Raw genomic sequence first — 142,001 nt, 5'->3', positions numbered from 1 at the left:
TTTCCGACCCCATAAAGTATATATATTCTTGATCAGCATCAATAGCCGAGTCGATTGAGCCCTGTCTGTCTGTCCGTCCGTCCGTCTGTCCGTCCCCTTCAGCGCCTTGTGCTCAAAGACTATAAGAGCTAGAGCAACGATGTTTTGGATCCAGTCTTCTGTGATATGTCACTGCTACAAAAATATTTCAAAACTTCGCCCCGCCCACTTCCGCCCCCACAAAGGACGAAAATCTGTGGCATCCACAATTTTAAAGATATGAGAAAACCAAAAACGTAGAGTTGTAGAGAATGACCATATCTTTAAGACTGCGGAATCTGAATTGGATCGTATTATTATTATAGCCAGCATCAAGAAAACAATTTCATTTTTTCTCGCCCTGTCTCTCTCTAACACACACGTAGCATAGGCGGCTTTGCTTAGAGTAAAACATTAGCGCCTAGATCTCAGAGACTACAAAAGCTAGAGCAACCAAATTTGGTATCCACACTCCTAATATATCGAACCGAGACGAGTTTGTTTCAAAATTTCGCCACACCCCCTTCCGCCCCCGCAAAGGACGAAAATCTGGGGATATTCACAAATCTCAGAGACTATTAAGGCTAGAGTAACCAAATTTGGTATCCGCACTCCTGTTAGATCTTACTATAAAACGTGTATCTCAAAATTTCGCCCCACCCCCTTCCGCCCACACAAAGGACGAAAATCTGTTGCATCCACAATATTGCACATTCGAGAAAACTAAAAACGCAGAATCATCATAATGACCATATCTATCAGATTGCTGAATCTGGATCAGATCAGATCATTTTTATAGCCAATAGAAACTAATCAAATTACAGTGGCTACGCAGCGCCCGACGTCACGCTCAGACTGATTTTCTGTCTCTCTCGCACGCACTCTTTGTCGTGTCGTTTAATATTAGCGGCGTCGGCCGGAGGAGAGCCATACTGATTTAGTATCGGGTATAACCGTAGAGTTGCGGTGTCCGCAGCAACTCACAACGTTCCCCCTCGTTAGGTTTTGAGTTGAAAGATTTTTCGGTCAGAAAATCTTCATCATCGATGTCGTTAATGAGGACTCATTATTTGTATTGTTAAGAATGGAAGTGTTATGTTTTACATCTAACCAAACTGACTCGTCTTGTGTTTGTATTCCAATGCTTTGAGGTGGTGAAAGTCGTTTGTTTTGCGTAGTTCGTATATCCATTGTCTTATTATACCCGATACTCAAAATGAGTATTGGGGTATATTAGATTTGTGGTAAAAGTGGATGTGTGTAACGTCCAGAAGGAATCGTTTCCGACCCCATAAAGTATATATATTCTTGATCAGCATCAATAGCCGAGTCGATTGAGCCATGTCTGTCTGTCCGTCTGTATGGCCGTCCGTCCGTCTGCCCGTCTGTCCGTCCCCTTCAGCGCCTAGTGCTCAAAGACTATAAGAGCTAGAGCAACGATGTTTTGGATCCAGACTTCTGTGATATGTCACTACTACAAAAATATTTCAAAACTTCGCCCCGCCCACTTCCGCCCCCACAAAGGACGAAAATCTGTGGCATCCACATTTTTAAAGATATGATAAAACCAAAAACGCAGAATCGTAGAAGATGACTATATGTTCTAGAGTGTAAAATCTCAACCAGATCGTATAATTATTATAGCCAGAATCAAGAAAACTATTTCATTCTTTCTCGCTCTGTCTCTCTCTAACACACAGGTTTCATGGTCGGCTTTGCCAATTGCAAAATATGAGTTCAAGGATCTCAGAACCTATAAGAGCCAGAGCAACCAAATTTGGTATCCACACTCCTGTGATATCGGACCTTGACAGTTTCGTGTCCAAATTTCGCCACACCCCCTTCCGTTCCGCAAAGGACGAAAATCTGGGGCATCCACAAATCTCAGAGACTGTTAAAGCTAGTGTAATCAAATTTGGTATCCGCACTCCTGTTAGATCTTACTATAAAACGTGTATCTCAAAATTTCGCCCCACCCCCTTCCGCCCACACAAAGGACGAAAATCTGTTGCATCCACAATATTGCACATTCGAGAAACCTAAAAACGCAGAATCATAGATAATGACCATATCTATCAGATTGCTGAATCTGGATCAGATATTTTTATAGCCAATAGGAACAAATCAATTTGCAGTGGCTACGCAGCGCCCGACGTCACGCTCAGACTGATTTTCTGTCTCTCTCGCACGCACTCTTTGTCGTGTGGTTTAATATTAGCGGCGTCTGCCGGAGGAGAGCCATACTGACTTAGTATCGGGTATAACCGTAGAGTTGCGGTGTCCGCAGCAACTCACAACGTTCCCCCTCGTTTCTTTTTATACCCGATACTCAAAATGAGTATTGGGGGATATTAGATTTGTGGTAAAAGTGGATGTGTGTAACGTCCAGAAGGAATCGTTTCCGACCCCATAAAGTATATATATTCTTGATCAGCATCAATAGCCGAGTCGATTGAGCCCTGTCTGTCTGTCCGTCTGTCCGTCCGTCCGTCTGTCCGTCCCCTTCAGCGCCTAGTGCTCAAAGACTATAAGAGCTAGAGCAACGATGTTTTGGGTCCAGACTTCTGTGATATGTCACTGCTACAAAAATATTTCAAAACTTCGCCCCGCCCACTTACGCCCCCACAAAGGACGAAAATCTGTGGCATCTACATTTTTAAAGATACGATAAAACCAAAAACGCAGAATCGTAGAGGATGACTATATGTTCTAGAGTGTAAAATCTCAACCAGATCGTATAATTATTATAGCTAGAATCAAGAAAACAATTTCATTCTTTCTTTCTCTGTCTCTCTCTAACACACAGGTTTCATAGTCGGTGTTCAGGCCAGCAGCAGACGATTGCCGCGCACTGTGCCAACTTCGTGCGCTCCGGTCTCAACTCGCTCTCGCGTGCTCGGAGGAGCGCTCGGGAGACTTTACGACCCACGATCCACCCGGCGCTCAAGCCATCATGGAGCATAGATCGTAAGGCCTAGTTTTAGTTACGTTTCCCACCCCGCTACAAGCTGTCGTCGTGCACATACGCGCACCTACAGTCCACATACATATATACCGAAATACAAGGAACATATTTATTGGAACAACTCTGAATTCTTCTTTTGGATATTTTCCCACTCGTCGCTGGAAAGCCGCTCCGGTGATCCGCCCTCCTACAAACATTGGTCCTTCGAGCCGGATCTTCGCCTTCCCCATAAGGAGAAGCTTACCCCAGCCAGCATCGGCGGATCGCTCTAAGTTCAAGATAAGTAAGCCCAACACCAGTGCAGTGATTTTGTGCGAGTTTTCCATCCCAGTCCGAGTACCCGTGGCATACATATGTACATACATATGTATTCATTTCTCGCTCTAGCTCCATATTAAACCATACTTCGTTCTGCCAACGGTTGTGGCCACCTACTTCTCCAAAGGTTTAATTTGATCCGAGCAAGCTCCTGCGGTCAACCTCCGATCCAGTGTATATATTCCTACCTCTCCCAGCTACCAGCTGAGCTTTGGTTGCTGACATATGCACATGCATACAAGCACATGTACACATCGCAACGCAATACAAGCGGCTGACAACAATCATAAATTCATATGCTTGCAATTGGTTTGTTGTTTTTTTTTTTCCATGCTCAACGCTCCATCGGTTTTCGGTTTTATAAATAGAGAAAATAAATCACTGCGTCTCCGTATTTAACTAATTATATTGCCAACAAAGATAAGACACGATCCATACATACGGCACCACATATATATTTATCTTACATATACATACATACGTACGCATTTTAAAATTATACATATTGCATATAAAACGGTCATCCACCGTTTGAACCGTTGTTTTACATCTCGCCAAAAAGTTGGGTCGTCAACCCAAGCCACGGTACATAGCACTTACATCCATACGCACACACATACAAGCAGCAGCAGCGGTGCATTCGTTTCGTTTTTCCTTTCGCTTTCGCTTCTCCACCGTTTGCTTGCGCTGTTGTTAGTGGGAGAATATTTTTCGGTGCCGCGCTTGACCGTAACGGAACGCCAAGTGTAGCGCTACCCAGCACTTCGAGGGTATATTGTTTTCAACATTCGTTTGCAACCGACTCTATATAGGGGTACCTTGTGCATATCATTGCTCATCCTTATTAGTCGCTCTTGGTTGGCCCTTTGTTTTTTATTTGATCGTAGTATTTTATATTTATATATTCCGGCCACGGTGCCCGACTTCTACTATATAAATACTCGCGATAAATCCCGCCAAGGCCACATAACCACGGTTCGTCGTTCACAACTTCCACTTCTCCATTTCCGCTCACCTGCTTTGCGACTCTGATACGCGCTATCGCAAATCCATCAGCCAACCATGCCCACTGGTGAGAAGAAACCTCGCAAGAAGTTTAGGCGGGGGAGTTCGCTGAGTTTGACCCATCCACCCAGCTCCAACGGCTCACTACGCCCACAGATTCCCGTCCGGCCCCAGCTGAGCGAGGTCCGACCACGTCCAGGGCTCACACACCACATGCCTTTGAGGCCTTGTTGCTCCCCTCGGTCGTCCCTCGCACGGTTCCGAGCACTATGGCCCAATCGGTCGCCAGTTCCGCACGGTCTAAGTTTGCCTTGGCTGCAAGCAGACTGACACGCTTCGACCAGAAGCTCAGCGCTCCAGATGCTAGCACACCAACCCGCTCGCTCTCCCAAGTCCATCGAGATCAACTCCGAAGCCTGTGGGCGAAGGTGGACGCGGAGTTCGAGGCCTGTGTGGAGGCGATAACGGAAGTAGATCCAGAGGGGGCAGCTGACGTCCAGGGGATGTACGATGACTGCTACGCGGTCTACGCGCAATGCCTTGCCGAACTGAACGATCAGCTCGAACCCCCGACTGTCCCTCACACGCCTCAACTGGCCATTCAAGTGCCGACTTCCGGCGGTTGCCGTCTTCCTCCATGTGACACTGATGTTTTCAGTGGGGACTACCAGCAGTGGCCCACGTTCCGAGACCTGTTCACCGCCATATATATAGAGAACCCGAGGTTGGCTCCAGTAGAAAAACTGTTCCACCTCAACAAAAAAACAAGCGGTGAGGCCCACGACATAGTGGCACAGGCTCCACTCACGAACGAAGGGTTCGCGTCCGCATGGAGCGCCCTCCGTGAGCGTTTCCAAAACAAGAGGCTGATACTCAAAGCCCAGCTGAAGATCCTTTTCAGTCTGCCCCAAATCCGCACCGAGTCAGCTGCAGCGCTAAAAAAGCATCAGAGGGCCGTCCACAAGTGCATTTTCGCTGACGGAGTGTTAGTGTACCTCATATCCGCGAAGTTGCCGAAAGCGACTTTGGAGCTTTGGGAGCAGTCCGTGACACACAAGTCCGAAATTCCCACCTGGCACGCTATGGACAAGTTCCTGGCGGAGCGGTACCTGTCTCTCGAGGTGACCGAGGATGGCCATCCAGGCATGGAGACTCAGGCCCACTCCAGGGCGAGTCTACCCATGTCAGAGAGTTCAAAGGGCAATCCCAACCCATTCCGTTCCCAAGGGAGACCTGTTGCAAGGCGGGTTCACTCGTTCGGAACAACTGTGGATCCGAAGCGGAGAACGTGTGATCTTTGCTCCAAAGAGAACCATCCGATCCGGGTATGCCCTCAATTCCTTCAGATGAGACCTGATGCTCGCTCCAGCTATATTAAGCAAAAAATGCTTTGCTTAAACTGTTTCGCAAGAGGTCACCAGATTCGTGAATGCCAAAGCGCCCACAACTCCAACACGTGTGGAGACCGGCATCACAGACCGCTGCTGCACCGTGGCACTCCAGTTTCCAGCCAATCCGTGCCCAACCCCGTACCACTTCCGACTCCTGCCGAAGCTCAGCCTAGCGTTCAGAACTATTTCGCCTCCGGAAAGAAGGCGGTACTCCTGGGCACGGCTATTATTAATATTTGCCACTTGGGGACAAACTTTCGCGCCCGCGCTCTACTCGACCCGGGCTCCGAGGCGACGTTCATTACGGAACGTCTCTTCCAGATCATTAAGTTGCCATTCCGACTCGCCCAGGCACAGGTCTCGGGCCTCAATCAGACCATATCCGCTCAGTCCAGGAAGCTCTGCCATTTTTCCATCCGCTCCCCGACTAAGCCGGGCTTACACTTGGACGCCACAGCCTATGCCCTGCCGGAACTACCAGGCAGCCTTCCCTCCCATCCGATCCCGCAACACTCGTTGCGAGACTTGCCGAACCTGCCATGGGCAGACCCGACATTTTACGCAAGCTCACAAATAGATGTCCGGATTGGTGCCGACATCCTTCCATCCATCCTCTTGAGCGGCTCACAGACGAACATCTGTGGATCTCTCCTCGGACAGGAGACCATTTTCGGATGGGTTCTTACAGGCCCAGTGCCAAACACGGTACAAGGCAGGGTCGCATCCTACTCCACGCAAATTTCCACCGAGCTAGAGACTCCGTTAGACAAACTCCTCACAAAGTTTTGGGAGGTGGAGGACATTCCTACTAAAATAGAAAGCGAGTCGGATTCGTACTGCGAAAGAAATTTCCTCCGAACTACGTCAAGAACGCCAAGCGGGAAATAAGTCGTCACGTTACCGTTTCGCGACCCAGATCATCTCGGATCAGATCTGGGGTATTCAAGGGCAACCGCGCTGGCCCAGTTCCTAAGAAACGAAAATCGCTTGAAAAGAAACAGTCCCCTACAAGAGCAGAACGACACCGTGATCCAAGAATACCTAGAGCTTGGACACATGACAGAAGTTCTTCCGACTCATGGGTCCTCAACCTACTACCTGCCGCACCACGCTGTCTTCAAGCCTGATAGCACCACCACGAAAGGCCGCGTTGTATTTAACGCATCCAGCCCGTCGACTAACGGGATCAGCTTGAATGACCTTCTGCACCCCGGCCCTGTTCTCCAGTCCGACTTAACCCATCAGATCCTGAAGTGGCGCTACTACCGGTACGTCTTCAATGCTGACATCACCAAGATGTATCGGCAGATTTGGGTAGATCCAAAGCACACCCCCTTCCAGCGAATTTTGTTTCGCAACAAGGAGGGCGAGATACGCGACTATGAGTTGCAAACTGTCACCTTTGGAGTCAATTGTGCTCCCTTTCTCGCCATCCGGGTGTTGCAACAGCTTGCAGACGATGTCCAGTCCCGATTCCCAAGAGCCAGTCACATCATTCGGTCCTGTATGTATGTCGACGACGTCCTAGCGGGAGCAGACTCTCCCACTGAGGCTCAACTAGCTATCCGCGAGTTACAGGCCGCCCTGAGTTCTGCCGTGTTTCCACTGAGAAAATGGACGTCCAACCACAAGGATATCCTGACTACCATTCCGAATGACCATCTCCTTCACACCGACTTCCTTGAACTCGAGGCAGAACGCACAGCCAAGACTCTCGGAATTCGCTGGAAGGCGACAACAGACGATTTCTTCTTCGTTCCGCCAGAACTGGCATCGGAGCGAGAAAAACGCAAGAGGCAGAGGAGACGGCGGGATCGGGCCGGCAGCGATCCGACGCATGACCAACTATGGGCATGGGATCACCGGCCAGGTCCCTTTACGAAGGCCGTGGAAACCAGGAGACGGCGATGGAAAACTACCAACGCCGAGCCGGGGCCCGTCAAGGGGCTATAAAAGGAGGCTGCGGCAACGAAGCGGGGCTCTTTTTCCGTGGAGAAGTGATCGCGCGCGCACGTTGAAACCCCGCCGAAACGTAAGAGTGATACCCGGTACGGTTCGAAGAAGTGCAGTGAAGTGAATAGCAACAGGAAGACAGGCCCCGCCTGCCCCCAGAGTGAGTCTAAGTTAAGAGGTGATCCACAGTTGCCGGCGGAAGCTAAGAGGGGAGTGCGAGACGTAGAGTGCGGATTTGCGTGGCGGGCCAAAGCAATAGCGGAGGTCAAACTGCCCCAATCAATAGCCTCAACGCTGCCACACCCGACGAGAGCCCACGCGTGGTGGAGATCCATAGATAAGCTGAATTGTAGCATCTAGCCCTAAGTCCTAATATAAGTACGAATAAAGAGAAATTCGATTAAAGAAAAGGAAGGTCTTATCATTTGTCGTTGGGGGCAACAATAAAAATACGTTGCGACGAATCGGCCGACCGCTGAGCGAGCCCAGCAAACTCAAGCGAACCAAGAAGCAGGTGCGTTACAACTGGCGCCCAACGTGGGGCCTACAACGACAAATAGTAGGACAAAGGGAGGAGAAATATAGACGAGAGAATAGGGAAGGGACAATGGATCCACCGGTTGAGAAAGGAGGAGCTTGTCCAATGCGGCCACGCCTTCGGCGTGCGGCTGGAGGGCACAGTGGACGAAATGAGAAGAACATTTAAGGAGTGGATGAGGGAACACGAAGATGAGTCGGAGTGGGCCGATCTGATTGGCGGACGACAAACAAGCCGCGTACGAGCACCTGGCACCCCCACGCGGCGCAGCCGCGGCGGCGCTGTGGAGGTCCCCAGTCGACATACAGAGAGAATTGATCGCGAGTCTCTCAGTGCCAATACCGGAACGCTTGCACACAGGGACGCCTAGCAGGCCCCGCCACCAAGGAAGGGATCGAAGCCGAGAGACCGAAAGAGGGAGAACCGAACCAGCCACCATACGGCCAGCACACCTGGACTACGCTAGAGTGGCGAAACAGGTGAGAGAGTGGTCGTTCCGGTTCGACGGGACGACGAAGCCTCTCGAGTTCTTGGAGCAGGTCGAGTGGTCCGCCGAGACGTACGGTCTGGATCCGGATCTGATCCCAAGGGCGATGCCGGAGCTGCTAAAAGGGCGGGCGCAGATGTGGTTCGTGGCGAACAATCGACAGTGGAGAACGTGGAAAGAGTTCTCGTCCAGCTTCCAGGCTTACTTTCTGCCGCGGGGATATTTTGAGAAGTTGCTGCAGGAAACAGAAATGGGGCGAGCCATTCAAAGAGTATATGGTAGAGATGCAGACACTTATGCGACCCCTGAAATGTCCCCAAGAGGAGCAAACGGAGCTGATTCGTGAGAATAGCATGCCCGATCTGAGAGCGTATATGAGGCCGCACCGGTGCAAGGACCTCGACACCATGATGGAACTGGCAGACGAGTTCGAGGCGTTGGAGAGGGACCGCCTAGAGTTCCAACGGGAGAATCCAACCGTGAAAGCCCGGGCAGCGAATCCCTTCCACAAGCCAGCCGAGACGACGGCATGTCGGCGATGCAAAGACGGCCCGCTGGAAGAGCAGCACGGGAGGAAAGGGGAGCGCGTGTCCTTATGCCGACACCGACCAACGGCAATATCGAGAACGGATATGTCAAGAATCCGGCCCAGGCGTGCCGAAGGTGTGGGAGCGCGGATCATTGGAGCCGGGAGTGTAACGGCCGACCTCTCACCTACTGCTGGAGATGCGGAAAAGTGGGCATCTCGGCATGGCAATGCTGCAGGAAGACGGGAAACGCCCCGCTGGTCGGCAGGCTGACCAGCGAGGAGGAACAGTTATCCGCAGTAGTGGAAGTCGCGGGCATGGAGCTGCAAGCCACGGTGGATACAGAAGCTAACAGCAGTTTCGTGAGCCGCGAGCTGGCGGACCGACTAAAGGGTGAAGGCCGGGAGGCGGCGGCAAGGAAAAGGGTGAGGTTGGCGGATGGCCATAGCCAGGAGGTCACGTGCCAGATTGAAACGAAGGTATGCTTTGGGAATAAGGAGATCCCAATGGTGCTACTCGTATTGCCGGGTGTGATTGATGACTTAGTGTTGGGATGGGATTTTCTCCGCGCGGTCGGGGCAGTGGTGACCTGTGCAGGGCACAGGGTGGTGATCCCTGCCCAAGATCGGGAACGAGGAGACCAGGAGGAAAGACTGTCCGTGGCGAAGGCCGAGGCTGGAGACACGGCTCCGGAGTCCGACAACGAAACGGACACGACCCTAAGAGTGGCCGCCAGAGGGGTGTCAGCGGGCATGAGGCAGAATGAGGGGGCGAGGGAAGAGCCAGTGGAGGAATTCTTAGCCCGAGAGTTAGGGGCATTTTCCAAGATCGAGGGGGTGTCTAATGTGGCGGTGCACACAATCACCATGAGTGACCCGCAACCGATTAAGCAAAGATATTACCCGAAGAACCCCAAAATGCAGGCCGAGATTAACCAGAAAGTGGACGAACTATTAGAAATGGGAAGCGTAGAGCCTTCAAAGAGCCCCTACAGTTCGCCTATAGTGATGGTAAAGAAGAAAAATGGCAAATGGAGATTGTGCGTGGACTTTCGTCAAGTTAACGCGAGATCAGTAAAGGACGCGTACTCAATGCCCAGGATCGATTACATCCTCGATGAACTGCGGGAAGCGAAATTCATAAGTAGCCTAGATCTGAAGGATGGATATTGGCAGATCCCCCTGGCCGAGAGCAGCCGGCCGATCACGGCGTTCACGGTGCCCGGAAAGGGGCTATACCAATGGAAGGTGATGCCGTTTGGGTTACACTCCGCGTCAGCCACCTTTCAACGGGCGTTAGACCAAGTGATTGGGCCAGAAATGATGCCGCACGCGTTCGCGTACCAGGATGACATAGTGGTCATCGGGCGAACAGAGGAAGTACACCGAAGAAACCTGAAAGAGGTGTTTCGACGGCTGCGCTTGGCTAACCTGCGGCTGAACGCAGACAAGTGCGAGTTCTTTAGGAAAGAGCTGCGGTATCTAGGCCACAAGGTGACCGGCGAGGGGATATGTACAGACCCCGAGAAAGTCGCAGCCATAGCCGAATTGAAACCGCCGACAAATGTCAAGGAGCTGAGACAGTACTTGGGAGTGGCCTCATGGTACCGGAGGTTCGTGCCCGACTTCGCCACCCTCGTGCAGCCCCTGTCCGGGCTCCTCAAGAAGAAGACGGAATGGGTCTGGACACAAGAACGGCAAGAAGCGTTCGAGGAGGTGAAAAGACGACTAGTGGCGGACCCCGTGCTGCCGTGCCCCGACTTCTCGAAGAAGTTCGTTCTGCAGACAGACGCCAGTGATTACGGGCTGGGTGCGATTCTCACGCAGGAGACGGAAAGGGGCGAACGGGTAATATCATATGCTAGCAGGACGCTAAATGGACCCGAAAGGAACTATTCGGCGACCGAGAAAGAATGTCTGGCCATTGTATGGGCCATCCGCCGGTTGAGGCCATACTTGGAAGGATATCGCTTCAAGGTGGTCACGGACCACATGGCTCTGAAATGGCTAAATAGCATAGAAAGTCCGTCGGGAAGAGTGGCGAGATGGGCATTAGAGCTACAGCAGTACGACTTTGAAGTCGCGTACAGGAAAGGACAGCTCAACGTGGTAGCCGACGCACTCTCCCGACAACCGGTGGAGGAGCGAGGCCGTCGGATAAGAAATGAGGAGGGAACACAACCAGTAGGCGAGCCGCCCTGCAAGTGGTTAGAGGGCATGGTAGAAAAGATCAGAAAAGAATCCCCGAAGTACCCCGACTATGTGGAGAAGGGGGGAAACTTGTACCGGCACATTCCTCACCGGGCAGGGAGCGAAGAAGTCGCCTCGTGGAAGTTATGTGTGCCGAAATATGCCCGAGAAAGGGTTTTAAAGGAAAGCCACGATAGCCCGGAAGCAGGCCACGCCGGCGGAAGGAGAACCGCGGCACGGGTGGCGGCAAGATATTACTGGCCAGGGATGTACAGGGACGTGAGGGCCTACGTGCGGAAGTGCGAACTATGTCTTCGCTTTAAGCCAAGTCAGTTACAAGCGGCAGGAGAAATGTTGACACAGGTGCCGGAAGAACCATGGGCAACGGTATGCGCGGACTTTGTGGGTCCTCTGCCGAGGTCGAAACATGGGAACTCGATGCTGTTGGTGCTGGTGGATCGATTCTCCAAGTGGACCGAGTTGGTGCCGCTGAGGAAGGCCACAGCAGAGGCACTAATAAAGGCCTGTCGAGAGCGCATAATAGCCCGTTTTGGCACGCCCAAAGTCTTCATTACGGACAATGGGGTGCAGAAGTGTCCCGCTCTCGGAGCGAGAAAAACGCAAGAGGCAGAGGAGACGGCGGGATCGGGCCGGCAGCGATCCGACGCATGACCAACTATGGGCATGGGATCACCGGCCAGGTCCCCTTACGAAGGCCGTGGAAACCAGGAGACGGCGATGGAAAACTACCAACGCCGAGCCGGGGCCCGTCAAGGGGCTATAAAAGGAGGCTGCGGCAACGAAGCGGGGCTCTTTTTCCGTGGAGAAGTGACCGCGCGCGCACGTTGAAACCCCGCCGAAACGTAAGAGTGATACCCGGTACGGTTCGAAGAAGTGCAGTGAAGTGAATAGCAACAGGAAGACAGGCCCCGCCTGCCCCCAGAGTGAGTCTAAGTTAAGAGGTGATCCACAGTTGCCGGCGGAAGCTAAGAGGGGAGTGCGAGACGTAGAGTGCGGATTTGCGTGGCGGGCCAAAGCAATAGCGGAGGTCAAACTGCCCCAATCAATAGCCTCAACGCTGCCACACCCGACGAGAGCCCACGCGTGGTGGAGATCCATAGATAAGCTGAATTGTAGCATCTAGCCCTAAGTCCTAATATAAGTACGAATAAAGAGAAATTCGATTAAAGAAAAGGAAGGTCTTATCATTTGTCGTTGGGGGCAACAATAAAAATACGTTGCGACGAATCGGCCGACCGCTGAGCGAGCCCAGCAAACTCAAGCGAACCAAGAAGCAGGTGCGTTATAACTGGCGCCCAACGTGGGGCCTACAACGACAAATAGTAGGACAAAGGGAGGAGAAATATAGACGAGAGAATGGGGAAGGGACAATGGATCCACCGGTTGAGAAAGGAGGAGCTTGTCCAATGCGGCCACGCCTTCGGCGTGCGGCTGGAGGGCACAGTGGACGAAATGAGAAGAACATTTAAGGAGTGGATGAGGGAACACGAAGATGAGTCGGAGTGGGCCGATCTGATTGGCGGACGACAAACAAGCCGCGTACGAGCACCTGGCACCCCCACCCGGCGCAGCCGCGGCGGCGCTGTGGAGGTCCCCAGTCGACATACAGAGAGAATTGATCGCGAGTCTCTCAGTGCCAATACCGGAACGCTTGCACACAGGGACGCCTAGCAGGCCCCGCCACCAAGGAAGGGATCGAAGCCGAGAGACCGAAAGAGGGAGAACCGAACCAGCCACCATACGGCCAGCACACCTGGACTACGCTAGAGTGGCGAAACAGGTGAGAGAGTGGTCGTTCCGGTTCGACGGGACGACGAAGCCTCTCGAGTTCTTGGAGCAGGTCGAGTGGTCCGCCGAGACGTACGGTCTGGATCCGGATCTGATCCCAAGGGCGATGCCGGAGCTGCTAAAAGGGCGGGCGCAGATGTGGTTCGTGGCGAACAATCGACAGTGGAGAACGTGGAAAGAGTTCTCGTCCAGCTTCCAGGCTTACTTTCTGCCGCGGGGATATTTTGAGAAGTTGCTGCAGGAAACAGAAAGGGGGCGAGCCATTCAAAGAGTATATGGTAGAGATGCAGACACTTATGCGACCCCTGAAATGTCCCCAAGAGGAGCAAACGGAGCTGATTCGTGAGAATAGCATGCCCGATCTGAGAGCGTATATGAGGCGCACCGGTGCAAGGACCTCGACACCATGATGGAACTGGCAGACGAGTTCGAGGCGTTGGAGAGGGACCGCCTAGAGTTCCAACGGGAGAATCCAACCGTGAAAGCCCGGGCAGCGAATCCCTTCCACAAGCCAGCCGAGACGACGGCATGTCGGCGATGCAAAGACGGCCCGCTGGAAGAGCAGCACGGGAGGAAAGGGGAGCGCGTGTCCTTATGCCGACACCGACCAACGGCAATATCGAGAACGGATATGTCAAGAATCCGGCCCAGGCGTGCCGAAGGCGTGGGAGCGCGGATCATTGGAGCCGGGAGTGTAACGGCCGACCTCTCACCTACTGCTGGAGATGCGGAAAAGTGGGCATCTCGGCATGGCAATGCTGCAGGAAGACGGGAAACGCCCCGCTGGTCGGCAGGCTGACCAGCGAGGAGGAACAGTTATCCGCAGTAGTGGAAGTCGCGGGCATGGAGCTGCAAGCCACGGTGGATACAGGAGCTACCAGCAGTTTCGTGAGCCGCGAGCTGGCGGACCGACTAAAGGGTGAAGGCCGGGAGGCGGCGGCAAGGAAAAGGGTGAGGTTGGCGGATGGCCATAGCCAGGAGGTCACGTGCCAGATTGAAACGAAGGTATGCTTTGGGAATAAGGAGATCCCAATGGTGCTACTCGTATTGCCGGGTGTGATTGATGCCTTAGTGTTGGGATGGGATTTTCTCCGCGCGGTCGGGGCAGTGGTGACCTGTGCAGGGCACAGGGTGGTGATCCCTGCCCAAGATCGGGAACGAGGAGACCAGGAGGAAAGACTGTCCGTGGCGAAGGCCGAGGCTGGAGACACGGCTCCGGAGTCCGACAACGAAACGGACACGACCCTAAGAGTGGCCGCCAGAGGGGTGTCAGCGGGCATGAGGCAGAATGAGGGGGCGAGGGAAGAGCCAGTGGAGGAATTCTTAGCCCGAGAGTTAGGGGCATTTTCCAAGATCGAGGGGGTGTCTAATGTGGCGGTGCACACAATCACCATGAGGGACCCGCAACCGATTAAGCAAAGATATTACCCGAAGAACCCCAAAATGCAGGCCGAGATTAACCAGAAAGTGGACGAACTATTAGAAATGGGAAGCGTAGAGCCTTCAAAGAGCCCCTACAGTTCGCCTATAGTGATGGTAAAGAAGAAAAATGGCAAATGGAGATTGTGCGTGGACTTTCGTCAAGTTAACGCGAGATCAGTAAAGGACGCGTACTCAATGCCCAGGATCGATTACATCCTCGATCAACTGCGGGAAGCGAAATTCATAAGTAGCCTAGATCTGAAGGATGGATATTGGCAGATCCCCCTGGCCGAGAGCAGCCGGCCGATCACGGCGTTCACGGTGCCCGGAAAGGGGCTATACCAATGGAAGGTGATGCCGTTTGGGTTACACTCCGCGTCAGCCACCTTTCAACGGGCGTTAGACCAAGTGATTGGGCCAGAAATGATGCCGCACGCGTTCGCGTACCAGGATGACATAGTGGTCATCGGGCGAACAGAGGAAGTACACCGAAGAAACCTGAAAGAGGTGTTTCGACGGCTGCGCTTGGCTAACGTGCGGCTGAACGCAGACAAGTGCGAGTTCTTTAGGAAAGAGCTGCGGTATCTAGGCCACAAGGTGACCGGCGAGGGGATATGTACAGACCCCGAGAAAGTCGCAGCCATAGCCGAATTGAAACCGCCGACAAACGGCGAACGGGTAATATCATATGCTAGCAGGACGCTAAATGGACCCGAAAGGAACTATTCGGCGACCGAGAAAGAATGTCTGGCCATTGTATGGGCCATCCGCCGGTTGAGGCCATACTTGGAAGGATATCGCTTCAAGGTGGTCACGGACCACATGGCTCTGAAATGGCTAAATAGCATAGAAAGTCCGTCGGGAAGAGTGGCGAGATGGGCATTAGAGCTACAGCAGTACGACTTTGAAGTCGCGTACAGGAAAGGACAGCTCAACGTGGTAGCCGACGCACTCTCCCGACAACCGGTGGAGGAGCGAGGCCGTCGGATAAGAAATGAGGAGGGAACACAACCAGTAGGCGAGCCGCCCTGCAAGTGGTTAGAGGGCATGGTAGAAAAGATCAGAAAAGAATCCCCGAAGTACCCCGACTATGTGGAGAAGGGGGGAAACTTGTACCGGCACATTCCTCACCGGGCAGGGAGCGAAGAAGTCGCCTCGTGGAAGTTATGTGTGACGAAATATGCCCGAGAAAGGGTTTTAAAGGAAAGCCACGATAGCCCGGAAGCAGGCCACGCCGGCGGAAGGAGAACCGCGGCACGGGTGGCGGCAAGATATTACTGGCCAGGGATGTACAGGGACGTGAGGGCCTACGTGCGGAAGTGCGAACTATGTCTTCGCTTTAAGCCAAGTCAGCTACAAGCGGCAGGAGAAATGTTGACCCAGGTGCCGGAAGAACCATGGGCAACGGTATGCGCGGACTTTGTGGGTCCTCTGCCGAGGTCGAAACATGGGAACTCGATGCTGTTGGTGCTGGTGGATCGATTCTCCAAGTGGACCGAGTTGGTGCCGCTGAGGAAGGCCACAGCAGAGGCACTAATAAAGGCCTGTCGAGAGCGCATAATAGCCCGTTTTGGCACGCCCAAAGTCTTCATTACGGACAATGGGGTGCAGTTTGCAAGCAGGGCATTTACAAGATTCCTGGAGCAGCTAGGAGTTCGCCACCAGTTTACGGTGCCATACACGCCGCAAGAGAATCCGACAGAGCGAACGAACAGAACGGTAAAGACCATGATAGCTCAGTTCACCGAGGGTGATCAAAGGTGTTGGGATGAAAAATGGCCGGAGCTGATGCTGGCCATGAATTCGGGAGTGTCGGATACAACAGGATATTCACCGGCGTTCGTGGTGCAAGGAAGGGAACCCCGGCTGCCAAAGGCCCTATATGACGAGGAGACGGTAGGCACGGGACAAGGCACAGCGACGCCGGATGAAAATGCGAAGAAATTAAAGGAGCTGTTTCAGTTGGTTCGACGCAACTTGGAAAGGGCAGCCCAGGATCAGGCCAGGCATTACAACCTGAGAAGAAGACCGTGGAGACCCAAAGTGGGAGAGGTCGTGTGGGCCAAACAGCACCACCTTTCCAATGCAGCGGAGGGATTCGCCGCGAAGCTGGCACCAAGGTACGATGGGTTATACCAGATAGAGGACTTTATATCCCCGGTTATCTGCAACCTAAGAAAGGAGGGCGACAGGAAGAAGAGAACGGCACACATACGAGATCTGAAACCCCAACCCGAGGAGCGAGAGACACAGGGGTGAAGGAAAATGGCTGTAATAGGTCGCCCTAAAGGGTCACGCAGGACCAGGAACGGTAGAGTGCCACGCAGGACACTGGGGAAGGGTGCCGCGCAGGACACGCACGAGACTCGTCAGCACGCAGGGTGATGGACCTGTGCACTTAGATTAAAACGAGGTGGAACGTTGTGAGTTGCTGCGGACACCGCAACTCTACAGTTATACCCGATACTAAGTCAGTATGGCTCTCCTGCGGCAGACGCCGCTAATATTGAACCACACGACAAAGAGTGCGTGCGAGAGAGACAGAGAATCAGTCTGAGCGTGACGTCGGGCGCTGCGTAGCCACTAAAAATTGATTTCTTGCTTTTGGCTACAAAAATGATCCGATCTGATCCAGATTCAGCAATCTGATAGATATGGTCATTATCTATGATTCTGCGTTTTTAGTTTTCTCGAATGTACAATATTGTGGATGCAACAGATTTTCGTCTTTTGTGGGAGCGGAAGGGGGTGGGGCGAAATTCTGAGATATACGTTTTATAGTGAGATTTAACAGCAGTGCGGATACCAAATTTGGTTACTCTAGCCTTAATAGTCTCTGAGATTTGTGGATGCCCCAGATTTTCGTCCTTTGCGGGGGCGGAAGGGGTGTGGCGAAATTTGGACACGAAACGGTCAAGGTCCGATATCACAGGAGTGTGGATACCAAATTTGGTTGCTCTGGCTCTTATAGGTTCTGAGATCCTTGAACTCATATTTTGCAATTGGCAAAGCCGACCATGAAACCTGTGTGTTAGAGAGAGACTGAGCGAGAAAGAATGAAATTGTTTTCTTGATTCTGGCTATAATAATTATACGATCTGGTTGAGATTTTACACTCTAGAACATATAGTCATCCTCTACGATTCTTCGTTTTTGGTTTTATCGTATCTTTAAAAATGTGGATGCCACAGATTTTCGTCTTTGTGGGGGCGGAAATGGGCGGGGCGAAGTTTTGAAATATTTTTGTAGCAGTGACATATCACAGAAGTCTGGATCCAAAACATCGTTGCTCTAGATCTTATAGTCTTTGAGCACTAGGCGCTGAAGGGGACGGACGGACGGACGGACGGACGGACGGACGGACAGACGGACAGACAGACAGGGCTCAATCGACTCGGCTATTGATGCTGATTAAGAATATATATACTTTATGGGGTCGGAAACGATTCCTTTTGGACGTTACACACATCCACTTTTACCACAAATCTAATATACCCCAATACTCATTTTGAGTATCGGGTATAAAAAGAAACGAGGGGGAACGTTGTGAGCTGCTGCGTAAACCGCAACTCTACAGTTATACCCGATACTAAGTCAGTATGGCTCTCCTGCGGCAGACGCCGCTAATATTGAACCACACGACAAAGAGTGCGTGCGAGAGAGACAGAAAATCAGTCTGAGCGTGACGTCGGGCGCTGCGTGGCCACTGCAAATTGATTTCTTGCTTTTGGCTACAAAAATGATCCGATCTGATCGAGATTCAGCAATCTGATAGATATAGTCATTATCTATGATTCTGCGTTTTTAGTTTTCTCGAATGTGCAATATTGTGGATGCAACACATTTTCGTCCTTTGTGGGGGCGGAAGGGGGTCGGGCGAAATTCTGAGATATACGTTTTATAGTGAGATCTAACAGAAGTGCGGATACCAAATTTGGTTACTCTAGCCTTAATAGTCTCTGAGATTTGTGGATGCCCCAGATTTTCGTCCTTTGCGGGGGCGGAAGGGGGTGTGGCGAAATTTGGACACGAAACGGTCAAGGTCCGATATCACAGGAGTGTGGATACCAAAGTGGGTTGCTCTGGATCTTATAGGTTCTGAGATCCTTGAACTCATATTTTGCAATTGGCAAAGCCGACCATGAAACCTGTGTGTTAGAGAGAGACAGAGCGAGAAAGAATGAAATTGTTTTCTTGATTCTGGCTATAACGAGGGGGAACGTTGTGAGTTGCTGCGTACACCGCAACTCTACAGTTATACCCGATACTAAATCAGTATGGCTCTCCTGCGGCAGACGCCGCTAATATTGAACCACACGACAAAGAGTGCGTGCGAGAGAGACAGAAAATCAGTCTGAGCGTGACGTCGGGCGCTGCGTGGCCACTGCAAATTGATTTCTTGCTTTTGGCTACAAAAATGATCCGATCTGATCCAGATTCAGCAATCTGATAGATATGGTCATTATCTATGATTCTGCGTTTTTAGTTTTCTCGAATGTGCAATATTGTGGATGCAACAGATTTTCGTTTTTTGTGGGGGCGGAAGGGGGTGGGGCGAAATTCTGAGATATACGTTTTATAGTGAGATCTAACAGGAGTGCGGATACCAAATTTGGTTACTCTAGCCTTAATAGTCTCTGAGATTTGTGGATGCCCCAGATTTTCGTCTTTTGCGGGGGCGGAAGGGGGTGTGGCGAAATTTGGACACGAAACGGTCAAGGTCAGATATCACAGGAGTGTGGATACCAAATTTGGTTGCTCTGGCTCTTATAGGTTCTGAGATCCTTGAACTCATATTTTGCAATTGGCAAAGCCGACCATGAAACCTGTGTGTTAGAGAGAGACAGAGCGAGAAAGAATGAAATAGTTTTCTTGATTCTGGCTATAATAATTATACGATCTGGTTGAGATTTTACACTCTAGAACATATAGTCATCTTCTATGATTCTGCGTTTTTGGTTTTATCGTATCTTTAAAAATGTGGATGCCTCAGATTTTCGTCCTTTGTGGGGGCGGAAGTGGGCGGGGCAAAGTTTTGAAATATTTTTGTAGCAGTGACATATCACAGAAGTCTGGATCCAAAACATCGTTGCTCTAGCTCTTATAGTCTTTGAGCACTAGGCGCTGAAAGGGACGGACAGGCGGACAGACGGACGGACAGGGCTCAATCGACTCGGCTATTGATGCTGATCAAGAATATATATACTTTATGGGGTCGGAAACGATTCCTTCTGGACGTTACACACATCCACTTTTACCACAAATCTAACATACCCCAATACTCATTTTGAGTATCGGGTATAAAAACGAGGGGGAACGTTGTGAGTTGCTGCGGACACCGCAACTCTACAGTTATACCCGATACTTAGTCAGTATGGCTTTCCTCCGGCAGACGCCGCTAATATTAAACGACACGACAAAGAGTGCGTGCGAGAGAGACAGAAAATCAGTCTGAGCGTGACGTCAGGCGCTGCGTAGCCAGTGCAAATTGATTTGTTCCTTTTGGCTTTAAAAATGATCTGATCTGATCCAGATTCAGCAATCTGATAGATATGGTCATTATCTATGATTCTGCGTTTTTAGTTTTCTCGAATGTGCAATATTGTGGATGCAACAGATTTTCGTTTTTTGTGGGGGCGGAAGCGGGTGGGGCGAAATTCTGAGATATACGTTTTATAGTGAGATCTAACAGGAGTGCGGATACCAAATTTGGTTACTCTAGCCTTAATAGTCTCTGAGATTTGTGGATGCCCCAGATTTTCGTCTTTTGCGGGGGAGGAAGGGGGTGTGGCGAAATTTGGACACGAAACGGTCAAGGTCAGATATCACAGGAGTGTGGATACCAAATTTGGTTGCTCTGGCTCTTATAGGTTCTGCGATCCTTGAACTCATATTTTGCAATTGGCAAAGCCGACCATAAAACCTGTGTGTTAGAGAGAGACAGAGCGAGAAAGAATGAAATTGTTTTCTTGATTCTGGCTATAATAATTATACGATCTGGTTGAGATCTTACATTCTAGAACATATAGTCATCCTCTACGATTCTGCGTTTTTGATTTTATCGTATCTCTAAAAATGTGGATGCCACAGATTTTCGTCCTTTGTGGGGGCGGAAGTGGGCGGGGCGAAGTTTTGAAATATTTTTGTAGCAGTGACATATCACAGAAGTCTGGATCCAAAACAACGTTGCTCTAGCTCTTATAGTCTTTGAGCACTAGGCGCTGAAGGGGACGGACAGACGGTCGGACGGACAGACAGACAGGGCTCAATCGACTCGGCTATTGATGCTGATCAAGAATAAAATATACTTTATTGGGTCGGAAACGATTCCTTCTGGACGTTACACACATCCACTTTTACCACAAATCTAATATACCCCAATACTCATTTTGAGTATCGGGTATAACGAGGGGGAACGTTGTGAGTTGCTGCGGACACCGCAACTCTACAGTTATACCCGATACTTAGTCAGTATGGCTCTCCTCCGGCAGACGCCGCTTATATTGTACGACACGACAAAGAGTGTGTGCGAGAGAGACAGAAAATCAGTCTGAGCGTGACGTCAGGCGCTGCGTAGCCAGTGCAAATTGATTTGTTCCTTTTGGCTTTAAAAATGATCTGATCTGATCCAGATTCAGCAATCTGATAGATATGATCATTATCTATGATTCTGCGTTTTTAGTTTTCTCGTATCCTCAATATTGGGGATGCAACAGATTTTCGTTTTTTGTGTGGGCGGAAGGGGGTGGGGCGGAATTTTGAGATACACGTTTTTTAGTAAGATCTAACAGGAGTGCGGATACCAAATTTGGTTACTCTAGCCTTAATAGTCTCTGAGATTTTTGAATATCCCCAGATTTTCGTCCTTTGCGGGGGCGGAAGGGGGTGTGGCAAAATTTTGAAACAAACTCGTCTCGGTCCGATATATTAGGAGTGTGGATACCAAATTTGGTTGCTCTAGCTTTTATAGTCTCTGAGATCTAGGCGCTAATGTTTTACTCTAAGCAAAGCCGCCTATGCTACGTGTGTGTTAGAGAGAGACAGGGCGAGAAAAAATGAACTTGTTTTCTTGATGCTGGCTATAATAATAATACGATCCAATTCAGATTCCGCAGTCTTAAAGATATGGTCATTCTCTACAATTCTACGTTTTTGGTTTTCTCATATCTTTAAAATTGTGGATGCCACAGACTTTCGTCCTTTGTGGGGGCGGAAGTGGGCGGGGCGAAGTTTTGAAATATTTTTGTAGCAGTGACATACCACAGAAGTCTGGATTCAAAACATCGTTGCTCTAGCTCTTATAGTCTTTGAGCACTAGGCGCTGAAGGGGACGGACAGACGGACGGACGGACAGACGGACAGACGGACAGACAGACAGACAGACAGGGCCCAATCGACTCGGCTATTGATGCTGATCAAGAATATATATACTTTATGGGGTCGGAAACGATTCCTTCTGGACGTTACACACATCCACTTTTACCACAAATCTAATATACCCCAATACTCATTTTGAGTATCGGGTATAAAAAGTAACATATGCACATGGGTATTTTGGGTACTTTATCGCATGGCCTACTTATATACTTATTCGTGAAATTAGATCTTGTAAGCCGACACCTCGTACAGCTGGTGGTGGGGACGCCACGTGACCTTCAACAGGCACCGAAAGACAAGACAATGTCCACTCCAGTGCACTTATTTTCCCTCTCTCTGACATCTGTTACCGGGCCAAACCGAAAGTGATGCGGAATGGCCATGCCATGTGGGGCATGTGCAACGACTGCATTTGAAGGTGAGCTTGTCCAATTGGAACGACGACGACAGTTGGGCCCGAGACTTGGAGGCAGACAGCTGTCACAAGCTCTTTGGGGGACCAGCTCCAAGTGGGCTTTTGTTTACATCGCCTTTGGTTCAATGCTCTGTGGCAAGAAGTGGGTTCAATATTTGTGCCACATTTCAGTTCCACGTTCTGTTCTCCCGTCCCATCCCTGTGTGAGCTTGCAGCGATTGGAGCCGAGCTTAAAGCTTGAGTTGCGGACGTGGGAGTTGCATGTTTGATTCGAATTTCGGAATGAAGAAATATCTAGATACGGTTCGTCAGCGTCTCGGTATGCCTCGAGTGGGTGGTAAATCATGATGATGCTTCTCCAAGAAAACGATGAGATGTGATATTCATAAATAAATAAATTAGCCAAATAAGGAAACAAGTTTGAAGTGGAAGATTTGGGGGGCATGACTTTTAGGATTGTAACAGAGCTATTTGCCCCCCTCCCATGAATCTCTCCAAGCCGCACAATCAGGAGCCTCAATTGCGTTACTCTTGACTGGCTACTCAGAGCACGTCCTCAAACAGCAGCCCTATCCCAATATGGCCCTCACATTTATGACTGTTCCGAAAACCACTTCATATGCATAACAGAACATTTGGACTGGACCTGTGAGGGTGCGGCAGGGTAGGAAAACCTTTCAACTCGAATTATGCACAATAATCTTACATAAATTTAGGTCTTATCTGTGCGTAGACCCCGAAGGAAACCAGTAATTTGATGGAACGCTGGAGTGGAGGAACAGAGCGCGGCATAAATTAGCTCTGGCACATGTGAAAATCGAAACGGGTTTGTCGCTTCAAGTGAACACAAAACACACAATTACAACAACAGCAGCAGCAACCATAAAAAACTTGTTCTATATTGTATAACATATGGCGTCTGGTTTATCTACGGCTTTCTGAACACAACTAAGGATTTATCGATTGCGTTGTATGCGATTATCTATGGAGTGACATCTTCATGGAGTAGAACATTTTCTACTTGGTCAAGTGTGGGTGAATCATTAAAGATTATTGGCCTTCAGCTCGATCTAATAATGGGCCTGGCCCTGACCTTCCCTATACAGATTTTCATCGCACCAATTAGTTCCAATTTATTGAATACTTCCATGGCATGGCCCAGAGTCGAGTCTGACCATTAGCAGCGCCAAAAAAAGTATAATTAGAAGATGCCCTCGATCCACCCGCTCACCCCAAACAGAGCTTACTCTCTCAAGCACTGAGAGAAGCTGGAGAGATACAGATACAATATCTATGTACTATGCAGGGGGTAATACTCACTCACACACAAAAGATATTTAATTGCTTTTAATGCAGATGTTGAGTTCACTTTCTTTTCGCAATTAAGAGAAAATGCTCGGGCCCGTTCTGAGAGGCTCAGTCTCGTTCGAACTGGGCCCCAATCGGGAGGCTCAAGGCGAAGTTTAGCGGCTGAAACGAATAGTAAACGGTAATTGATTGGCTTATTAGGGAAATGTGTCTGAAAAAAAAACAAACCAATTTAATCATCCTCGCCAGCCTGTCCCCAGACACCTGTCTTTCCAGCCTGGTCGCTCTCATTGTCCGTTTGGAGGATTGCGTGAGCCGAGCCCCTTAAAAACCGTATCTAAGTTTAGACGATTTCATCATATTCTGCTTTGCGTATTCATTAGATAGAGATACACGCTTCTGCAGCGGTTGTCTGACGCTATTCGTAGTCTGTTGTTGGCTTTCGCAAATTAGCTAATATGCGCTTAGCTCCATTGGTGAATGTTTATTTGGTATTTGGCCTGGCGCAGCGCAATCTGTCTCTCTGGCTGTTGCTGGCTCCTCACGTTTCGTAGCTGGTGAAATGCTTAGATACTATAAAACCAGAAAGAAGAAAGGGTAGCCTCGGGCGTCGAAGCCTTGGATATGATATCATACATCATACCCTCTGAAAGATTATACAAGATATCTCTGCACTGACAGCTCGATTAAAATTCATATCTCACGCTCTGACCTTTTACAGATCCATACGACAACGAACCCAACGAGGGAGGCGCAGGCGGTGGAGGAGGCGGAGGAGGTGTAGACGACTGGGGAGGTGGGTTGCAGGAGTAGAAGGCGCTGTGGAGGGACTGCGACCCAACTCAACTCCAATTGCAAGTCGCGGCAATCGCAGTCTCAAATTATATGCCAGCCGCAGCATTTCCATAAGTTTTTGGTGGAAACTGTTGGACAGAATTTCGCTGCCGTTGCAAGGGAAGTTCTTGTACCGAAAAGTAAAAACGCAACCATTCATATGTAAGGTTTATTTGTGACTAATAAATACTCTGCTCGCAGGCAGATAGAGACCGAAACGAAAGGGAGAACAAAAAGGGAGATAAGAGAACGTCGCTTCGTTACGTCTCTCACTCATACATACGTCTACATACTCATATGTCTTCCAATACATGCGTGCATTGCTAGAGATGGTCATTCTTCAACAGAAACTGGCTGCGAACAAAGCGAATTTCAAATGTGAGCCAAATATTGTGAAAAGAAAACAACAAAACAAACAAGGCAAAAGTATTTCCAAATTTTTGAAAGTGCATTGAAAACGAAAGGTGATTAATTGGCAATGAGGCAAAATCGTTAATGAATATAAATTAAAACACCCAAAAAGATACTGCAAAAACGCGATAAAGCAACTTGCATGTTCGGATAAAGAGAGTTTGGCGCTTTTTTAAACGCCGGCGACTAAAGACGCGCTCGCGTTTTTCTTACAACAAAAAAGCGGAAGAGAGATAACAAAAAATTAAAAGCGGGTTCATTGCATAAATTTCGCGACAGTGTGTGTGTGTGTGTGTGTTTTTTTTTTCATGGATGCGCCATGAGGAGTGGAAATCTTCATGAGATACCAATGACCCGTGCCATTGGCATGCACGATTCCTTGCTCTAGTCAAGTCATACGTACTAAAACCACCCCACACACATACACACCTCTTCCCCCCGCGGGATCACCGTTAGGTATTGCTTCGTGGGGAGGGGGGGCCTATTCTAGGCCGCTACATGCCGCTCTTTCTCGCATCGTCTCAGGTCATCCTGGATGCGCTTGATGAGACGGTACACGTATATATAGTTATCCTCCGATGCTGTCATAAAGCTAACCAGCAACTCTGCTGGGGGGATATTCTCCGTCCATGCTGCGTATCTCTTACAGCCGTAGAGGGCATGCTCCGGGTCTTCGATTGCGGTTGGGCACGTAGGGCAGTATGGGCTGGTATCGTGTTTATACTTATATAGGTAGCTACGATAGCCCCCATGCGCGGTTAGGAATTGCGTTATGTGGTAGTCCGCGTTGCCTCTGCTCCTTCCGATCCACTCCTTCGCGCTACTGATCAATTTATGCGTCCACCTCCTTTGACGCTCTGATTCCACCGTTCCTGCCATGTTTCGATGGAGGCCTGTCGCGCTGTATTGCGGATGGCCGCCGTGCCGCCTATGGTTCCCTGCGCCGTACTCTTTTCGTACACTATTTTCATCTCCCTGGCCAGTATGTCCACGGGTATCATACCCTTCGCAGGCTTTGGTTGTTTATGACCGCTGCCGCCCAGATTGGCGCTGTGTAGAGAAGGATGGAGGACACTACGCTTGCCATCAGTCTTCGGCATCCAGTCTTTGGTCCACCAACATTTGGAAGCATGCGGGAGAGAGCTCCTTGCATCCTCGCTGCCTTCTGGCTAGCATACTCCACATGCGAGCGGAAGGTTAGGCGGTTGTCCAACATCACTCCCAAATACTTGATGGAGTCTTGCGATTTTATCAAGTCTGCTCCTACTCGAACTTTGGAGTACTCCGTCTTCTTCCTGCTCGTGATGAGGACTGCTTCCGTCTTGTGGCCAGCCAGATCCAGACCGGCTTCCCGCATCCATCCAGAAATTAGATCAATAGCTGTATTGGCTACCGATTCGACTTTCTGGACCTCCTTAGCTACAACTACTAGGGCCAGGTCGTCAGCGAAACCGATTAGCTGGCAACCTGGGGGTAGCTGCAGTCTGAGCACGCTGTCGTACATGAGGTTCCACAGGAGCGGCCCCAAGACTGATCCTACCGCCATGATGGCGTCCACGGTCGAGCGGGATTTCCGGAATCCATATTGCGCCTCTGAGAGTGCTTCTCCACGAACTCTAGAAGCCTGTTGTACAGCACTCTTTCAAGCAGCTTGCCCACCGTGTCCAACAGGCAGATTGGTATGTACGCCGATGGATCGTCTGCTGGCCTGTTGCCTTTGGGCAGCAGAATTAGACGCTGCCTCTTCCATCGTTTTGGGAATGTTCCCTCCTTGAGGCAACTGTTGAACGTCTCCGCAAAGGGTTCCGGTCGGGTGGCCACCGCGAGCTTTAGGGCCTTGTTGGGTATTCCATCCGGCCCTGGTGCCTCCCGGTCGCCAACTCTCCTGGTTGCTTCTATGACCTCCAGTGTAGATACTGGCTCGTATGGTGGTTCCTCCTGGTCCAGGTTAGTTTCTTCCTTCTGCGGGTGCCTGGGGAACAGCGCTGTCACAATCCTATGCAGCAGTTGCGGGCACGTCGGGGTAGGAGTGCTTATTACTCTGATCCTTTTGGTGACTACTTTATAAGCAGTATTCCAGGGGTCTACCTCCGCTTCGTCGCATATGTGGTGGAAGCAGTCGCTCTTACTCTTCTTGATGGCCACCTTCAGCCCGTGTTTTGCCGTGCGAAATTCCTCTTGCCTGGTTTCGAAGGCGTAGCGGCCTCTCGCTCTTTGGGCACGCCGTCGCGCTCGGAGACAAGCCCTTCTAAGCTCGCCTATTTCCTGCGTCCACCAGTAGCAAGGTCTTCCTCGTAGAGACGGCTTCCTCCTTGGCATGGACTGGTCGCATGCGTCGGCTATCCTCTGCGTCAGTTCCCGTGCCGCTTCCTCCGCTGAGATACCAGCTTGGTTCCACTCGTGTTGCCTGAAGGAGTCCGAGAAGGCTGCGACGTCCAGTAGACTATCCTTCCACTTTGGCCCCGTTGTTTTTGGCTTCCTGGGGACTCTGTTGCGCTGTCCGAGCTCAAAGTGTATCGCCTGGTGGTCGCTAAATGTGAATTCGTCACCCACTCTCCAGGTGGAATGTCTACATAGCGAACTGCTCAGAAAGGTCAGATCTATTATTGAGGATCTTCTTGCCCTGCAGAAGGTCATCTTTTTCCCGTCGTTTGCCAGTGCGACGTCGAGAGACGAGAACTGCTCCAGTAGGCAGTACCCTCTTGCGTTGGTCTCTTTGCTGCCCCATTCGACGGCCCACGCATTAAAGTCCCCTGCGATGACGAAGGGTGTCCTCCCACGAGTGTCTTCCGCAATGTGTTCCAACATAGTTTGGAAACGCGACAGGTCCCAACTCGGCGGTGCGTAACAACTGTAGAAAGTTACACCCTTGAGTCTAGCTCTTACAAAGCCCTCCTTTGACGAATCCACATCGAGCGGCGGGGTCTCGACGCCCCAGATCGTGGCCTTCCTGCACTTACTTTGTGCCCAACCGCTGCCTGGCACCGGTTTGTATGGTTCGCATACGATGACCACGTCCGGTTTCCTCTCCCTGGCGTCTTGGCTCAGTAGTGCCTGTGCTGCCTCGCAGTGGTTAAGGTTCAGCAGCATGCACCTCATCCTATCCTCTTTGCAAGTGCCTGTCCAAAGAGGGGGCACCTGCCGCTTCCTGCGATATGCCTCCAATCTTCCTTCTTTCCCTTGCAGAACAAGCACTGGGGGTCCTTGTCGCAGTCTTTTGCAAGGTGGTCCTCCTTCCCGCATCTCCGGCACAGCTGAGAACGATCTACATCGCTCCTACACTGTCTGGCCATGTGGCCGAACTCCATGCAGCGGAAGCATTTGGTGACGCTGACCCTTTCCCTAACTCTGCCTCTTACCCAGCCGACCTTCAGTCCTCCTATTTTGAGTGCCCTGCGGGCGTCCTCTGTCGGAAGTCGGACAGTTGCAATCTGCGTCTGTCCGTACCCTCTCCTTATTGATATGTCGTCCAGTGCCACGTTTGCCAACTGGACCTGGGACATGAGGGCGTCCCTTATCTCCTCCTTGGTGGTCACCTCGCCCAAGTCGCTGCATTCAACGATGACTCGCTGTTGGAGGGCGCAGACCTCTGCTGCGTCCCCTACCGACTCGCCGACCAGACTCTAGAAGGACGAGGTTTCCTCTCCTGATTTGCTGAGCTGGAGCAGGAGTTCCCCCTTTTGGGTGCGGCGGATTCTTGCCACCGCCTCTCCTAGCCCTTTTAGCTTCTCGTCTCCTTTTACCTTTCGCAGAATCTCTGCGTAGCTGCTCGGGTCTTTCGCCGCTATGATGATGGCATCCGGGCGTGCCTTCTCCGTCATCACCCTAGAAGGCTTCGGCTTCCTAACTCTCGGCCTTCTTTCAACTTTCCTCCACTCCCTGTTCGGAGGCGCCGTCGGTGTCTCCCCTGTGTCGTTATCTCCTGGAGTTGGAGTTTTCGCATCCACTCCAACCGCGCAGGTTTTCGTCTGGGTGTCCACCCCTTCGCTCCTCTTGTTTTTCGGTGCTTTCCCATTTTCCTGCTTCCTTTTTGCCTCCACCGCTGTCCTAAACAACGGCGAAGTTTGGGAGGACTGGTGGGTACGGATCACCGCCTTTGCCCTATCGTCATGAAGCTGGATGGCCACCAGCTCGTAGAGCGCTCGGATGCTTTCAATGGAGTCCCTCATCGGCTGGTGGATGGGGCGCCTCTTCCCGACTTCCAGCATCTCCACCAGCTTTGCAATTTCCTGCCCGAGATCGCGTAGCGCCGTGCTCCTCTGCCCCTTCTGGGTCTGCTCCGTTTGGGTCTGCCCTATCTGGGTCTGCTCCATCTGGGTCTGCTCCTTCTGTTGTAGCTTCTTTTTGTTCCGATCTTTTTGAGTCCGCTCCTGGACTGCTACTGCTGCTTCTCCCGCAGGTCTCACCTCCACCGGTGATCTTGCCATCCTTGCACTCCTCGTGAATGCGTTTTCGTCCTCTGTAATTATACCCGATACTCAAAATGAGTATTGGGGTATATTAGATTTGTGGTAAAAGTGGATGTGTGTAACGCCCAGAAGGAATCGTTTCCGACCCCAAAAAGTATATATATTCTTGATCAGCATCAATAGCCGAGTCGATTGAGCCATGTCTGTCTGTCCGTCTGTCCGCCTGTCCGTCCCCTTCAGCGCCTAGTGCTCAAAGACTATAAGAGCTAGAGCAACGATGTTTTGGATCCAGACTTCTGTGATATGTCACTGCTACAAAAATATTTCAAAACTTCGCCCCGCCCACTTCCGCCCCCACAAAGGACGAAAATCTGTGGCATCCACAATTTTAAAGATATGAGAAAACCAAAAACGTAGAATTGTAGAGAATGACCATCTCTTTAAGACTGCGGAATCTGAATTGGATCGTATTATTATTATAGCCAGCATCAAGAAAACAATTTCATTTTTCCTCGCCCTGTCTCTCTCTAACACACACGTAGCATAGGCGGCTTTGCTTAGAGTAAAACATTAGCGCATAGATCTCAGAGACTACAAAAGCTAGAGCAACCAAATTTGGTATCCACACTCCTAATATATCGGACCGAGAGGAGTTTGTTTCAAAATTTTGCCACACCCCCTTCCGCCCACACAAAGGACGAAAATCTGTTGCATCCACAATATTGCACATTCGAGAAAACTAAAAACGCAGAATCATAGATAATGACCATATCTATCAGATTGCTGAATCTGGATCAGATCAGATCATTTTTATAGCCAATAGCAACAAATCAATTTGCAGTGGCTACGCAGCGCCCGACGTCACGCTCAGACTGATTTTCTGTCTCTCTCGCACGCACTCTTTGTCGTGTCGTTTAATATTAGCGGCGTCTGCCGGAGGAGAGCCATACTTACTAAGTATCGGGTATAACTGTAGAGTTGCGGTGTCCGCAGCAACTCACACAAATGAGTATTGGGGTATATTAGATTTGTGGTAAAAATGGATGTATGTAACGTCCAGAAGGAATCGTTTCCGACCCCATAAAGTATATATATTCTTGATCAGCATCAATAACCGAGTCGATTGAGCCCTGTCTGTCTGTCCGTCTGTCCGTCCGTCCGTCCGTCCTCTTCAGCGCCTAGTGCTCAAAGACTATAAGAGCTAGAGCAACGATATTTTGGATCCAGACTTCTGTGATATGTCACTGCTACAAAAATATTTCAAAACTTCGCCCCGCCCACTTCCGCCCCCACAAAGGACGAAAATCTGTGGCATCTACATTTTTAAAGATAGTATAAAACTAAAAACGCAGAATCGTAGAAGATGACTATATCTTCTAGAGTGCAAAATCTGAACCAGATCGTATAATTATTATAGCCAGAATCAAGAAAACAATTTCATTCTTTCTCGCTCTGTCTCTCTCTAACACACAGGTTTCATGGTTGGTTTTGCCAATTGCAAAATATGAGTTCAAGGATCTCAGAACCTATAAGAGCCAGAGCAACCAAATTTGGTATCCACACTCCTGTGATATCGTACCTTGACCGTTTCGTGTCCAAATTTCGCTACACCCCCTTCCGCCCACGCAAAGGACGAAAATCTGGGGAATCCACAAATCTCAGAGACTATTAAGGCTAGAGTAAACAAATTTGGTATCCGCACTTCTGTTAGATCTCACTATAAAACATATATCTCAGAATTTCGCCCCACCTCCTTCCGCCCCCACAAAAGACGAAAATCTGTTGCATCCACAATATTGCACATTCGAGAAAACTAAAAACGCAGAAGAATAGATAAAGACAATATCTATCAGGTTGCTGAATCTGGATCAGATCGGATCATTTTTGTAGCCAAAAGGAACAAATCAATTTGCAGTGGCTACGCAGCCCCCGACGTCACGCTCAGACTGATTTTCTGTCTCTCTCGCACGCACTCTTTGTCGTGTCGTTCAATATTAGCGGCGTCTGCCGGAGAGAGCCATACTGACTTAGTATCGGGTATAACTGTAGAGTTGCGGTGTCCGCAGCAACTCACAACGTTCCACCTCGTTATACCCGATACTCAAAATGAGTATTGGGGTATATTAGATTTGTGGTAAAAGTGGATGTGTGTAACGTCCAGAAGGAATCGTTTCCGACCCCATAAAGTATATATATTCTTGATCAGCATCAATAGCCGAGTCGATTGAGCCCTGTCTGTCTGTCCGTGTGTCCGTCCGTCCGTCCGTCCCCTTCAGCGCCTAGTGCTCAAAGACTATAAGAGCTAGAGCAACGATGTTTTGGATCCAGACTTCTGTGATATGTCACTGCTACAAAAATTTTTCAACACTTCGCCGCTCCCACTGTCGCCCCCACAAAGGACGAAAATCTGTGGCATCCACATTTTTAAAGATACGATAAAACCAAAAACGTAGAATTGTAGAGAATGACCATCTCTTTGAGACTGCGGAATCTGAATTGGATCGTATTATTATTATAGCCAGCATCAAGAAAACAATTTCATTTTTTCTCGCCCTGTCTCTCTCTAACACACACGTAGCATAGGCGGCTTTGCTTAGAGTAAAACATTAGCGCATAGATCTCAGAGACTACAAAAGCTAGAGCAACCAAATTTGGTATCCACACTCCTAATATATCGGACCGAGAGGAGTTTGTTTCAAAATTTTGCCACACCCCCTTCCGCCCACACAAAGGACGAAAATCTGTTGCATCCACAATATTGCACATTCGAGAAAACTAAAAACGCAGAATCATAGATAATGACCATATCTATCAGATTGCTGAATCTGGATCAGATCAGATCATTTTTATAGCCAATAGGAACAAATCAATTTGCAGTGGCTACGCAGCGCCCGACGTCACGCTCAGACTGATTTTCTGTCTCTCTCGCACGCACTCTTTGTCGTGTCGTTTAATATTAGCGGCGTCTGCCGGAGGAGAGCCATACTTACTAAGTATCGGGTATAACTGTAGAGTTGCGGTGTCCGCAGCAACTCACACAAATGAGTATTGGGGTATATTAGATTTGTGGTAAAAATGGATGTATGTAACGTCCAGAAGGAATCGTTTCCGACCCCATAAAGTATATATATTCTTGATCAGCATCAATAACCGAGTCGATTGAGCCCTGTCTGTCTGTCCGTCTGTCCGTCCGTCCGTCCGTCCTCTTCAGCGCCTAGTGCTCAAAGACTATAAGAGCTAGAGCAACGATATTTTGGATCCAGACTTCTGTGATATGTCACTGCTACAAAAATATTTCAAAACTTCGCCCCGCCCACTTCCGCCCCCACAAAGGACGAAAATCTGTGGCATCTACATTTTTAAAGATAGTATAAAACTAAAAACGCAGAATCGTAGAAGATGACTATATCTTCTAGAGTGCAAAATCTGAACCAGATCGTATAATTATTATAGCCAGAATCAAGAAAACAATTTCATTCTTTCTCGCTCTGTCTCTCTCTAACACACAGGTTTCATGGTTGGTTTTGCCAATTGCAAAATATGAGTTCAAGGATCTCAGAACCTATAAGAGCCAGAGCAACCAAATTTGGTATCCACACTCCTGTGATATCGTACCTTGACCGTTTCGTGTCCAAATTTCGCCACACCCCCTTCCGCCCACGCAAAGGACGAAAATCTGGGGAATCCACAAATCTCAGAGACTATTAAGGCTAGAGTAAACAAATTTGGTATCCGCACTTCTGTTAGATCTCACTATAAAACATATATCTCAGAATTTCGCCCCACCTCCTTCCGCCCCCACAAAAGACGAAAATCTGTTGCATCCACAATAGTGCACATTCGAGAAAACTAAAAACGCAGAATCATAGATAATGACCATATCTATCAGGTTGCTGAATCTGGATCAGATCGGATCATTTTTGTAGCCAACAGGAACAAATCAATTTGCAGTGGCTACGCAGCCCCCGACGTCACGCTCAGACTGATTTTCTGTCTCTCTCGCACGCACTCTTTGTCGTGTCGTTCAATATTAGCGGCGTCTGCCGGAGAGAGCCATACTGACTTAGTATCGGGTATAACTGTAGAGTTGCGGTGTCCGCAGCAACTCACAACGTTCCACCTCGTTATACCCGATACTCAAAATGAGTATTGGGGTATATTAGATTTGTGGTAAAAGTGGATGTGTGTAACGTCCAGAAGGAATCGTTTCCGACCCCATAAAGTATCTATATTCTTGATCAGCATCAATAGCCGAGTCGATTGAGCCCTGTCTGTCTGTCCGTCTGTCCGTCCGTCCGTCCGTCCCCTTCAGCGCCTAGTGCTCAAAGACTATAAGAGCTAGAGCAACGATGTTTTGGATCCAGACTTCTGTGATATGTCACTGCTACAAAAATATTTCAAAACTTCGCCCCGCCCACTTTCGCCCCCACAAAGGACGAAAATCTGTGGCATCCACATTTTTAAAGATACGATAAAACCAAAAACGCAGAATCGGTGAGGAGGACCATATCTTCTACAGTACAAAATCTGAACCAGATCGTATAATGATTATAGCCAGAATCAAGAAAACAATTTCATTCTTTCTCGCTCTGTCTCTCTCTAACACACAGGTTTCATGGTCGGTTTTGTCAATTGCAAAATATGAGTTCAAGGATCTCAGAACCTATAAGAGCCAGAGCAACCAAATTTGGTATCCACACTCCTGTGATATCGGACCTTGACCGTTTCGACCAAATTTCGCCACACCCCCTTCCGCCCCCGCAAAGGACGAAAATCTGGGGCATCCACAAATCTCAGAGACTATTAAGGCTAGAGTAAACAAATTTGGTATCCGCACTCCTGTTAGATCTTACTATAAAACGTGTATCTCAAAATTTCGCCCCACCCCCTTCCGCCCACACAAAGGACGAAAATCTGTTGCATCCACAATATTGCACATTCGAAAAAACTAAAAACGCAGAATCATAGATAATGACCATATCTATCAGATTGCTGAATATGGATCAGATCAGATCATTTTTATAGCCAATAGGAACAAATCAATTTGCAGTGGCTACGCAGCGCCCGACGTCACGCTCAGACTGATTTTCTGTCTCTCTCGCACGCACTCTTTGTCGTGTCGTTTAATATTAGCGGCGTCTGCCATACTGACTTAGTATCGGGTATAACCGTAGAGTTGCGGTGTCCGCACCAACTCACAACGTTCCCCCTCGTTTTTGGTTGTGATTGTGGTGTTTCCATTCTAATGGGTCCCAACTCCCGGGTCGTTGTTCCTGTTCGCTTGCGCAGTCGCGTTATTAATCCCATGGTTGTCTATGCAAGCAGTGAGGCCATGCTAGGGTTGACTCTTGCCTTCACGGGGTCATGAGTTCAGAGCCGGATCCGCGCTAGTCGGGAGCGTTGCTCAACCGAGCCTGCACCACCAACTTAATGGCGACGAATCAGGAAGCGTACCTAGGAGAACTGCCAGTTTTTAACGGGACGGGGGCTGCCTCAGCATTAGCCTAGAAGCTATTTCAGCAGGATTTCACTCCGCTTACTGAAGTTCTAGAATACTGGCGCCGTCAGCCCAAAAACGTCTTTCCGTGCCGGTGTTTCCAGTTGTATAATCAATGCTGTACTGGTCTCGGCCTTGATGCCGTGTTTTGTCGCCTCCTGCGACAGGCAGCGGCTCGCCGTGGTGGTTGCTATTATTAGGTTCCACTACCTTTAGTACGACTGTCCCTAGTACGTCCCATATCACCGCTCCCGCGGGACTGCCGCTAGGCATTACTTCGCGGTGCGGGCTGTGGGGTCATCCTTCTGGCTTAGTTTGTCCGGCTTCGCTCCAGCCTGCGCAGCTCCTTGATCACGCTTGCTGCCATGTAGGCGACCGCGTTCCAAGATTGCTCATCGGCTAGCATCTGGTCGGTGAGGGTGTCCACACTCACTTCTGCAAGCGTCTCCCCTAGCCTCGTTCGTTCTTGCGAGAAGCGGGGGCATACAAAGAAGCCGTGCTCTGCATCCTCGTCGACTTCAGGCCCGCAGCAGCTGCAATACGGGTCGTCAGCATGCCTAAAGCGATGCAGGTACTGCTTGAAGCAGCCATGCCCCGTCAGCAGTTGGCCCAAATAATGGTCCATTTGGCCGTGCCTTCTGCGCAGCCCTGGGCTAAGCTGGGGAAGGAGACGTCTGGTCCACCTCCCTTTTGCCGCTTGGTCCGAGCGCCGTTGCCACTGGGCTATAGTGCGCTCTCGCCGCTCGCTGGCTACCTCCACTCCGCTCTGCCGCTCAGCTGCCAGGAGATCCAGTGGGACCATGCCTGCCACAATAAGTGCGGCGTCTTCAGACACCGTCCGGAAGCAGCATGTAACCCTCAGGGCACAGCGTCGGTATGCGCTTCTGCAGTCTCTTCTGTATGTGGAAACCATCATTGCTGGTGCCCACACTGCTGATCCATATAAGATTATGGAGGTGACCACCCCAGCGATGAGCTGCCTGCTACGCTGCCGTGGTCCCCCTGTATTGGCCATCATCCTGCTTATGGCCGCCGTTGCTGCAGTCGCTTTTGCGCTGGCGTATTCCAGGTGGGCCTTGAAGTTCAGCCTCTGGTCCATCATTACCCCTAGGTACTTTAGCGCAGGCTTGGTCCTGATGATCGTGCTACCAACTCTCACGCATGCCTGCTCGACCTTTTTTCTGCTTCTCATTAGCACAGCCTCCGTCTTCTTCTTCGCCAATGCTAGCCCGTTGGCTGCGAGCCAGGCCACTATCATACCGACTCCTACGTTGGTTTTCTCCTCTACGTCTCTTACGTGTTTCGACACTGTCACCAGTGCTATGTCGTCGGCGAAGCCCACCAGGGTGCACCCTTCCGGTAATGTAAGCCGCAGGATATCGTCATACATCACGTTCCACAGTATCGGCCCTAGGACCGAGCCCTGTGGGACGCCTCCGGTGATTTGGTGATGTTCTGCTCCTTCTTCCGTGTCGTAGATCAGGACGCGGTCCGCAAAATAGCTTCGCAGAGTCCGTGTGATTTGCTCAGATATACCCCTCCTGGTCAGGGCCTCTAGGATGCTCTTCCAGCTGGCAGAGTTGAAGGCGTTTCGTACGTCTAGTGTACATACTAGGCAGTACTTTTTGTCGCCTCCAGCCCATCGCGTTCCTGCCATGGCTTCCCTGGCAAGGTTTGTCACCATCTCGATGGCGTCAGTGGTGCTCCTCTGCTTGCGGAACCCGAATTGGAGGTCGGAAAGTCCGCGACGCTCAGCCAGTTCCGCCTCCAGTCGGTTACATACCATCCTCTCGAAAATCTTGCCCATGGTATCCAGCATGCACAGCGGCCGGTATGACGATGGGTCGTTGAGCTCTTTGCCTGGCTTGGGTATCAGAACCAGCCTTTGCCGTTTCCATGCTCGTGGGACTGTCCGCTCCGCTAGGCACAGGGTGTACATTGTGGCGAATGCTTCCGGATGGGCTCTAATTATGCATTTTAGTGCTGCATTAGGGACTCCATCTGGACCTGCCGCTTTCCCGATCTTCAGCTTACCCGTGGCCTCCAGTACTTCTCTGGCAGTGATGATGGTGGTGGTGTCCCTCAGGCTAGCTCCTTCTACCCTAGCTTCCTCTTGTAAGAGTGGTTGTCTAGGGAATAGGGTGCCGACTATCTCTCTCATATGCACCGGATCCTTGGGCATAGGCTGTCTGTTTAATCTCCCCATGACTAGTTTGTATGCTCCACCAAAAGGTTCCGCATCGGCCGCATCGCAGAGCTCCTTGAAGCATTTGAGTTTGCTGCTTCTGATGGCCTCCTTCAGCTCTTTTCTTTTGGCCTTGAATGCCGCGCCATTTCTGCCAAATTGGGCGGAGCCTCTTGCTCGCTGGTAGGCACGCCGAGCTGCGCAGCACTCCCTCCTGGCCTTGGCAATGTGCTCATTCCACCACGGTACTGGCCGGTGCCTGCTTCCTCCGATCTTTCTTTTTTTCATGGCTGCATCACAGGCCGCTTTGACGGTCCTGTAAACGGCAAGCGCGGATGCTTCAGCATCCCCGGCGGCGCTTAGGTTTTCTGCTGCCGAGAGGAGCGCGGCTCTGCTCCTCCTTGTACCCGGCCTGGAGCGCCCGCTGTATCCTTGTTGTGTTCCTGGGTGCAAAGGTTTCCGTCATTACGGCTAAGTGGTCGCTATGGGTGTAAGCACTCAGCACTTGCCACTTCGCGTGGCGTGCGAGCTCTGGGCTTGCAAAGGTGAGGTCTATAATAGACTCCCGCCCTGCTTTGCTGAACGTTGGTGTGGTTCCTGTGTTGAGGAGACAGACGTTCAGGCTTGCAAACTCGTCCAGGAGCGATGTCCCACGGGGTGTGTTCTTGGCGCTGCCACAAGTCGTGGCCCAGGCGTTAAAGTCGCCCGCTATCAGGACCGGCGATTTGCCTCGTGCGTCGTTAGCGATGTTGCTGATGATCGCCTCATACTCCTGCTGCGTGAACCTTGGTGCTATGTAGCAGCTGTAGACAAAAGTCCCGCTGTGCTTAGCTCTCACATATCCCACTCTGGATGCTCTGTGGGTAAGCTGGCCTGGTTGTGGGCCACAGCTCCAGATTGCTGCTCCTCCGTCTGAGCTTTGCTGCCAGACTCCTTCGTGTTTCTTGCCGTACGGCTCGCTGAGTAGCGCTATGTCGATCTTCTGCTCCAGGACTGTTTGCGCCAACAGATCCTGAGCAGCTCGGCAGTGGTTTAGGTTGAGCTGCAGGAGCTTAACCATCAACCAGTTTTGCTAGTGCCTTCTTATACTCAGGGCAGCTGCGGCTGAGGGCCGAGTGGGCTGCTGAGCGGACGTCTCCTGGCTTGCCATCGCATAGTATGCACATTGGCGGGTTGTTGCACTGGTTGTGCTTGTGCCCCTCCCCACCACATTTGTAGCATGCATTGCTTGACACAGGCCGCTTGGATCTGCACCTGGCTGCAGTGTGTCCATAGGCCATGCACTTGAAGCAGCGGGTTGGCGCAATCCGTTGCCGCACGCGGCAGACAACCCAGCCGATTCGAACTTTTCCGAGCTCCAGGAGCTTCTTTGCGAGTGCGGGCTGAAGGTTCAGCGTAGCTACCTGCGTTGCGCCATATGCTTTCCGCATGTACGGCACTGCTCCTTGTGTTAAGTCGCCGTCGATCGCTGCAGCTATGGCCTCACATACCTCGTCGCCTGTCGTGAGCTCGTCTATGTTGAGTACCTCAACCGCGACTGTCTCCTGCATGGCCTTCACGGCTGCCTTGTCCCCAAGCGCTGCCTGGATGGCCATCTGTAGCTCCTGGGTGGCGGGGTCTGAGGATTGTTGCATCCTTAGAAGCAGCTCGCCCCAGGCAGTCTTCCTGATGCCCTGCTGCGTGTGCGTGTGTGTGTGTTTTTTCCACAAACACACAAACACTCCCCACAATGTATCACTTTGATTTCGGTAAGCGACAAAAACCCAACAAATACTATTGTACTTACATATTCATGGGAACAAGCTCAAGCTCTGTGAATATAAGGTGAAGCATTAGGTTCCCACTGTTTTGGTTCATGGGAAGCATCGCCAAGTGTCAAACAGTTGGAAGTTCAAAGTGTGGCCAAGAACTGGAATGAGAAAACCGTTTGTATTATGCTTTACCTTATTTCACATCAGAAAACAACACATTTATGGGCCTGATGTCTTAAGTGGCTTATAGAGCTTGCCCAACAGCGGACCGACAACAGCTGCAACGAAAAGACCCATGAAAGACTATGGAAAATGCTTGGAACCGACTAGACGCGGACTAGTGGATGGAATGGATGTGGATAGGGAATCGTTTGATTATGAAAGAAGGAACAGACACATATATAGTCTCTTGGAAATTGCATTCATCACTCAGTTGTAGGGCTTTCAACTTTTGATCTAGTAAACTCCTGACCATCTGAAATCACTTGGCCGAATCATTGCCATCCATTCTCTATTCTCTCCATGCAGTCAGATCTGCTCAGGCTCCCATTGGACAGGGATGCTGTTATTATTATAGATCTCAAGTGGGAAGATTGTGGATTCATATAATGCAGCAGTGGATTTGATTCTGTTGCATTCTGCGGGCGTCATTAGCACCGACACGGGCTGTCTGGCAGTAGCTGCCATCATTGATGGTCTTTTTTGTTTACCCCATAATGTGATGTTAATTATTAGTTTTTAATGCCCACACACAACCGAGAAAGATTTTTTCACAATTAAAACTAAATAATGGTGTATACACTGCTTAGTTATCGATCACTGATAGCTCCATGATTTGAAAATCGAAATCGAAACATATATATACATATTTTGTGAATATACAGCATATACAAAACATTGTCAAAGTGCTCGCAGAAACAGAATTGATTTCTTACATTATCTACTTCCATATAACCGCACCACGCAGCCACATTCAACACGGAGGCCGAGTTGGAAGCGCCCGAATGCGGGCAGGAGGAGGAGCCCTCTTCGCCGCCGCTCACCCGAGGACTGCCGCTGCCCGTGCCCGAGATAGTGGCCATCAACCCCAGCGATCTGACGCCGTCCGTGCTGCAGCCGCACCTTCAACTTGAATGCCCTGCGCAAGCATGTCGTCGTCTGCGAGAAGATCTCAAAGAAGCGCAATACCTTTGATTCCTCGCGCCAGCGCCGCGAGGGCACAGCACTCTCCACGTATGTCCTTCCCAAAAACTTTGGTCTGCCCAATGCTGAGAAGGTGTCTGGAGTTCACAACCCCACCGCTGGGAGTCGGGATCCCGTAGGCACGGGATCCACAATACCAACAGAGGTGAGTACATCTGCCAATCAATCGAGCCATCGCTCAACTCCTTCTCTCTTTCTCTTTTTCTCTTCTGGATGCTGTTGCATATTCAGAGTGTGGGCTCTCCTCTGCCCATTCGTCGCAACTCCCAAACCGAGCTGGTTCGCTCTACGGCCCGAGCTTCCGTGCGTAGAGCAGGGGGCACAGCAACAGGAACAGGAGGTGCTGCAACATCGCCCGCAGGCGACCCAAACCATGTACCAGCCCGCGATCGCTCGCCGGCCAAGCGCATCAAGGGTGTGGCCTCCGAGCACTGTCCCCACTGCGAGCGGAACTTCAACGTGAAGGCCTTCGACCGGCATGTGGAGTGGTGCAAGGAGAAGGCGATTCAGGCCACCATGAAGCTGACCAACACCCAGGAGACGTCGAAAGCAAAGGAACGGCTGGACGCCAGGAAGCAATACAGGCCGCCCAATCTCAAGTAAGCCTGGTTTTCGATGACATGTCCTTCGACATATGTATTCTTGTTTGACACTAGTCACACACTTGCCACAAACCCAGACACTACCAATTTATTATTCCAATTATTTTTTCTGTTTGCCGTTTCAATTTCCACTCGCAATGAATAATTATAGGACGAAGCGCTCAATCAACCGGAACAAGTACTCCGGCAACCACGAGGCTCTGCTGGACGCCGGCGACATGACGGCCCCCAAGCAGAGCCTGATGTCGCTCCCCTCCATGACCTCGTCCGTGCACAGTGATAAGTGAGGACCAAGGGATAGATATAGTTATAGATATAGAGGCTAGAGATACTTAGATACACCTAATCCAATCGCTCCTCTGTCGTTGCTTTAGTTGTCGTTGACTAATCCCCGTATCCCCACCAGTATCCGTAATTGTAAACGTATCCTTGTGGTAGACAGATACTTCGTATTGCGCCTTGCGCCTCACCGTAGTGAGAGCATATATATCCATCAGCGAACTCAACTCATGCTCCTCCCACTCAGCCCTCCTAAAGCAAATAAGCTGGCACGCCCCCAACCAAAGAACGGGACGCCCGCAGTCCGCAGCAAGGCCGAGGGAGCCAGGACAAAAGTCACTCAAAACACAGTCACCTTGTGCGTGACCCAAGACGACGATCCACCAGCAGCACCAGCTCCGCCAAAGGAGCGCGTCCTACGCGCCAAACGCAAGCCTATCGAGACTTGTGACCGCATCACCGAAACCATGGATCGCTTGCGAAGCCAATCCAGTGGCGAAACCCTCCAGCTGGACTGTGTGGAGGCGGCACCGCTGAAGCCAGCCGCCAGGCTCCGCAAACGGATGACCAATCGGGAAAGGGTCGATGCTGCCGAGAAGGAAATGCCGGCACTCATAGATAATGACCATATCTATCAGGTTGCTGAATCTGGATCAGATCGGATCATTTTTGTAGCCAAAAGGAACAAATCAATTTGCAGTGGCTACACAGCCCCCGACGTCACGCTCAGACTGATTTTCTGTCTCTCTCGCACGCACTCTTTGTCGTGTCGTTCAATATTAGCGGCGTCTGCCGGAGAGAGCCATACTGACTTAGTATCGGGTATAACTGTAGAGTTGCGGTGTCCGCAGCAACTCACAACGTTCCACCTCGTTATACCCGATACTCAAAATGAGTATTGGGGTATATTAGATTTGTGGTAAAAGTGGATGTGTGTAACGTCCAGAAGGAATCGTTTCCGACCCCATAAAGTATATATATTCTTGATCAGCATCAATAGCCGAGTCGATTGAGCCCTGTCTGTCTGTCCGTCTGTCCGTCCGTCCGTCCGTCCCCTTCAGCGCCTAGTGCTCAAAGACTATAAGAGCTAGAGCAACGATGTTTTGGATCCAGACTTCTGTGATATGTCACTGCTACAAAAATATTTCAAAACTTCGCCCCGCCCACTTTCGCCCCCACAAAGGACGAAAATCTGTGGCATCCACATTTTTAAAGATACGATAAAACCAAAAACGCAGAATCGGTGAGGATGACCATATCTTCTACAGTACAAAATCTGAACCAGATCGTATAATGATTATAGCCAGAATCAAGAAAACAATTTCATTCTTTCTCGCTCTGTCTCTCTCTAACACACAGGTTTCATGGTCGGTTTTGTCAATTGCAAAATATGAGTTCAAGGATCTCAGAACCTATAAGAGCCAGAGCAACCAAATTTGGTATCCACACTCCTGTGATATCGGACCTTGACCGTTTCGACCAAATTTCGCCACACCCCCTTCCGCCCCGCAAAGGACGAAAATCTGGGGCATCCACAAATCTCAGAGACTATTAAGGCTAGAGTAAACAAATTTGGTATCCGCACTCCTGTTAGATCTTACTATAAAACGTGTATCTCAAAATTTCGCCCCACCCCCTTCCGCCCACACAAAGAACGAAAATCTGTTGCATCCACAATATTGCACATTCGAAAAAACTAAAAACGCAGAATCATAGATAATGACCATATCTATCAGATTGCTGAATATGGATCAGATCAGATCATTTTTATAGCCAATAGGAACAAATCAATTTGCAGTGGCTACGCAGCGCCCGACGTCACGCTCAGACTGATTTTCTGTCTCTCTCGCACGCACTCTTTGTCGTGTCGTTTAATATTAGCGGCGTCTGCCATACTGACTTAGTATCGGGTATAACCGTAGAGTTGCGGTGTCCGCAGCAACTCACAACGTTCCCCCTCGTTTTTGGTTGTGATTGTGGTGTTTCCATTCTAATGGGTCCCAACTCCCGGGTCGTTGTTCCTGTTCGCTTGCGCAGTCGCGTTATTAATCTCATGGTTGTCTATGCAAGCAGTGAGGCCATGCTAGGGTTGACTCTTGCCTTCACGGGGTCATGAGTTCAGAGCCGGATCCGCGCTAGTCGGGAGCGTTGCTCAACCGAGCCTGCACCACCAACTTAATGGCGACGAATCAGGAAGCGTACCTAGGAGAACTGCCAGTTTTTAACGGGACGGGGGCGGCCTCAGCATTAGCCTAGAAGCTATTTCAGCAGGATTTCACTCCGCTTACTGAAAATCTAGAATACTGACGCCGTCAGCCCAAAAACGTCTTTCCGTGCCGGTGTTTCCAGTTGTATAATCAATGCTGTACTGGTCTCGGCCTTGATGCCGTGTTTTGTCGCCTCCTGCGACAGGCAGCGGCTCGCCGTGGTGGTTACTATTATTAGGTTCCACTACCTTTAGTACGACTGTCCCTAGTACGTCCCATATCACCGCTCCCGCGGGACTGCCGCTAGGCATTACTTCGCGGTGCGGGCTGTGGGGTCATCCTTCTGGCTTAGTTTGTCCGGCTTCGCTCCAGCCTGCGCAGCTCCTTGATCACGCTTGCTGCCATGTAGGCGACCGCGTTCCAAGATTGCTCATCGGCTAGCATCTGGTCGGTGAGGGTGTCCACACTCACTTCTGCAAGCGTCTCCCCTAGCCTCGTTCGTTCTTGCGAGAAGCGGGGGCATACAAAGAAGACGTGCTCTGCATCCTCGTCGACTTCAGGCCCGCAGCAGCTGCAATAGGGGTCGTCAGCATGCCTAAAGCGATGCAGGTACTGCTTGAAGCAGCCATGCCCCGTCAGCAGTTGGCCCAAATAATGGTCCATTTGGCCGTGCCTTCTTCGCAGCCATGGGCTAAGCTGGGGAAGGAGACGTCTGGTCCACCTCCCTTTTGCCGCTTGGTCCGAGCGCCGTTGCCACTGGGCTATAGTGCGCTCTCGCCGCTCGCTGGCTACCTCCACTCCGCTCTGCCGCTCAGCTGCCAGGAGATCCAGTGGGACCATGCCTGCCACAATAAGTGCGGCGTCTTCAGACACCGTCCGGAAGCAGCATGTAACCCTCAGGGCACAGCGTCGGTATGCGCTTCTGCAGTCTCTTCTGTATGTGGAAACCATCATTGCTGGTGCCCACACTGCTGATCCATATAAGATTATGGAGGTGACCACCCCAGCGATGAGCTGCCTGCTACGCTGCCGTGGTCCCCCTGTATTGGCCATCATCCTGCTTATGGCCGCCGTTGCTGCAGTCGCTTTTGCGCTGGCGTATTCCAGGTGGGCCTTGAAGTTCAGCCTCTGGTCCATCATTACCCCTAGGTACTTTAGCGCAGGCTTGGTCCTGATGATCGTGCTACCAACTCTCACGCATGCCTGCTCGACCTTTTTTCTGCTGCTCATTAGCACAGCCTCCGTCTTCTTCTTCGCCAATGCTAGCCCGTTGGCTGCGAGCCAGGCCACTATCATACCGACTCCTACGTTGGTTTTCTCCTCTACGTCTCTTACGTGTTTCGACACTGTCACCAGTGCTATGTCGTCGGCGAAGCCCACCAGGGTGCACCCTTCCGGTAATGTAAGCCGCAGGATATCGTCATACATCACGTTCCACAGTATCGGCCCTAGGACCGAGCCCTGTGGGACGCCTCCGGTGATTTGGTGATGTTCTGCTCCTTCTTCCGTGTCGTAGATCAGGACGCGGTCCGCAAAATAGCTTCGCAGAGTCCGTGTGATTTGCTCAGATATACCCCTCCTGGTCAGGGCCTCTAGGATGCTCTTCCAGCTGGCAGAGTTGAAGGCGTTTCGTACGTCTAGTGTACATACTAGGCAGTACTTTTTGTCGCCTCCAGCCCATCGCGTTCCTGCCATGGCTTCCCTGGCAAGGTTTGTCACCATCTCGATGGCGTCAGTGGTGCTCCTCTGCTTGCGGAACCCGAATTGGAGGTCGGAAAGTCCGCGACGCTCAGCCAGTTCCGCCTCCAGTCGGTTACATACCATCCTCTCGAAAATCTTGCCCATGGTATCCAGCATGCACAGCGGCCGGTATGACGTTGGGTCGTTGAGCTCTTTGCCTGGCTTGGGTATCAGAACCAGCCTTTGCCGTTTCCATGCTCGTGGGACTGTCCGCTCCGCTAGGCACTGGGTGTACATTGTGGCGAATGCTTCCGGATGGGCTCTAATTATGCATTTTAGTGCTGCATTAGGGACTCCATCTGGACCTGCCGCTTTCCCGATCTTCAGCTTACCCGTGGCCTCCAGTACTTCTCTGGCAGTGATGATGGTGGTGGTGTCCCTCAGGCTAGCTCCTTCTACCCTAGCTTCCTCTTGTAAGAGTGGTTGTCTAGGGAATAGGGTGCCGACTATCTCTCTCATATGCACCGGATCCTTGGGCATAGGCTGTCTGTTTAATCTCCCCATGACTAGTTTGTATGCTCCACCAAAAGGTTCCGCATCGGCCGCATCGCAGAGCTCCTTGAAGCATTTGAGTTTGCTGCTTCTGATGGCCTCCTTCAGCTCTTTTCTTTTGGCCTTGAATGCCGCGCCATTTCTGCCAAATTGGGCGGAGCCTCTTGCTCGCTGGTAGGCACGCCGAGCTGCGCAGCACTCCCTCCTGGCCTTGGCAATGTGCTCATTCCACCACGGTACTGGCCGGTGCCTGCTTCCTCCGATCTTTCTTTTTTTCATGGCTGCATCACAGGCCGCTTTGACGGTCCTGTAAACGGCAAGCGCGGATGCTTCAGCATCCCCGGCGGCGCTTAGGTTTTCTGCTGCCGAGAGGAGCGCGGCTCTGCTCCTCCTTGTACCCGGCCTGGAGCGCCCGCTGTATCCTTGTTGTGTTCCTGGGTGCAAAGGTTTCCGTCATTACGGCTAAGTGGTCGCTATGGGTGTAAGCACTCAGCACTTGCCACTTCGCGTGGCGTGCGAGCTCTGGGCTTGCAAAGGTGAGGTCTATAATAGACTCCCGCCCTGCTTTGCTGAACGTTGGTGTGGTTCCTGTGTTGAGGAGACAGACGTTCAGGCTTGCAAACTCGTCCAGGAGCGATGTCCCACGGGGTGTGTTCTTGGCGCTGCCACAAGTCGTGGCCCAGGCGTTAAAGTCGCCCGCTATCAGGACCGGCGATTTGCCTCGTGCGTCGTTAGCGATGTTGCTGATGATCGCCTCATACTCCTGCTGCGTGAACCTTGGTGCTATGTAGCAGCTGTAGACAAAAGTCCCGCTGTGCTTAGCTCTCACATATCCCACTCTGGATGCTCTGTGGGTAAGCTGGCCTGGTTGTGGGCCACAGCTCCAGATTGCTGCTCCTCCGTCTGAGCTTTGCTGCCAGACTCCTTCGTGTTTCTTGCCGTACGGCTCGCTGAGTAGCGCTATGTCGATCTTCTGCTCCAGGACTGTTTGCGCCAACAGATCCTGAGCAGCTCGGCAGTGGTTTAGGTTGAGCTGCAGGAGCTTAACCATCAACCAGTTTTGCTAGTGCCTTCTTATACTCAGGGCAGCTGCGGCTGAGGGCCGAGTGGGCTGCTGAGCGGACGTCTCCTGGCTTGCCATCGCATAGTATGCACATTGGCGGGTTGTTGCACTGGTTGTGCTTGTGCCCCTCCCCACCACATTTGTAGCATGCATTGCTTGACACAGGCCGCTTGGATCTGCACCTGGCTGCAGTGTGTCCATAGGCCATGCACTTGAAGCAGCGGGTTGGCGCAATCCGTTGCCGCACGCGGCAGACAACCCAGCCGATTCGAACTTTTCCGAGCTCCAGGAGCTTCTTTGCGAGTGCGGGCTGAAGGTTCAGCGTAGCTACCTGCGTTGCGCCATATGCTTTTCGCATGTACGGCACTGCTCCTTGTGTTAAGTCGCCGTCGATCGCTGCAGCTATGGCCTCACATACCTCGTCGCCTGTCGTGAGCTCGTCTATGTTGAGTACCTCAACCGCGACTGTCTCCTGCATGGCCTTCACGGCTGCCTTGTCCCCAAGCGCTGCCTGGATGGCCATCTGTAGCTCCTGGGTGGCGGGGTCTGAGGATTGTTGCATCCTTAGAAGCAGCTCGCCCCAGGCAGTCTTCCTGATGCCCTGCTGCGTGTGCGTGTGTGTGTGTTTTTTCCACAAACACACAAACACTCCCCACAATGTATCACTTTGATTTCGGTAAGCGACAAAAACCCAACAAATACTATTGTACTTACATATTCATGGGAACAAGCTCAAGCTCTGTGAATATAAGGTGAAGCATTAGGTTCCCACTGTTTTGGTTCATGGGAAGCATCGCCAAGTGTCAAACAGTTGGAAGTTCAAAGTGTTGCCAAGAACTGGAATGAGAAAACCGTTTGTATTATGCTTTACCTTATTTCACATCAGAAAACAACACATTTATGGGCCTGATGTCTTAAGTGGCTTATAGAGCTTGCCCAACAGCGGACCGACAACAGCTGCAACGAAAAGACCCATGAAAGACTATGGAAAATGCTTGGAACCGACTAGACGCGGACTAGTGGATGGAATGGATGTGGATGTGGATAGGGAATCGTTTGATTATGAAAGAAGGAACAGACACATATATAGTCTCTTGGAAATTGCATTCATCACTCAGTTGTAGGGCTTTCAACTTTTGATCTAGTAAACTCCTGACCATCTGAAATCACTTGGCCGAATCATTGCCATCTATTCTCTATTCTCTCCATGCAGTCAGATCTGCTCAGGCTCCCATTGGACAGGGATGCTGTTATTATTATAGATCTCAAGTGGGAAGATTGTGGATTCATATAATGCAGCAGTGGATTTGATTCTGTTGCATTCTGCGGGCGTCATTAGCACCGACACGGGCTGTCTGGCAGTAGCTGCCATCATTGATGGTCTTTTTTGTTTACCCCATAATGTGATGTTAATTATTAGTTTTTAATGCCCACACACAACCGAGAAAGATTTTTTCACAATTAAAACTAAATAATGGTGTAAACACTGCTTAGTTATCGATCACTGATAGCTCCATGATTTGAAAATCGAAATCGAAACATATATATACATATTTTGTGAATATACAGCATATACAAAACATTGTCAAAGTGCTCGCAGAAACAGAATTGATTTCTTACATTATCTACTTCCATATAACCGCACCACGCAGCCACATTCAACACGGAGGCCGAGTTGGAAGCGCCCGAATGCGGGCAGGAGGAGGAGCCCTCTTCGCCGCCGCTCACCCGAGGACTGCCGCTGCCCGTGCCCGAGATAGTGGCCATCAACCCCAGCGATCTGACGCCCTGTCCGTGCTGCAGCCGCACCTTCAACTTGAATGCCCTGCGCAAGCATGTCGTCGTCTGCGAGAAGATCTCAAAGAAGCGCAATACCTTTGATTCCTCGCGCCAGCGCCGCGAGGGCACAGCACTCTCCACGTATGTCCTTCCCAAAAACTTTGGTCTGCCCAATGCTGAGAAGGTGTCTGGAGTTCACAACCCCACCGCTGGGAGTCGGGATCCCGTAGGCACGGGATCCACAATACCAACAGAGGTGAGTACATCTGCCAATCAATCGAGCCATCGCTCAACTCCTTCTCTCTTTCTCTTTTTCTCTTCTGGATGCTGTTGCATATTCAGAGTGTGGGCTCTCCTCTGCCCATTCGTCGCAACTCCCAAACCGAGCTGGTTCGCTCTACGGCCCGAGCTTCCGTGCGTAGAGCAGGGGGCACAGCAACAGGAACAGGAGGTGCTGCAACATCGCCCGCAGGCGACCCAAACCATGTACCAGCCCGCGATCGCTCGCCGGCCAAGCGCATCAAGGGTGTGGCCTCCGAGCACTGTCCCCACTGCGAGCGGAACTTCAACGTGAAGGCCTTCGACCGGCATGTGGAGTGGTGCAAGGAGAAGGCGATTCAGGCCACCATGAAGCTGACCAACACCCAGGAGACGTCGAAAGCAAAGGAACGGCTGGACGCCAGGAAGCAATACAGGCCGCCCAATCTCAAGTAAGCCTGGTTTTCGATGACATGTCCTTCGACATATGTATTCTTGTTTGACACTAGTCACACACTTGCCACAAACCCAGACACTACCAATTTATTATTCCAATTATTTTTTCTGTTTGCCGTTTCAATTTCCACTCGCAATGAATAATTATAGGACGAAGCGCTCAATCAACCGGAACAAGTACTCCGGCAACCACGAGGATCTGCTGGACGCCGGCGACATGACGGCCCCCAAGCAGAGCCTGATGTCGCTCCCCTCCATGACCTCGTCCGTGCACAGTGATAAGTGAGGACCAAGGGATAGATATAGTTATAGATATAGAGGCTAGAGATACTTAGATACACCTAACCCAATCGCTCCTCTGTCGTTGCTTTAGTTGTCGTTGACTAATCCCCCGTATCCCCACCAGTATCCGTAATTGTAAACGTATCCTTGTGGTAGACAGATACTTCGTATTGCGCCTTGCGCCTCACCGTAGTGAGAGCATATATATCCATCAGCGAACTCAACTCATGCTCCTCCCACTCAGCCCTCCTAAAGCAAATAAGCTGGCACGCCCCCAACCAAAGAACGGGACGCCCGCAGTCCGCAGCAAGGCCGAGGGAGCCAGGACAAAAGTCACTCAAAACACAGTCACCTTGTGCGTGACCCAAGACGACGATCCACCAGCAGCACCAGCTCCGCCAAAGGAGCGCGTCCTACGCGCCAAACGCAAGCCTATCGAGACTTGTGACCGCATCACCGAAACCATGGATCGCTTGCGAAGCCAATCCAGTGGCGAAACCCTCCAGCTGGACTGTGTGGAGGCGGCACCGCTGAAGCCAGCCGCCAGGCTCCGCAAACGGATGACCAATCGGGAAAGGGTCGATGCTGCCGAGAAGGAAATGCCGGCACTCAAATTCGAGGATCTCAATCGGTTGATCAAGGGAAAAGGTATGGGTTTGGGCTCTATAGTCAAATGTAGGGATATACCTTGTATATATGGGATGCCATGGGGTTCTACTGACCGTAGCGTGCAGTTTCCCAATTAACTTGGCTTACGAGTACTTGTCGGATCTAAGAAGCCGGAACTTGTTCATGGTTCGTAATTAATGCGCGCCGCCGCCTCAAAAGCATTCCAAAAAGATCACCGATGCATTAAGCTCTATAAGTGGCTGTCTAGGTGCAGCTATGGTATCCAATGGATGGGTTCTTAGAGGGAGAAGTGAAGGGTAACGCGAGAGTCTCGAGATAGAAATAGAACAAATAAAAATAATATATATAGTAGTCTTGTAGAGGTTCCTATAGGATCATGGCATTTCGATTTTAGATAGAAACTTTGAGAAAATAGAACCCATTCATACCAGGATTTTTTATCGAACTATAAGCTAATTGAAGCAACCTCCCATACACCCACACGCTGCCCACGTCAGGCCCTACGACCATCGTAAAAGCAACTAAAATGGATGAAACACCGCAGGAGGTGGTTAAAGTGAAGGTGCGTTCCTCCACATCGCTAGTGCGGCAGGCGCGTCGCCGCATCCGCACACGGGAGCATCCCAGCTTGGAGTTGTGCAGCTTGGAGCAGGAAATGACCCAAGCCTCATTCCCACCGCCATCATCGCCAACTAAGAAAGCGAACTCCATGCAGATATCGACCGAAGATAATATGGATTGCAGCCTTGTGCCTCTGTCGCGGAGACCGCGTGTTGCCTATTCCGATTACGAGGACGATTCGCCGCGAGCCGAGATCCAAATCAAAATGGAAACGACCACCACGCGAACTGTGTGCCGGCCCAAGAAGCGGACTGGCCAGGCCACCATGGAGATGAACAGTTCGTTACCCATGCGGGCCCTGCCCATGCCCCAGCTGCAGCAAAGCCTGGAGGCCCTCGGCCACACCATGAGCCATACCAAGCTGCCCAGACTGCACCTCGGCAGCGATCGGCTGCAGTTCGAGCGCGATGTCATTGAAATGGACAACGAATCGAGTGAGCTGGAATGTAGCAAGGAAAATATGATGAGGAGGTCCGCGAAGATCCTCGAACGCACGTCCAGTCCGAATAGCGGAGAGTTCCCGCAGGTCGAGAACAGCGACGTAGAAGCTGAGAGCGATCAGCGGCCTGTCACGAAGCTGCCTCTTGTGGCCAAACAGAGCGGCAGCAGGATCAGTCGCTGCCTGGTGATGCTCGAGCAGGACGAGGATGGAAAAATGTACATCAAGGAGCCGCCTGCCAAGGACGACAGCCACTCGCTTCCCAATTCCCGCCGCGGAGGCACCTTCAAGAGGTTTGTAGCCTGCTAATCTGATTCACCCTCCTCCTCTTCCTCCTCATGCGACAGCCAGGCTATGCACAGACGGGCGGGTTACCATTAAAGCTTTCCCACAGAAACTTTCTACCATTTTGCGCTCTTTCTCTCACTTTCCTGCATCCTTTCCAATCTCCTGCATAGCGGCCTCAGTGGAGTCAGCGTCCGCGGCGACAAGTACGATCCCTTCCTCTCGGCCAAAAGTCAGCTGGAGGAGCTTTGCTCCCCCGGCACGCCGCCGGAGCAGGAGGAGGTTTCGGTTCCCCCAACAGCCACACTAACAGCCACACCAAGTCTTTCCATGACCACCTCGTTGACCATGCCGAGCAGCAAGGCACCGCCGACCACACCGAAACCCTCACCTGCCTCCAACTTCCGGCGCTTTTCCTCTCTGCGGGGCCCCCGGCGCAGACCGCTGCTGCCTAGTCGTCCGTTGTTTGCGACCAACTATCGCCCCACCATACAGCGGGGCCTCTCCGACGAGGGTCCCATCTCCACGAACTTCCTCAAGCCGGAGGAGTACGACGAGATGCCGGTGCGCGCCTCCTGCGTCAACGACTTCCACAGTCCACGCGTGGTCCGCCGGGATACGAGTACGTCCAACCGCAAACAGATGCTGAAGCTACCGGTGGGCGTTGGCGCTGCCAGCGAGACCCCAGCTCAGGCACTGCCCGGGCGTAACGTGGCCATCCCTGGCGGTGTTCGTTAAATACGAACACGAGCTGGAAGAGCTGAATGCCAAGGCAGCGGAGGTGGCAGCCGCCAGTCAGCTGACAAACAAGGAGCTCAAGGATAAGAGCAACAACCTGAGCAAGCAGAACTCGGCCAAGAACCTGACCACGTCCAGCAATCCCGGCCAGCTGCCGCCCCTGGCCCTGACCACGGTGACACCAGAATCAGCACCAGCCACAGCCCCACCCCCAGTTGCCGTGTCGGCCAAGGAGAATAACGAGAAGAGAGTGCCCCTTGCGGCTGGAGCACATCAGCAGACCAGCGACGGCGACGCCATCAGTCCATCAGCCCGACAGCGGTGGGGCGAACACCCTAACACCCATCAAGCTGGAGAGCATCTACGGCTTTGGTCGTCCGGCCGCAGCGGGCGGCGGACAGTTCATCGACCCAAAGCTGATCAACGCATGCGATAATCTGCACGATAATCTGCTGAAGCGAAAGATGCGCTTGGGACGCAATCAGTTTCTGTACGATGCCTCGCCGGAAGATGCCGATGCCTCGTCGGGGTGCTCCGCCGACGATGAGGCCAATCGGTCCTCAACGGAGTACGACGAGCAGTGCTGGCAGCAGCAGCAGAAGCAACTGCTGGCCAATCCAATGCCCCTGGTCATGCCGATGGGCAACATGCCCACCTTCGACGACTTTGACTTTGAGGAGTTTCTCTCCTCATTCGAGAACGAGAATGACGACGAGCAGTTCCCGCTGTTCAAAGATTGTCGCGAATTCCTGCTGAATTCCATAAAGCGACTTCGACCCCACAACAGACCACTACAGCCACACTGAGACCGGCCACCACCAGTAGCATCCTTCAGCCCAAGTCACAGCCCACTAAAGACCCTCACACCCACAGATCCAACTCGAATAGTTCAAATAGCAAGGGAGGCGCGAAATTGCGCCAGCAATCGAATGCATCCAGTGCTAGCAGCCACGACGAAAAGATGCAGCAGATGGTGGGGAAGAGGCCAGTCGAGGATCAGCAGAAGCGGGAGATCTTCATCAGCATCGAGACGGAGACATATGCCCACGGCCGTTCGCCAATTTCACCCGACTCCCTGCGCCACATGGTGGGCAATTCACAGACGCCCATCGACGTGCTGCACATCGAGAATGGCAACGAGCCGGAGCACGCTCGGTTCAGAAAGATCAGCGATACAGAGGACGCCTATGTCGACGCCCAGGGCGGGCCTGAGCATCGGGCCAACCAGTTGGCTGGTAATGCCAACAGACTGGCCCTATTATCGAGCGACTCCGTCCAGGTCAATAACGCTAAAAATCTGATCCAGCAAATGCAGAGCGAGTTTCGGCAACTGGGCGAGGATGCCGGCGCCTCAATCCGTACCCTGTTCATCAAAAGACCCGAAGAGCAGGGTACAGCAAGGGAATTGGATCCGGAGCCAGTGCAACAACTTCAGCAGCAGGAGCAGCATCAGTTGAAGGCCAGCTCCCCCTTGACACCCTCAGCATCAGCGGATTCCGACGAGCTAAGCAGCCTCGATGGTTATCCCATGTCCTCGTCCCACTCGTCTCGTCGCGGCGCTAGCTCCAAGCTAAGCTCCGACTCTGCCTATGGCAGGTGAGTAATCTGCCATGATGACTTTCATTGAATAATTTGTCTTGCATTTCTATTGCAGCACCAACTCCCCCTACAGCCTGTCGCGACAGCGGTCCGGCGACCTACAACCGGGTACACCACGCAACCAGAATCTGCTGCGTCCGCACACGGCCAGTGCCAAGCTGCCGAGCGCCATGACTGATGTCTCGACCCAGGCGCACACTGCCTATGGCACTCTCAAGGCACGTCAGAGGCTTTATGGCGGCGGCGGCGGCGGCGCTATCAATAGCATTGGCAATGGCAATACCGACGGAGCAGAATCCTCCAGTGGATCGGAGCACTCTCTGACAATGTCCACGCAGCAGCCGCAGGAACAACAGAAGCACAATAGACCAGACAGCAACTACAACTACCAGCAGCAGCAACAGCAGGTGCAATCCCAGCCAGTATATAACAACAACAACAACAATGGGCAGGCGTCGCTGACTCCAACCAAATCGCAGCATTCCCTGCTGAGCTGTAACTCCGCGTCCAGCCTAAGTTCGAGTATGAATATGTCCAAGTTCTGCCACGAGTGTGGCAGCAGGTTCATCATCGAGCACGCCAAGTTCTGCATGGAGTGCGGCGTGCGGCGAATGATACTCTAATCTCGGGTCTTAACCCCACGTAGATATTGTTGTACCCCATCCCCCACTCACAAAATCACATCGCAACACACTCACCCTGATGATGGATGCTGGTGACGAAGAGCGTCGTCCTGGGGTCGGGGTCTTTTATAAGTGTATACCAAATGTAGTTACTCACACGCAATCGAGGCAGCTAAGGAGAGCGTTTGATATGTCCTACACACAGAACAATAATAATATTTAATATATATATTTTATTATAAACCAAAAATGCGAACACAAATTTTTATATCGAACGAACGGAGACAGTCATTGCAGAAGAAGTTCATTAAATTGAGGTTTCTCTAATTAACTTTGCATTTCTCGTTAAGTGCACATTTCTCTGACTCAAAACAAATGTAAACCATTAATCACTTTAAAAAAGTAAAATTGTTGATTAACAAAGACTGAACGAATTTATACGATGGCTCCTCCGCAAGCAAGATCGTAACTATTTTTAAACATTTTTCGAAAACTAACGCAGCAACTCCATTGTATTGTATTCTTTATAATCTGATTACTAATTATATAGAGACACTGCTTAAATATATATACTTTAAATGATAATGCTTACACAATTGCATCTAACTATCAATCCGGTTGAGCGTACCAAACGACATCCATTCATGGTTCTACTCATCCGGTCCGAGGAATTTCTCAAATAATACCTATTCTTTTCCTTTCGTTTACAGTGAAATAAATGGAGCGCTTATTACAGCTCTTAAAGACCGCAAGAGCAAGAGCAGCCCACTGTTACAGATAGACAAATAATACAAATAAAATTTAAAAAAAAATTAAAGTAAATGGTTACAAACAGATGCGTACTTTAGGAATGTTCTAGGCAGTCTCTGGGTCTTGCACATATAATTATCAGGGTACGGCAGCCGTTAGTCCTAGCTTATATCTCTAGAAGATTTTGTTCGATTTAGATTAGGGAAGAGCGTAGCTCTATGATATATTTAAAGCATTCATCATGGCACAGATGGCGGTGGAGATATTATCTGTAAAATAGGTGGTATAGCAAAATAAATCCAAGACTGTAGTTTAAGCACTTACCCATTTCTGGGATCACTTGCTTGGCTTTAACTAAGGCTTTTTTCGGATTTGCAGTGTTCACATTTTTGCCATCTTCCAAATCGCTTATAGCCACATGTTTTACCACGAAGTGCAATGAATCTCTCTTTTTGAAGAGATACGTTTGATGTTGGATGCACTCATCAATGATGAACTTGAAGTCGGGATGATGGCGCAGAGTGACGGGATTACCAATCAGTATGAGCAGCGCCTTGGGCCGCGAAATGAGCACATTGATGCGACGCGGGTTACGCATGAACCCCATATAGCTGAACGAACGCACCAGAGTGGCAATGATGATGAGCTTCTCTCTGCCCTGATAGGTCTCCACGCTGCCAACTTCCACATTGCCGAGGCCCTGCCGCTTAAGCTTCCGAATGATTAGGTTGCCCTGAGACGTGTATGGAGCCACCACACCGATGTCTTCCTGCTTTACCTCTATATTTGGGCCGAGGCCATTTTTTATCAAGCGCTTGACGTGCCAGCACAGAACCTCTGCCTCCAGCGAATTGAAGGAGCTGGTGGTGTGCTCCTCCTTTTTGGTGACTCCATGTGTGGCCTGGAAGATGATGGGGAACTGGCCATTGGGCAGCACATCCCATTCAGCGGCAAGGTTGACCTGTTCGTCCGGAGCCTTTGCGATTAGCTCTCCGCCGTAGTAGAGCTCGTTAAAAAGACGCACGATCTCGGGATGTGACCGATAGTTACGACGCAGACGCACCTGAAGGGTGCGATCGTAGTTGCCGTTCTCGTCTACCTTGTAGCAATCCGATGCCAGTAGTCGCTCCATGAGAGATTGATTCAAGCCAAGGGACGCAGCCCGGCTGCTTTTGATCACTGCTCCCAGCTGCTTGTGATCTCCGGACAGAATTACATGACAATCTTTGTTCTTTTTAACACCCACAATGCCCATAATAGTCTCCGGCACGGTGGAAGCTCCAGCCTCGTCGATGAATATGTGGGTGAAAAAGTCACCAAAGCCAGGCGTTAGCCAGGCGGCCGACAGTAACCAATGTGGCCACGATGATGGTATACGTAATCACATTACGCACTCGTAGATGCTTGAACAAATGGTCCGAGCAATTGGAGTTCTTCAGCAGCAAGGGCGGCACCAATTTCAGTACCTTCTTGAATATGCTGCGTGAATAGATTCGGATCAGCGGCTTTTCCCTTAAAAACATGAGCCGAAAGTTTCCTTCGATATACTCGCACAGTTTCATGGCAATCGTGTCGCAGGCCGAGTTCGAACCGGCTGTTACAAGGATGCGGCTTTGCGGTCGTCGAAGGCGCACCTGTAGAATGGCCTCCACAATGGTAGTGGTCTTGCCAGTGCCTGAATGGATAGAAGGTGTGAATTGTGTACGACTGTGGCTAGCATACCTGATGCTTACCTTGTGGTCCGAACACTATAAATGGAGCTTTGGGATTGGGTCCAGTCACAATCGTCTGCACCGCCTCCAACTGTTCTTCATTGTCGCCTATGGTCTCGTTCAGCAGCGAAATATGTGCTGGAGGAGCTTGCGGGGGCGGCGGTTGGATTTGCATCCAAGATGGAAGATTGCAGTCATGCAATGAAATCTTCGAGGTTTCTATCATTGTGGTTAGCCAATTCGGAAAGGGAAAGAGGTAACGACGGAGACCTGGCATCTCCGGGAGCATATTGACAGCGCGGTACATAAAGCGAAACGGAATACGCGTGGAGCGGAGAATTACATGAAAGCGTTGCGACTGCAACACATTGTCGTCTGGAAGTTTTCCCCTACTGAACTTGAAGTGAACACTGGTGCGGCAGACCTGTTCCACACTGGCCACATGGCGGCGCATCGGATCTTTAAAAGGCAGTTGCTCATGCGGATGTGGAAACAGGGCCGATATGAGCTCCTTTGGCAGCGGCGAGGCCATTAAACTGCACTTGGGTATCAAGACAACCTCATCGATTCCCGGGGACACCACTTCCTCGGCATTTACAGAATCTCTAGCAGAGAGAGCGACACGAAATGCATTTATATGTACTTTATGAACCGCCACATCCGGCTCGAAGAGCTGCGAGTACAGCTTCATTGTAGTCACATCCTCGATAGTAAGCAGAGTCAGCATCACCGAGGACGCATTGTAAAACTCCAACTTCTCGGTGCTCAAATAATGCGCAAAGATGGCGTCATTGTCGGTCAAATCGTCGTCCATAAAATTGTTTGTCTGGGCCTGCAGCATTTTCGCATTGGGCTCGTAGTACGGCAGGTCGCGCGTAAAGCCCGATGACCTGCAAAAATGTAATGGAAAACAGTAAAAATGCACTCCCTGGTACTCCTCACCTACCCGTTCTGTATCCCGATTCCCGGCATAGTTTCTCCGGCATTCGTTCCGTTTAATGGTTCCGATTTCGCTAGCTGTACCGTTTGTTTTAACCAAAAATCCACCTCGGTGCCTATATGCGACAGCTGCCGATCTAACTATAATTTGAAATTCATTATTAGCGAACTTCCACTAGTTGTGCTGCATGCTCACTTACAAGTTGCAGATTCATTCCGCTTGCGTGCATGCGCGTTGATGCCACTAAAAACAAGAATACACAAGTAAAAACAGGGACTGCGCGATAAGCATTCAGTAAAAAAAAGTTCCGTTAACTCTTAGCTCTGTCTGGTAGCTCTGCTTCGGTATTTCGAACTTTGCGGTATACGGCCACATTGCGCACTTGCTCCGCTCTCCCTCTCCAGATCATACATCTTGCGAATATCTTAGAGATGCGCAGCTTTAGGTCTAACGATTACCCAGTCGATAGTATCGAGGGCCGTTTGTTTGATCTCCTGTTGATTAACTTAACCCATTGTAGACCATTGGGTATTAAATGCACTCCAAGAATATTAAGAAACTTGAAGAACTTTAGCGCTGTTCTGGTAAAAAATATCGTTGCCCTTTTTTATGTATAGAGAAAGGACGGAGAAAAAAAACAGATAGAGAAAGTTCAGTTTTATTTTCAGCGGCGTAACTCACGCTGTTCACCTGTTTAATTTGAGGGGTTTAAGGGGGTTAAGTTTGCTGGTGTGTAATGTTTACAATGGACCAGGCCGACTCCAACGTTTAATTGAGGAAATTGAGACCAACGATGTGCCGGACGATGAGTTGTAACAGTTCGAGGAGACGCAGCCCCTCAGGATTGTGGACATCATAGACATGGCTACAGGGGAGGCCGAAGACAGTGACCAGAACTACGACTACGAGGAGGAAGGAGCGCTAATCAAGCGCTATGTGCAGGGAGTCCAGTGCCTAGAATTCCCAGACTTCTGCGCAAAGCTCGAGCCCAGCGACGAAGATGATGAAAATAATGGAGAGGAGGAAGCAGAGGAACAACCCACAGTGTCTGCGCAACGAAAACCGCCGGTGGGACAGCAGCAGGAAGGTGCTCGCTCCGGCGGTGGCGGAAATCTGGGGCGCAAGAGCCAGCTGAGCCCCGCTCTGCAAGGATTGATGGGCGAGGCGAACCTGAGCTTCGCGTACGGTCGGTATGAGACAGCCGAACGGATTTGCATGGAGATCATCCGCCAGAACCCGCTGGCCAGTGAGCCGTTCTACACGTTGGCCGAGATCTATGAAAATCGCAACGAGGTAAGTTCCTGCACTTCTCCACTCTCGCGGCACACTTGAACCCCCAGGATCGCGACATGTGGATAAGAGTCTCTGATTTGCTGGTGCAGCAGGGCAACATGGCCCGTGCCCGTCTTATTTATACAAAGACCATCAAAGTGCTTCCAAAAGGTTACTTGTTAAGGCTCCGAAAAGCCCAGCTCTTTCCGACCCCATAAAGTATATATAGATTCTTGATCAGCATCAATAGCCGAGTCGATTGAGCCATGTCTGTCTGTCCGTCTGTCCGCCTGTCCGTCCCCTTCAGCGCCTAGTGCTCAAAGACTATAAGAGCTAGAGCAACGATGTTTTGGATCCAGACTTCTGTGATATGTCACTGCTACAAAAATATTTCAAAACTTCGCCCCGCCCACTTCCGCCCCCACAAAGGACGAAAATCTGTGGCATCCACAATTTTAAAGATATGATAAAACCAAAAACGTAGAATTGTAGAGAATGACCATATCTTTAAGACTCCGGAATCTGAATTGGATCGTATTATTATTATAGCCAGCATCAAGAAAACAATTTCATTTTTTCTCGCCCTGTCTCTCTCTAACACACACGTAGCATAGGCGGCTTTGCTTAGAGTAAAACATTAGCGCCTAGATCTCAGAGACTACAAAAGCTAGAGCAACCAAATTTGGTACCCACACTCCTAATATATCGGACCGAGACGAGTTTGTTTCAAAATTTTGCCACACCCCCTTCCGCCACCGCAAAGGACGAAAATCTGGGGATATTCAAAAATCTCAGAGACTATTAAGGCTAGAGTAACCAAATTTGGTATCCGCACTTCTGTTAGATCTTACTATAAAACGTGTATCTCAAAATTTCGCCCCACCCCTTTCTGCCCACACAAAGGACGAAAATCTGTTGCATCCACAATATTGCACATTCGAGAAAACTAAAAACGCAGAATCATATATAATGACCATATCTATCAGATTGCTGAATCTGGATCAGATCAGATCATTTTTATAGCCAATAGGAACAAATCAATTTGCAGTGGCTACGCAGCGCCCGACGTCACGCTCAGACTGATTTTCTGTCTCTCTCGCACGCACTCTTTGTCGTGTCGTTTAATATTAGCGGCGTCTGCCGGAGGAGAGCCATACTTACTAAGTATCGGGTATAAGTGTAGAGTTGCGGTGTCCGCAGCAACTCACACAAATGAGTATTGGGGTATATTAGATTTGTGGTAAAAATGGATGTGTGTAACGTCCAGAAGGAATCGTTTCCGACCCCATAAAGTATATATATTCTTGATCAGCATCAATAACCGAGTCGATTGAGCCCTGTCTGTCTGTCCGTCTGTCCGTCCGTCCGTCCGTCCCCTTCAGCGCCTAGTGCTCAAAGACTATAAGAGCTAGAGCAACGATGTTTTGGACCCAGACTTCTGTGATATGTCACTGCTACAAAAATATTTCAAAACTTCGCCCCGCCCACTTCCGCCCCCACAAAGGACGAAAATCTGTGGCATCTACATTTTTAAAGATAGTATAAAACTAAAAACTCAGAATCGTAGAAGATGACTATATCTTCTAGAGTGCAAAATCTGAACCAAATCGTATAATTATTATAGCCAGAATCAAGAAAACAATTTCATTCTTTCTCGCTCTGTCTCTCTCTAACACACAGGTTTCATGGTTGGTTTTGCCAATTGCAAAATATGAGTTCAAGGATCTCAGAACCTATAAGAGCCAGAGCAACCAAATTTGGTATGCACACTCCTGTGATATCGGACCTTGAGCGTTTCGTGTCCAAATTTCGCCACACCCCCTTCCGCCCACGCAAAGGACGAAAATCTGGGGCATCCACAAATCTCAGAGACTATTAAGGCTAGAGTAACCAAATTTGGTATCCGCACTTCTGTTAGATCTCACTATAAAACATATATCTCAGAATTTCGCCCCACCTCCTTCCGCCCCCACAAAAGACGAAAATCTGTTGCATCCACAATATTGCACATTCGAGAAAACTAAAAACGCAGAATCATAGATAATGACCATATCTATCAGATTGCTGAATCTGGATCAGATCGGATCATTTTTGTAGCCAAAAGGAACAAATCAATTTGCAGTGGCTACGCAGCCCCCGACGTCACGCTCAGACTGATTTTCTGTCTCTCTCGCACGCACTCTTTGTCGTGTCGTTCAATATTAGCGGCGTCTGCCGGAGAGAGCCATACTGACTTAGTATCGGGTATAACTGTAGAGTTGCGGTGTCCGCAGCAACTCACAACGTTCCACCTCGTTATACCCGATACTCAAAATGAGTATTGGGGTATATATATAAAGTATATATATTCTTGATCAGCATCAATAGCCGAGTCGATTGAGCCCTGTCTGTCTGTCCGTCTGTCCGTCCGTCCGTCCGTCCGTCCGTCCGTCCCCTTCAGCGCCTAGTGCTCAAAGACTATAAGAGCTAGAGCAACGATGTTTTGGATCCAGACTTCTGTGATATGTCACTGCTACAAAAATATTTCAAAACTTTCGTATAAAACTAAAAACTCAGAATCGTAGAAGATGACTATATCTTCTAGAGTGCAAAATCTGAACCAGATCGTATAATTATTATAGCCAGAATCAAGAAAACAATTTCATTCTTTCTCGCTCTGTCTCTCTCTAACACACAGGTTTCATGGTTGGTTTTGCCAATTGCAAAATATGAGTTCAAGGATCTCAGAACCTATAAGAGCCAGAGCAACCAAATTTGGTATGCACACTCCTGTGATATCGGACCTTGACCGTTTCGTGTCCAAATTTCGCCACACCCCCTTCCGCCCACGCAAAGGACAAAAATCTGGGGCATCCACAAATCTCAGAGACTATTAAGGCTAGAGTAACCAAATTTGGTATCCGCACTTCTGTTAGATCTCACTATAAAACATATATCTCAGAATTTCGCCCCACCTCCTTCCGTCCCCACAAAAGACGAAAATCGGTTGCATCCACAATATTGCACATTCGAGAAAACTAAAAACGCAGAATCATAGATAATGACCATATCTATCAGATTGCTGAATCTGGATCAGATCGGATCATTTTTGTAGCCAAAAGGAACAAATCAATTTGCAGTGGCTACGCAGCCCCCGACGTCACGCTCAGACTGATTTTCTGTCTCTCTCGCACGCACTCTTTGTCGTGTCGTTCAATATTAGCGGCGTCTGCCGGAGAGAGCCATACTGACTTAGTATCGGGTATAACTGTAGAGTTGCGGTGTCCGCAGCAACTCACAACGTTCCACCTCGTTATACCCGATACTCAAAATGAGTATTGGGGTATATATATAAAGTATATATATAAAGTATATATATTCTTGATCAGCATCAATAGCCGAGTCGATTGAGCCCTGTCTGTCTGTCCGTCTGTCCGTCCGTCCGTCCGTCCGTCCCCTTCAGCGCCTAGTGCTCAAAGACTATAAGAGCTAGAGCAACGATGTTTTGGATCCAGACTTCTGTGATATGTCACTGCTACAAAAATATTTCAAAACTTCGCCCCGCCCACTTCCGCCCCCACAAAGGACGAAAATCTGTGGCATCCACATTTTTAAAGATACGATAAAACCAAAAACGCAGAATCGGTGAGGATGACCATATCTTCTACAGTGCAAAATCTGAACCAGATCGTATAATTATTATAGCCAGAATCAAGAAAACAATTTCATTCTTTCTCGCTCTGTCTCTCTCTAACACACAGGTTTCATGGTTGGTTTTGCCAATTGCAAAATATGAGTTCAAGGATCTCAGAACCTATAAGAGCCAGAGCAACCAAATTTGGTATGCACACTCCTGTGATATCGGACCTTGACCGTTTCGTGTCCAAATTTCGCCACACCCCCTTCCGCCCACGCAAAGGACGAAAATCTGGGGCATCCACAAATCTCAGAGACTATTAAGGCTAGAGTAACCAAATTTGGTATCCGCACTTCTGTTAGATCTCACTATAAAACATATATCTCAGAATTTCGCCCCACCTCCTTCCGTCCCCACAAAAGACGAAAATCTGTTGCATCCACAATATTGCACATTCGAGAAAACTAGATCGGATCATTTTTGTAGCCAAAAGGAACAAATCAATTTGCAGTGGCTACGCAGCCCCCGACGTCACGCTCAGACTGATTTTCTGTCTCTCTCGCACGCACTCTTTGTCGTGTCGTTCAATATTAGCGGCGTCTGCCGGAGAGAGCCATACTGACTTAGTATCGGGTATAACTGTAGAGTTGCGGTGTCCGCAGCAACTCACAACGTTCCACCTCGTTATACCCGATACTCAAAATGAGTATTGGGGTATATATATAAAGTATATATATAAAGTATATATATTCTTGATCAGCATCAATAGCCGAGTCGATTGAGCCCTGTCTGTCTGTCCGTCTGTCCGTCCGTCCGTCCGTCCGTCCCCTTCAGCGCCTAGTGCTCAAAGACTATAAGAGCTAGAGCAACGATGTTTTGGATCCAGACTTCTGTGATATGTCACTGCTACAAAAATATTTCAAAACTTCGCCCCGCCCACTTCCGCCCCCACAAAGGACGAAAATCTGTGGCATCCACATTTTTAAAGATACGATAAAACCAAAAACGCAGAATCGGTGAGGATGACCATATCTTCTACAGTGCAAAATCTGAACCAGATCGTATAATTATTATAGCCAGAATCAAGAAAACAATTTCATTCTTTCTCGCTCTGTCTCTCTCTAACACACAGGTTTCATGGTTGGTTTTGCCAATTGCAAAATATGAGTTCAAGGATCTCAGAACCTATAAGAGCCAGAGCAACCAAATTTGGTATGCACACTCCTGTGATATCGGACCTTGACCGTTTCGTGTCCAAATTTCGCCACACCCCTTCCGCCCACGCAAAGGACGAAAATCTGGGGCATCCACAAATCTCAGAGACTATTAAGGCTAGAGTAACCAAATTTGGTATCCGCACTTCTGTTAGATCTCACTATAAAACATATATCTCAGAATTTCGCCCCACCTCCTTCCGCCCCCACAAAAGACGAAAATCTGTTGCATCCACAATATTGCACATTCGAGAAAACTAAAAACGCAGAATCATAGATAATGACCATATCTATCAGATTGCTGAATCTGGATCAGATCGGATCATTTTTGTAGCCAAAAGGAACAAATCAATTTGCAATGGCTACGCAGCCCCCGACGTCACGCTCAGACTGATTTTCTGTCTCTCTCGCACGCACTCTTTGTCGTGTCGTTCAATATTAGCGGCGTCTGCCGGACAGAGCCATACTGACTTAGTATCGGGTATAACTGTAGAGTTGCGGTGTCCGCAGCAACTCACAACGTTCCACCTCGTTATACCCGATACTCAAAATGAGTATTGGGGTATATATATAAAGTATATATATAAAGTATATATATTCTTGATCAGCATCAATAGCCGAGTCGATTGAGCCCTGTCTGTCTGTCCGTCTGTCCGTCCGTCCGTCCGTCCGTCCGTCCGTCCCCTTCAGCGCCTAGGGCTCAAAGACTATAAGAGCTAGAGCAACGATGTTTTGGATCCAGACTTCTGTGATATGTCACTGCTACAAAAATATTTCAAAACTTTCGTATAAAACTAAAAACTCAGAATCGTAGAAGATGACTATATCTTCTAGAGTGCAAAATCTGAACCAGATCGTATAATTATTATAGCCAGAATCAAGAAAACAATTTCATTCTTTCTCGCTCTGTCTCTCTCTAACACACAGGTTTCATGGTTGGTTTTGCCAATTGCAAAATATGAGTTCAAGGATCTCAGAACCTATAAGAGCCAGAGCAACCAAATTTGGTATGCACACTCCTGTGATATCGGACCTTGACCGTTTCGTGTCCAAATTTCGCCACACCCCCTTCCGCCCACGCAAAGGACGAAAATCTGGGGCATCCACAAATCTCAGAGACTATTAAGGCTAGAGTAACCAAATTTGGTATCCGCACTTCTGTTAGATCTCACTATAAAACATATATCTCAGAATTTCGCCCCACCTCCTTCCGCCCCCACAAAAGACGAAAATCTGTTGCATCCACAATATTGCACATTCGACAAAACTAAAAACGCAGAATCATAGATAATGACCATATCTATCAGATTGCTGAATCTGGATCAGATCGGATCATTTTTGTAGCCAAAAGGAACAAATCAATTTGCAATGGCTACGCAGCCCCCGACGTCACGCTCAGACTGATTTTCTGTCTCTCTCGCACGCACTCTTTGTCGTGTCGTTCAATATTAGCGGCGTCTGCCGGACAGAGCCATACTGACTTAGTATCGGGTATAACTGTAGAGTTGCGGTGTCCGCAGCAACTCACAACGTTCCACCTCGTTATACCCGATACTCAAAATGAGTATTGGGGTATATATATAAAGTATATATATTCTTGATCAGCATCAATAGCCGAGTCGATTGAGCCCTGTCTGTCTGTCCGTCTGTCCGTCCGTCCGTCCGTCCGTCCGTCCGTCCGTCCCCTTCAGCGCCTAGTGCTCAAAGACTATAAGAGCTAGAGCAACGATGTTTTGGATCCAGACTTCTGTGATATGTCACTGCTACAAAAATATTTCAAAACTTCGCCCCGCCCACTTCCGCCCCCACAAAGGACGAAAATCTGTGGCATCCACATTTTTAAAGATACGATAAAACCAAAAACGCAGAATCGGTGAGGATGACCATATCTTCTACAGTGCAAAATCTGAACCAGATCGTATAATGATTATAGCCAGAATCAAGAAAACAATTTCATTCTTTCTCGCTCTGTCTCTCTCTAACACACAGGTTTCATGGTTGGTTTTGCCAATTGCAAAATATGAGTTCAAGGATCTCAGAACCTATAAGAGCCAGAGCAACCAAATTTGGTATCCATACTCCTGTGATATCGGACCTTGACCGTTTCGTGTCCAAATTTCGCCACACCCCCTTCCGCCCCCGCAAAGGACGAAAATCTGGGGCATCCACAAATCTCAGAGACTATTAAGGCTAGAGTAAACAAATTTGGTATCCGCACTCCTGTTAGATCTTACTATAAAACGTGTATCTCAAAATTTCGCCCCACCCCCTTCCGCCCACACAAAGGACGAAAATCTGTTGCATCCACAATATTGCACATTCGAGAAAACTAAAAACGCAGAATCATAGATAATGACCATATCTATCAGATTGCTGAATCTGGATCAGATCAGATATTTTTATAGCCAATAGGAACAAATCAATTTGCAGTGGCTACGCAGCGCCCGACGTCACGCTCAGACTGATTTTCTGTCTCTCTCGCACGCACTCTTTGTCGTGTCGTTTAATATTAGCGGCGTCTGCCGGAGAGAGCCATACTTACTAAGTATCGGGTATAACTGTAGAGTTGCGGTGTCCGCAGCAACTCACACAAATGAGTATTGGGGTATATTAGATTTGTGGTAAAAATGGATGTGTGTAACGTCCAGAAGGAATCGTTTCCGACCCCATAAAGTATATATATTCTTGATCAGCATCAATAACCGAGTCGATTGAGCCCTGTCTGTCTGTCCGTCTGTCCGTCCCCTTCAGCGCCTAGTGCTCAAAGACTATAAGAGCTAGAGCAACGATGTTTTGGATCCAGACTTCTGTGATATGTCACTGCTACAAAATATTTCAAAACTTCGCCCCGCCCACTTCCGCCCCCACAAAGGACGAAAATCTGTGGCATCTACATTTTTAAGGATAGTATAAAACTAAAAACTCAGAATCGTAGAAGATGACTATATCTTCTAGAGTGCAAAATCTGAACCAGATCGTATAATTATTATAGCCAGAATCAAGAAAACAATTTCATTCTTTCTCGCTCTGTCTCTCTCTAACACACAGGTTTCATGGTCGGTTTTGTCAATTGCAAAATATGAGTTCAAGGATCTCAGAACCTATAAGAGCCAGAGCAACCAAATTTGGTATCCACACTCCTGTGATATCGGACCTTGACCGTTTCGTGTCCAAATTTCGCCACTCCCCCTTCCGCCCCCGCAAAGGACGAAAATCTGGGGCATCCACAAATCTCAGAGACTATTAAGGCTAGAGTAAACAAATTTGCTATCCGCACTCCTGTTAGATCTTACTATAAAACGTGTACCTCAAAATTTCGCCCCACCCCCTTCCGCCCACACAAAGGACGAAAATCTGTTGCATCCACAATATTGCACATTCGAAAAAACTAAAAACGCAGAATCATAGATAATGACCATATCTATCAGATTGCTGAATATGGATCAGATCAGATCATTTTTATAGCCAATAGGAACAAATCAATTTGCAGTGGCTACGCAGCCCCCGACGTCACGCTCAGACTGATTTTCTGTCTCTCTCGCACGCACTCTTTGTCGTGTCGTTTAATATTAGCGGCGTCTGCCATACTGACTTAGTATCGGCTATAACCGTAGAGTTGCGGTGTCCGCAGCAACTCACAACGTTCCCCCTCGTTTTTGGTTGTGATTGTGGTGTTTCCATTCTAATGGGTCCCAACTCCCGGGTCGTTGTTCCTGTTCGCTTGCGCAGTCGCGTTATTAATCCCATGGTTGTCTATGCAAGCAGTGAGGCCATGCTAGGGTTGACTCTTGCCTTCACGGGGTCATGAGTTCAGAGCCGGATCCGCGCTAGTCGGGAGCGTTGCTCAACCGAGCCTGCACCACCAACTTAATGGCGACGAATCAGGAAGCGTACCTAGGAGAACTGCCAGTTTTTAACGGGACGGGGGCGGCCTCAGCATTAGCCTAGAAGCTATTTCAGCAGGATTTCACTCCGCTTACTGAAGTTCTAGAATACTGACGCCGTCAGCCCAAAAACGTCTTTCCGTGCCGGTGTTTCCAGTTGTATAATCAAGGCTGTACTGGTCTCGGCCTTGATGCCGTGTTTTGTCGCCTCCTGCGACAGGCAGCGGCTCGCCGTGGTGGTTACTATTATTAGGTTCCACTACCTTTAGTACGACTGTCCCTAGTACGTCCCATATCACCAATAGTACAGTGTCCAAAAACTTAATTTTGGCACTGTTTTGCCACCTTAATACAGTGGCGGCCTCTGGTGGGGGAACATAATCTATGCTACATGTAGGTGTAGCAGATGTAGGAGGAGATAATCCTAGATCAGCATGAGCACGCCCTCTGCCGGTGGCTCATTGGTTCCGCTGCAGTGCACTGGTCGGCAGCTGATATATCGATCAGCTGGCCTGACGAGTAACACTTGCAGTGAAGAACAAGAGCAAGACGGCCGGGCCAAAAAGTGAAAAGTTACAATTAAAACAACAAAGAATATCGAGTGCTGAAAGAGCAGGGAGAACAAGAAAGGAGGGCAAACTCACCACCCCCCCTTGGCCAGGTGGACCAAGGGGGGACGCATTTCGCCTTCCTGCCGTCTGGAATTGGACATGCGGCCTCGCCTGCCTTGCAAATCTCCTCGGTATGTACCGGCCACACGTGTGGGTCTGTCTATTCACCGGTTTCGCTTTTTTTCCTGCAGACACTTGGCTAAATAGCCTTCCGCGCGGGAGCACCAGGAAAACGCGACCGCACTTTCTCACTTCACACTTCTGTGTCTGTGCGTGTGCGTGTTTTTTTTTTTTTTTTTTTTAATTTTTATTGGGAAAACAATTTATATTTATAAAATAACAATTATGGCTTGGAAGGGGGAGGGGGGGGGGGGGTGGGTCCGCTCCCGCGGGACTGCCGCTAGGCATTACTTCGCGGTGCGGGCTGTGGGGTCATCCTTCTGGCTTAGTTTGTCCGGCTTCGCTCCAGCCTGCGCAGCTCCTTGATCACGCTTGCTGCCATGTAGGCGACCGCGTTCCAAGATTGCTCATCGGCTAGCATCTGGTCGGTGAGGGTGTCCACACTCACTTCTGCAAGCGTCTCCCCTAGCCTCGTTCGTTCTTGCGAGAAGCGGGGGCATACAAAGAAGACGTGCTCTGCATCCTCGTCGACTTCAGGCCCGCAGCAGCTGCAATAGGGGTCGTCAGCATGCCTAAAGCGATGCAGGTACTGCTTGAAGCAGCCATGCCCCGTCAGCAGTTGGCCCAAATAATGGTCCATTTGGCCGTGCCTTCTTCGCAGCCATGGGCTAAGCTGGGGAAGGAGACGTCTGGTCCACCTCCCTTTTGCCGCTTGGTCCGAGCGCCGTTGCCACTGGGCTATAGTGCGCTCTCGCCGCTCGCTGGCTACCTCCACTCCGCTCTGCCGCTCAGCTGCCAGGAGATCCAGTGGGACCATGCCTGCCACAATAAGTGCGGCGTCTTCAGACACCGTCCGGAAGCAGCATGTAACCCTCAGGGCACAGCGTCGGTATGCGCTTCTGCAGTCTCTTCTGTATGTGGAAACCATCATTGCTGGTGCCCACACTGCTGATCCATATAAGATTATGGAGGTGACCACCCCAGCGATGAGCTGCCTGCTACGCTGCCGTGGTCCCCCTGTATTGGCCATCATCCTGCTTATGGCCGCCGTTGCTGCAGTCGCTTTTGCGCTGGCGTATTCCAGGTGGGCCTTGAAGTTCAGCCTCTGGTCCATCATTACCCCTAGGTACTTTAGCGCAGGCTTGGTCCTGATGATCGTGCTACCAACTCTCACGCATGCCTGCTCGACCTTTTTTCTGCTGCTCATTAGCACAGCCTCCGTCTTCTTCTTCGCCAATGCTAGCCCGTTGGCTGCGAGCCAGGCCACTATCATACCGACTCCTACGTTGGTTTTCTCCTCTACGTCTCTTACGTGTTTCGACACTGTCACCAGTGCTATGTCGTCGGCGAAGCCCACCAGGGTGCACCCTTCCGGTAATGTAAGCCGCAGGATATCGTCATACATCACGTTCCACAGTATCGGCCCTAGGACCGAGCCCTGTGGGACGCCTCCGGTGATTTGGTGATGTTCTGCTCCTTCTTCCGTGTCGTAGATCAGGACGCGGTCCGCAAAATAGCTTCGCAGAGTCCGTGTGATTTGCTCAGATATACCCCTCCTGGTCAGGGCCTCTAGGATGCTCTTCCAGCTGGCAGAGTTGAAGGCGTTTCGTACGTCTAGTGTACATACTAGGCAGTACTTTTTGTCGCCTCCAGCCCATCGCGTTCCTGCCATGGCTTCCCTGGCAAGGTTTGTCACCATCTCGATGGCGTCAGTGGTGCTCCTCTGCTTGCGGAACCCGAATTGGAGGTCGGAAAGTCCGCGACGCTCAGCCAGTTCCGCCTCCAGTCGGTTACATACCATCCTCTCGAAAATCTTGCCCATGGTATCCAGCATGCACAGCGGCCGGTATGACGTTGGGTCGTTGAGCTCTTTGCCTGGCTTGGGTATCAGAACCAGCCTTTGCCGTTTCCATGCTCGTGGGACTGTCCGCTCCGCTAGGCACTGGGTGTACATTGTGGCGAATGCTTCCGGATGGGCTCTAATTATGCATTTTAGTGCTGCATTAGGGACTCCATCTGGACCTGCCGCTTTCCCGATCTTCAGCTTACCCGTGGCCTCCAGTACTTCTCTGGCAGTGATGATGGTGGTGGTGTCCCTCAGGCTAGCTCCTTCTACCCTAGCTTCCTCTTGTAAGAGTGGTTGTCTAGGGAATAGGGTGCCGACTATCTCTCTCATATGCACCGGATCCTTGGGCATAGGCTGTCTGTTTAATCTCCCCATGACTAGTTTGTATGCTCCACCAAAAGGTTCCGCATCGGCCGCATCGCAGAGATCCTTGAAGCATTTGAGTTTGCTGCTTCTGATGGCCTCCTTCAGCTCTTTTCTTTTGGCCTTGAATGCCGCGCCATTTCTGCCAAATTGGGCGGAGCCTCTTGCTCGCTGGTAGGCACGCCGAGCTGCGCAGCACTCCCTCCTGGCCTTGGCAATGTGCTCATTCCACCACGGTACTGGCCGGTGCCTGCTTCCTCCGATCTTTCTTTTTTTCATGGCTGCATCACAGGCCGCTTTGACGGTCCTGTAAACGGCAAGCGCGGATGCTTCAGCATCCCCGGCGGCGCTTAGGTTTTCTGCTGCCGAGAGGAGCGCGGCTCTGCTCAGGCTTTCCTCCTTGTACCCGGCCTGGAGCGCCCGCTGTATCCTTGTTGTGTTCCTGGGTGCAAAGGTTTCCGTCATTACGGCTAAGTGGTCGCTATGGGTGTAAGCACTCAGCACTTGCCACTTCGCGTGGCGTGCGAGCTCTGGGCTTGCAAAGGTGAGGTCTATAATAGACTCCCGCCCTGCTTTGCTGAACGTTGGTGTGGTTCCTGTGTTGAGGAGACAGACGTTCAGGCTTGCAAACTCGTCCAGGAGCGATGTCCCACGGGGTGTGTTCTTGGCGCTGCCACAAGTCGTGGCCCAGGCGTTAAAGTCGCCCGCTATCAGGACCGGCGATTTGCCTCGTGCGTCGTTAGCGATGTTGCTGATGATCGCCTCATACTCCTGCTGCGTGAACCTTGGTGCTATGTAGCAGCTGTAGACAAAAGTCCCGCTGTGCTTAGCTCTCACATATCCCACTCTGGATGCTCTGTGGGTAAGCTGGCCTGGTTGTGGGCCACAGCTCCAGATTGCTGCTCCTCCGTCTGAGCTTTGCTGCCAGACTCCTTCGTGTTTCTTGCCGTACGGCTCGCTGAGTAGCGCTATGTCGATCTTCTGCTCCAGGACTGTTTGCGCCAACAGATCCTGAGCAGCTCGGCAGTGGTTTAGGTTGAGCTGTGGTTTAGGTTAGGAGTGGGCTGCTGAGCGGACGTCTCCTGGCTTGCCATCGCATAGTATGCACATTGGCGGGTTGTTGCACTGGTTGTGCTTGTGCCCCTCCCCACCACATTTGTAGCATGCATTGCTTGACACAGGCCGCTTGGATCTGCACCTGGCTGCAGTGTGTCCATAGGCCATGCACTTGAAGCAGCGGGTTGGCGCAATCCGTTGCCGCACGCGGCAGACAACCCAGCCGATTCGAACTTTTCCGAGCTCCAGGAGCTTCTTTGCGAGTGCGGGCTGAGGGTTCAGCGTAGCTACCGGCGTTGCGCCATATGCTTTGCGCATGTACGGCACTGCTCCTTGTGTTAAGTCGCCGTCGATCGCTGCAGCTATGGCCTCACATACCTCGTCGCCTGTCGTGAGCTCGTCTATGTTGAGTACCTCAACCGCGACTGTCTCCTGCATGGCCTTCACGGCTGCCTTGTCCCCAAGCGCTGCCTGGATGGCCATCTGTAGCTCCTGGGTGGCGGGGTCTGAGGATTGTTGCATCCTTAGAAGCAGCTCGCCCCAGGCAGTCTTCCTGATGCCCTGCTGCGTGTGCGTGTGTGTGTGTTTTTTCCACAAACACACAAACACTCCCCACAATGTATCACTTTGATTTCGGTAAGCGACAAAAACCCAACAAATACTATTGTACTTACATATTCATGGGAACAAGCTCAAGCTCTGTGAATATAAGGTGAAGCATTAGGTTCCCACTGTTTTGGTTCATGGGAAGCATCGCCAAGTGTCAAACAGTTGGAAGTTCAAAGTGTGGCCAAGAACTGGAATGAGAAAACCGTTTGTATTATGCTTTACCTTATTGCACATCAGAAAACAACACATTTATGGGCCTGATGTCTTAAGTGGCTTATAGAGCTTGCCCAACAGCGGACCGACAACAGCTGCAACGAAAAGACCCATGAAAGACTATGGAAAATGCTTGGAACCGGCTAGACGCGGACTAGTGGATGGAATGGATGTGGATAGGGAATCGTTTGATTATGAAAGAAGGAAAAGACACATATATAGTCTATTGGAAATTGCATTCATCACTCAGTTGTAGGGCTTTCAACTTTTGATCTAGTAAACTCCTGACCATCTGAAATCACTTGGCCGAATCATTGCCATCCATTCTCTATTCTCTCCATGCAGTCAGATCTGCTCAGGCTCCCATTGGACAGGGATGCTGTTATTATTATAGATCTCAAGTGGGAAGATTGTGGATTCATATAATGCAGCAGTGGATTTGATTCTGTTGCATTCTGCGGGCGTCATTAGCACCGACACGGGCTGTCTGGCAGTAGCTGCCATCATTGATGGTCTTTTTTGTTTACCCCATAATGTGATGTTAATTATTAGTTTTTAATGCCCACACACAACCGAGAAAGATTTTTTCACAATTAAAACTAAATAATGGTGTAAACACTGCTTAGTTATCGATCACTGATAGCTCCATGATTTGAAAATCGAAATCGAAACATATATATACATATTTTGTGAATATACAGCATATACAAAACATTGTCAAAGTGCTCGCAGAAACAGAATTGATTTCTTACATTATCTACTTCCATATAACCGCACCACGCAGCCACATTCAACACGGAGGCCGAGTTGGAAGCGCCCGAATGCGGGCAGGAGGAGGAGCCCTCTTCGCCGCCGCTCACCCGAGGACTGCCGCTGCCCGTGCCCGAGATAGTGGCCATCAACCCCAGCGATCTGACGCCCTGTCCGTGCTGCAGCCGCACCTTCAACTTGAATGCCCTGCGCAAGCATGTCGTCGTCTGCGAGAAGATCTCAAAGAAGCGCAATACCTTTGATTCCTCGCGCCAGCGCCGCGAGGGCACAGCACTTTCCACGTATGTCCTTCCCAAAAACTTTGGTCTGCCCAATGCTGAGAAGGTGTCTGGAGTTCACAACCCCACCGCTGGGAGTCGGGATCCCGTAGGCACGGGATCCACAATACCAACAGAGGTGAGTACATCTGCCAATCAATCGAGCCATCGCTCAACTCCTTCTCTCTTTCTCTTTTTCTCTTCTGGATGCTGTTGCATATTCAGAGTGTGGGCTCTCCTCTGCCCATTCGTCGCAACTCCCAAACCGAGCTGGTTCGCTCTACGGCCCGAGCTTCCGTGCGTAGAGCAGGGGGCACAGCAACAGGAACAGGAGGTGCTGCAACATCGCCCGCAGGCGACCCAAACCATGTACCAGCCCGCGATCGCTCGCCGGCCAAGCGCATCAAGGGTGTGGCCTCCGAGCACTGTCCCCACTGCGAGCGGAACTTCAACGTGAAGACCTTCGACCGGCATGTGGAGTGGTGCAAGGAGAAGGCGATTCAGGCCACCATGAAGCTGACCAACACCCAGGAGACGTCGAAAGCAAAGGAACGGCTGGACGCCAGGAAGCAATACAGGCCGCCCAATCTCAAGTAAGCCTGGTTTTCGATGACATGTCCTTCCACATATGTATTCTTGTTTGACACTAGTCACACACTTGCCACAAACCCAGACACTACCAATTTATTATTCCAATTATTTTTTCTGTTTGCCGTTTCAATTTCCACTCGCAATGAATAATTATAGGACGAAGCGCTCAATCAACCGGAACAAGTACTCCGGCAACCACGAGGATCTGCTGGACGCCGGCGACATGACGGCCCCCAAGCAGAGCCTGATGTCGTTCCCCTCCATGACCTCGTCCGTGCACAGTGATAAGTGAGGACCAAGGGATAGATATAGTTATAGATATAGAGGCTAGAGATACTTAGATACACCTAACCCAATCGCTCCTCTGTCGTTGCTTTGGTTGTCGTTGACTAATCCCCCGTATCCCCACCAGTATCCGTAATTGTAAACGTATCCTTGTGGTAGACAGATACTTCGTATTGCGCCTTGCGCCTCACCGTAGTGAGAGCATATATATCCATCAGCGAACTCAACTCATGCTCCTCCCACTCAGCCCTCCTAAAGCAAATAAGCTGGCACGCCCCCAACCAAAGAACGGGACGCCCGCAGTCCGCAGCAAGGCCGAGGGAGCCAGGACAAAAGTCACTCAAAACACAGTCACCTTGTGCGTGACCCAAGACGACGATCCACCAGCAGCACCAGCTCCGCCAAAGGAGCGCGTCCTACGCGCCAAACGCAAGCCTATCGAGACTTGTGACCGCATCACCGAAACCATGGATCGCTTGCGAAGCCAATCCAGTGGCGAAACCCTCCAGCTGGACTGTGTGGAGGCGGCACCGCTGAAGCCAGCCGCCAGGCCCCGCAAACGGATGACCAATCGGGAAAGGGTCGATGCTGCCGAGAAGGAAAATGCCTCAAATTCGAGGATCTCAATCGGTTGATCAAGGGAAAAGGTATGGGTTTGGGTTCTATAGTCAAATGTAGGGATATACCTTGTATATATGGGATGCCATGGGGTTCTACTGAGCGTAGCGTGCAGTTTCCCAATTAACTTGGCTTACGAGTACTTGTCGGATCTAAGAAGCCGGAACTTGTTCATGGTTCGTAATTAATGCGCGCCGCCGCCTCAAAAGCATTCCAAAAAGATCACCGATGCATTAAGCTCTATAAGTGGCTGTCTAGGTGCAGCTATGGTATCCAATGGATGGGTTCTTAGAGGGAGAAGTGAAGGGTAACGCGAGAGTCTCGAGATAGAAATAGAACAAATAAAAATAATATATATAGTAGTCTTGTAGAGGTTCCTATAGGATCATGGCATTTCGATTTTAGATAGAAACTTTGAGAAAATAGAACCCATTCATACCAGGATTTTTTATCGAACTATAAGCTAATTGAAGCAACCTCCCATACACCCACACGCTGCCCACGTCAGGCCCTACGACCATCGTAAAAGCAACTAAAATGGATGAAACACCGCAGGAGGTGGTTAAAGTGAAGGTGCGTTCCTCCACATCGCTAGTGCGGCAGGCGCGTCGCCGCATCCGCACACGGGAGCATCCCAGCTTGGAGTTGTGCAACTTGGAGCAGGAAATGACCCAAGCCTCATTCCCACCGCCATCATCGCCAACTAAGAAAGCGAACTCCATGCAGATATCGACCGAAGATAATATGGATTGCAGCCTTGTGCCTCTGTCGCGGAGACCGCGTGTTGCCTATTCCGATTACGAGGACGATTCGCCGCGAGCCGAGATCCAAATCAAAATGGAAACGACCACCACGCGAACTGTGTGCCGGCCCAAGAAGCGGACTGGCCAGGCCACCATGGAGATGAACAGTTCGTTACCCATGCGGGCCCTGCCCATGCCCCAGCTGCAGCAAAGCCTGGAGGCCCTCGGCCACACCATGAGCCATACCAAGCTGCCCAGACTGCACCTCGGCAGCGATCGGCTGCAGTTCGAGCGCGATGTCATTGAAATGGACAACGAATCGAGTGAGCTGGAATGTAGCAAGGAAAATATGATGAGGAGGTCCGCGAAGATCCTCGAACGCACGTCCAGTCCGAATAGTGGAGAGTTCCCGCAGGTCGAGAACAGCGACGTAGAAGCTGAGAGCGATCAGCGGCCTGTCACGAAGCTGCCTCTTGTGGCCAAACAGAGCGGCAGCAGGATCAGTCGCTGCCTGGTGATGCTCGAGCAGGACGAGGATGGAAAAATGTACATCAAGGAGCCGCCTGCCAAGGACGACAGCCACTCGCTTCCCAATTCCCGCCGCGGAGGCACCTTCAAGAGGTTTGTAGCCTGCTAATCTGATTCACCCTCCTCCTCTTCCTCCTCATGCCATTTCACCCAGACGACAGCCAGGCTATGCACAGACGGGCGGGTTACCATTAAAGCTTTCCCACAGAAACTTTCTACCATTTTGCGCTCTTTCTCTCACTTTCCTGCATCCTTTCCAATCTCCTGCATAGCGGCCTCAGTGGAGTCAGCGTCCGCGGCGACAAGTACGATCCCTTCCTCTCGGCCAAAAGTCAGCTGGAGGAGCTTTGCTCCCCCGGCACGCCGCCGGAGCAGGAGGAGGTTTCGGTTCCCCAACAGCCACACTAACAGCCACACCAAGTCTTTCCATGACCACCTCGTTGACCATGCCGAGCAGCAAGGCACCGCCGACCACACCGAAACCCTCACCTGCCTCCAACTTCCGGCGCTTTTCCTCTCTGCGGGGCCCCCGGCGCACACCGCTGCTGCCTAGTCGTCCGTTGTTTGCGACCAACTATCGCCCCACCATACAGCGGGGCCTCTCCGACGAGGGTCCCATCTCCACGAACTTCCTCAAGCCGGAGGAGTACGACGAGATGCCGGTGCGCGCCTCCTGCGTCAACGACTTCCACAGTCCACGCGTGGTCCGCCGGGATACGAGTACGTCCAACCGCAAACAGATGCTGAAGCTACCGGTGGGCGTTGGCGCTGCCAGCGAGACCACAGCTCAGGCACTGCCCGGGCGTAACGTGGCCATCCCTGGCGGTGTTCCTTAAATACGAACACGAGCTGGAAGAGCTGAATGCCAAGGCAGCGGAGGTGGCAGCCGCCAGTCAACTGACAAACAAGGAGCTTAAGGATAAGAGCAACAACCTGAGCAAGCAGAACTCGGCCAAGAACCTGACCACGTCCAGCAATCCCGGCCAGCTGCCGCCCCTGGCCCTGACCACGGTGACACCAGAATCAGCACCAGCCACAGCCCCACCCCCAGTTGCCGTGTCGGCCAAGGAGAATAACGAGAAGAGAGTGCCCCCTTGCGGCTGGAGCACATCAGCAGACCAGCGACGGCGACGCCATCAGTCCATCAGCCCGACAGCGGTGGGGCGAACACCCTAACACCCATCAAGCTGGAGAGCATCTTCGGCTTTGGTCGTCCGGCCGCAGCGGGCGGCGGACAGTTCATCGACCCAAAGCTGATCAACGCATGCGATAATCTGCACGATAATCTGCTGAAGCGAAAGATGCGCTTGGGACGCAATCAGTTTCTGTACGATGCCTCGCCGGAGGATGCCGATGCCTCGTCGGGGTGCTCCGCCGACGATGAGGCCAATCGGTCCTCAACGGAGTACGACGAGCAGTGCTGGCAGCAGCAGCAGAAGCAACTGCTGGCCAATCCAATGCCCCTGGTCATGCCGATGGGCAACATGCCCACCTTCGACGACTTTGACTTTGAGGAGTTTCTCTCCTCATTCGAGAACGAGAATGACGACGAGCAGTTCCCGCTGTTCAAAGATTGTCGCGAATTCCTGCTGAATTCCATAAAGCGACTTCGACCCCACAACAGACCACTACAGCCACACTGAGACCGGCCACCACCAGTAGCATCCTTCAGCCCAAGTCACAGCCCACTAAAGACCCTCACACCCACAGATCCAACTCGAATAGTTCAAATAGCAAGGGAGGCGCGAAATTGCGCCAGCAATCGAATGCATCCAGTGCTAGCAGCCACGACGAAAAGATGCAGCAGATGGTGGGGAAGAGGCCAGTCGAGGATCAGCAGAAGCGGGAGATCTTCATCAGCATCGAGACGGAGACATATGCCCACGGCCGTTCCCCAATTTCACCCGACTCCCTGCGCCACATGGTGAGCAATTCACAGACGCCCATCGACGTGCTGCACATCGAGAATGGCAACGAGCCGGAGCACGCTCGGTTCAGAAAGATCAGCGATACAGAGGACGCCTATGTCGACGCCCAGGGCGGGCCTGAGGATCGGGCCAGCCAGTTGGCTGGCAATGCCAACAGACTGGCCCTATTATCGAGCGACTCCGTCCAGGTCAATAACGCTAAAAATCTGATCCAGCAAATGCAGAGCGAGTTTCGGCAACTGGGCGAGGATGCCGGCGCCTCAATCCGTACCCTGTTCATCAGAAGACCCGAAGAGCAGGGTACAGCAAGGGAATTGGATCCGGAGCCAGTGCAACAGCTTCAGCAGCAGGAGCAGCATCAGTTGAAGGCCAGCTCCCCCTTGACACCCTCAGCATCAGCGGATTCCGACGAGCTAAGCAGTCTCGATGGTTATACCATGTCCTCGTCCCACTCGTCTCGTCGCGGCGCTAGCTCCAAGCTAAGCTCCGACTCTGCCTATGGCAGGTGAGTAATCTGCCATGATGACTTTCATTGAATAATTTGTCTTGCATTTCTATTGCAGCACCAACTCCCCCTACAGCCTGTCGCGACAGCGGTCCGGTGACCTACAACCGGGTACACCACGCAACCAGAATCTGCTGCGTCCGCACACGGCCAGTGCCAAGCTGCCGAGCGCCATGACTGATGTCTCGACCCAGGCGCACACTGCCTATGGCACTCTCAAGGCACGTCAGAGGCTTTATGGCGGCGGCGGCGGCGCTATCAATAGCATTGGCAATGGCAATACCGACGGAGCAGAATCCTCCAGTGGATCGGAGCACTCTCTGACAATGTCCACGCAGCAGCCGCAGGAACAACAGAAGCACAATAGACCAGACAACAACTACAACTACCAGCAGCAGCAACAGCAGGTGCAATCCCAGCCAGTATATAACAACAACAACAACAATGGGCAGGCGTCGCTGACTCCAACCAAATCGCAGCATTCCCTGCTGAGCTGTAACTCCGCGTCCAGCCTAAGTTCGAGTATGAATATGTCCAAGTTCTGCCACGAGTGTGGCGGCAGGTTCATCATCGAGCACGCCAAGTTCTGCATGGAGTGCGGCGTGCGGCGAATGATACTCTAATCTCGGGTCTTAACCCCACGTAGATATTGTTGTACCCCATCCCCCACTCACAAAATCACATCGCAACACACTCACCCTGATGATGGTGACGAAGAGCGTCGCCTCCTGGGGTCGGGGTCTTTTATAAGTGTATACCAAATGTAGTTACTCACACGCAATCGAGGCAGCTAAGGAGAGCGTTAGATATGTCCTACACACAGAACAATAATAATATTTAATATATATATTTTATTATAAACCAAAAATGCGAACACAAATTTTTATATCGAACGAACGGAGACAGTCATTGCAGAAGAAGTTCATTAAATTGAGGTTTCTCTAATTAACTTTGCATTTCTCGTTAAGTGCACATTTCTCTGACTCAAAACAAATGTAAACCATTAATCACTTTAAAAAAGTAAAATTGTTGATTAACAAAGACTGAACGAATTTATACGATAGGCGATGGACAAAAAAATTAAATGAATGACAGGCTCCTCCGCAAGCAAGATCGTAACTATTTTTAAACATTTTTCGAAAACTAACGCAGCAACTCCATTGTATTGTATTCTTTATAATCTGATTACTAATTATATAGAGACGATCAACAAGCATAAAGGTATGGTGTATTCCGGAATGGGTCCCGATTATCGCCTTCTTGTGAAGCAAGCTCGAAAGATCGCTCAGACCTATTTCCTGACTTACAAGGAGCCGATTCCCGTCTCACAGCTGGTGCAGCGCGTGGCCACACTCATGCAGGAGTATACCCAATCCGGCGGCGTGCGTCCTTTTGGTGTGTCTTTACTGATTTGCGGCTGGGACAATGACCGCCCATATCTTTACCAGTCTGACCCCTCGGGCGCTTACTTCGCTTGGAAAGCAACTGCCATGGGCAAGAATGCAGTCAATGGCAAAACCTTCTTAGAGAAGCGTTACAGCGAAGATCTCGAGCTGGAAGACGCCGTTCACACTGCGATTCTGACACTGAAGGAAGGCTTTGAGGGTAAAATGACTGCGGACAACATTGAGATTGGAATCTGCGATCAGAAGGGATTCCAGCGTCTGGACCCGGCCTCGATCAAGGACTACTTGGCCAACATCCCCTAAATGTTAGGCGCCCCATAAAACGATAAAGAGAACCCAAGCTAAGCTTTTTGTACGAGTACGGGAAATTAAAAAACAAATAAAAACAAATATATATACTCTAAATGATAATGCTTACACAATTGCATCTGACTATCAATCCGGTTGAGCGTACCAAACGACATCCATTCATGGGAACTACTCATCCGGTCCGAGGAATTTCTCAAATAATACCTATTCTTTTCCTTTCGTTTAAGCTCTTAAAGACCGCAAGAGCAAGAGCAGCCCACTGTTACAGATAGACAAATAATACAAATAAAATTTAAAAAAAAATTAAAGTAAATGGTTACAAACAGATGCGTACTTTAGGAATGTTCTAGGCAGTCTCTGGGTCTTGCACATATTATTATCAGGGTACGGCAGCCGTTAGTCCTAGCTTATATCTAGAAGATTTTGTTCGATTTAGATTAGGGAAGAGCGTAGCTCTATGATATATTTAAAGCATTCATCATGGCACAGATGGCGGTGGAGATTTTATCTGTAAAATAGGTGGTGTAGCAAAATAAATCCAAGACTGTAGTTTAAGCACTTACCCATTTCTGGGATCACTTGCTTGGCTTTAACTAAGGCTTTTTTCGGATTTGCAGTGTTCACATTTTTGCCATCTTCCAAATCGCTTATAGCCACATGTTTTACCACGAAATGCAATGAATCTCTCTTTTTGAAGAGATACGTTTGATGTTGGATGCACTCATCAATGATGAACTTGAAGTCGGGATGATGGCGCAGAGTGACGGGATTACCAATCAGTATGAGCAGCGCCTTGGGCCGCGAAATGAGCACATTGATGCGACGCGGGTTACGCATGAACCCCATATAGCTGAACGAACGCACCAGAGTGGCAATGATGATGAGCTTCTCTCTGCCCTGATAGGTCTCCACGCTGCCAACTTCCACATTGCCGAGGCCCTGCCGCTTAAGCTTCCGAATGATTAGGTTGCCCTGAGACGTGTATGGAGCCACCACACCGATGTCTTCCTGCTTTACCTCTATATTTGGGCCGAGGCCATTTTTTATCAAGCGCTTGACGTGCCAGCACAGAACCTCTGCCTCCAGCGAATTGAAGGAGCTGGTGGTGTGCTCCTCCTTTTTGGTGACTCCATGTGTGGCCTGGAAGATGATGGGGAACTGGCCATTGGGCAGCACATCCCATTCAGCGGCAAGGTTGACCTGTTCGTCCGGAGCCTTTGCGATTAGCTCTCCGCCGTAGTAGAGCTCGTTAAAAAGACGCACGATCTCGGGATGTGACCGATAGTTACGACGCAGACGCACCTGAAGGGTGCGATCGTAGTTGCCGTTCTCGTCTACCTTGTAGCAATCCGATGCCAGTAGTCGCTCCATGAGAGATTGATTCAAGCCAAGGGACGCAGCCCGGCTGCTTTTGATCACTGCTCCCAGCTGCTTGTGATCTCCGGACAGAATTACATGACAATCTTTGTTCTTTTTAACACCCACAATGCACATAATAGTCTCCGGCACGGTGGAAGCTCCAGCCTCGTCGATGAATATGTGGGTGAAAAAGTCACCAAAGCCATCGTTAGCCAGGCGGCCGACAGTAACCAATGTGGCCACGATGATGGTATACGTAATCACATTACGCACTCGTAGATGCTTGAACAAATGGTCCGAGCAATTGGAGTTCTTCAGCAGCAAGGGCGGCACCAATTTCAGTACCTTCTTGAATATGCTGCGTGAATAGATTCGGATCAGCGGCTTTTCCCTTAAAAACATGAGCCGAAAGTTTCCTTCGATATACTCGCACAGTTTCATGGCAATCGTGTCGCAGGCCGAGTTCGAACCGGCTGTTACAAGGATGCGGCTTTGCGGTCGTCGAAGGCGCACCTGTAGAATGGCCTCCACAATGGTAGTGGTCTTGCCAGTGCCTGAATGGATAGAAGGTGTGAATTGTGTACGACTGTGGCTAGCATACCTGATGCTTACCTTGTGGTCCGAACACTATAAATGGAGCTTTGGGATTGGGTCCAGTCACAATCGTCTGCACCGCCTCCAACTGTTCTTCATTGTCGCCTATGGTCTCGTTCAGCAGCGAAATATGTGCTGGAGGAGCTTGCGGGGGCGGCGGTTGGATTTGCATCCAAGATGGAAGATTGCAGTCATGCAATGAAATCTTCGAGGTTTCTATCATTGTGGTTAGCCAATTCGGAAAGGGAAAGAGGTAACGACGGAGACCTGGCATCTCCGGGAGCATATTGACAGCGCGGTACATAAAGCGAAACGGAATACGCGTGGAGCGGAGAATTACATGAAAGCGTTGCGACTGCAACACATTGTCGTCTGGAAGTTTTCCCCTACTGAACTTGAAGTGAACACTGGTGCGGCAGACCTGTTCCACACTGGCCACATGGCGGCGCATCGGATCTTTAAAAGGCAGTTGCTCATGCGGATGTGGAAACAGGGCCGATATGAGCTCCTTTGGCAGCGGCGAAGCCATTAAACTGCACTTGGGTATCAAGACAACCTCATCGATTCCCGGGGACACCACTTCCTCGGCATTTACAGAATATCTAGCAGAGAGATCGACACGAAATGCATTTATATGTACTTTATGAACCGCCACATCCGGCTCGATGAGCTGCGAGTACAGCTTCATTGTAGTCACATCCTCGATAGTAAGCAGAGTCAGCATCACCGAGGACGCATTGTAAAACTCCAACTTCTCGGTGCTCAAATAATGCGCAAAGATGGCGTCATTGTCGGTCAAATCGTCGTCCATAAAATTGTTTGTCTGGGCCTGCAGCATTTTCGCATTGGGCTCGTAGTACGGCAGGTCGCGCGTAAAGCCCGATGACCTGCAAAAATTTAATGTAAAACAGTAAAATGCACTCCCTGGTACTCCTCACCTACCCGTTCTGTATCCCGATTCCCGGCATAGTTTCTCCGGCATTCGTTCCGTTTAATGGTTCCGATTTCGCTAGCTGTACCGTTTGTTTTAACCAAAAATCCACCTGAATTGTTCGGTGCGACAGCTGCCGATCTAACTATAATTTGAAATTCATTATTAGCGAACTTCCACTAGTTGTGCTGCATGCTCACTTACAAGTTGCAGATTCATTCCGCTTGCGTGCATGCGTGTTGATGCCACTAAAAACAAGAATACACAAGTAAAAACAGGGACTGCGCGATAAGCATTCAGTAAAAAAAAGTTCCGTTAACTCTTAGCTCTGTCTGGTAGCTCTGCTTCGGTATTTCGAACTTTGCGGTATACGGCCACATTGCGCACTTGCTCCGCTCTCCCTCTCCAGGTCATACATCTTGCGAATATCTTAGAGATGCGCAGCTTTAGCTCTAACGATTACCCAGTCGATAGTATCGAGGGCCGTTTGTTTGATCTCCTGTTGATTAACTTAACCCATTGTAGACCATTGGGTATTAAATGCACTCCAAGAATATTAAGAAACTTGAAGAACTTTAGCGCTGTTCTGGTAAAAAATATCGTTGCCCTTTTTTATGTATAGAGAAAGGACGGAGAAAAAAAACAGATAGAGAAAGTTCAGTTTTATTTTCTGCGGCGTAACTCACGCTGTTCACCTGTTTAATTTGAGGGGGTTTAAGGGGGTTAAGTTTGCTGGTGTGTAATGTTTACAATGGACCAGGCCGACTCCAACGTTTAATTGAGGAAATTGAGACCAACGATGTGCTGGACGATGAGTTGGAGCAGTTCGAGGAGACGCAGCCCCTCAGGATTGTGGACATCATAGACATGGCTACAGGGGAGGCCGAAGACAGTGACCAGAACTACGACTACGAGGAGGAAGGAGCGCTAATCAAGCGCTATGTGCAGGGAGTCCAGTGCCTAGAATTCCCAGACTTCTGCACAAAGCTCGAGCCCAGCGACGAAGATGATGAAAATAATGGAGAGGAGGAAGCAGAGGAACAACCCACAGTGTCTGCGCAACGAAAACCGCCGGTGGGACAGCAGCAGGAAGGTGCTCGCTCCGGCGGTGGCGGAAATCTGGGGCGCAAGAGCCAGCTGAGCCCCGCTCTGCATGGATTGATGGGCAAGGCGAACCTGAGCTTCGCGTACGGTCGGTATGAGACAGCCGAACGGATTTGCATGGAGATCATCCGCCAGAACCCGCTGGCCAGTGAGCCGTTCTACACGTTGGCCGAGATCTATGAAAATCGCGACGAGGTCAAGTTCCTGCACTTCTCCACTCTCGCGGCACACTTGAACCCTCAGGATCGCGACATGTGGATAAGAGTCTCTGATTTGCTGGTGCAGCAGGGCAACATGGCTCGTGCCCGTCTTATTTTTACAAAGGCCATCAAAGTGCTTCCAAAAGGTTACTTGTTAAGGCTCCGAAAAGCCCAGCTGCTGGAGAAAATGGGCGAGACGAATGCGGCCATGTTCACGTACCTCAAGATGCTGCCCCTGATGCCGCCAGAGGAGTGGAGCACGTGCCTTAGCACGGCGAAGAATGTGGCTCGTTTCTTTCACGTCCTCGAGAAGCATGCGATAGCTCTCGAGGCCATGGAGGGGGCGTACAGTGGATGCGAAGCCCGCTTCAGCCTGGAGGATCTCAACATGTATCTCGAACTGTTGATTATCAACAAGCGATACTCCAAGGTGCTCAGTTGCCTCAGAGAGCGAACAAACTTTGAGCTGGAAGACGATCAGGAGGAGAGCCTGGAGATGATTTACTTTTGCGTCATACCCGACGACTACGCGCCCGAGCTGAGGGCCAAGCTATGTGTGAGTCTGATCCATCTGCGGGCCCACCACCTCTTGGGCTACCTCATCCAGAATGTACAGGAGCACATCCTGTCCGTGGGCCGCGTGGAACTGTACATGGACATCACGGAAGCCCTGATGCAGGAGCACAAGTATGCCGAGGCCATAGCCCTTATGAGTCCCATCACCGATGGCGATACCTTCGACTGTCCCGCCTTCGTCTGGCTGCAGCAGGCGGAGTGTCTTCGCCAGCTAAATCGCACCAATGAGGCCATCCAATGCTACCAGAGAGTGGTCCATCTAGCCCCCGTTTGCTACGATGCCAAGTTCACGCTGTCCGCACTTCTGAAACAGCAGGGCCGGCATAAGGAGGCCGTCGAGGCCTTGGAGCAGTCTGGCGAGGTCGAGGGCCAGCCCTTGATTGCTCGCCTGCTCTACGAAAGATGCGTAATGTTGAAGCAAATCGGGCGCATCGAAGAGTTTCTGGACGTGGGATATGTTTTGCTCAGTAGACATTCCATCAAGCTGAAAAATCGCGAGGAAATGATAGCGGCGGCCAACGGCGGAAGTACCTACAACGCCGAGAGCTTAAAGGCCATTATGCAGATGCGAAGTCTGGCAGCTGGGGCAACGGGATCAACAGAGCCGGAGCTGCAGGCAAAAATACTTACTTGTTCGATTCCGAAAGAATTCCATTCAATTGAATGATCTTTAGGATCCCGGCAAGAGTGCCGCATCAGAGGCCTCCGATCTGACCATCAAAGATGAGTATGATCTGTTTCTGGACCTGATGCGCACGGCCCACACACATGGCATGAGCAGTGCCGCTGAGAAGCTCTGCTTCGCAATGGTCACCACAAAGAGGTTCACGTATTACCATTACGAGATTGAAAGGATTATGATACTGGCCTGCTATTTCAATGACGACTGCGCCATTGCGTTTTCGTATCTGCGTGAACTCATCGCAAAGCAGCCGAACCAGATAAACTTGTGGACCCTGCTCTCCCTGCTCGTCCAGAAGGGGGAGGACATGCGGTACTGCCGCTACATAAGGCGTCTCCTGCATCGCCAGCCCCTTGTCGACCAACAGATGCGTCTCTTCCTGGGCCACTACCATCTCACCTGCAGTTCATTCAAGTACGCCCTCAACGTGTACGTGCCCATGCTGCGCGAGAATCCGGATCCCTTGGTAGCGCTTTCCATAGCCGTCGTCTTCAATCAGTTGGCCCTGCAGAAGAAGGTGCTCCGGAAGTCGGCAGCCGTAGCTCAAGCGGTGGCCTTTGCCGAGCGCTACAAAGAACTCCGGTCTGCTGGCGATGATTTCTGCAGGTGCGCTGCCCAGCAGGAAATCTTCTACAATATCGGAAGCATCTACCATCAGGCCAATATACTCCACCTCGCAGTCGAGTTCTACGAAAAGGCCTTGGCCGTGCATCATCCACTGATTGCCGAGTATGAGGACACTCTGGGACTTCAGCACGAGACGGCCTTCAACTTGCATCTCATCTACCGCGCCAATGGCAACCCCTGGAAGGCCCGTCAGTATCTCTTGCGTTACTGTGTGGTGTGATATATGTATTTAAGATGATCAATAGAAAATAGGTGAAAATATGTAATTGTGTTTATTTGAATCTCTGTGGAGACGTATATTGAGTAATTGGCGACGATGTTTGACCAAACGCTTGGGACAGGACTGGCCGCCATGCTTCGGCTCGCTTATGACAAAGCGATGGGCCTCGGAGAAGCCGAGGCCGCAGCTGACGCTACAGGCCGACCAATTTTCCCACTCGGACATGATGCAGCCTTTGGGTAGATTGCCATCCTGGTGAGCTGTGCTCGAGGCGGAGCCTGTCATGCTGCAGGTGTGCAGACAGTCGTTCTCCGTAAGGAAGTTGTTCCGGTTTCCACGGCAACCGCCGTAGCTGAACGCATCGCAGCGATGGGTGTGCGGATTGAAGGCGTAGCGCTGGTAGCTGCCGCGGCAAGGACCAGAGTCCGGCTGTTGAACGCAAATGTCCTTGGCCAGCTCCATATTGATGTGGCAGTCCTGCGGGTTAACACACTCCTTCTGTTGATACAGCTCCATTCGCTGCGTGCAGTTCTCCTTCTCGGGTCCGTTCTCCAGCAACAAGAGACGGGAGCGGATGGTCACGCCGCGACCACAGGTGGCTGAGCACGGGCCAATCACTCCACTGTGTGGTGGGACAAGTCGGATCGGGCAGCTCCACTTGCTCGTAGGTGCAGTATGGCCGCATGCACTTGTTCTTCTCCACGATGGTGATGTGCGGACAGCGAGTCTGCATGGTGATTCCGATTCCGCAGCTGGCAGAGGTACTGGTCATGCCGAAAACCTGGTGCGAGAACCGTCAGCGGAGCACCGGCACCAAGGAATCCAGCGGAACACCGACTGGAGACACGTTTGTGTCCCCACACACCAACCCCCCCCCCCCCCCCTGGCTAATTTATTTATTGCACTATTTATTTATTTGTTTTCTTGTTACGATTGAAGGTTTTGAGGATTACGTAGCCAGGAACTAGGTGTTTAATGGATTAGGGTAGTCAGATAATAAACAATCCAATTAATGTATCACCAAGATAGTTAAGTAAATAGGGAATAGACGATGGAAAGGAGTACGTTAGGAAAATTGGTTGATGAGTGACCCGGAGATTTTTAAAGGGTCGGGAAAGACAAGGCGTAGCACAGAGGCACAGCGCAGGTACCAGCCGTACAACATGCCGACGACTCGGTTCCAGGACGGTAAAGCCGGCAGTAGGCCGGAAGTGCCGTCGCAAGTGGCGGAAAACGTACATGCGGGGTTGTACCAGGAGGACCCAGAGGTCGGAGCGGTAGGAGGTCAACAGCGAACCCGTAAGGACCTGGTGTTACCGTCCGAGTTAAGCGCAGCCGTGAACGCAGCCTTAGCCCAAGCACAGGAGACCTACCGAGCGTCGCTCGGGCAGCAAATGGAAGCGCTGAGATCGTCAATGCAAGCGGACATGCTAGAGTTCATGCGAGAGATCAACGCTGTGGTGGGTTCGTTAAAAGCGGAGCGAACGGCGAGTGATGCGAATGGAAGGAATCGGGGATCAAATGCAACCAGTCTGGGAGGAGGTCAACAGGAAGCACCCGCGAACCAGCAAGCACATCCAACGCACTTGTTCGTGAACAACCGAACATTGGAGGCCGATCAGAGGGCCCAAGCCGATCAGAGACCCGTGGAGGAGTGGCTGTTCAACGGGATGGGCGCAGGAGCAAACCCTAACAGGAATCGACCGAGTTTCGGAGAGGCTAGGCAGGAGCAAGTGCAAAGGGGATGCCTGTGGCGGAATTCATATTCCGGGTGGAGCATCTACAGACGTCGTATCAGGTACCGTGGGCGGAGGTGTTGAAGCCTTTCACACATTGGTCAGTGGCCACGCAAGGGATTGGTACTGGATGCATGTTCGGACGGTAGGAATGCCGGACTGGCCGAATCTGAGATATGGTCTCCAGCAGCAGTTTCAAGTTCGTCGGACAGAGTTCGAGCGAGAGCAAGAGCTCAGGGAACGCCGACAACGCCACGGGGAGTCGGCGGACCAGTACATCCAGGAGATGTTGGTGTTAAGGTCGAGATTGCTGAATCCGTTCTCGGATTATGATCTAATAAAGATCATAAAGATCAATATTAGGGATGCAATTTCGAGGGTGATTTATCCAATGCAGATACCAAATCTACAGAAGCTGCGAGAAGAGTGTGCGGACGCCGAGAAACTGCTGGCGACGCGATGGACAAGGAGCGGTCCAGACCATGGGGGTAGTAGGCGCAGGGAAGATCACAAAGTACATGAATTGGATGCGAACACTCACGACCCGGAGGAACTCACTCGAAAGGCACGAAATTCAATTAATCGAGGGAGCCGTACCCGTAAAGGAGCGATTCTACCCGATATCTCCCGCGGTGCAAGAGCTGTTGTTGGCCGAGGTGGACGAAATGTTGCGTCTCGGAGTCATCGAAACCAGCGAGAGCCCGTGGAGCAACCGCGTGACGCTGGTACGGAAGCCGGGAAAAAACCGATTGTGTCTGGATGCGCGGAAACTAAACAAATTACCCGTAAAGGATGCTTACCCGCTGCAGAGCATCGAGTCAATTCTGAGCCGCGTAGAGGATACGGTGTACATCAGCAGCATCGATTTAAAGCACGCATTTTGGCAGATAGAGCTGGAGCCTGAAAGTCGGCCGTACACAGCATTCACGGTGCCGGGCAGACCACTCTATCAATTTAAATCGATGCCCTTCGGGTTGCGCAATGCAGCCCAACGGCTGTGTCGGTTGATGGATCCAGTAATTCCACAACGACTCTGAAGCCATGTCTTTTTATACTTAGACGATCTACTAGTTATTTCCCGGAGGTTTGAGGAGCATATACACCTGTTAGAGGAAGTGGCCAAGTGTCTCAAGGAGGCAAACCTGACAATTGGAAGAAAAAAATCGAAATTCGGCTATAAATATTTAAAGTATTTAGGGTACATCGTAGGCGACGGCGCACTTAGGACAGATCCGGAGAAAGTACAGGCGATCACCCAAATACCAATGCCAAGGAACGTGAGACAAATCCGGAGATTTTTGGGGACAGCTGGCTGGTATCGGCGAAATTTCTCGGCACTCTCGGCTCCTCTGACAGACTGTCTGAAAGGAAAAGGGCAATTTAAGCTGACGGAGGAGGCAGGAAAATCGTTCGAGGAGCTCAAAAAAGCACTTACCAGCGCCCCCAGCGCTACATCACCCAGACTTTAAGAAGCACTTCTTCATCCAGTGTGATGCGAGTCACGTGGGGATTGGAGCAGTTCTCTTCCAGAGGGATGATGAAGGAGCAGAGCACCCGATCGCATTCTTTTCGGCGAAGCTAAGAGGGGCACAGCTCAACTATAGCGTACCAGAGAAGGAGTGTCTGGCGGCGGTAAGAGCCATAGAGAAGTTCCGTGCATACGTATAACTGATGCCATTCACGGTGATAACAGGTCACGCGAGTTTGCAGTGGCTCATGCGATTCAAAGCACTGGATGGGAGGCTAGCCAGGTGGTCGTTTGCTCTCCAGGCTTATGACTTCGAAATCGAGCATTGCAAAGGAAAGGAAAATATCGTCGCGATATGCTGTCACGTCCCTTTGACGTTGACGCTATCGACTTCCTGGAGTTCGACACCACAGCCTTCGAGGATGAAGAATACCGAAGAAAAATCGAGTCGGTCCAGAGCGATGAGGATGAGTTCCCAGACCTGAAGGTGGAGGAAGGACTGCTGTTTAAGCGCACACAATTTGGCCGGCCGGAATTAGAGGAGTTTTCGTGGAAGCTATGGATCCTGGAAGCCCTGACGAGCACACTGATCCAACAGGCTCACGACAGCGATGTGGCAATGCATGGAGGAATCGCGAGGACACTGGGACGGCTGCGACAGTTCTATTATTGGCCCCGGATGACCGTGCAGGTGAAGGCATATGTGGCTGATTGTGACACCTGCAAAGAAACAAAACATTCAACACAGGTTCACCGTCCACTCATGGGGGCCGAAACCAGAACCGAGAGGACGATTCAAAAACTGTACCTGGATTTCCTGGGTCCATATCCGAGGACTCGAAGTGGCAATGTAGTCATACTAATAGTCCTCGATCACATGTCCAGATATGTCTGGTTGATGGCTTTGCCTAAGGCGACGTCTTCGGCCGTGATCCGATTCTTGCACGCCGAGGTCTCGCGCAGTTTGGCGTGCCTGAAATGGTGCATACCGATAATGGAAAGCAGCTGAATTCTCTCAATTCCTGGATAGGAGAAGCATAACGCACCTGAAGTCGGGGAACTATGCACCGCAGGCGAACGCGGCCGAACGAGTGAACCAGACTGTACTGGCAGCAATAAGGACATACGCTAGTGAGGATCACACGCGCTGGGACGAGAAGCTGACGGAGATACAGTGTGGGGCTAGGAGCGTTATACACACGGGTATCGGGTCGTCGCCATACTTTGTGTTGTTTGGGCAGCACATGTTTACTAGCGACCGAGATTATAAATTGGCACGCAGACTGGGCGCCCTAAATGATGCACAAATGTGGCGGAAAACGTACATGCGGGGTTGTACCAGGAGGACCCAGAGGTCGGAGCGGTAGGAGGTCAACAGCGAACCCGTAAGGACCTGGTGTTACCGTCCGAGTTAAGCTCAGCCGTGAACGCAGCCTTAGCCCAAGCACAGGAGACCTACCGAGCGTCGCTCGGGCAGCAAATGGAAGCGCTGAGATCGTCAATGCAAGCGGACATGCTAGAGTTCATGCGAGAGATCAACGCTGTGGTGGGTTCGTTAAAAGCGGAGCGAACGGCGAGTGATGCGAATGGAAGGAATCGGGGATCAAATGCAACCAGCCTGGGAGGAGGTCAACAGAAAGCACCCGCGAACCAGCAAGCACATCCAACGCACTTGTTCGTGAACAACCGAACATTGGAGGCCGATCAGAGGACCCAAGCCGATCACAGACCCGTGGAGGAGTGGCTGTTCAACGGGATGGGCGCAGGAGCAAACCCTAACAGGAATCGACCGAGTTTCGGAGAGGCTAGGCAGGAGCAAGTGCAGATACGAAGATGGGGACTTAGCTTCGACGGCGATCCAAAGGGGATGCCTGTGGCGGAATTCATATTCCGGGTGGAGCATCTACAGACGTCGTATCAGGTACCGTGGGCGGAGGTGTTGAAAGCCTTTCACACATTGGTCAGTGGCCACGCAAGGGATTGGTACTGGATGCAGCAGTTTCAAGTTCGTCGGACAGAGTTCGAGCGAGAGCAAGAGCTCAGGGAACGCCGACAACGCCACGGGGAGTCGGCGGACCAGTACATCCAGGAGATGTTGGTGTTAAGGTCGAGATTGCTGAATCCGTTCTCGGATTATGATCTAATAAAGATCATAAAGATCAATATTAGGGATGCAATTTCGAGGGTGAATTATCCAATGCAGATACCAAATCTACAGAAGCTGCGAGAAGAGTGTGCGGACGCCGAGAAACTGCTGGCGACGCGATGGACAAGGAGCGGTCCAGACCATGGGGGTAGTAGGCGCAGGGAAGATCACAAAGTACATGAATTGGATGCGAACACTCACGACCCGGAGGAACAGACCGAGGCATTGGATGCTGTCCATAGGACAAGGGAATCCGGAGGCGACCGCACCCAGCTGAAGTTCTGGAATTGCGCTCAGCCGGGTCACACCTATTTTGAGTGTGAGTCGGCCGTGGGTAACCTGTTCTGCTACAAGTGCGGGCTGGCCGGGGTCATCCTCCCTAAATGCCCTAAATGTCGGCCGGGAAACGCGAAAAGGAGCACGACGCAATTGGAGGAGTCGAGTTCCACGTCGCCGCGAAGCAGCCAATAGATAGGCCCCCCAACGTTAAATTAGATACCCCTAAGGAAAGAAGTAGCAATAAGAATATTTACACTACCATATATAAGGTTAACCAAGCGGTATTACCCGAAGCTAGATGGTCCGAGCGCAAGCCGATAAAGGAAAGACAGCGGCAGTACGAACAGGCCAGGAATCGGATAATGGGGGACGAAGTCGATGAGAGTATCCGAACGGGAGCAGTCAGAGCACAGCGGGCTCGGGACAGGTTTCAGGGGCGCAAGAGGAGGCGGCTCCAGGTGTGTGCTGCAGTCCACTCGGCAATTCGTCAGGATGACAGGCCATTCGCACGAGTGAAATTGGGCCCGAGGACGCTGATGGGGCGGCACTCCTCATAAAATACTGGGACATGTGTCGACGGTAATGACGTATGGAGGCCAGAAGCAGACTATGGAGTTGTTCCTGTGTCCCTCGCTGAAACAACCGCTGTAGCTAGGGGTCGATTTCTGGCGGAAGTTTGGTCTGGCTCCGCATATAGTAGACTTAGAACGACACAAGGAATTAGCAGAAATTGATGCTGAGGTGCTGACTAGGAGTAGACCAACGGAACCGCACGAGTTGACGCACACGCAGCAGACACGTCTGGACCAGGTGAAGAACAACTTCAGGGCATTCGACACACATGGTTTGGGAAGAACGACGCTCGAAAGGCACGAAATTCAATTAATCGAGGGAGCCGTACCCGTAAAGGAGCGATTCTACCCGATATCTCCCGCGGTGCAAGAGCTGTTGTTTGCCGAGGTGGACGAAATGTTGCGTCTCGGAGTCATCGAAACCAGCGAGAGCCCGTGGAGCAACCGCGTGACGCTGGTACGGAAGCCGGGAAAAAACCGATTGTGTCTGGATGCGCGGAAACTAAACAAATTACCCGTAAAGGATGCTTACCCGCTGCAGAGCATCGAGTCAATTCTGAGCCGCGTAGAGGATACGGTGTACATCAGCAGCATCGATTTAAAGCACGCATTTTGGCAGATAGAGCTGGAGCCTGAAAGTCGGCCGTACACAGCATTCACGGTGCCGGGCAGACCACTCTATCAATTTAAATCGATGCCCTTCGGGTTGTGCAATGCAGCCCAACGGCTGTGTCGGTTGATGGATCGAGTAATTCCACAACGACTCTGAAGCCATGTCTTTGTATACTTAGACGATCTACTAGTTATTTCCCGGAGGTTTGAGGAGCATATACACCTGTTAGAGGAAGTGGCCAAGTGTCTCAAGGAGGCAAACCTGACAATTGGAAGAAAAAAATCGAAATTCGGCTATAAATATTTAAAGTATTGAGGGTACATCGTAGGCGACGGCGCCCTTAGGACAGATCCGGAGAAAATACAGGCGATCACTGAAATACCAATGCCAAGGAACGTGAGACAAATCCGGAGATTTTTGGGGACAGCTGGCTGGTATCGGCGAAATTTCTCGGCACTCTCGGCTCCTCTGACAGACTGTCTGAAAGGAAAAGGGCAATTTAAGCTGACGGAGGAGGCAGGAAAATCGTTCGAGGAGCTCAAAAAAGCACTTACCAGCGCCCCCAGCGCTACATCACCCAGACTTTAAGAAGCGCTTTTTCATCCAGTGTGATGCGAGTCACGTGGGGATTGGAGCAGTTCTCTTCCAGAGGGATGATGAAGGAGCAGAGCACCCGATCGCATTGTTTTCGGCGAAGCTAAGAGGGGCACAGCTCAACTATAGCGTACCAGAGAAGGAGTGTCTGGCGGCGGTAAGAGCCATAGAGAAGTTCCGTGCATACGTAGAACTGATGCCATTCACGGTGATAACAGGTCACGCGAGTTTGCAGTGGCTCATGCGATTCAAAGCACTGGATGGGAGGCTAGCCAGGTGGTCGTTTGCTCTCCAGGCTTAGGAAAGGAAAGGAAAATATCGTCGCGATATGCTGTCACGTCCCTTTGACGTTGACGCTATCGACTTCCTGGAGTTCGACACCACAGCCTTCGAGGATGAAGAATACCGAAGAAAATCGAGTCGGTCCAGAGCGATGAGGATGAGTTCCCAGACCTGAAGGTGGAGGAAGGACTGCTGTTTAAGCGCACACAATTTGGCCGGCCGGAATTAGAGGAGTTTTCGTGGAAGCTATGGATCCTGGAAGCCCTGACGAGCACACTGATCCAACAGGCTCACGACAGAGATGTGGCAATGCATGGAGGAATCGCGAGGACACTGGGACGGTTCTATTATTGGCCCCGGATGACCGTGCAGGTGATTGCATGTGTGGCTGATTGTGACACCTGCAAAGAAACAAAACATTCAACACAGGTTCACCGTCCACTCATGGGGGCCGAAACCAGAACCGAGAGGACGGTTCAAAAACTGTACCTGGATTTCCTGGGTCCATATCCGAGGACTCGAAGTGGCAATGTAGTCATACTAATAGTCCTCGATCACATGTCCAGATATGTCTGGTTGATGGCTTTGCCTAAGGCGACGTCTTCGGCCGTGATCCGATTCTTGCACGCCGAGGTCTCGCGCAGTTTGGCGTGCCTGAAATAGTGCATACCGATAATGGAAAGCAGCTGAATTCTCTCAATTCCTGGATAGGAGAAGCATAACGCACCTGAAGTCGGGGAACTATGCACCGCAGGCGAACGCGGCCGAACGAGTGAACCAGACTGTACTGGCAGCAATAAGGACATACGCTAGTGAGGATCACACGCGCTGGGACGAGAAGCTGACGGAGATCCAGTGTGTGGCTAGGAGCGTTATACACACGGGTATCGGGTCGTCGCCATACTTTGTGTTGTTTGGGCAGCACATGTTTACTAGCGACCGAGATTATAAATTGGCACGCAGACTGGGCGCCCTAAATGATGCACAAATGTCCCCCTTGGCGAGGAGTGACAAGATGGAAATAGTCCGAAATGAGGTCCGAGGAAACTCTCATGAAGCCTACAACAGAGCGAAGAACAGGTATAATCGAAAAGCTCGAGAAATTAGGTACTCACCGGGTCAGGAGATATACAAGCGGAATTTCGTGTTGAGCAAATTTAAAGACAACATCAACGCGAAGTTCAGCCCAAATACGTCAAGTGCCGAGTGATCCGGAGTATGGACGAGCTGGAGACGTTGCAAGGCTCACGTATTGGGGTGTTTCACGCAAAGGATCTGAAGCAGTAGCCCAGGCATCTCAGTCGATGGAGCCAGAGACTCTCAATCTCAGGGTGTGGGCGATGGCCTACGTTTGGGGCCCCTTAATTGAAAAAGCCCGCCTGCTTGGCACTCCCGTTTCGGCGGAGTAATCCTGGAAACGGTAGTGTGGTGTTATGGGCGGTTTTGGAGAGAGCCGATAGGTATCAGGGCTGGAGAAGAAAGAGACAGCGGCATCTATAGTGGAACCTGGGAAGCAGTGGCAGAGTTGCGTGGGAGAAAAGGAAACGGGGCGAGGAAGAAAAAAAGAGAGGTTTTCCGGTGGAGAATAGTGGAGGCCGCAAAATTGGTGATCGTGGAGACGACGATCCCACCAAGACATCAGCGGCAGGCATTAACATCAGCGGAAGCGGCGGACATCGGCAGCAGCAGCCCGGTACTGGCCAGGCCGAAAACCTGGTGCGAGAACCGTCAGCGGAGCACCGGCACCAAGGAATCCAGCGGAACACCGACTGGAGACACGTTTGTGTCCCCACATACCAAAACAACGATAAAGTGAATTGCATTATAACAAGCCTGATTACAGATTACAGAGGTGAGTAACCGACAACGCACCAGCCGCCTCATCAAACACTTAGCCGAGCCTTTGTTTTCATTGCGTGCCTGCATCAGCTGGTGCAATAATATAGCATAGTGGCGTATCGTATCAACTAAATTCGAGAGATACTACATGCCCAGACCTTTATCAGCGTTTAGTCGACCACTTTGTAGCCCACATTCACGCTTCGAATCAGTTATTTGCCAGAGGCGTGCGCGTGCGGCAGTGTTTGGCTCTTACTCTCCGGAACGCAAAATCCATAACCGATTCTCATTTCAGCAGCGGAAAGATGCGCCCGTTTTCCGGCAACGATTGCTTAAAGCCCGTCACCGAGGGCATCAATCGCGCCTTCGGTGCCCGGGAGCCCTGGCAGGTGGCCACCATCACCGCCACCACAGTGCTCGGCGGTGTCTGGCTCTGGACGTTTGTCTGTCAGAATGAAAGTGAGTTTCCACTGAGAGAGAGGTCTTCTCAAAATACATCACTATCTACAAGTAGGCACTCGTAGGCAAAAGTCAGGCCACCTAGTGTCTGTCGATTCCTTTCACGCCGTTGTCGGCGGCGTCATAAATTATAATCCATCAAACAATCTTATCTGCCAGGGCTTGCACTTTCCTACGCATCCCACCAAGTAAATACCCAGCCTAGCCGGCCCATTTTTGTAGTTGACTCAAGAAATCGAAATCGGTACTTATGTATACCCATGTACTATGTACTTTGTGCCTTATATAATAGAGTTCGAGTGCCATGCACCCGTTGTGTGCCCTTCCTGAACTCTTGCGTTTAATCTGGGAACAGATTACAATAGATTAGAAACCAAATTTATATATACACAACAATTTATATATAGCCAAACGGCATAGCTTCTGGCTTCGATAAGAATATCCGCTAATCCGCTAGTTGGAATTTAGTTTTCAATGGGCTCTCCCTTGTAGCTCCTTTATCAGTCAGGTGGCACCTGTTTGGAAGCACAAGAGATTTCTTATGACTAATCCCCTAAATGGAAAACGTTCTACGAATTCCAAAATTGGAATTACAATCGGTTTTCTAAAGCAACCAGTTGGAACCCGAATTCTTGGAAAAAGTTCCTTTCCGTTCGGCAACTTCGCACATGACCTGTCTGGCTTCCACGATATGCTATCGTGTTCCAGCGACTACCGATCGACACATTCTCATTATAAAATGATTCATCATTTTATTTCATGGTTCGATACGCCTTTAGATAAGCATGCCTTAGGTTATTCGATAGGGGAATATTGAAATTAGTTGATCAGGCGATCATTCCTCCATCGCTTTGTTTGTTGCAGGTCTCTACACGCGTGGCAGGCGGCAGTTCTTCAGGATCGCCAAGAAAATACCCGCAGTTCGGCGACAGGTGGAGGCGGATCTTACCAAGGCCAACAATGACTTCGAATCGGCGATCAAGGAGAGCAACGCACACCTCACATACACGGTGACGCTGCCCTAGAAGGGTCTGAGCAAGGAGGTGATCCTGAAGCTGGTGGACGACCATCTAAAGACAGGTCACTACGAATGGCGCGACGGTCGCGTCTCCGGTGCCGTGTACGGCTACAACCCGGAGCTGGTGCAGCTCGTGACGGAGGTGTATGGCAAGGCGTCGTACACGAATCCCCTCCATGCGGACCTCTTCCCGGGCGTCTGCAAAATGGAGGCCGAGGTGGTGCGTATGGCCTGCAATCTGTTGCATGGAAGCAACGACAGCTGCGGCACCATGACAACCGGCGGCACCGAGTCCATTGTGATGGCCATGAAGGCATACCGGGACTACGCTCGCGAGTACAAGGGAATCACCAGGCCGAACATAGTCGTGCCACGCACCGCGCATGCGGCCTTCGACAAGGGTGGCCAATACTTCAACATCCAAGTGAGATCTGTGGACGTCGATCCGGAGACCTTCGAGGTCGACATTAACTTTGACGTTAAGGGCGTAACCAGCATCTCTGCCGACACGCACAAATACGGATTTGCTCCAAAGGGATCGTCGGTGATCCTGTACTCTGAGAAGAAGTTCAAGGATCACCAGTTCACAGTGACCACCGACTGGCCAGGCGGCGTCTACGGCTCACCCACTGTAAATGGTTCCCGTGCCGGAGGCATCATCGCCGCCTGCTGGGCCACCATGATGAGCTTCGGCTACGATGGCTATTTGGAGGCTACCAAGCGCATTGTGGACACGGCTCGCTACATTGAGAGGGGGTAAGACTGGGTACGAATGCACTTGGACTACGGCTGACCTTATCGAAACTCCACAGTGTTCGCGACATCGATGGCCTGTTTGTGTTTGGCAAGCCAGCCACTTCCGTCATTGCCTTTGGATCGAATGTGTTTGATATCTTCCGACTGTCGGACTCGCTCTGCAAGCTCGGCTGGAACCTGAATGCCCTGCAGTTCCCCTCTGGGTATGATAGATCTATTAAAACCATAGTTAACCATGCTTAAAATTTGGTATTCTGTCTACCAGTATCCACATCTGCGACACGGACGTGCACACCCAGGCCGGAGTGGCAGACAATTTCATTGCCGACGTTCGCAGCTGCACGGCGGAGATCATGAAGGATCCTGGCCAGCCCGTGGTCGGAAAGATGGCCCTGTACGGCATGGCCCAGAGCATACCCGACCGCTCGGTAATTGGCGAGGTGACCCGCCTCTTCCTGCACTCCATGTACTACACGCCCAGCCAGAAGTACGCATCTGCCTCAGCTACTCTTCCTACAGCTCCCACCCATGCAAGCATTTCATCTGCAGTGCTACTGTTTTTAGAACCACCTAGAACTCCGTGTTATCCAAGCAATATTTATATATACCTGCAATTAGAGCTGTAATCGAGGGTACAAAAAGCGTCGTCAACAAAGTTGATTCTGTCTACGATATAATCCTACCAACCGGAGGCAGTCTTTCCTCAAAGAGCTATTTTATTAAAGTGATTGTTCTGTGTAAAGTGTTAGAAAAATATAAGTATAGTACATTTTGTATACTCATCAGTCTATTAAGAATTGATCTCAATTCTCTCGATTCTTGATCAATTTGTTGCCTTTTTCTTCGATTGTCGTGTACATTTGTTCCCCAAACAATTAACCATACTCGTAATTGCTTCAGCGTGGGCCCCTGCATTCCGGTCTGATCGGATCTGACCCGATCTGGTGCGATCTGTCAGACGCTTTGCCACGCGTCGGCGTTTTAATTTAGCTGTGCCCACCTGACACGCCCATTTCCTTTGTGTAATTTATGCCGGTTTTCTCGGGCTCTGTTCAAATTGTTTCAAATAAATTTCAGTAGCGGAAACATTTATCTAAAGGACTGCCAGCCAGAATCCCGTGGACATGCGTCAAGTGTCATTTTTTCAGGAGAAATTTCGAGAAATTTTCAGCCAAAAAGCGAGCAACAAGTGCCATTCGGCGGAGGTGGAGATCAATTGGAGGCATTCATTTTGGACTGCAACAAAGGCGTAACCTGTCACATTAACAAGATGCCCACGCTGACACCCTGCTACCCCAGCTTCTGCCCTCCAATCCTCTGTCTTCCCTGCAGGCCTTATGGGCTCGCATTATGGCCCCAACAAATTCGGCTCAAACCGGGTTGCAAAAAAAGTTCACTTCGTAGTGACGCAGCTCTGAACGGGGCCCCAGCGACGACGACGCGCAGCTGAGCGAGGGCGGAGCAGAGAGCCGGGCAGAGGCAGAGAGCACCCAATGGCCTCAGAGACGCGGAGCGGCTCATTCGTTGTGCGCTCGTTGAATCGCCGAGACGTTGGAGTCGCCGTCGTCGCTGTCGTTGTCGTCGCGTGTGTGCAGCAAACAAAAAAAAAATAAAATAAGACAATAAATATTTTTTTGAGAAAAAATAAAACCTGATTTCTTTTAAAAATTGCATAAATAAGTAAAAGTTTCCTCATTGTTAGGGCCAGCAGTTTATCGAAAGGGGAAGGGGGAAAGTGGCGCCCAGAAGGTTGATCCCACTTTTCCGTTCTACCTGTGTGAGTGCGAGTGTCTGTGTGTATGGGTGATTGTGATATGATATATGATATGAGAGGGCTTTAATCCATCTCAAGGGGGAGCTCCATTGACCGGACTTTGAGGATTTTCCATTACTTAGAGCGCCAGCAACTCTTCCAAAGGAATACTCGTCCGCCCCAAGGTAAGTTTGAAGCTCATTTCGGATTGGAATTTGTTGATAAGTTAAATAGCTATATTAATAGCCAATTATTTAGTCACAATTATAGCCATGAATTGTTCATTAGCAGTTTTTTCTGTATCGATAAGGTAAACACACTTGAACATTACGCATACAGAGAGACCCACCTATGGAGAAGTAAACATTTAGAACTCGAGAGCAAACAACTAGTTGTACTATAAACTGAAGTACTATAGACAGTACTATAGATGAGGTATCTATCTAATGATGGGAAAGTTTTCGTAGCGGAAGAGTGTAATTTCTTTAATGGAATACTAGATCGAGTCTAAAGATATCGGATATCTCTGTATATCTCTTCTATTTATTCTAGTGCTCTTTTCTATTTATTTACCTCTTTTTTCATTCACTATTAATTCAACTTTCCATTCTCTTTATACCCATACATCTTAGCCTCAACTTATCATCGTTTATTCTTTCTCCAGACATATCTCCACCTTGAGTTTGCCTTATCATCCCCAGAGTCGAATAAATATAGCGCAGGTATTGGAAACAAAATATTAAATTAATGCGCAAAATGTATTTATCCAGCACTCATATAGAGATTCCCATTCCTAGGCTAATTCCCATACCTCATCCGCGTTGGTATTTTGTTTGCATCTTGATAGGCTCGGACAGAGCCCAGCGTAGAGATAAGGTTCTCCGGTCGCTCAGTTTCTCTTTTGATTTTAGCCTACTACCATGCATTTTTTTTATCTTTCCGATAAGATATGGCCAGGGACACACATACCATATATTTGTAGGGTATATGGAAGTCTTGCTCTAGTTTTTGGCTTTGGTAGGCTCTCGTTTGGGTTGGTTGTTTGGTCACCGTTGGCATGCAAGGAGGCAATCAGTGGGTGCTTCCCTGCAGGATCAGATGTATTTGGTCAGATAAAAGGAGTAGGGACAACACATGGCAACCCAACTGGATCCACATATGGATGGAATCGCTCCATGGCCACCGCTGCCCCAGCCGGGCACAACAAGTCCACTCAAAGTTGTTTGCCGCACAACAACAGAAAACAACGGAAGCACAAACAACAACAACCCGGGGCAACCCCCAGTCCCCAAGCCAAAGGATATTACATCCACCGCCGACTGGCCAGCTGGGTGCGGCTTTAATGTCTGGCGTCATTATACCATTTATAGCCATGTTTTCCGAGAACTTTCGCTCCTCCCTTCAGGGTGTTTAATCGATAAACCCACAGTGGCCCGAGGAAACTCCTTTCGGCCCGGCATTTCGCCATTTCATTGCCGGCTCCTCGGTCGCCATTTGTGTGCTAATTGCAGATCGAGGCTCGCAATCTCTGACAGTTCCAGCAATAAATACCAATCAAGCAATCATCAGTTTTTCTTTTTCTTTAGTTTCTGTGGGGTTTCCTTCCCGCTCCGTCCACAAAACAAAAAAACGCAACATATTTCACAGTTGGTAAATATTTTCTATGCATATTTGCAACGCTCCAAAAAGCCCAATAAGAGGCAGGCTGGCAAATGCTTTTCTATTGCTTTCAGCAAGAGATTTGCATAAGGCTACAGATATGCACACAGATACTATTTAGGGGATACATGTATGCATGGGTAGAGCTGCAATTAACATCAAACACGGGCGGTGTACAGACAAATACTTATTGACAGAGTCGCGTCCGTTCTCTGATTTGAAATTGAGATCCGGCGAACGGAACAGAACACGCCTCTGAAAGTGTTTTTCGTTTCGTCTCAAGATTCTGTGTGTAACCTTCGCACGACTAGTCGACTCTACTCTCGACTCTCGAGTCGAGTGACGTGCTGTCGAGTTCTAAGCAAACCCCGTGCGACGGGACGGGGCTTAGATGATTACCGAATGACATCAGCACTGGGAACAAAGCAGAGTCTCCAAAGTGTGACTTCAACCTGTTCGAGTACGGCTACGGGTCTGGCTATGTGTGCTGCTCTTTATGGCTTTCTTCTTCAACGGATCCAGCGAAAGCCTGTTGCCTCAATTATAATACATCTACCCATAATGATCTCCCCCTCATAATGATGATCTAACAGGTGGGAACTGCGGTTAATCGGTTTTGGGTACTGTGAATGGATCATGTTCGCGTTAATTGTGCGGTTTGTGGGGGGAAGGGGAAGTATGCTGACAAATTGTCCGACAATGCAATGAAAAACAACTTTAATTGATACAATTGAAAGTCAATGTTCACATTGATTGGTTAACACCATTAGCATTTGATTTTCTAATGCACATTCTATGCAAATACTGGAAAAGTGTAATATCTATCAAGTCTCCTAAGCATACCCTTTCTAAGTACTCAAGCCCCCGAATCGCCTTTATCTGTGGACCCAGTCGATTCCTTTGGGCATATCCATAACAAATAACGAGGGGGAACGTTGTGAGTTGCTGCGGACACCGCAACTCTACGGTTATACCCGATACTAAGTCAGTATGGCTCTCCTCCGGCAGACGCCGCTAATATTAAACGACACGACAAAGAGTGCGTGCGAGAGAGACAGAAAATCAGTCTGAGCGTGAAGTCGGGCGCTGCGTAGCCACTGCAAATTGATTTGTTCCTATTGGCTATAAAAATGATCTGATCTGATCCAGATTCAGCAATCTAATAGATATGGTCATTATCTATGATTCTGCGTTTTTAGTTTTCTCGAATGTGCAATATTGTGGATGCAACAGATTTTCGTTCTTTGTGTGGGCGGAAGGGGGTGGGGCGAAACTTTGAGATACACGTTTTATAGTAAGATCTAACAGGAGTGCGGATACCAAATTTGGTTACTCTAGCCTTAATAGTCTCTGAGATTTTTGAATATCCCCAGATTTTTGTCCTTTGCGGGGCGGAAGGGGGTGTGGCGAAATTTGGACACGAAACGGTCAAGGTCCGATATCACAGGAGTGTGGATACCAAATTTGGTTGCTCTGGCTCTTATAGGTTCTGAGATCCTTGAACTCATATTTTTCAATTGGCAAAGCCGACCATGAAACCTGTGTGTTAGAGAGAGACAGAGCGAGAAAGAATGAAATTGTTATCTTGATTCTGGCTATAATAATTATACGATCTGGTTGAGATCTTACATTCTAGAACATATAGTCATCCTCTACGATTCTGCGTTTTTGGTTTTATCGTATCTTTAAAAATGTGGATGCCACAGATTTTCGTTCTTTGTGGGGGCGGAAGTGGGCGGGGCGAAGTTTTGAAATATTTTTGTAGCAGTGACATATCACAGAAGTCTGGATCCAAAACATCGTTGCTCTAGCTCTTATAGTCTTTGAGCACTAGGCGCTGAAGGGGACGGACAGATGGACAGACGGACGGACGGACAGACGGACAGACAGACATGGCTCAATCGACTCGGCTATTGATGCTGATCAAGAATATATATACTTTATGGGGTCGGAAACGATTCCTTCTGGACGTTACACACATCCACTTTTACCACAAATCTAATATACCCCAATACTCATTTTGAGTATCGGGTATAAAAAGAAGCCAAGCAACAGACATATTCTTGTCAATTTCCATTTGCAGTCAGCAGCGTCAACTAAACAAAATCAATCTTAATTAAATTAAAAAAACCCAAAACAGGAATGTCAGCTTAACTTTTGGCAAAAATCAGCCACAAAACAAAGAAAAAGAAGAATTAAATAGAATTCGAGCTGCAATTGAAACGAAAAAGTAATAAAACAAGGATCGACTTATATGCTATATTCATAGGGCAGATAAATATACTCGCAGCTTGACATAAATCGGGCGTTCCGCCTTAGCCATGTCGGTCACGTCGGGAGGCTTTGCGTGCCAGTTTTTACAAGTTTCCGATAATAAATAATAAATATTCGTACGAGCAAAAACTACGAGTATTCCATTGTCACTCTCCAGCTGCCTGGTTGGCTGTCTGACTGATTTAGATTGTAATGGCCCATCTGCATATATGGCCTAAATGGTCTCCAGTGGGGGGCATATGACCCACTTCCCTCGGCTTAATGTGCCAGCAGCCCACACTTGAGTTTCCTCCTTTTCTGCCTCTCTGTCTGCCATGGAATTTCCTTGACATTGAACCACATTTAGTGGCAAAGCAAAGCCCGAACACAATGCTTATTTTATAGAATGAATTCCAAAGTCAAATATCCAACCAGTTTGTGCAAAACGCAATTTGTATATATGTAGATGAATTTCATTGTCTGGCTCGAAACCAGTTTTCAAAACATTTACTGTGTTCCAGCCGAAATCGCAAAGTCACTCTCTTGTTAGGATGAGATGAGTTCTTCGATCAGCAAATTTGTCATTGACGGATAGCTGTTTCTTAATTTTATATTATTTTCGAATTAAAGTACGAATTTACGAGTAATGCGCGAAGTTTCCTTTAAGCGGCAACGGCTAAAAGCTAGCCGTCGAGTGCAAAATAAAGCTTTTGCTTAAGCTTTGAAACTACGCTACGGTCAGTGTTGCTGTGCTTCAAGTTTGCTGATATTTTTGGATGAAAAACTACTACGTTTTTGATTAAAGCGATTTATTTAAACAACTAAACTAACGTTTTTTAAGTAATGAGCAATGTTTGTATTTCGTTGTAGAGGAACGGCAGTCCTCTATTTTCTTCTTTTGACTGGAAAAAAATACTCCAAGCTCGTAGTGATTCATGACATACCCCTAAAAGATATGTTTTAATTGATTTCAATCTACTATAAATGATCTAATTCAATTTCGCTCAACATTCAATTCGTTGTGGGCCACTCACAAATCGATTCGCTAATCGTTTGGCTTCACCTCCGACCACAAATCGCGCCAATGAACTGAAATGATTTCACTACAGCAGAGGAGGGAGCGATGGATGGGAGTGGAGTGGAGACGACTGGAAGAAATAGAACTTAATTAGTGGAAAATACGACGCACCGATGTTGTTGATATGTGAAGAGAGAGAGGATGGGGAGAACCTATAAGAGCTATAGAGAGGGGCCATCTAAATGTCACTCATAGTACCATTCGGAAGTCTAATTCGATTCTGATACACTAGCGCAATATATTTAGAAGATTCCATCATAAGAAAGGAAGAGCTCTCAAAGAGAAGACAGAAGTGGGAACTTCTAGAGTTCACCTGAGGTTAATTCTGAATGGATAAGGTATTGGGTTGCTCTATAATTTTATCTGTAAATATATTAGCTTGGAGTATATAATACCACGTATAATATAAACTACATGGTTCGAAGTACAAAAGAATTCTTAAATCAGAATGCTTTTCAGTACAATATCATATTAAAGAATGATAGGTTTGTTGGACTTCCTGTCAGGTTTCTTACATTTTTCCTCCTAATTTCTTTCAGTGCATAGGAAATATTAAATTTTAAGTTCACTTTTTTTTGCCTTGTTTTTGTGCTTGTGTCATGTCGCCGCCTTGCCATCCATACAACACATCATCTAGATTTGAGATGACTATTTATACGCACGCGACCCTTTTTTTGTCCCGAGGGCTCTGCCGTGAAAAGCGTGAAAATCGGTAGAGCGAGATAGATGCAAGTTTACGTACCCAATTCTATTGAGCTCTTATACGAGTTGTAAAAAATCTTTGGCTTTCCAAAACGAAAACAATTTCAATCTTGGGCCTCCGCCTAATTGATTTCTAAGATGTACAATCTCAGGGCCTCCCGCCGCAATCCCAATCTTTGACACTCGCCTAAATGGAAAACCAAAGTTTGCCCACACCCGGCTTCTCATAAACAATCTCACTCCCGGCTTTCTGCAGATCCTGCACTTTAGGCATTTTACAGTTCTCTCTTTGGATGACGAAACCCAATACTCGGGATGGCGAAATCAATTGAAATGTTTATAGAAAAACTATTCCCGAAAGGGATCAACGATGCAAAGATCAGAAAGTTCAAGGCAGTCTTGATCCAGAAGCGACACCGCAAAGTAGAGCTAAAAATTAAGATCGCGCAAACCCTTTGTCCGGAATCCTTTGTGACCCTCTACTTAAATCTATATCAGTGAAGTTAGAAGTAAAATAAAAACTTTTTAAAAACACAATCCGCTACCGCAGTTATTTAATTGGCGCCCAACGTGGGGCGACGTTGTATAAAAAGCACCGAATAATAAAAGTGTTGCGTCGTGCCGAAACCCGAAGGACAATTAATTAATGGAATAAATCCTTCAGATATAAAAACGCGGAGTGACTGTTAGATATAAGATAAGAAAAAGTGAGATAAAAAGCAAAAAAACCGGAGCTAAGGGTGTGCAAAAATAAATACAATATACAATACAAATACAAATACAAATACAATACAAAATACAAATAAATACAAAAGCTAATCAAGACAATTCAAAAATACAAAAAAACCAAAAAAACCAAAGTTTTTAAACAAAACCAACCAAACCAAAACACAAAGAAAGTGAAACTATCAGCTAAACCAAAGAAGGAAGACCCCCAGAAGACCCAGTTAAACAAAGAAATTTAAGAAGGAAGACCCGTTCGAAGACCTGTCAGCCAAATCAAGAAGGAAGACCCGTTCGAAGATCTGTCAGCCAAACTAAGAAGGACGACCCCTACCGGATAGTTCGTGAGCAAAAGTTGTATTAATAAATATATGAGTTCAATTAGGTTATATTAGATTATAAAAACAAACATATAAGAAAAATTTAAGGTGGATCAACTAACTTTAGATTTTGAAAAACTAAAAATGATTAACTCACAAACAAGGACCGATCTTACTGCAGATCTGGTCAAACAATTGATAGCACTTCAAATTTCACAAGTACAGGAGCAAATTGGAAATTTAAAACAACAAATAGAAACTAAATCCGATCAGGTATCAGATTATCAGGCAGAAGCAATAGACGAGACAATAAAAGATGACACCACATTAAGGGTAATAGAATCCCTACCAATTTTCAATGGTGGATTAAACCAATACGTAGGATGGAGGGAAGCTGCAGAAACTGCAGTGAAGTTATATAAAAAAGGAAGTAAGCAATATTATATTGCCTTAACAATTTTGAGAAACAAAATAACAGGACCAGCACATGACGCACTGACCAACCACGGGACAGTTTTAAATTTTGATGCCATACTTTCACGACTTGACTTTGTTTACAGTGACAAGAGACCAATTTACATAATAGAACAGGAGTTAAGCGTTCTCCGACAAGGGAACCTTTCAATAATAGATTTATATAGCGAGGTTAACAAGAAAATGACCTTGTTAATAAATAAGACAATAATGACTCACGGAAAGGACAGTGAATTCACGAAAGAATCAATAATAAAGCAATGCGGATAAATAACATTGAGGAGGACCATTTTTTAGATCAGCCCCCGAAGTAGGTCTGCCCTACTTAAAAAGAGTAGATAAAAAAATAAACAGAGAATTAAAAGTTTTGATAGATACGGGAGCAACTTCCTGTTATATAAAAAAGGGAATTTACGAAAATAAAAAAGAATTAGCAATTTATAAGAAAGTTGCTACAGTGAATGGGTTTTCAATAATTAAATATTTCCATAACTATTTTCAACACAAAACAAGTGTTTTATGAAATAGATGGAATGGAGGCAGATTTACTAATAGGATTTAACCTATTAAAGAAAATCGGAGCTGTTATTGATACAGGAAAGGGGACTTTAAGTTATAAAGACAATGAGGAGAAACTAATATATGACGAGGTCCTTTCTTTAAACAAATTAACCTTTATAGAAGGAAAAACCATCCTTCCGTTGAAGGAATATATAATATATGAATATTTTGAAGAAGAAAAAGAAATGAAAAGTGATTCAGTAAAGGTAGAAGGAAGTTTATATAGCTTGGGATCAAAAAATCCTGAGCACGCCGACGAAGAATTATCCGTCAATAGTTTGGGATTCAAATATCCTGAACCCGCCGTCGTAGAAATATCCGACATTCAAAATTATGCAAATTCTGAATTGAAAAAAATTAAATTGTATAACGCAATAACCTACAAAGAGGACAATTTAGAAAATCTCAGAGAGAAAATGGTATCTATCATCGAAGAAGACCATGCCAATATAAATTTACAATTACCGTTCAGAACGGATATAAAAGGAGAGATTAACACTGAACATGATAGACCGGTATATGGCAAGCAGTATCCATACGCTTATTCGGTTAACGATTTCGTTAATAACGAAATAAGTAAAATGTTAGATGAAGGTATAATCAGACCTAGTAAAAGCCCATATAATTCACCGGTAATAGTAGTACCAAAGAAGGGAGTAAATGAGGACGGAACTCCTAAACATAGATTAGTAATAGACTTTAAGAAACTTAATGAAAACACCATACCGGATAGATACCCTATGCAAGATCCTTCAGTAATCCTTGCCAATTTAGGTAAGGCAAAGTATTTCTCGGCCATTGATTTAGAGTCAGGTTTCTATCAGATTTTAATGAGGGAATCAGATAGTGAAAAAACATATTTTTCCATAAATAACGGCAAATATGAATTTCTAAGAATGCCTATGGGATTGACGAACGCTCCCAGAATTTTCCAAAGGGCAATGGACGATATACTTAGAGAACAACAACAAGAGAAACTTGTCACGTCTATATGGACGATATAATAATATTTTCAAAAACTATAGAATAACATTATAAAGATCTAATTCATATAATACAGATATTGCAAAACGCTAACATGAAAATTTCCCTAGAAAAGTCTAAATTCCTTCAATTGGAAACCAAATTTCTGGGATACATTGTTTCCCAAAATATCATTAAAACAGATCCAGACAAAATCTCCACAATACAAAACTATCCAATTCCTAAAAATATCAGAGAGCTACGTAGCTTCTTAGGACTAACAGGGTATTACAGAAAATTTGTCCGAAATTATGCTACAATTGCCAAACCATTAACAAAATATCTGAGTGGAGTAAATGGGAAAGTTTCACGAAGGGCATCCAAGAAAACATTAATACAGCTGGATGAACCAGCAATGGGAGCATTTAATAATTTAAAGGACAGTTTAATAGCACATATTGAATTAGTACAACCAGATTACAATAAAAAATTCACATTAACCACAGATGCATCGGACATAGCAATAGGTGCAGTTTTGTCGCAAGATGGGAATCCCATAACATTTATTTCTAAAACTTTAAGTAAAACCGAGCAATTATATGCTACTAATAAAAAGGAATTATTAGCTATTGTATGGGCATTAAAAAATTTGCGAAATTATTTATACGGAGTGAGTGGAATTGAAATACATACAGATCACCAACCTTTGTCCTTTGAAATGTCGCAAAAAAATCCAAATGTTGAAATGAAACGTTGGTATTACTTCATAGAAAGTTTCACACCAAAAATCATTTATAAGCCAGGCTCAACTAACGTAGTAGCGGACGCTTTATCTCGGATTAAAATAAATCATATGACAGATAGTGATGTCGACCAGACAGAATCAGAATCAGACATAAATACTCAGCATTCAGCAGAGAGTAGTTTTGAAAACGTCATTCAAGAGACTAGCAAGCCTCTAAACCAATTTAAACAGCAGCTACTATTAGCGCAAGGGAGATTCACAGTTCATGAGTTAGTAAGAGTTTATGAAAATACCCGACATATTATTGAATTTGATACGGTAGACAATCTGCTAATCATTTTAAAAGAATTTATTCAGCCTCACTTAAACACAGGAATACACTGCACTTTAGAAGATTTATACCTAATCCAAAATAAGCTAAAGGAAAACTTCATAAATAAATTTCTCTTCACGAGAAAGTTCCTCCAAGATGTAGTAAATTCAGAAGATAAAGCTATAATTATAGAAGAAACACATTGCAGAGCCCATAGAGGACTCGACGAAAGTTACAAACAAATAACTAAGCTGTATTATTGGCCAAACCTGCACAAAAAATTAAAAGAATATATAAAAAATTGTGAGATCTGTAACAAAAACAAATATCACAGACACCCTGTAAAAATTCCAATTGGGGAAGCCCCCATTCCAGCAAAAGAAGGAGATCAATTACACTTAGACATATACTATGCCCAAAACCTAACATTCATAACTTGTATAGATTCTTATTCCAAATACTTGGTGGTCAAGGAAATTCAAAGTAAATTAAACATTGAAAATAAGGTAATGGAAATTTTGCAACACTTTCCGTTAGCAACATCTTTAATGACTGACAACGAACCAAGCTTTACTTCAGCACAATTTAGATCATTCATACAAAGAAGTAACTTAACTATTTATTATGCTGATCCCAGACACAGCACCTCAAATGGTCAGGTAGAAAGGGTACATTCCACACTAACAGAAATAGCGCGGTGCATCAAGGATGAACTAAATCTAACAGATTATTCAGAAATAATAATAAGGGCGGCACTGAAATATAACCTGACGATACATTCAACGACCAATCAAATGCCATATGACATATTGTATAACAAAATATAACACAAGCATAATCCAATATTACTTAAGGAAGCTCAGACCAAAATGCTTAAGCTACATAACAAAGATCGAAGAGAAAAAGATTATAAAATAGGAGAAGTAGTTTATGAAAAGAAATTCGGGGAAAGAAATAAACTTCAATCCCGATACAAAAAGCAGGTAGTTAAGGAAAATCGACCGAATAAAATTATAATCAACAATAGAAACAGAATTATACATAAAGATAACATCAAATATTAAATATTTTCATGACGACTTTTTGAAAATACAATATAAAGTAAATGAATTAACTGAAAATAATAATAAACAATTTGTAATAAATTCCAAATTTTTCAAAGAAATTGAATTGCTATCAAATTCATTAAAAAATGTCATCTTCAATGAAGAAACGATACTGAGAAATCATCGTTTAAAATTAATAACTTTTGACCTACTAAATTTAGTTGATACCATAACCCTCTTAAAAGTAAATATTTTCAATACAAAAATTTTAAATAAAAACGAAATAGAGGACATTTATAAGCATGAAAAACATCCTGTTGAACTGTCTGATCTGCTGGACATTGCAACGGTTAAAATAATTCGAAATGCTGATTTAATAATCATTTACATAAAATATCCTCAAATTAAAGATATTTGCAAGTTTTACCATGCAAGAGCCATCTCACAAAATGATGGAATGCTAGTTATAAGTGAAAAAGTTTGTGAATGTAAGGAGAAATACTATTTAATGAATAATTTTAAAAGTGAAACTTTTAACAATTACGCACAAATAAATTTAAAGAAGCCCTGTTTCACCAATTTACTTAATGGCTTTAAAGCCAAATGCACTAAAAAAAGGGAAAAAAACAAAGAAATAGACATCATTCAGGATGGTGTCATATTAGTTTCAGGCAAAAATATCGTAGACAATACTACTTTGTTAGGATCGTATCTCCTTATATTCAACAACACAATTGTAATAAATAATATAACCCACATAAATGATAAGGGTAAAATTCTAAGATATATATCGCATCATAGATATAGCGATTTTGAATTAGTTGATTATATACAATCGAATGATAAGCAATTTTCTTTTGATAATGTTAATATTTTAAATCCCCTTATAACATTAGGTAATACGGCCTTACCATTAACAACATTATTCTTAATCATTTTGATATTGATAATGTTATTTTACTTCGGCTATAAATTAACCAAATTTGTACTTATTAAATCAATAAGAATACCGTCATAAGAAATAGTGGAAAGCAACATTCAAATACTGTCAGAAGAAATTAGAGCTCTATCAGAACTTCAAAATGTATCGGGACGAAACATTTAAGAATGGGGTAGTTAACGTACCCAATTCTATTGAGCTCTTATACGAGTTGTAAACAATCTTTGGCTTTCCAAAACGAAAACAATTTCAATCTTGGGCCTCCGCCTAATTGATTTCTAAGATGTACAATCTCAAGGGCTCCCGCCGCAATCACAATCTTTGACACTCGCCTAAATGGAAAACCAATGTTTGCCCACACCCGGCTTCTCATAAACAATCTCACTCCCGGCTTTCTGCAGATCCTGCACTTTAGGCATTTTACAGTTCTCTCTTGGGATGACGAAATCCAATACTCGGGATGGCGAAATCAATTGAAATGTTTATAGAAAAACTATTCCCGAAAGGGATCAACGATGCAAAGATCAGAAAGTTCAAGGCAGTCTTGATCCAGAAGCGACACCGCAAAGTCGAGCTAAAAATTAAGATCGCGCAAACCCTTTGTCCGGAATCCTTTGTGACCCTCTACTTAAATCTATATCAGTGAAATTAGAAGTAAAATAAAAACTTTTTAAAAACACAATCCGCTACCGCAGTTATTTAATTTGCATCGTGCACATGTATGTACATATGTATGAACCATATGTATATGCAACTGCAACATATCTTCTATTTTCGGCTGCGCTCTCAGAGCGTGACAATTATAAGAGATTATCAGGATGTTGAGGGCAAGTCAGAGTCGAGACGCGTGGGCGACCACAAACGATGCCGCCCACAACCCCGGGCGCCTCTCCCAACGACTACTACTGACATATCTTTTTTATATATCTGCGGCAAATTTCATGAGCTACCTAATAGACTCTCTAAAGAGTTCTGTCCTCATCAGTTCAGCCAAATGTGTCGCCTCCAACTCCCCTCCCAGCTGTTTATTTATGTAATCCGCCTGCAACACCAAATGTTGCTGAGCTCGCCAAATGTTGCTGCTGCCGTTGTCACATGCAACTCCGATGGCGGTTACCTTTTTTGGCGCAGTTATGCAACTTATGCAAGTAAGTTGATGTTTCTTTGGAGTGCCATAAGTGGACATAATTACATATTATTGTACATACTTACTACACCCATTACCAGTCGTGGACCCAATTCCCACTGGCCAGGAAACGATCCACTTTGATGTCTAGTCTTTAGGCTGATTGACTGATGGCCCGAAAGGAAGTCGCGCCAAAGACTACTTCAATTTAGAAATTCGAATATATTCAAATGGGGGGAATTGGCAGTCATTCTGCCCGATTTCAGAGTGGAATGAATGACGGTCTAAGCAGCCAAGGGTTCAGCAACATTTGGCGGCGGAACGGGCGGCAGTGTTGGCGACGGCTTTAAATAAATCAGCCGTAAAGACAAGACAAACAAGAAAGGAAGTCCAAAGACGAATTCCGAAGCTTTGATACTCTTACATATGTATATAAACTCGCAATGTCAGCTATAAGATATACATATGTAGTGCCTTTAAACCTTCAACAGACAGATAGGCATAACTGTATTGACATGATGTGCTATATTGATCAAGATATACCATAATTTATGATTTCATCTCTTTGTGGCAAATATCTGCTCAAAACCACAACACACTCACCAAGCGAATATCAAGAGAAGGGGAAACAGACAACCCAGAGCAGAAATGGAGGGAATAAGTTGGAAAAGAATGGTGGCCTTTGTTGCTGGTAGCAGCTACACACCGCAGCTAAAGCCAAAACTGGAGTGCAACTATTTTTAATTCCATGCAAAATGTGCACGGCAACATGTTGCCTGCACGTCGCACAGTGGATATCAGGTGGCCAAAATCAAAAATCCTATGAGCGGCTTGGATAATACGAATAATATTCAGATTCACGCATATGATAAGTCTTTCAGAGATTTTAAAAATTCAAATTTCCAGGAAATTTAATTTAGGTAATATGGGCACTTAAAGTTCACCAATCTACGATTTGTGTTTTAGAGCGACATATGTACGTATTTATGTGTCGCAACTACGAAGGAAAAACATCCAAAATAGCCCCGCCATAAGTATGGTCCACAGTATGATTTTTAACGCCAAAAGGTCCAAAGGCCCACTGTGCGGGCAGCTTGTTGCTTGCGAGAGCTTAATGTTGCTGGCGGGCTGGCGGCGATGTTGCTGCCGCTCAAAATTGAACCAGACGCCGGCGCAAGAATAAGTCCAATTGGAAAGAGCGAAACGGTGCGGAGCGCGGAAAATGTGAAATGTGTTTAAAAATAACGAAGTATCGGGAAAGTGAATAATCATCAGAGACGCGCGTACTCCAAATTTTGAGCAAGATGAGCAAGAAAATGTGGAACAAGATCTTTAAATCAAAGTCGCAGAAGCCTCAGCCACTGGCCAAAATCAATAAGCGGCACAGTAGGGGCATCTACGAGGAGTACCAGCAACTCAACGATTTGCTGGTCAGCGAAAAAGCTCAACTAAATTTCTGCAATCAAAGGGAAAACGAAAACGAAAATGGAAATGGCTGTGGAAATGGCAGCATTAACGTATTTGAACAGCAGCCGCTGAAGAGTTCTTTCAACTCGTTGCAGCTTATTGAGGCGCAACAATCACTGCCGCAACAGCAACAGCAGCATCAGCAGCAACAGCTGTCCACATTTTCGCGCGTCCGCAATACGTTTTCCCTCAAACGCAACAGCAACGGCAGCAGCAGCAGCAGCAATAAAGGCAAGAAAAATCTGCCCAATGCCAAGTCAAGTCAGTCGGACACACCTCCAGGTGTGGGCGCAGCAACGCCCACTGAACCTGCAACAACAACAGCAGCAGCAACTAACAATAACAATCAACTGCAACGCATTCTGATTGTTGTCAATAAGATCGACGTGTTGTCCACTAACCAACCAACTAACAATCATTTGCATGCCAAACCATCAGAAACAGCAACAGCCCCAGCAATTAAGCCAAGTAATTTTCAATGCAAATTATCAACTAATACACAAATGCTAAATGAACCGTTTTAGTTTCTACAAAATTGACCAAGTGAAAGCGCTAAGTGGGGGGGAAAATGTAAATGCTGGAACAGCTGCTTAATCTGCTTCATAGAATCCAATGCCAAGACGACCTTTTCATTGACTCCTTCTAGTACTCGTATTCTTATCAATTCCGAATGATGTCACCTCCCGTTTGACCAAATACTCGTAATGAAAGCGAAATTGAAAATCTGAATGATTTACTGAGAACTAAGAGAGGACGGGGCCCTTTCATTAGGTTCCCACTGTTTTGGTTCATGGGAAGCATCGCCAAGTGTCAAACAGTTGGAAGTTCAAAGTGTGGCCAAGAACTGGAATGAGAAAACCGTTTGTATTATGCTTTACCTTATTTCACATCAGAAAACAACACATTTATGGGCCTGATGTCTTAAGTCGCTTATAGAGCTTGCCCAACAGCGGACCGACAACAGCTGCAACGAAAAGACCCATGAAAGACTATGGAAAATGCTTGGAACCGACTAGACGCGGACTAGTGGATGGAATGGATGTGGATAGGGAATCGTTTGATTATGAAAGAAGGAACAGACACATACATAGTCTATTGAAAATTGCATTCATCACTCAGTTGTAGGGCTTTAAACTTTTGATCTAGTAAACTCTTGACCATCTGAAATCACTTGGCCGAATCATTGCCATCCATTCTCTATTCTCTCCATGCAGTCAGATCTGCTCAGGCTCCCATTGGACAGGGATGCTGTTATTATTATAGATCTCAAGTGGGATGAGTGGATTCATATAATGCAGCAGTGGATTTGATTCTGTTGCATTCTGCGGGCGTCATTAGCACCGACACGGGCCAGAGCAGTCGTGTGCAACGGCTCTTTGCTGGTTTGGGAAAAGAATGCGTAACATAAAACTTTGCATTGATTTCAATTGAAACGAGAGAAGCTGTCCCCGCGAAGGGGGAGGAGGGAAGACTCCCAAGATGTTGCGGAAATTTCTGCTCCCCTTGTCTCATGCGTGCCGTTGATTGATGTAATCTTTGCTGGCAGCCAGTCGTGGGTGCTCCGCTGGCCTCGCATTGTAATTGGATTGCCGCTGTCTGGCAGTAGCTGCCATCATTGATGGTATTTTTTGCTTACCCCATAATGTGATGTTAATTATTAGTTTTTAATGCCCACACACAACCGAGAAAGATTTTTTCACAATTAAAACTAAATAATGGTGTAAACACTGCTTAGTTATCGATCACTGATATCTCCATGATTTGAAAATCGAAATCGAAATATTGGCTTGCAACCGCGGAAATATACATACATATATTTACATATATATACATATTTTGTGAATATACAGCATATACAAAACATTGTCAAAGTGCTCGCAGAAACAGAATTGATTTCTTACATTATCTACTTCCATATAACCGCACCACGCAGCCACATTCAACACGGAGGCCGAGTTGGAAGCGCCCGAATGCGGGCAGGAGGAGGAGCCCTCTTCGCCGCCGCTCACCCGAGGACTGCCTCTGCCCGTGCCCGAGATAGTGGCCATCAACCCCAGCGATCTGACGCCCTGTCCGTGCTGCAGCCGCACCTTCAACTTGAATGCCCTGCGCAAGCATGTCGTCGTCTGCGAGAAGATCTCAAAGAAGCGCAATACCTTTGATTCCTCGCGCCAGCGCCGCGAGGGCACAGCACTTTCCACGTATGTCCTTCCCAAAAACTTTGGCCTGCCCAATGCTGAGAAGGTGTCTGGAGTTCACACCCCCACCGCTGGGAGTCGGGATCCCGTAGGCACGGGATCCACAATACCAACAGACGTGAGTACATCTGCCAATCAATCGAGCCATCGCTCAACTCCTTCTCTCTCTCTCTTTCTCTTTTTCTCTTCTGGATGCTGTTGCATATTCAGAGTGTGGGCTCTCCTCTGCCCATTCGTCGCAACTCCCAAACCGAGCTGGTTCGCTCTACGGCCCGAGCTTCCGTGCGTAGAGCAGGGGGCACAGCAACAGGAACAGGAGGTGCTGCAACATCGCCCGCAGGCGACCCAAACCATGTACCAGCCCGCGATCGCTCGCCGGCCAAGCGCATCAAGGGTGTGGCCTCCGAGCACTGTCCCCACTGCGAGCGGAACTTCAGCGTGAAGGCCTTCGACCGGCATGTGGAGTGGTGCAAGGAGAAGGCGATTCAGGCCACCATGAAGCTGACCAACACCCAGGAGACGTCGAAAGCAAAGGAACGGCTGGACGCCAGGAAGCAATACAGGCCGCCCAATCTCAAGTAAGCCTGGTTTTCGATGACATGTCCTTCGACATATGTATTCTTGTTTGACACTAGTCACACACTTGCCACAAACCCAGACACTACCAATTTATTATTCCAATTATTTTTTCTGTTTGCCGTTTCAATTTCCACTCGCAATGAATAATTATAGGACGAAGCGCTCAATCAACCGGAACAAGTACTCCGGCAACCACGAGGATCTGCTGGACGCCGGCGACATGACGGCCCCCAAGCAGAGCCTGATGTCGCTCCCCTCCATGACCTCGTCCGTGCACAGTGATAAGTGAGTACCAAGGGATAGATATAGTTATAGATATAGAGGCTAGAGATACTTAGATACACCTAACCCAATCGCTCCTCTGTCGTTGCTTTGGTTGTCGTTGACTAATCCCCCGTATCCCCACCAGTATCCGTAATTGTAAACGTATCCTTGTGGTAGACAGATACTTCGTATTGCGCCTTGCGCCTCACCGTAGTGAGAGCATATATATCCATCAGCGAACTCAACTCATGCTCCTCCCACTCAGCCCTCCTAAAGCAAATAAGCTGGCACGCCCCCAACCAAAGAACGGGACGCCCGCAGTCCGCAGCAAGGCCGAGGGAGCCAGGACAAAAGTCACTCAAAACACAGTCACCTTGTGCGTGCCCCAAGACGACGATCCACCAGCAGCACCAGCTCCGCCAAAGGAGCGTGTCCTACGCGCCAAACGCAAGCCTATCGAGACTTGTGACCGCATCACCGAAACCATGGATCGCTTGCGAAGCCAATCCAGTGGCGAAACCCTCCAGCTGGACTGTGTGGAGGCGGCACTGCTGAAGCCAGCCGCCAGGCTCCGCAAACGGATGACTAATCGGGAAAGGGTCGATGCTGCCGAGAAGGAAATGCCGGCACTCAAATTCGAGGATCTCAATCGGTTGATCAAGGGAAAAGGTATGGGTTTGGGTTCTATAGTCAAATGTAGGGATATACCTTGTATATATGGGATGCCATGGGGATCCACTGACCGTAGCGTGCAGTTTCCCAATTAACTTGGCTTACGAGTACTTGTCGGATCTAAGAAGCCGGAACTTGTTCATGGTTCGTAATTAATGCGCGCCGCCGCCTCAAAAGCATTCCAAAAAGATCACCGATGCATTAAGCTCTATAAGTGGCTGTCTAGGTGCAGCTATGGTATCCAATGGATGGGTTCTTAGAGGGAGAAGTGAAGGGTAACGCGAGAGTCTCGAGATAGAAATAGAACAAATAAAAATAATATATATAGTAGTCTTGTAGAGGTTCCTATAGGATCATGGCATTTCGATTTTAGATAGAAACTTTGAGAAAATAGAACCCATTCATACCAGGATTTTTTATCGAACTATAAGCTAATTGAAGCAACCTCCCATACACCCACACGCTGCCCACGTCAGGCCCTACGACCATCGTTAAAGCAACTAAAATGGATGAAACACCGCAGGAGGTGGTTAAAGTGAAGGTGCGTTCCTCCACATCGCTAGTGCGGCAGGCGCGTCGCCGCATCCGCACACGGGAGCATCCCAGCTTGGAGTTGCGCCACTTGGAGCAATCATCGCCAACTAAGAAAGCGAACTCCATACAGATATCGACCGAAGATGATATGGATTGCAGCCTTGTGCCTCTGTCGCGGAGACCGCGTGTTGCCTATTCCGATTACGAGGACGATTCGCCGCGAGCCGAGATCCAAATCAAAATGGAAACGACCACCACGCGAACTGTGTGCCGGCCCAAGAAGCGGACTGGCCAGGCCACCATGGAGATGAACAGTTCGTTACCCATGCGGGCCCTGCCCATGCCCCAGCTGCAGCAAAGCCTGGAGGCCCTCGGCCACACCATGAGCCATAACAAGCTGCCCAGACTGCACCTCGGCTGCGATCGGCTGCAGTTCGAGCGCGATGTCATTGAAATGGACAACGAATCGAGTGAGCTGGAATGTAGCAAGGAAAATATGATGAGGAGGTCCGCGAAGATCCTCGAACGCACGTCCAGTCCGAATAGCGGAGAGTTCCCGCAGGTCGAGCACAGCGACGTAGAAGCTGAGAGCGATCAGCGGCCTGTCACGAAGCTGCCTCTTGTGGCCAAGCAGAGCGGCAGCAGAATCAGTCGCTGCCTTGTGATGCTCGAGCAGGACGAGGATGGAAAAATGTACATCAAGGAGCCGCCTGCCAAGGACGACAGCCACTCGCTTCCCAATTCCCGCCGCGGAGGCACCTTCAAGAGGTTTGTAGCGTGCTAATCTGATTCACCCTCCTCCTCTTCCTCCTCATGCCATTTCACCCAGACGACAGCCAGGCTATGCACAGACGGGCGGGTTACCATTATAGCTTTTCCTCAGAAACTTTCTACCATTTTGCGCTCTTTCTCTCACTTTCCTGCATCCTTTCCAATCTCCTGCATAGCGGCCTCAGTGGAGTCAGCGTCCGCGGCGACAAGTACGATCCCTTCCTCTCGGCCAAACGTCAGCTGGAGGAGCTTTGCTCCCCGGCACGCCGCCGGAGCAGGAGGAAGTTTCGGTTCCCCCAACAGCCACACTAACAGCCACACCAAGTCTTTCCATGACCACCTCGTTGACCATGCCGAGCAGCAAGGCACCGCCGACCACACCGAAACCCACACCCGCCTCCAACTTCCGGCGCCCTTCCTCTCTGCGGGGCCCCCGGCGCACACCGCTGCTGCCTAGTCGTCCGTTGTTTGCGACCAACTATCGCCCCACCATACAGCGGGGCCTCTCCGACGAGGGTCCCATCTCCACGAACTTCCTCAAGCCGGAAGAGTACGACGAGATGCCGGTGCGCGCCTCCTGCGTCAACGACTTCCACAGTCCACGCGTGGTCCGCCGGGATACGAGTACGTCCAACCGCAAACAGATGCTGAAGCTACCGGTGGGCGTTGGCGCTGCCAGCGAGACCACAGCTCAGGCACTGCCCGGGCGTAACGTGGCCAAGACCGACTCCCTGGCGGTGTTCCTTAAATACGAACACGAGCTGGAAGAGCTGAATGCCAAGGCAGCGGAGGTGGCAGCCGCCAGTCAGCTGACAAGCAAGGAGCTCAAGGATAAGAGCAACAACCTGAGCAAGCAGAACTCGGCCAAGAACCTGACCACGTCCAGCAATCCCGGCCAGCTGCCGCCCCTGGCCCTGACAACGGTGACACCAGAATCAGCACCAGCCACAGCCCCACCCCCAGTTGCCGTGTCGGCCAAGGAGAATAACGAGAAGAGGGTGCTCAAAAACTACCAGCCCATTGCCACCCCCTTGCGGCTGGAGCACATCAGCAGACCAGCGACGGCGACGCCATCAGTCCATCAGCCCGTCAGCGGTGGGGCGAACACCCTAACACCCATCAAGCTGGAGAGCATCTTCGGCTTTGGCCGTCCGGCCGCAGCGGGCGGCGGACAGTTCATCGACCCAAAGCTGATCAACGCATGCGATAATCTGCACGTGTCCAGCGGCGTAGCCTCGGATGCCAGTTCCACGCCACAGCAGCTGTCGCAGAGCCGAAGTCGGAACAGCTCTCAGTCGACCATCACCTACGAGCGACGTCAGTCCGGAGAGGCCAGGAATCTGCTGAAGCGAAAGATGCGCTTGGGACGCAATCAGTTTCTGTACGATGCCTCGCCGGAGGATGCCGATGCCTCGTCGGGGTGCTCCGCCGACGATGAGGCCAATCGGTCCTCAATGGAGTACGACGAGCAGTGCTGGCAGCAGCAGCAGAAGCAACTGCTGGCCAATCCAATGCCGATGGGCAACATGCCCACCTTCGACGACTTTGACTTTGAGGAGTTTCTCTCCTCATTCGAGAACGAGAATGACGACGAGCAGTTCCCGCTGTTCAAAGATTGTCGCGAATTCCTGCTGAATCGCACGACGAGCAGGCAACGCTCGTTCCATAAAGCGACTTCGACCCCACAACAGACCACTACAGCCACACTGAGACCGGCCACCACCAGTAGCATCCTTCAGCCCAAGTCACAGCCCACTAAAGACCCTCACACCCACAGATCCAACTCGAATAGTTCGAATAGCAAGGGAGGCGAGAAATTGCAGATGCAGATGCAGCGCCAGCAATCGAATGCATCCAGTGCTAGCAGCCACGACGAAAAGATGCAGCAGATGCCAGTGCAGATGGTGGGGAAGAGGCCAGTCGAGGATCAGCAGAAGCGGGAGATCTTCATCAGCATCGAGACGGAGACAAATGCCCACGGCCGTTCCCCAATTTCACCCGACTCCCTGCGCCACATGGTGGGCAACTCACAGACGCCCATCGACGTGCTGCACATCGAGAATGGCAACGAGCCGGAGCACGCTCGGTTCAGAAAGATCAGCGATACAGAGGACGCCTATGTCGACGCCCAGGGCGGGCCTGAGGATCGGGCCAGCCAGTTGGCTGGCAATGCCAACAGACTGGCCCTATTATCGAGCGACTCCGTCCAGGTCAATAACGCTAAAAATCTGATCCAGCAAATGCAGAGCGAGTTTCGGCAACTGGGCGAGGATGCCGGCGCCTCAATTCGTACCCTGTTCATCAGAAGACCCGAAGAGCAGGGTACAGCAAGGGAATTGGATCCGGAGCCAGTGCAACAGCTTCAGCAGCAGGAGCAGCATCAGTTGAAGGCCAGCTCCCCCTTGACACACTCAGCATCAGCGGATTCCGACGAGCTAAGCAGTCTCGATGGTTATCCCATGTCCTCGTCCCACTCGTCTCGTCGCGGCGCTAGCTCCAAGCTAAGCTCCGACTCTGCCTATGGCAGGTGAGTAATCTGCCATGATGACTTTCATTGAATAGTTTGTCTTGCATTTCTATTGCAGCACCAACTCCCCCTACAGCCTGTCGCGACAGCGGTCCGGCGACCTACAACCGGGTACACCACGCAACCAGAATCTGCTGCGTCCGCACACGGCCAGTGCCAAGCTGCCGAGCGCCATGACTGATGTCTCGACCCAGGCGCACACTGCCTATGGCACTCTCAAGGCACGTCAGAGGCTTTATGGCGGCGGCGGCGGCGGCGCTATCAATAGCATTGGCAATGGCAATACCGACGGAGCAGAATCCTCCAGTGGATCGGAGCACTCTCTGACAATGTCCACGCAGCAGCCGCAGGAACAACAGAAGCACAATAGACCAGACAGCAACTACAACTACCAGCAGCAGCAACAGCAGGTGCAATCCCAGCCAGTATATAACAACAACAACAACAATGGGCAGGCGTCGCTGACTCCAACCACATCGCAGCATTCCCTGCTGAGCTGTAACTCCGCGTCCAGCCTAAGTTCGAGTATGAAGATGTCCAAGTTCTGCCACGAGTGTGGCGGCAGGTTCATCATCGAGCACGCCAAGTTCTGCATGGAGTGCGGCGTGCGGCGAATTATACTCTAATCTCGGGTCTTAACCCCACGTAGATAGTGTTGTACCCCATCCCCCACTCACAAAATCACATCGCAACACACTCACCCTGATGATGGATGCTGGTGACGAAGAGCGTCGCCTCCTGGGGTCGGGGTCTTTTATAAGTGTATACCAAATGTAGTTACTCACACGCAATCGAGGCAGCTAAGGAGAGCGTTTGATATGTCCTACACACAGAACAATAATAATATTTAATATATATATTTTATTATAAACCAAAAATGCGAACACAAATTTTTATATCGAACGAACGGAGACAGTCATTGCAGAAGAAGTTCATTAAATTGAGGTTTCTCTCATTAACTTTGCATTTCTCGTTAAGTGCACATTTCTCTGACTCAAAACAAATGTAAACCATTAATCACTTTAAAAAAGTAAAATTGTTGATTAACAAAGACAACGAATTTATACGATAGGCGATGGACAAAAAAATTAAATGAATGACAGGCTCCTCCGCAAGCAAGATCGTAACTATTTTTAAACATTTTTCGAAAACTAACGCAGCAACTCCATTGTATTGTATTCTTTATAATCTGATTACTAATTATATAGAGACACTGCTTAAATATATATACTCTAAATGATAATGCTTACACATTCTGACACATCTGACTATCAATCCGGTTGAGCGTACCAAACGATATCCATTCATGGGAACTACTCATCCGGTCCGAGGAATTTCTCAAATAATACCTATTCTTTTCCTTTCGTTTACAGTGAAATAAATGAAGCGCTTATTACAGCTCTTAAAGACCGCAAGAGCAAGAGCAGCCCACTGTTACAGATAGAAAAATAATACAAATAAAATTTAAAAAAAAATTAAAGTAAATGGTTACAAACAGATGCGTACTTTAGGAATGTTCTAGGCAGTCTCTGGGTCTTGCACATATTATTATCAGGGTACGGCAGCCGTTAGTCCTAGCTTATATCTAGAAGATTTTGTTCGATTTAGATTAGGGAAGAGCGTAGCTCTATGATATATTTAAAGCATTCATCATGGCACAGATGGCGGTGGAGATTTTATCTGTAAAATAGGTGGTGTAGCAAAATAAATCCAAGACTGTAGTTTAAGCACTTACCCATTTCTGGGATCACTTGCTTGGCTTTAACTAAGGCTTTTTTCGGATTTGCAGTGTTCACATTTTTGCCATCTTCCAAATCGCTTATAGCCACATGTTTTACCACGAAATGCAATGAATCTCTCTTTTTGAAGAGATACGTTTGATGTTGGATGCACTCATCAATGATGAACTTGAAGTCGGGATGATGACGCAGAGTGACGGGATTACCAATCAGTATGAGCAGCGCCTTGGGCCGCGAAATGAGCACATTGATGCGACGCGGGTTACGCATGAACCCCATATAGCTGAACGAACGCACCAGAGTGGCAATGATGATGAGCTTCTCTCTGCCCTGATAGGTCTCCACGCTGCCAACTTCCACATTGCCGAGGCCCTGCCGCTTAAGCTTCCGAATGATTAGGTTGCCCTGAGACGTGTATGGAGCCACCACACCGATGTCTTCCTGCTTTACCTCTATATTTGGGCCGAGGCCATTTTTTATCAAGCGCTTGACGTGCCAGCACAGAACCTCTGCCTCCAGCGAATTGAAGGAGCTGGTGGTGTGCTCCTCCTTTTTGGTGACTCCATGTGTGGCCTGGAAGATGATGGGGAACTGGCCATTGGGCAGCACATCCCATTCAGCGGCAAGGTTGACCTGTTCGTCCGGAGCCTTTGCGATTAGCTCTCCGCCGTAGTAGAGCTCGTTAAAAAGACGCACGATCTCGGGATGTGACCGATAAATACGACGCAGACGCACCTGAAGGGTGCGATCGTAGTTGCCGTTCTCGTCTACCTTGTAGCAATCCGATGCCAGTAGTCGCTCCATGAGAGATTGATTCAAGCCAAGGGACGCAGCCCGGCTGCTTTTGATCACTGCTCCCAGCTGCTTGTGATCTCCGGACAGAATTACATGACAATCTTTGTTCTTTTTAACACCCACAATGCCCATAATAGTCTCCGGCACGGTGGAAGCTCCAGCCTCGTCGATGAATATGTGGGTGAAAAAGTCACCAAAGCCATCGTTAGCCAGGCGGCCGACAGTAACCAATGTGGCCACGATGATGGTATACGTAATCACATTACGCACTCGTAGATGCTTGAACAAATGGTCCGAGCAATTGGAGTTCTTCAGCAGCAAGGGCGGCACCAATTTCAGTACCTTCTTGAATATGCTGCGTGAATAGATTCGGATCAGCGGCTTTTCCCTTAAAAACATGAGCCGAAAGTTTCCTTCGATATACTCGCACAGTTTCATGGCAATCGTGTCGCAGGCCGAGTTCGAACCGGCTGTTACAAGGATGCGGCTTTGCGGTCGTCGAAGGCGCACCTGTAGAATGGCCTCCACAATGGTAGTGGTCTTGCCAGTGCCTGAATGGATAGAAGGTGTGAATTGTGTACGACTGTGGCTAGCATACCTGATGCTTACCTTGTGGTCCGAACACTATAAATGGAGCTTTGGGATTGGGTCCAGTCACAATCGTCTGCACCGCCTCCAACTGTTCTTCATTGTCGCCTATGGTCTCGTTCAGCAGCGAAATATGTGCTGGAGGAGCTTGCGGGGGCGGCGGTTGGATTTGCCAATTCGGAAAGAGAAAGAGGTAACGACGGAGACCTGGCATCTCCGGGAGCATATTGACAGCGCGGTACATAAAGCGAAACGGAATACGCGTGGAGCGGAGAATTACATGAAAGCGTTGCGACTGCAACACATTGTCGTCTGGAAGTTTTCCCCTACTGAACTTGAAGTGAACACTGGTGCGGCAGACCTGTTCCACACTGGCCACATGGCGGCGCATCGGATCTTTAAAAGGCATCTGCTCATGCGGATGTGGAAACAGGGCCGATATGAGCTCCTTTGGCAGCGGCGAGGCCATTAAACTGCACTTGGGTATCAAGACAACCTCATCGATTCCCGGGGACACCACTTCCTCGGCATTTACAGAATCTCTAGCAGAGAGAGCGACACGAAATGCATTTATATGTACTTTATGACCCGCCACATCCGGCTCGATGAGCTGCGAGTACAGCTTCATTGTAGTCACATCCTCGATAGTAAGCAGAGTCAGCATCACCGAGGACGCATTGTAAAACTCCAACTTCTCGGTGCTCAAATAATGCGCAAAGATGGCGTCATTGTCGGTCAAATCGTCGTCCATAAAATTGTTTGTCTGGGCCTGCAGCATTTTCGCATTGGGCTCGTAGTACGGCAGGTCGCGCGTAAAGCCCGATGACCTGCAAAAATTTAATGGAAAACAGTAAAATGCACTCCCTGGTACTCCTCACCTACCCGTTCTGTATCCCGATTCCCGGCATAGTTTCTCCGGCATTCGTTCCGTTTAATGGTTCCGATTTCGCTAGCTGTACCGTTTGTTTTAACCAAAAATCCACCTCGGTGCCTATATGCGACAGCTGCCGATCTAACTATAATTTGAAATTCATTATTAGCGAACTTCCACTAGTTGTGCTGCATGCTCACTTACAAGTTGCAGATTCATTCCGCTTGCGTGCATGCGCGTTGATGCCACTAAAAACAAGAATACACAAGTAAAAACAGGGACTGCGCGATAAGCATTCAGTAAAAAAAAGTTCCGTTAACTCTTAGCTCTGTCTGGTAGCTCTGCTTCGGTATTTCGAACTTTGCGGTATACGGCCACATTGCGCACTTGCTCCGCTCTCCCTCTCCAGATCATACATCTTGCGAATATCTTAGAGATGCGCAGCTTTAGGTCTAACGATTACCCAGTCGATAGTATCGAGGGCCGTTTGTTTGATCTCCTGTTGATTAACTTAACCCATTGTAGACCATTGGGTATTAAATGCACTCCAAGAATATTAAGAAACTTGAAGAACTTTAGCGCTGTTCTGGTAAAAAATATCGTTGCCCTTTTTTATGTATAGAGAAAGGACGGAGAAAAAAAACAGATAGAGAAAGTTCAGTTTTATTTTCTGCGGCGTAACGCACGCTGTTCACCGTTTTAATTTTGGGGGGTTTAAGGGGGTTAAGTTTGCTGGTGTGTAATGTTTACAATGGACCAGGCCGACTCCAACGTTTAATTGAGGAAATTGAGACCAACGATGTGCCGGACGATGAGTTGGAGCAGTTCGAGGAGACGCAGCCCCTCAGGATTGTGGACATCATAGACATGGCTACAGGGGAGGCCGAAGACAGTGACCAGAACTACGACTACGAGGAGGAAGGAGCGCTAATCAAGCGCTATGTGCAGGGAGTCCAGTGCCTAGAATTCCCAGACTTCTGCACAAAGCTCGAGCCCAGCGACGAAGATGATGAAAATAATGGAGAGGAGGAAGCAGAGGAACAACCCACAGTGTCTGCGCAACGAAAACCGCCGGTGGGACAGTAGCAGGAAGGTGCTCGCTCCGGCGGTGGCGGAAATCTGGGGCGCAAGAGCCAGCTGAGCCCCGCTCTGCAAGGATTGATGGGCGAGGCGAACCTGAGCTTCGCGTACGGTCGGTATGAGACAGCCGAACGGATTTGCATGGAGATCATCCGCCAGAACCCGCTGGCCAGTGAGCCGTTCTACACGTTGGCCGAGATCTATGAAAATCGCGACGAGGTAAGTTCCTGCACTTCTCCACTCTCGCGGCACACTTGAACCCTCAGGATCGCGACATGTGGTTAAGAGTCTCTGATTTGCTGGTGCAGCAGGGCAACATGGCCCGTGCCCGTCTTATTTATACAAAGGCCATCAAAGTGCTTCCAAAAGGTTACTTGTTAAGGCTCCGAAAAGCCCAGCTGCTGGAGAAAATGGGCGAGACGAATGCGGCCATGTTCACGTACCTCAAGATGCTGCCCCTGATGCCGCCAGAGGAGTGGAGCACGTGCCTTAGCACGGCGAAGAATGTGGCTCGTTTCTTTCACGTCCTCGAGAAGCATGCGATAGCTCTCGAGGCCATGGAGGGGGCGTACAGTGGATGCGAAGCCCGCTTCAGCCTGGAGGATCTCAACATGTATCTCGAACTGTTGATTATCAACAAGCGATACTCCAAGGTGCTCAGTTGCCTCAGAGAGCGAACAAACTTTGAGCTGGAAGACGATCAGGAGGAGAGCCTGGAGATAATTTACTTTTGCGTCATACCCGACGACTACGCGCCCGAGCTGAGGGCCAAGCTATGTGTGAGTCTGATCCATCTGCGGGCCCACCACCTCTTGGGCTACCTCATCCAGAATGTACAGGAGCACATCCTGTCCGTGGGCCGCGTGGAACTGTACATGGACATCACGGAAGCCCTGATGCAGGAGCACAAGTATGCCGAGGCCATAGCCCTTATGAGTCCCATCACCGATGGCGATACCTTCGACTGTCCCGCCTTCGTCTGGCTGCAGCAGGCGGAGTGTCTTCGCCAGCTAAATCGCACCAATGAGGCCATCCAATGCTACCAGAGAGTGGTCCATCTAGCCCCCGTTTGCTACGATGCCAAGTTCACGCTGTCCGCACTTCTGAAACAGCAGGGCCGGCATGAGGAGGCCGTCGAGGCCTTGGAGCAGTCTGGCGAGGTCGAGGGCCAGCCCTTGATTGCTCGCCTGCTCTACGAAAGATGCGTAATGTTGAAGCAAATCGGGCGCATCGAAGAGTTTCTGAACGTGGGATATGTTTTGCTCAGTAGACATTCCATCAAGCTGAAAAATCGCGAGGCAATGATAGCGGCGGCCAACGGCGGAAGTACCTACAACGCCGAGAGCTTAAAGGCCATTATGCAGATGCGAAGTCTGGCAGCTGGGGCAACGGGATCAACAGGGCCGGAGCTGCAGGCAAAAATACTTACTTGTTCGATTCCGAAAGAATTCCATTCAATTGAATGATCTTTAGGATCCCGGCAAGAGTGCCGCATCAGAGGCCTCCGATCTGACCATCAAGGATGAGTATGATCTGTTTCTGGACCTGATGCGCACGGCCCACACACATGGCATGAGCAGTGCCGCTGAGAAGCTCTGCTTCGCAATGGTCACCACAAAGAGGTTCACGTATTACCATTACGAGATTGAAAGGATTATGATACTGGCCTGCTATTTCAATGACGACTGCGCCATTGCGTTTTCGTATCTGCGTGAACTCATCGCAAAGCAGCCGAACCAGATAAACTTGTGGAACCTGCTCTCCCTGCTCGTCCAGAAGGGGGAGGACATGCGGTACTGCCGCTACATAAGGCGTCTCCTGCATCGCCAGCCCCTTGTCGACCAACAGATGCGTCTCTTCCTGGGCCACTACCATCTCAACTGCAGTTCATTCAAGTACGCCCTCAACGTGTACGTGCCCATGCTACGCGAGAATCCGGATCCCCTGGTAGCGCTTTCCATAGCCGTCGTCTTCAATCAGTTGGCCCTGCAGAAGAAGGTGCTCCGGAAGTCGGCAGCCGTAGCTCAAGCGGTGGCCTTTGCCGAGCGGTACAAAGAACTCCGGTCTGCTGGCGATGATTTCTGCAGGTGCGCTGCCCAGCAGGAAATCTTCTACAATATCGGAAGCATCTACCATCAGGCCAATATACTCCACCTCGCAGTCGAGTTCTACGAAAAGGCCTTGGCCGTGCATCATCCACTGATTGCCGAGTATGAGGACACTCTGGGACCTCAGCACGAGACGGCCTTCAACTTGCATCTCATCTACCGCGCCAATGGCAACCCCTGGAAGGCCCGTCAGTATCTCATGCGTTACTGTGTGGTGTGATATATGTATTTAAGATGATCAATAGAAAATAGATGAAAATATGTAATTGTGTTTATTTGAATCTCTGTGGAGACGTACATTGAGTAATTGGCGACGATGTTTGACCAAACGCTTGGGACAGGACTGGCCGCCATGCTTCGGCTCGCTTATGACAAAGCGATGGGCCTAGGAGAAGCCGAGGCCGCAGCTGACGCTACAGGCCGACCAATTTTCCCACTCGGACATGATGCAGCCTTTGGGTAGATTGCCATCCTGGTGAGCTGTGCTCGAGGCGGAGCCTGTCATGCTGCAGGTGTGCAGACAGTCGTTCTCCGTAAGGAAGTTGTTCCGGTTTCCACGGCAACCGCCGTAGCTGAACGCATCGCAGCGATGGGCGTGCGGATTGAAGGCGTAGCGCTGGTAGCTGCCGCGGCAAGGACCAGAGTCCGGCTGTTGAACGCAAATGTCCTTGGCCAGCTCCATATTGATGTGGCAGTCCTGCGGGTTAACACACTCCTTCTGTTGATGCAGCTCCATTCGCTGCGTGCAGTTCTCCTTCTCGGGTCCGTTCTCCAGCAACAAGAGACGGGTGCGGATGGTCACGCCGCGACCACAGGTGGCTGAGCACGGGCTCCAATCACTCCACTGTGTGGTGGGACAAGTCGGATCGGGCAGCTCCACTTGCTCGTAGGTGCAGTATGGCCGCATGCACTTGTTCTTCTCCACGATGGTGATGTGCGGACAGCGCTTGCGACCCAGATGGTTGACAAAGGTGCGAGTCTGCATGGTGATTCCGATTCCGCAGCTGGCAGAGGTACTGGCCATGCCGAAAACCTGGTGCGAGAACCGTCAGCGGAGCACCGGCACCAAGGAATCCAGCGGAACACCGACTGGAGACACGTTTGTGTCCCCACACACAAACCCCCTCCGCCCCCCCCCCCCCCCCTCACTTATTATACCCGATACTCAAAATGAGTATTGGGGTATATTAGATTTGTGGTAAAAGTGGATGTGTGTAACGTCCAGAAGGAATCGTTTCCGACCCCATAAAGTATATATATTCTTGATCAGCATCAATAGCCGAGTCGATTGAGCCCTGTCTGTCTGTCCGTCCGTCCGTCTGTCCGTCTGTCCGTCTGTCCGTCCGTCCGTCTGTCCGTCTGTCCGTCCCCTTCAGCGCCTAGTGCTCAAAGACTATAAGAGCTAGAGCAACGATGTTTTGGATCCAGACTTCTGTGATATGTCACTGCTACAAAAATATTTCAAAACTTCGCCCCGCCCACTTCCGCCCCCACAAAGGACGAAAATCTGTGGCATCCATATTTTTAAAGATACGATAAAACCGAAAAAGCAGAATCGTAGAGGATGACTATATGTTATAGAGTGTAAAATCTCAACCAGATCGTATAATTATTATAGCCAGAAACAAGAAAACAATTTCATTCTTTCTCGCTCTGTCTCTCTCTAACACACAGGTTTCATGGTCGGCTTTGCCAATTGCAAAATATGAGTTCAAGGATCTCAGAACCTATAAGAGCCAGAGCAACCAAATTTGGTATCCACACTCCTGTGATATCGGACCTTGACCGTTTCGTGTCCAAATTTCGCCACACCCCCTTCCGCTCCCGCAAAGGACGAAACTCTGGGGCTTCCACAAATCTCAGAGACTATTAAGGCTAGAGTAACCAAATTTGGTATCCGCACTTCTGTTAGATCTCACTATAAAACGTATATCTCAGAATTTCGCCCCACCCTCTTCCGCCCACACAAAGGACGAAAATCTGTTGCATCCACAATATTGCAGATTCGAGAAAACTAAAAACGCAGAATTATAGAAAATGACCATATCTATCAGACTGCTGAATCTGGATCAGATCGGATCATTTTTATACCCAAAAGGAACAAATCAATTTGCACTGGCTACGCAGCGCCCGACGTCACGCTTAGACTGATTTTCTGTCTCTCTCGCACGCACTCTTTGTCGTGTCGTTTAATATTAGCGGCGTCTGCCGGAGGAGAGCCATACTGACTAAGTATCGGGTATAACTGTAGAGTTGCGGTGTCCGCAGCAACTCACAACGTTCCCCCTCGTTTATTTATTGCACTATTTATTTATTTGTTTTCTTGTTACGATTGAAGGTTTTGAGGATTACGTAGCCAGGAACTAGGTGTTTAGTGGAGTAGGGTAGTCAGATAATAAACAATCCAATTAATGTATCACCAAGATAGTTAAGTAAATAGGGAATAGACGATGGAAAGGAGTACGTTAGGAAAATTGGTTGATGAGTGACCCGGAGATTTTTAAAGGGTCGGGAAAGACAAGGCGTAGCCCAGAGGCACAGCGCAGGTACCAGCCGTACAACATGCCGACGACTCGGTCCCAGGACGGTAAAGCCGGCAGTAGGCCGGAAGGGCCGTCGCAAGTGGCGGAAAACGTACATGCGGGGTTGTACCAGGAGGACCCAGAGGTCGGAGCGGTAGGAGGTCAACAGCGAACCCGTAAGGACCTGGTGTTACCGTCCGAGTTAAGCTCAGCCGTGAACGCAGCCTTATCCCAAGCACAGGAGTCCTACCGAGCGTCGCTCGGGCAGCAAATGGAAGCGCTGAGATCGTCAATGCAAGCGGACATGCTAGAGTTCATGCGAGAGATCAACGCTGTGGTGGGTTCGTTAAAAGCGGAGCGAACGGCGAGTGATGCGAATGGAAGGAATCGGGAATCAAATGCAACCAGTCTGGGAGGAGGTCAACAGGAAGCACCCGCGAACCAGCAAGCACATCCAACGCACTTGTTCGTGAACAACCGAACATTGGAGGCCGATCAGAGGACCCAAGCCGATCACAGACCCGTGGAGGAGTGGCTGTTCAACGGGATGGGCGCAGGAGCAAACCCTAACAGGAATCGACCGAGTTTCGGAGAGGCTAGGCAGGAGCAAGTGCAGATACGAAGATGGGGACTTAGCTTCGACGGCGATCCAAAGGGGATGCCTGTGGCGGAATTCATATTCCGGGTGGAGCATCTACAGACATCTACAGAAAGCCTTTCACACATTGGTCAGTGGCCACGCAAGGGATTGGTACTGGATGCATGTTCGGACGGTAGGAATGCCGGACTGGCCGAATCTGAGATATGGTCTCCAGCAGCAGTTTCAAGTTCGTCGGACAGAGTTCGAGCGAGAGCAAGAGCTCGGGGAACGCCGACAACGCCACGGGGAGTCGGCGGACCAGTACATCCAGGAGATGTTGGTGTTAAGGTCGAGATTGCTGAATCCGTTCTCGGATTATGATCTAATAAAGATCAAAAAGATCAATATTAGGGATGCAATTTCGAGGGTGATTTATCCAATGCAGATACCAAATCTACAGAAGCTGCGAGAAGAGTGTGCGGACGCCGAAAAACTGCTGGCGACGCGATGGACAAGGAGCGGTCCAGACCATGGAGGTAGTAGGCGCAGGGAAGATCACAAAGTACATGAATTGGATGCGAACACTCACGACCCGGAGGAACAGACCGAGGCATTGGATGCTGTCCATAGGACAAGGGAATCCGGAGGCGACCGCACCCAGCTGAAGTGCTGGAATTGCGCTCAGCCGTGTCACACCTATTTTGAGTGTGAGTCGGCCGTGCGTAACCTGTTCTGCTACAAGTGCGGGCTGGCCGGGGTCATCCTCCCTAAATGCCCTAAATGTCGGCCGGGAAACGCGAAAAGGAGCACGACGCAATTGGAGGAGTCGAGTTCCACGTCGCCGCGAAGCAGCCAATAGATAGGCCCCCCAACGTTAAATTAGATACACCTAAGGAAAGAAGTAGCAATAAGAATATTTACACTACCATATATAAGGTTAACAAAGCGGTATTACCCGAAGCTAGATGGTCCGAGCGCAAGCCAAGACAGCGGCAGTACGAACAGGCCAGGAATCGGATAATGGGGGACGAAGTCGATGAGAGTATCCGAACGGGAGCAGTCAGAGCACAGCGGGCTCGGGACAGGTTTCAGGGGCGCAAGAGGAGGCGGCTCCAGGTGTGTGCTGCAGTCCACTCGGCAATTCGTCAGGATGACAGGCCATTCGCACGAGTGAAGTTGGGCCCGAGGACGCTGATGGGACTACTGGATACAGGGGCCTTCCCCCTTCTGGGGAAAGGCGGCCTGGAACCGATAGGAGAATTGGAGCTGAAACTTCAAGACATAAAGAAATTCTCAGTACAAACAGCGGGCGGCACTCCTCATAAAATACTGGGACATGTGTCGACGGTAATGACGTATGGAGGCCAGAAGCAGACTATGGAGTTGTTCGTGTGTCCCTCGCTGAAACAACCGCTGTACCTAGGGGTCGATTTCTGGCGGAAGTTTGGTCTGGCTCCGCATATAGTATGCTTAGAACGACACAAGGAATTAGCCGAAATTGATGCTGAGGTGCTGACTAGGAGTAGACCAACGGAACCGCACGAGTTGACGCACACGCAGCAGACACGTCTGGACCAGGTGAAGAACAACTTCAGGGCATTCGACACACATGGTTTTGGAAGAACGACGCTCGAAAGGCACGAAATTCAATTAATCGAGGGAGCCGTACCCGTAAAGGAGCGATTCTACCCGATATCTCCCGCGGTGGAAGAGCTGTTGTTTGCCGAGGTGGACGAAATGTTGCGTCTCGGAGTCATCGAAACCAGCGAGAGCCCGTGGAGCAACCGCGTGACGCTGGTACGAAAGCCGGGAAAAACCCGATTGTGTCTGGATGCGCGGAAACTAAACAAATTACCCGTAAAGGATGCTTACCCGCTGCAGAGCATCGAGTCAATTCTGAGCCGCGTAGAGGATACGGTGTACATCAGCAGCATCGATTTAAAGCACGCATTTTGGCAGATAGAGCTGGAGCCTGAAAGTCGGCCGTACACAGCATTCACGGTGCCGGGCAGACCACTCTATCAATTTAAATCGATGCCCTTCGGGTTGTGCAATGCAGCCCAACGGCTGTGTCGGTTGATGGATCGAGTAATTCCACAACGACTCTGAAGCCATGTCTTTGTATACTTAGACGATCTACTAGTTATTTCCCGGACGTTTGAGGAGCATATACACCTGTTAGAGGAAGTGGCCAAGTGTCTCAAGGAGGCAAACCTGACAATTGGAAGAAAAAAAATCGAAATTCGGCTATAAATATTTAAAGTATTTAGGGTACACCGTAGGCGACGGCGCACTTAGGACAGATCCGGAGAAAGTACAGGCGATCACCCAAATACCAATGCCAAGGAACGTGAGACAAATCCGGAGATTTTTGGGGACAGCTGGCTGGTATCGGCGAAATTTCTCGGCACTCTCGGCTCCTCTGACAGACTGTCTGAAAGGAAAAGGGCAATTTAAGCTGACGGAGGAGGCAGGAAAATCTTTCGAGGAGCTCAAAAAAGCACTTCCCAGCGCCCCCGTGCTACATCACCCAGCCTTTAAGAAGCACTTCTTCATCCAGTGTGATGCGAGTCACGTGGGGATTGGAGCAGTTCTCTTCCAGAGGGATGATGAAGGAGCAGAGCACCCGATCGCATTCTTTTCGGCGAAGCTAAGAGGGGCACAGCTTAACTATAGCGTACAAGAGAAGGAGTGTCTGGCGGCGGTAAGAGCCATAGAGAAGTTCCGTGCATACGTAGAACTGATGCCATTCACGGTGATAACAGATCACGCGAGTTTGCAGTGGCTCATGCGATTCAAAGAACTGGATGGGAGGCTATCCAGGTGGTCGTTGGCTCTCCAGGCTTATGACTTCGAAATCGAGCACCGCAAAGGAAAGGAAAATATCGTCGCCGATATGCTGTCACGTCCCTTTGACGTTGACGCTATCGACTTCCTGGAGTTCGACACCACAGCATTCGAGGATGAAGAATACCGAAGAAAAATCGAGTCGGTCCAGAGCGATGAGGATGAGTTCCCAGACCTGAAGGTGGAGGAAGGACTGCTGTTTAAGCGCACACAATTTGGCCGGCCGGAATTAGAGGAGTTTTCGTGGAAGCTATGGATCCCGGAAGCCCTGACGAGCACACTGATCCAACAGGCTCACGACAGCGATGTGGCAATGCATGGAGGAATCGCGAGGACACTGGGACGGCTGCGACAGTTCTATTATTGGCCCCGGATGACCGTGCAGGTGAAGGCATATGTGGCTGATTGTGACACCTGCAAAGAAACAAAACATTCAACACAGGTTCACCGTCCACTTATGGGGGCCGAAACCAGAACCGAGAGGACGATTCAAAAACTGTACCTGGATTTCCTGGGTCCATATCCGAGGACTCGAAGTGGCAATGTAGTCATACTAATAGTCCTCGATCACATGTCCAGATATGTCTGGTTGATGGCTTTGCCTAAGGCGACGTCTTCGGCCGTGATCCGATTCTTGCACGCCGAGGTCTCGCGAAGTTTGGCGTGCCTGAAATAGTGCATACCGATAATGGAAAGCAATTTGTGTCAGCTGAATTCTCTCAATTCCTGGATAGGAGAAGCATAACGCACCTGAAGTCGGGGAACTATGTACCGCAGGCGAACGCGGCCGAACGAGTGAACCAGACTGTACTGGCAGCAATAAGGACATACGCTAGTGAGGATCACACGCGCTGGGACGAGAAGCTGACGGAGATCCAGTGTGTGGCTAGGAGCGTTATACACACGGGTATCGGGACGTCGCCATACTTCGTGTTGTTTGGGCAGCACATGTTTACTAGCGACCGAGATTATAAATTGGCACGCAGACTGGGCGCCCTAAATGATGCACAAATGTCCCCCTTGGCGAGGAGTGACAAGATGGAAATAGTCCGAAATGAGGTCCGAGGAAACTCTCATGAAGCCTACAACAGAGCGAAGAACAGGTATAATCGAAAAGCTCGAGAAATTAGGTACACACCGGGTCAGGAGATATACAAGCGGAATTTCGTGTTGAGCAAATTTAAAGACAAATTCAACGCGAAGTTCAAACCAAAATAAGTCAAGTGCCGAGTGATCCGGAGTATGGGCAACAGTCTGTACGAGCTGGAGACGTTGCAAGGCTCACGTATTGGGGTGTTTCACGCAAAGGATCTGAAGCAGTAGCCCAGGCATCTCAGTCGATGGAGCCAGAGACTCTCAATCTCAGGGTGTGGGCGATGGCCTACGTTTGGGGCCCCTTAATTGAAAAAGCCCGCCTGCTTGGCACTCCCGTTTCGACGGAGTAATCCTGGAAACGGTAGTGTGGTGTTATGGGCGGTTTTGCAGAGAGCCGATAGGTATCAGGGCTGGAGAAGGAAGAGACAGCGGCATCTATAGTGGAACCTGGGAAGCAGTGGCAGAGTTGCGTGGGAGAAAAGGAAACGGGGCGAGGAAGAAAAAAAGGGAGGTTTTCCGGTGGAGAATAGTGGAGGCCGCAAAATTGGTGATCGTGGAGACGACGATCCCACCAAGACATCAGCGGCAGGCATTAACATCAGCGGAAGCGGCGGACATCGGCAGCAGCAGCCCGGTACTGGCCAGGCCGAAAACCTGGTGCGAGAACCGTCAGCGGAGCACCGGCACCAAGGAATCCAGCGGAACACCGACTGGAGACACGTTTGTGTCCCCACATACCAAAACAACGATAAAGTGAATTGCATTATAACAAGCCTGATTACAGATTACAGAGGTGAGTAACCGACAACGCACCAGCCGCCTCATCAAACACTTAGCCGAGCCTTTGTTTTCATTGCGTGCCTGCATCAGCTGGTGCAATAATATAGCATAGTGGCGTATCGTATCAACTAAATTCGAGAGATACTACATGCCCAGACCTTTATCAGCGTTTAGTCGACCACTTTGTAGCCCACATTCACGCTTCGAATCAGTTATTTGCCAGAGGCGTGCGCGTGCGGCAGTGTTTGGCTCTTACTCTCCGGAACGCAAAATCCATAACCGGCTCTGGCTCTGGACGTTTGTCTGTAAGAATGAAAGTGAGTTTCCACTGAGAGAGAGGTCTTCTCAAAATACATCACTATCTACAAGTAGGCACTCGTAGGCAAAAGTCAGGCCACCTAGTGTTTGTCGATTCCTTTCACGCCGTTGTCGGCGGCGTCATAAATTATAATCCATCAAACAATCTTATCTGCCGCGGCTTGCACTTTCCTACGCAGCCCACCAAGTAAATACCCAGCCTAGCCGGCCCATTTTTGTAGTTTGACTCAAGAAATCGAAATCGGTACTTATGTATACCCATGTACTATGTACTTTGTGCCTTATATAATAGAGTTCGAGTGCCATGCACCCGTTGTGTGCCCTTCCTGAACTTTTGCGTTTAATCTGGGAACAGATTACAATAGATTAGAAACCAAATTTATATATACACAACAATTTATATATAGCCAAACGGCATAGCTTCTGGCTTCGATAAGAATATCCGCTAATCCGCTAGTTGGAATTTAGTTTTCAATGGGCTCTCCCTTGTAGCTCCTTTATCAGTCAGGTGGCACCTGTTTGGAAGCACAAGAGATTTCTAATGACTAATCCCCTAAATGGAAAACGTTATACGAATTCCAAAATTGGAATTACAATCGGTTTTCTAAAGCAACCAGTTGGAACCCGAATTCTTGGAAAAAGTTCCTTTCCGTTCGGCAACTTCGCACAAGACCTGTCTGGCTTCCACGATATGCTATCGTGTTCCAGCGACTACCGATCGACACATTCTCATTATAAAACGAGGGGAACGTTGTGAGTTGCTGCGGACACCGCAACTCTACGGTTATACCCGATACTAAGTCAGTATGGCTCTCCTCCGGCAGACGCCGCTAATATTAAACGACACGACAAAGAGTGCGTGCGAGAGAGACAGAAAATCAGTCTGAGCGTGACGTCGGTCGCTGCGTAGCCACTGCAAATTGATTTGTTCCTATTGGCTATAAAAATGATCTGATCTGATCCAGATTCAGCAATCTGATAGATATGGTCATTATCTATGATTTTTAGTTTTCTCGAATGTGCAATATTGTGGATGCAACAGATTTTCGTCCTTTGTGTGGGCGGAAGGGGGTGGGGCGAAATTTTGAGATACACGTTTTATAGTAAGATCTAACAGGAGTGCGGATACCAAATTTGGTTACTCTAGCCTTAATAGTCTCTGAGATTTTTGAATATCCCCAGATTTTCGTCTTTTGCGGGGGCGGAAGGGGGTGTGGCAAAATTTTGAAACAAACTCGTCTCGGTCCGATATATTTGGAGTGTGGATACCAAATTTGGTTGCTCTAGCTTTTGTAGTCTCTGAGATCTAGGCGCTAATGTTTTACTCTAAGCAAAGCCGCCTATGCTACGTGTGTGTTAGAGAGAGACAGGGCGAGAAAAAATGAAATTGTTTTCTTGATGCTGGCTATAATAATAATACGATCCAATTAAGATTCCGCAGTCTTAAAGATATGGACATTCTCTACAATTCTACGTTTTTGGTTTTCTCATATCTTTAAAATTGTGGATGCCACAGATTTTCGTCTTTTGTGGGGGCGGAAGTGGGCGGGGCGAAGTTTTGAAATATTTTTGTAGCAGTGACATATCACAGAAGTCTGGATCCAAAACGTCGTTGCTCTAGCTCTTATAGTCTTTGAGCACTAGGCGCTGAAGGGGACGAACAGACGGACAGACGGACGGACGGACAGACAGACAGGGCTCAATCGACTCGGCTATTGATGCTGATCAAGAATATATATACTTTATGGGGTCGGAAACGATTCCTTCTGGACGTTACACACATCCACTTTTACCACAAATCTAATATACCCCAATACTCATTTTGAGTATCGGGTATAATGATTCATAATTTTATTTCATGGTTCGATACGCCTTTAGATAAGCATGCATTAGGTTATTCGATAGGGGAATATTGAAATTAGTTGATCAGGCGATCATTCCTCCATCGCTTTGTTTGTTGCAGGTCTCTACACGCGTGGCAGGCGGCAGTTCTTCAGGTTTGCCAAGAAAATACCCGCAGTTCGGCGACAGGTGGAGGCGGAGCTTACCAAGGCCAACAATGACTTCGAATCGGCGATCAAGGAGAGCAACGCAGACCTCACATACACGGTGACGCTGCCCGAGAAGGGTCTGAGCAAGGAGGTGATCCTGAAGCCGGTGGACGACCATCTAAAGACAGGTCACTACGAATGGCGCGACGGTCGCGTCTCCGGTGCCGTGTACGGCTACAACCCGGAGCTGGTGCAGCTCGTGACGGAGGTGTATGGCAAGGCGTCGTACACGAATCCCCTCCATGCGGACCTCTTCCCGGGCGTCTGCAAAATGGAGGCCGAGGTGGTGCGTATGGCCTGCAATCTGTTCCATGGAAGCAACGACAGCTGCGGCACCATGACAACCGGCGGCACCGAATCCATTGTGATGGCCATGAAGGCATACCGGGACTACGCTCGCGAGTACTAGGGAATCACCAGGCCGAACATAGTCGTGCCACGCACCGCGCATGCGGCCTTCGACAAGGGTGGCCAATACTTCAACATCCATGTGAGATCTGTGGACGTCGATCCGGAGACCTTCGAGGTCGACATGAAGAAGTTCAAGCGTGCCATCAATAGGAACACCATTCTGGTGAGGATTGACCCATGTTTCCCCAATTTATCCCCACTAATTCTAGCCTTATGCCGCTCCAGCTGGTTGGCTCTGCTCCCAATTTCCCCTACGGCACTATCGACGACATCGAAGCCATCGCCGCTCTGGGCGTAAAGTACGACATTCCCGTCCACGTAGACGCCCTTTGACGTTAAGGGCGTAACCAGCATCTCTGCCGACACGCACAAATACGGATTTGCTCCAAAGGGATCGTCGGTGATCCTGTACTCTGAGGAGAAGTTCAAGGATCACCAGTTCACAGTGACCACCGGCTGGCCAGGCGGCGTCTACGGCTTACCCTCTGTAAATGGTTCCCGTGCCGGAGGCATCATCGCCGCCTGCTGGGCCACCATGATGAGCTTCGGCTACGATGGCTATTTGGAGGCTACCAACCGAATTGTGGACACGGCTCGCTACATTGAGAGGGGGTAAGACTGGGTACGAATGCACTTGGACTACGGCTGACCTTATCGAAACTCCACAGTGTTCGCGACATCGATGGGCTGTTTGTGTTTGGCAAGCCAGCCACTTCCGTCATTGCCTTTGGATCGAATGTGTTTGATATCTTCCGACTGTCGGACTCGCTCTGCAAGCTCGGCTGGAACCTGAATGTCCTGCAGTTCCCCTCTGGGTATGATAGATCTATTAAAACCATAGTTAACCATGCTTAAAATTTGGTATTCTGTCTACCAGTATCCACATCTGCGACACGGACGTGCACACCCAGGCCGGAGTGGCAGACAATTTCATTGCCGACGTTCGCAGCTGCACGGCGGAGATCATGAAGGATCCTGGCCAGCCCGTGGTCGGAAAGATGGCCCTGTACGGCATGGCCCAGAGCATACCCGACCGCTCGGTAATTGGCGAGGTGACCCGCCTCTTCCTGCACTCCATGTACTACACGCCCAGCCAGAAGTACGCATCTGCCTCAGCTACTCTTCCTACAGCTCCCACCCATGCAAGCATTTCATCTGCAGTGCTACTGTTTTTAGAACCACCTAGAACTCCGTGTTATCCAAGCAATATTTATATATACCTGCAATTAGAGCTGTAATCGAGGGTACAAAAAGCGTCGTCAACAAAGTTGATTCTGTCTACGATATAATCCTACCAACCGGAGGCAGTCTTTCCTCAAAGAGCTATTTTATTAAAGTGATTGTTCTGTGTAAAGTGTTAGAAAAATATAAGTATAGTACATTTTGTATACTCATCAGTCTATTAAGAATTGATCTCAATTCTCTCGATTCTTGATCAATTTGTTGCCTTTTTCTTCGATTGTCGTGTACATTTGTTCCCCAAACAATTAACCATACTCGTAATTGCTTCAGCGTGGGCCCCTGCATTCCGGTCTGATCGGATCTGACCCGATCTGGTGCGATCTGTCAGACGCTTTGCCACGCGTCGGCGTTTTAATTTAGCTGTTGCCCACCTGACACGCCCATTTCCCTTGTGTAATTTATGCCGGTTTTCTCGGGCTCTGTTCAAATTGTTTCAAATAAATTTCAGTAGCGGAAACATTTATCTAAACGACTGCCAGCCAGAATCCCGTGGACACGCGTCAAGTGTCATTTTTTCAGGAGAAATTTCGAAAAAATTAAAAATAGCCAAAAAGCGAGCAACAAGAGCCATTCAGCGGAGGTGGAGATCAAATGGAGGCATTCATTTTGGACTGCAACAAAGGCGAAACCTGTCACATTAACAAGATGCCCACGCTGACACCCTGCTACCCCACCTTCTGCCCTCCAATACTCTGTCTTCCCTGCAGGCCTTATGGGCTCGCATTATGGCCCCAACAAATTCGGCTCAAACCGGGTTGCAAAAAAAGTTCACTTCGTAGTGACGCAGCTCTGAACGGGGCCCCAGCGACGACGACGCGCAGCTGAGCGAGGGCGGAGCAGAGAGCCGGGCAGAGCCGGGCAGAGGCAGAGAGCACCCAATGGCCTCAGAGACGCGGAGCGGCTCATTCGTTGTGCGCTCGTTTAATCGCCGAGACGTTGGAGTCGCCGTCGTCGCTGTCGTTGTCGTCGCGTGTGTGCAGCAAAAAAAAAAATAAAATA

General features: G+C 49.3%; 7 protein-coding genes, 3 long non-coding RNA genes and 5 pseudogenes across 16 annotated transcripts; 9 read left to right on the top strand and 6 right to left on the bottom strand.

The window, feature by feature from the left end:
• Positions 1-23,792: 23,792 nt before the first annotated feature.
• LOC117191982 lies at positions 23,793-24,516 on the bottom strand. Its single transcript, XR_004474130.1, has 3 exons — positions 24,435-24,516; positions 23,951-24,368; positions 23,793-23,884 (listed from the first exon to the last, which is right to left on the bottom strand). It is a non-coding gene; the product is annotated as an uncharacterized LOC117191982 (long non-coding RNA).
• A 22,521-nt stretch (positions 24,517-47,037) lies between these two features.
• Positions 47,038-54,654, top strand: LOC117191952. Of its 2 annotated transcripts, none has more exons than XM_033396695.1 (8): positions 47,038-47,071; positions 48,048-48,430; positions 48,517-48,884; positions 49,039-49,170; positions 49,415-49,818; positions 50,298-51,153; positions 52,757-53,479; positions 53,556-54,654. In XM_033396695.1, exons 1-8 carry the CDS (start codon positions 47,053-47,055, stop codon positions 54,103-54,105), a joined length of 3,435 nt encoding a protein of 1,144 aa, XP_033252586.1. In that variant the 5' UTR covers positions 47,038-47,052; the 3' UTR covers positions 54,106-54,654. The 2 variants fall into 2 exon arrangements, with proteins under 2 accessions (XP_033252586.1, XP_033252585.1); XM_033396694.1 differs by having other exon boundaries at positions 53,538-54,654.
• Positions 54,324-83,446, bottom strand: LOC117191953 (annotated as a pseudogene).
• LOC117191966 (zinc finger C2HC domain-containing protein 1A-like) lies at positions 72,092-74,683 on the top strand. 2 transcript variants are annotated; one of them, XM_033396708.1, is made up of 6 exons: positions 72,092-72,125; positions 73,096-73,478; positions 73,565-73,932; positions 74,087-74,218; positions 74,343-74,407; positions 74,463-74,683. In XM_033396708.1, the coding sequence occupies exons 1-6, from the start codon at positions 72,107-72,109 to the stop codon at positions 74,579-74,581; spliced, it is 1,086 nt and encodes a 361-aa protein (XP_033252599.1). In that variant the 5' UTR covers positions 72,092-72,106; the 3' UTR covers positions 74,582-74,683. The 2 variants fall into 2 exon arrangements, with proteins under 2 accessions (XP_033252599.1, XP_033252598.1); XM_033396707.1 differs by having other exon boundaries at positions 74,343-74,410.
• LOC117191959 (probable nuclear hormone receptor HR38) lies at positions 74,918-79,486 on the top strand. The gene is made up of 3 exons (XM_033396700.1): positions 74,918-76,197; positions 77,815-78,537; positions 78,596-79,486. The coding sequence occupies exons 1-3, from the start codon at positions 75,371-75,373 to the stop codon at positions 79,158-79,160; spliced, it is 2,115 nt and encodes a 704-aa protein (XP_033252591.1). The 5' UTR covers positions 74,918-75,370; the 3' UTR covers positions 79,161-79,486.
• Positions 79,742-80,328, top strand: LOC117191967 (proteasome subunit alpha type-2-like). The gene has a single exon (XM_033396709.1). It carries the CDS (start codon positions 79,761-79,763, stop codon positions 80,244-80,246), a length of 486 nt encoding a protein of 161 aa, XP_033252600.1. The 5' UTR covers positions 79,742-79,760; the 3' UTR covers positions 80,247-80,328.
• On the bottom strand, positions 79,841-83,243 carry LOC117191956 (putative helicase mov-10-B.2). 2 transcript variants are annotated; one of them, XR_004474121.1, is made up of 5 exons: positions 83,148-83,243; positions 82,224-83,092; positions 80,816-82,165; positions 80,587-80,760; positions 79,841-80,511 (listed from the first exon to the last, which is right to left on the bottom strand). XR_004474121.1 is itself a non-coding variant. In XM_033396697.1 (4 exons), exons 1-4 carry the CDS (start codon positions 83,171-83,173, stop codon positions 80,708-80,710), a joined length of 2,298 nt encoding a protein of 765 aa, XP_033252588.1. In that variant the 5' UTR covers positions 83,174-83,243; the 3' UTR covers positions 79,841-80,707. The 2 variants fall into 2 exon arrangements, 1 of the variants encoding a protein (XP_033252588.1); XM_033396697.1 differs by having other exon boundaries at positions 79,841-80,760.
• A 126-nt stretch (positions 83,447-83,572) lies between the features above and the next one.
• Positions 83,573-86,591, top strand: LOC117191416 (general transcription factor 3C polypeptide 3-like). The gene is made up of 3 exons (XM_033396289.1): positions 83,573-83,621; positions 83,846-85,632; positions 85,691-86,591. Exons 1-3 carry the CDS (start codon positions 83,573-83,575, stop codon positions 86,543-86,545), a joined length of 2,691 nt encoding a protein of 896 aa, XP_033252180.1. The 3' UTR covers positions 86,546-86,591.
• Positions 86,592-92,094: 5,503 nt separating this feature from the next.
• On the bottom strand, positions 92,095-92,712 carry LOC117191978. The gene is made up of 2 exons (XR_004474124.1): positions 92,463-92,712; positions 92,095-92,396 (listed from the first exon to the last, which is right to left on the bottom strand). It is a non-coding gene; the product is annotated as an uncharacterized LOC117191978 (long non-coding RNA).
• Positions 92,713-93,800: 1,088 nt separating this feature from the next.
• LOC117191979 lies at positions 93,801-95,741 on the bottom strand. Of its 3 annotated transcripts, none has more exons than XR_004474126.1 (5): positions 95,351-95,741; positions 94,963-95,294; positions 94,725-94,889; positions 93,914-94,636; positions 93,801-93,839 (listed from the first exon to the last, which is right to left on the bottom strand). It is a non-coding gene; the product is annotated as an uncharacterized LOC117191979 (long non-coding RNA). The 3 variants fall into 3 exon arrangements; XR_004474127.1 differs by having other exon boundaries at positions 93,801-94,340; positions 94,407-94,636; XR_004474125.1 differs by having other exon boundaries at positions 93,801-94,636; positions 95,351-95,425.
• A 307-nt stretch (positions 95,742-96,048) lies between these two features.
• Positions 96,049-99,104, top strand: LOC117191965 (annotated as a pseudogene).
• Positions 99,105-114,218: 15,114 nt separating this feature from the next.
• On the top strand, positions 114,219-123,218 carry LOC117191950 (annotated as a pseudogene).
• LOC117191955 (putative helicase mov-10-B.2) lies at positions 123,125-126,282 on the bottom strand. 2 transcript variants are annotated; one of them, XR_004474120.1, is made up of 6 exons: positions 126,173-126,282; positions 125,980-126,113; positions 125,119-125,924; positions 123,711-125,060; positions 123,482-123,655; positions 123,125-123,406 (listed from the first exon to the last, which is right to left on the bottom strand). XR_004474120.1 is itself a non-coding variant. In XM_033396696.1 (5 exons), exons 1-5 carry the CDS (start codon positions 126,200-126,202, stop codon positions 123,603-123,605), a joined length of 2,373 nt encoding a protein of 790 aa, XP_033252587.1. In that variant the 5' UTR covers positions 126,203-126,282; the 3' UTR covers positions 123,125-123,602. The 2 variants fall into 2 exon arrangements, 1 of the variants encoding a protein (XP_033252587.1); XM_033396696.1 differs by having other exon boundaries at positions 123,125-123,655.
• Positions 126,283-126,682: 400 nt separating this feature from the next.
• Positions 126,683-129,422, top strand: LOC117191974 (annotated as a pseudogene).
• Positions 129,423-137,076: 7,654 nt separating this feature from the next.
• Positions 137,077-141,169, top strand: LOC117191963 (annotated as a pseudogene).
• The last annotated feature ends 832 nt before the right edge of the window (positions 141,170-142,001 follow it).

Source organism: Drosophila miranda (genome assembly GCF_003369915.1).
Source record: "Drosophila miranda strain MSH22 chromosome Y unlocalized genomic scaffold, D.miranda_PacBio2.1 Contig_Y1_pilon, whole genome shotgun sequence".
Taxonomy (NCBI): domain Eukaryota; kingdom Metazoa; phylum Arthropoda; class Insecta; order Diptera; family Drosophilidae; genus Drosophila; species Drosophila miranda.
This window is presented reverse-complemented; position numbering and strand designations above follow the sequence as displayed.

Excerpts from the sequence above, each read along its gene's own strand:
- LOC117191967 (XM_033396709.1), top strand. The coding sequence starts at position 79,761 with ATGGTGTATTCCGGAATGGGTCCCGATTATCGCCTTCTTGTGAAGCAA.
- LOC117191966 (XM_033396707.1), top strand. Across the intron at positions 73,479-73,564 it reads GATCCACAATACCAACAGAG|AGTGTGGGCTCTCCTCTGCC; the intron begins GTGAGTACATCT and ends TTGCATATTCAG. Across the intron at positions 73,933-74,086 it reads TACAGGCCGCCCAATCTCAA|GACGAAGCGCTCAATCAACC; the intron begins GTAAGCCTGGTT and ends GAATAATTATAG.
- LOC117191955 (XM_033396696.1), bottom strand. The coding sequence starts at position 126,202 with ATGCACGCAAGCGGAATGAATCTGCAACTT. Across the intron at positions 126,114-126,172 it reads GCGGAATGAATCTGCAACTT|TTAGATCGGCAGCTGTCGCA; the intron begins GTAAGTGAGCAT and ends TTCAAATTATAG. Across the intron at positions 125,925-125,979 it reads GGAATCGGGATACAGAACGG|GTCATCGGGCTTTACGCGCG; the intron begins GTAGGTGAGGAG and ends AAATTTTTGCAG.
- LOC117191959 (XM_033396700.1), top strand. The coding sequence starts at position 75,371 with ATGGATGAAACACCGCAGGAGGTGGTTAAAGTGAAGGTGCGTTCCTCC. Across the intron at positions 76,198-77,814 it reads CGCGGAGGCACCTTCAAGAG|ATCCAACTCGAATAGTTCAA; the intron begins GTTTGTAGCCTG and ends TCACACCCACAG. Across the intron at positions 78,538-78,595 it reads TCCGACTCTGCCTATGGCAG|CACCAACTCCCCCTACAGCC; the intron begins GTGAGTAATCTG and ends TTTCTATTGCAG.
- LOC117191952 (XM_033396694.1), top strand. Across the intron at positions 49,171-49,414 it reads TCGTCCGTGCACAGTGATAA|CCCTCCTAAAGCAAATAAGC; the intron begins GTGAGGACCAAG and ends CCTCCCACTCAG. Across the intron at positions 49,819-50,297 it reads TCGGTTGATCAAGGGAAAAG|GCCCTACGACCATCGTAAAA; the intron begins GTATGGGTTTGG and ends TGCCCACGTCAG.
- LOC117191956 (XM_033396697.1), bottom strand. The coding sequence starts at position 83,173 with ATGCCGGGAATCGGGATACAGAACGG. Across the intron at positions 82,166-82,223 it reads TATAGTGTTCGGACCACAAG|GCACTGGCAAGACCACTACC; the intron begins GTAAGCATCAGG and ends CTATCCATTCAG. Across the intron at positions 80,761-80,815 it reads GCAAGTGATCCCAGAAATGG|ATAAAATCTCCACCGCCATC; the intron begins GTAAGTGCTTAA and ends CCTATTTTACAG.
- LOC117191416 (XM_033396289.1), top strand. The coding sequence starts at position 83,573 with ATGCGCAGCTTTAGCTCTAACGATTACCCAGTCGATAGTATCGAGGGC. Across the intron at positions 83,622-83,845 it reads AGTCGATAGTATCGAGGGCC|GGGGTTTAAGGGGGTTAAGT; the intron begins GTTTGTTTGATC and ends GTTTAATTTGAG. Across the intron at positions 85,633-85,690 it reads CAACAGAGCCGGAGCTGCAG|GATCCCGGCAAGAGTGCCGC; the intron begins GCAAAAATACTT and ends AATGATCTTTAG.